Raw genomic sequence first — 144,179 nt, 5'->3', positions numbered from 1 at the left:
CCACACACGGAGATAATACAAGAGAGATATAAATGTAGCGACAACTATTTATCAAAACCAATCGTACATCAAACGATTTAAGCATTAGTTTACACTTAGAAGAAAGCGGGTTAACTAGCGATAAAAAAATCTTTCTGCATAAGAAAATGCATGTATCAAGTCAGGAATATGACGGTTGTTGTCCCTTCGTTTGATGTGGTTGAGCTCTTGATTTTGTCATTTGATTTCGGACTTTCCGTTTTGAGTTTTCCTCAGAGTTCAGTATTTTTGTGATTTTACTTCTTAAAAGCACGCGACTTTTCCCGCGGTGTACATACTTTTTGATGCATAACCTAATTATAATAGGAAACAGTCTTAAGTTCTATCAATATTGAAAAAAAACCTATGTTTTCTATTTCAAATGTCAATTTAACCACATATATCTCGAAACAAAAGATAGTAATTGCTGTTTCACATATTCCGAGGGAGAACATAGTATTTAATAACAAACATTTACCAAAATCAATTGTATCTCAAACATTTCACCATAATGTTACATGTAAGAGCGCGAAACCGTTAAACGCAGATAATATAACTGTTTTTAATAACTTTTAGGAATTTTGGTTCTCAATGCTTTTCAACTTCTTACTTTATTTGACCTATTTAAAAAAAAATTATTCGAGCGACACTGATAAGTCTTTTGTAGACAAAATGCGCATATGGCGTATATACAATTTAGTCCTTGTATCTATGATGAGTTTATTATGCTTCTTTATTGAAAATCCAATTCATGTAGAAACTACTAATATAATACCAATATGGAATAATTCTTTTTATACCAAACATGATTATTATGAACACTTCTCAATTAAATATATATATATCTTTTAATCAAAGAATCGTTCATCCTGTCTGCATGCATATAGACGGACTAGCACCATGTTTGCATCGAATAGAAAGAAGATAAGGAACATGATTATATCTATAAATTTAAAATGAAGATTTAGTTTTAAAATATCTAACGTTTAACAATTTCTCATTTCCAATCATGACATATTTATAATCAATGGAAGATGATAATCTTGAATTAGTTGATTAGTTGAGGACGACTGAATTTTACTTTCAATGACCTCTTTACACCGTGAATAAACTCATCAGATACCAGGCATTTGTTGTCTTTCGTTTCTCATTTCCGATTATAACTTTTCGTACTTTGGTATAAATGTCACACTCAGAAGTGTGTCCATCCACTCAAACGTATTCGATCCCCCAACACATGTTGATATGACGTCACTGAACTACCAAACATAGATTGATAAAAGAAGCTAAACGTGTTCTTTAAATAATCGTACAACCATGTTTATTCTTTTACTTTAATTGAAATTAAATTCATAAGAGATAATTAGAGGAACCTTCTACTCTATCTGCACTTATTATCAATTAGATTATTGAATGTTATTTGGTAGTAATTTTTTAAAGGATGCTGTTTTGTTATTGTAAAAAGGCAGCTTATGACAATGTCATTTGTAATACAATTAACGGTACCAATTTTCTTGCACCAGATGCGCATTTCGACAATACATGTCTCTTCAGTGATGTTCGTGGCCAAAAGATTTGTAATCCAAAGCTTATATAAAAGATGAAGAGCGATAATAAAAAAAATCCAAAAAGTATAGCCAAATCCGTGAAAGGAATCAGAGCTTTGTATGAGGGAGATACATTCCTTAATTTATAATAATACAGGGTTCAACGATTTGGAAAAAAAAGTACATAGATTTCAAATAGAGCGCTGTCAGATTTGAGAATTGCAAAGTTGGAACACTGTATAGGATAGTTTTCGTCTATTCTAAAAACAAAATTTATCTCAAGTATTCTTCATTTTGCACAAAAATATATTGTGCTATTTTGTTATTTTATTGAATTAGAATAGCTTCAACTTATTTTTTTTTTCTGTAACCATCTTGTTTATTTTACGAATTTGGGTTTTAATTATTTTATCTAAATATCTTCTTTTTTTCGGAAGCTGTGCAAAAAAAGCATATGAATTGATAACATGGATAGCGTTTTGTAATATTTTATTTGGAATCAAGCAGAAGAAACCCCACACACTCAATCGTGTTCGTTGATTCAGTTTGTTATATACGATAATGACGTTTAGAATTAATTATTTTTAGATATTCTGGCGTCACATAATGTACATGTTTTGTTAAAAGTAATTGGATATGTAAAAGCAAGATACGAAGTTTATAGACACGTTTGGGTAAATTGAAGACGTCTGGTGAATCGGGGACGGACACGTTTGATAGTATTACATAAATCGTTAAGAATATAAGTTATTCCCTTTTCACAAACGTGACCTACCAAATTAGGCTTCTTACCTTTAATTGAGACATTTTTACCTATTGTGTCTGTTTGTTTTATTCACGCATCATTATCAATATTATTAAATTTAATGCGACTGTCGTACAAGTAAGAGGTTTAGCGCTATAAAACCAGGTTCAATCCACCATTTTTACATTTGAAAATGCCTGTACCAAGTCAGGAATATGACAGTTGTTGTCCATTTGTTTGATGTTTTTTGTCATTTGATTTTGCTATGAGATTAGGGATTTTCCGATTGAATTTTCCACGATGTTCAGTATGTGTGTGATTTTGCTTTTAACGTACTAAGTTTGACAAAGACTTCATAAATATTATTAGGTTCTGAAGGTCGTCTTTTGATGTGAAACCCTTTTCTAGATTGAGAATATTGAATATTTTGCACTGAATGCCGTTCATTTTGTAAAAGATAAATCCTTGCATTATCATGCGTACTTTTATTTAACATGTGATCTTATTGTTGTGCTAACCAACCATTTAGGTTGACTCGAATTTGGGTTACAAACATGGAGCTGGTAAACATCGGCTAATTTAAGCGAGTAGTTTTGTCTCATGTATAAAATTTCACTGTTCTGCACTCCCGATGATCAGATCTTAATTTCCATAAAACATGAATGTATGAATTTAAATCTGATTTCCATTGTCATAAATAATTCCCTTTGGTTTAAATACATTCAGATACGAAGAAAACTTGAATACTGTCCATTTGTGTTCAAATAAGCGTTTTATTAGAATTTCAGTATGGCAAAGTTGACAAAGTTCAGGGTCATTTTGGCTATTCAGTTCAAACAATAGAACATTGTTTAACTTTCCTAAACTTAGGAATATTATGTAACTTTAAATGTTTCAAAATTGACGTTAGCTATGTAATGTCTGTGTTCAAAGGATTTAAAATCCACAATGAGTACCTGAGTTTTGATGATTTTTATCAAATATCGACAAAATAATGCTTTTAAAAAAAATCTTTCATTATTTAGTGAAAACCTTCAAATACAACTTTGTTGGTGAAATGTTCATACAGCTTGCATAAATCAGTGTGTCTCAGGTAGGAAAGTACCAATAAAGTTATTTTTTTATGATTTTTTTTTAATCTATTCATTCAATTTTATTTATTTATTTATTTATCTTCGTCCCCTCCATTGATAAGTATTGTATGTACAATCTACTTAAATCGGTTTTTAGCAATAGGCAAACGACATATTGTTTTTAATTATATTTCAGTTTCAATCTCCTATGTTGAGTTTAACCCCATAATAGGAAGTCATATTTGTGAGAGTGATCAGATATTTCAATTAATTGATAAAATCTGTAATGATGAATTGATAGAAATTGTTTCCGAAGTTTTCATGACACAGCTTGTTAGCTGTCCAACAACCATGACGTCATGCAGGGAAATGAATTGTTTTGTTTTGAATTGAATGACTGATCGATATAGAATATTTACTTTTCAAATCATTATGAAAATATTCTTGGTAAAATATTGTAGGTAAAATAAAGTTTTCATAATTGTACGAAGCGAGACTTATTCAAGGTTAGCACATAACTTCTTACCATAATAAATACTTTTAACAAAATTTAATTTACACAGAACTCTTTTTTTCGACTTTAAAATGAAAAAAGTAGCTACCAGAAGAAATCAAAAGATACAAAAAGTCAAATAAAAATCCCAAGTAAAAAAAAAGGATAACAATAGCATAGATTTTAGACAAAAACATATTGAAGTTGATTTAACTTTACACCAAAAAAACTGATTTGAGCAAAACGGACCTAGAAGGACAATTTTATTACTGTCCCATTTATAACACCCGGAATGACGACCAAATCAAGGAGAAGTTGCAGTCAGCAATGTAATAACCGAGTGGCCAATTAAAGAACTACAGCCACGATAAATTCCGCAAAGTGATACTTTGAATGATTTTATGAATACAGTTATATACTCTATACGTTATTTTACTGATCAATATCAACATTTACACCTATTGATCTCATATGCATGAGGTGAATATATCAACGTTTTGTTTCATTATCGTATTTTGAAATAAAAACACTCTCTTTTCATTATTTTTAATGCAATGAAAGAAAGAAAATGTAAAACAAGGTCATATAAGCTTTATTGTATCTAAATCAAATGTTAATCAAAAACCTTGAGGATATAGAAAGTAGTTTGCAATACTTTTTATTCAATTTTCTAGATATCCTGAGTTTTTATCTCTGTGCATTAAATCTATGTATGGTTGCTTCCTGCAAAACAAAACCAATAACTTCCTGCACTTAATGTTTTTTTATCTAATTTTGAAGAACATTGAAAGTTTTAGTATATACAAGATTTTGCGGTTTTTTTCAAATTGACAAGGCAAATAGATATATGAATTAAAATCTCAACAACAGAAATTTAAAAACAATAAATATATAGTAAAATGTTGTTTTGTTTTTGTTTGTCTTTCTGTATTCATTCAGTTGAATTATAGAATGTCAAATTTCATATTATTATTAAATAATGAAATAGTTTTCAAATTTGCTTTTTTTATGAAAACTTTCGAAAGGGTCTCATTTTAGATCTTTTAAAGATTTAATAAGATTAAATATTCGAATTAAAAGAATTACAGGTGAATTACTCGTCTAAAAAGTCAATCACTTTACTATAATTATTTAAACAACAAACAACTTATGTTTTTTAAACTTCCAATTAAAAGTTAAAAAAAAAAGCAATGCACCAGTAGTACTGATAGGGAAAACGGTATTAATACATTTTCTCAGCATTAGTTTGGCCATTTGTGTACCCAAGGCAGGTGAAGGAAGTCAAATTAGTAGAGCTGTGATTGAATGTAAGGGTACACTATTTTTTTTATGTATCTATGAATAACTGCAGTGTGTATATTTACAATATAAATTTTGAAACCTATTGAAATAAATATTTTCTAGAGATATATTCGAAAAGACTTCCAAAATTTGATTCATTTGGTGCAAAATGACGGTGGGCATGAATAACATAAACAAGCGCCATTGGAAGTTGGTCATGATACTATTTGGCGTTAATTTTTTAAAACAGATTAATAAAGTACTAACACCACATATAACTGTTTTATCCAGGTTTTTATCATAAAAAGTGGTAAATTCAGAAAATGATAATATTGTCGCCTATGGCAGAATAAATAGTACCGTTTTCCCTATAGAGAAGAGAGAATTTTAAATAAGTTTACGTTTTATCTGCATTTTTTAAACTTTCTTTTATGGTTACGAAACTATGAAAAAAAATCCAATAAAAATCCAATGAACAAAAATATATAAATATATTTCCTTTCAGACAAATCAATGAAATTAAGCTAGATACAAATACAAATTTGTTTCTATTTCAAGAAAAAATTGAATACAATAGTATATTGAACTTGTTACAGTAGTATCTGACATGATAATTTAAATTAATCTAGAAAGCCGTTCGCACGCTTTAACCTGGTTATGTATGTATACAGTTTTGTATTTCAATAATCTTAGAAAAAAGTGTTGTCGGGTTAAGTTGGTGTCATAGAGTCGGCAATAACTGCACATTTGTCTTCTTTTGGGTAGAATCAAAATGCGATGGTTTTGTTTTGATTAGTATTTTTTTCCCCTTGTTTCATGATGAATATCATTATTATAATGACGAGAAAAACATTGAGGTTTATTAAATATACTGTTTTAACGAGGGTTTTATTCATTAATTTTCGTTGTAGAACATCAATAGAAAAAAGTCAATATATCAAGTTGAAATAAAAATATAAATCTTTCAAAGAACTGAAATCCTTTTTACAGCTATCACTGGACATGCATATTTTGTATCGTAACATTCAAATTTTCATTTTGAATATAAGGCAATTTTTCACAGTAAACACCGTTATTATGCATAACATTACATGGGCATTTGGGGATTTAAAAAAAAATAAGTCATGACTGATTCAGTTTCATAAATTCAACTAAATACAAATGTGTCGAAATTTTTGTTCGTGCACTCTCTGTTATTTTTACGGAATAGAGAATCATGTTCTATTTTGATTCATCTTTATTTATGTGGATGTTTAACCATGGAGATATGTACATGGCGCCCTTCTTTGAAAGTGTTCACTCATGGAAATGTTTAAAGGATGAAACGTTAAAACGAATAAAGATAAAAAGTATTCTAAATAAAAGCAATAGAAGTATACTGCTGTTCAATAGTCATAAATCAATTTAACTGAATGAAATTTAGGTCACAAACTCTAATAAGATTAATGTTAGATTAATTTGAAAATGTGGATTTTCAGTCATTTGTGATTCCTCTGAGATGTATGTTACTGTATCAGACATGTGTAAATAAAGGCAACAAACCGCCTTGAACCGCTGATCAAAAGTCATTAATCGATTGAGAGAAAATAAGTCCAGTTTAAAAACTACAAATATGGGTAACACATGAATTATAAAAAGAAAACAACGAAACAAGAGAATACTGAAGTGGAACAAAAGCCACACGACAATGCAAGATACATAGAAACATACTATTAGATAACAACTGCCATATTCCTGACTTGGTACAGAACATTTCAAGAATAAAGGGTGGGTTGAACCTGGTTTAATGGATAGCCAATTCTCCGCGCTTTACGGCAATGTTAAAAATACCGCTAAAATGACAACAATACAAGACGGAAATATAGTACAAATAAATGCAGACACATAAAACAGATGAATACATTATAAGTTATCTACGTTCATATCCGTAGATATGGATATTTTAAAACCCTGAAGTATCCCAGTACACCATGGGGCGTAGCCGAAGGGTGTACAGGATACTAAAGGGTGTTAAAATATCCATATCTACGGATATAAACGTAAATAACGAATTTATCCCCGGTCTTAGTCCGAATCGGGCGAGTTTTATTGAAATTCGGGTACAAAGTATAACGTGAAAACAACGTTTTTTTCATTATCTAAAATAGTTTTATTGAAATATGAAAATTTTACATATTTTTTACGGTGTGTAGGGTACTACCTGTGGTAGAACCCTACAGATAGTCAAATATAAGACGTTTGTAATACGGAGACAGAGAAACTGGATTGAATCAAATTTGGCGCTCAATGTTGTGAGAGTTACATCATAGATGGCGTGACGTCAACGTGGGTCATTTGCATAGCTAGGACAGTAGTCCCATTCACTGAAAATGTGGCAGTCAGTGATGCATTTATAATGAAATGAGTTTAAATAATCGGCATGATAGGACAAAATCGTTAGTGAATAAAATATTTCATTGAAACATCATGGATAATCTACAGAATTCAATATTTCACAAGGAGCAATCATGGAACTAAGGAAAACTTGCGTGAAGATCCCCGGGATAATGGTTAGCAACGTCCGGGGATATGGGTTAGCAACACCCAGGGGCTATGGGTTTTGTAACGACGTGCGTTAACCAATCAAAATCCTAGATAATTTTATATACTAAGCCGGGGATAAAAATGAATAACATAGGAGTACATTTCACAAGGAAGCTATTAAACCAAGAGTTCCAAATTGTGAAGTTGAAATCATCCCTTCGTTTTTTCGGCATCACGAGTTGGTTGACCGTTATGGAATAACCGTTTCAAAAATGATATCGGATATGTTCCTTACGTCGTAACTAAAATCCCTTTCCCTTTCATGAATTTGATCTACCGATTTAGACTATTTACCGGATTTGTAATCACATAAGCAACACGACGGGTGCCGCATGTGGAGCAGGATCTGCTTACCCTTCCGGAGCTTCTGAGATCACCCCTAGTTTTTGGTGGGGTTCGTGTTGTTTATTCTTTAGTTTTCTATGTTGTGTCATGTGTACTATTGTGTTTCTGTTTGTCTTTTTCATTTTTAACCATGGCGTTGTCAGTTTGTTTTAGATTTATGAGTTTGACTGTCCCTTTGGTATCATTCGTCCCTCTTTTCGACATGTTTACCACAGAATAACGACAAATAACTCAAATTAATATAACAGTATTCAAAAACACACTTAATCGTATAACGAATTGTGCTTCTGTCACACAAATGCATTACCGTGACAAAAAAATCATGTAGGTTTTTAAAAACTTGATACAAATCAAGATTAGGTTTCTAATTATGTTTAGTTAGTGGAAATATTTTCAAGCAATTAGAAGAATATTAATAAAGAATTGTGATAGTAATACAAAATGTACAAAACAAACAGACATAACAGGTAAAAATGACAAATATCGGGATATGGTAGTCTAAACTAAAACTAAAACCAAGGTAAAGACATCAATTATAAAAGGAAAACAACGAAAAAACAAAAAACTGAAGTGCAGCAAAAAACAAACGACAATGCAACATACATAGAAACGAACTTTTAGATAACAACTGCCATACTTCCATATTCCTCACTTTTTACAGAATATTTTAAGAATAAAGGGTGGGTTGAACCTGGTTTTATGTATAGTCAAACCTACGCGCTTTATTGCAAAGGTAAACATTTAAACAGTGTATTTTTAATCTATGAGTTTGACTGTCCCTCTGGTATATGTCGTTCCTTTTTCATATCAAAATGCAGGTTTTGAAAATTAATGAATACGAACAGAAAAAAAGACTGATATGCATTTTTAACTTTTGCATGATCACATACAAATAAAAAGACAATAAAAAGCGTTTGCTTTTGATCATACTACTTACAAAAATGCTCCAAATTTTTGAAATTCTAATTAGTAAATTCTATATATTAAATCTAAAAACTAAAGTTTCTTGGTCAAAATAAAAGGCAAATATCAGTATAAATGTTTGTTACAAGGCATACAATTTGATATAACAGACGCTTGTTTTCGTCTACATTAAGTCGTCAGTTGCGCTCGAAACCATTTAATATTAAAGTACACACTCAAAGTGAAGCCGAAGACCATGTAGGATTATAGAAATAGATCTTAGGAATTGAATCAAAGCTGAAAATCAACAAGGATTTATATTTTTCCCTAATTTGGTGTTACTCCTTTCCTGTTAGATGATTGAAAGTATACTTTATTCATCATTGTTTGATGTACATTATATATTTGAAAAAAAATCCTTAAATTAGTTTTTGAAACGGTTAGCTTTTGAAAACAGTATGGCAAAAAATATACATTATAAGATAAAAGAAAATCGAGGATTAAACCTTTTTTTTTGTACTAATAAAGTCATTATTGACAGTGTTTATGTTTAACTCATAATCAGTATTGACGATGAAGATCAAAAGCTTATATGGTTTATCTCTAACGTTTCACTGTTTAAATCTAATGTAATGTTATGCACGAGAGCATTTTGGATACAGAAGATTGGTTTTCTAATTTTAAAATTTATGGAAAACAATTGCATGTGTTTACATTCTGTACTAATGATAACAAGGGCACAGGCACGCCTCTTCAGATTTAAACTTGTTGTTCAGTAACCAAGCATTTATGATCTAGTTTTCCGTTTGCATGATACAAGTTCTAGAATGGTGTCATCATATATAATTGACAACATATGATTGGAAAATCGAAAGTTAATAATAAATTTTATAACCAAAATTTACCAAGTTTAAAAAGTATAACAAAAAACTAAACTCCGAAGCCAAATCAATAAAAGGAAAGTCCATCAAAACTGATTAAAGCAAACGCAAAGTCAAACACGTGACAAATCACTGCATTTTACTGTTTGTTACAGGCATCTTTTCAATGAAAATTGTGGGTAAAACCTGGCCTTGAAGGCCTAAAACTTTGCTCAGTGCTCGAAGCACAAAATTCATGCTCAAAACATGAAATCCAGTAATTTGATTGGTTGATTTGCGAGTCTGTGTACAAAAACTATGCTCGAAAGCTTTATGACCGTGAGGCCTGGCTAGCAAAACTTCTCACTTGTATGACTGTTGATACTAATTTAGTGAAAATTTCAAGTTCATTAAAAAACAGTTTGAATAATTTATTTGAAATTATGTGAACATTACCATTGCAATTTACAATATTTTTAAATAGCATTTAAAAAGAACAGTATCAACTCATTTAGAAATCAACACAGAAGCTAAACATATAAGAATAGAAGCATTAAAAGTTCTAAAAATGAAAACAAATATATTCGTAGACAAATAGATCAAAATTTGCGATGTGGGAAGAATACAGGACATGCATATATATGATACACTCTTACTTGATAAAGCATATGAGTTAATTTTAAAGTAAAATTTAATGAATTACGGCATGCATTAATATCAAAAATAGTTCATACTATTTTTTGGTTACTTTTGAAACAAACACTGACAAAATTACATGATTTCCAAAAGATGCGAAATCGGGCCAAAGAAAAATGTTTTTAGGTTACAACTATCAAAAGCTTTTTAGGGTAGCATTTTTTGGTCCAAATAATCAAAAATCTCTAGAGAGCAGTTATGTGGACTGGTCTTAAACCATCGCCTAATAAGAGTTCCGGGTACATGAAAAGAGATGTAAAATCTGACCTCAAATGTGCTATGTAGTTCTGGCGCTTCTGGACTGCGGAGGAGGCGGTTTATAGATAGGAGTGTGTTCAAACATTTTGGTAACAGTGATCTTTAAATATCAAAGTAATTGAGCTATGCAACTTATTTTAGGTTACTATGGAACTAGTATAGTCTTTATAATTGGTTTATGTATGTATCAATATTGTTTTGCATATGTTTGATGAACTAATTTCTGTTTTGACAGTATTTTTATATCCGTATCGGAAAAAGAACATGATTTATCAAATGATAACACACTTTTTGCACTTCCTTGCCGTTGCAATTTTACGGGGTAAAAAAGGTTAACAACATATAGGTTTAATGTGATTTCTTGATAAAAAACAATTGTCAATGTTTTCAAAACTCTCATCACTGAAGAGATTAAGATGTTTTTTTCTGTCCCGTCATACCCCTTTTACAACATTTTATATAAAAAAAAATACAGATGGTTTTTATTGCTACAAATACATAATCATTTATTCACTGTTAACCTTCAGAAATCAAATATGTAGAAAATCCAGCCAACATAAATATGATAGATATAAGATTTAGTGGTATGAGTGCCAATGAGACAACTCTTCATCCAAGTCATAATTTTATAAAAGTAAACCATATGTATGTATGTATATTATGACACAAAAAAAACCTAATTTGTAAGAAAGCAAGTGACAGATGTTGGTTAATAATTGTGAGGGTCAATCCCCTCCACTGATATTCTTGAGTACAAAATGATAAAAACAAATGAATTAACATATGATTTATATTCACGGTACCAATCGTATTACAAAAGATGAGTGTTTCGACTCCTTGTTGAAGGCCGAACTTTAACCTATAATGGTTTACTTTTTAAATTGCTATTTGGATGGAGAGTTGTCTCATTGGCACTCACATCACATCTACCTATATCAATTCAGGTATGTTGGAAGCCAAAATATCTGAGACCATGTGAACATGAACATATATATATGATTTCCGAACGAATATTTATGTACAAAATCAATTACAATCCTACTATTTGTGTTTAAATTGTATTTTATTTATCATTTTAGTAGTAAATTTCTAGTACATAAATTCAAAAATCACAATTCGACAGACAAAATCTAGAAAGGCACATGCTGTGAGGTTGATACGCATTAATGATCTCTTAATCTTTTCAAATATGGATTTCAGAGCTTGTGCAAGAAGTTCAATTCTGTTTGCAATAATTGGATAATGTTTTTGTTTTATCAGTCAATTCATAGTTAATCTAGAAAAATAAATGTAAAGTCACCCAGTTGTTTTAGTAATTAGAATTTAATTGAAAATTAAAACACCTTCTATTGAACCAGCATACATTAAACAACTTTTGTGTTGAGGATTAGGTATAATAAGTTTGAAATCGAACCTAGATTAGATTTTTCATTTAAAAAAGGAAAATGAGGAAAATATCTTTTGTATTTTACCCAGTAGTATCTGAACTATGAATTGTAGTCTTAAGAGAAAGACCCTATATAAAACTTACAGTAAAATAACATCTTTTTTATATCAATTATTGTACACACCCGCATACACATTTTAATTAAAAAAAATCTCGTGAAATACAAAAAGGAAATAAAAAAAATACTGACCTCCGAGGAAGTTCAAAACGGAAAGGTTTATCAGATGTCCAAATGACAAGCTCATACATATTACACGAATGAATAAAAACAACCGTATTCCTGACTTGGGACAAGCATTTTGTTATAAAGAAAACAGTTGATTAAACATGGGTTTTAAGCTAACTTCACCTCTCATTTATATGGCAGTCACATAAAATTCCTTTATGTTGACAACGATGTTTGAACAAATCAAAAAGACGTAAAAGGTAAAAATGTCAAAATAGGGGTTCAACAGTCAACCGTGTGTTATAATCTTAATCGCTATAAAAAAAAATTAATGTAACACAGTAACACAAAAGAGCTTATAGTAAAAACAAATAAGCAAACATGAAAAACAAAAATACTAACATCTAACAAACCACAATAGCACAAATACCGAACCACGTCAAATGGATATCACAAAAAAAAGTATTATAAACAAAAAACATAACAAAGTACGATAAGAAGTTTTTAAGATGATAATAAATGTTAACAACCAAGAAACTACACTTCAAGACCCTCGAATACTATCTTTAAGTCGATAAGAAGAAGATGCACACATACGAAAGCTTTGTTATTGTGAAGCCAAGATAGTCGCGTTGTCTAGTGCGTCGGATACAGTGCAAGCGATTTGATGTCACGATATTTCAGTAGCATGAGTTCGAATCCAAGCAACGGAAGAACAAAAAAATTGAGAAAGCAAATTTACAGTTCTAACGTAGTATATATCGGATCACCAGCAGTGATGGTGATACAAGGCTGTGTATATACTGCTGGTGATTTGATGGGGAAATATGTTGTAGAGTTGAGACGTACGTATTAATATAATTATTACTATGACTGTATCTTGCAATAATTTGTAGGATCCTTTACAATAGATATTTCAGCTGATCTGTTACAATTCTATATTATATAGCATGTACTGTATTACGTCGGTAGATTAAGACTGACAAGGAAAAGTAACAGCCGGCCACCGAAAGCTGCATTTGTTGTGAAGCCTAGGTAGTCGATTGTCTAGCGTGTCGAATATAGTGCACGGAGATTTGGTGTCACGACATCTCAGTAGTATGAGTTTGAATCATGACAAGGGAAGAACAAAATATTTGCGAAAACAAATTTACAGATCTAACATTGTGGGCTGATGTTTAGACGAATTATATATAATAGCTGAATAATAGTCAACGATAATTCTTACGGGCGATGGATCATACAATTATGATACAGTACACTACAAAATATAATATATAACATCACCAAAAATAACAATAAAACGAGCAATATGTTAAATATTTCGGATACCATATATCCGTCATCATTATGATATGGATTTAAAATGAATAAATGTCAATCTATTCTGATTATACTATTACAATCTTGACATTCATACAATAAAACAGTCAAAGCGAACATCAGAGACGCTGGTACAATTTCGAAATTTCCAAACACAACGCAAAGACCGCAAAGATAAGCTTAAATAAAAATAGTTATTTGCGATATGAACTGACACAACTCTACAATTGCAAAGGTGACGTAAGTTAAGATGTTACAACAACTGCATGGAGGAAATACAGTCTCAATAAACAGCCCTGACCGATCGAAGCTGGTATAATATTTTAAAATATGACAACGATAAAGCAATTACAACAGAAACTGTGTATTTAAACATCCCAAATACTGTGGATTCATTATTATTCGTTGGATACCAATTTTCGTGGCTTTCGTGGGTACAGATGAACAACGAATTCAAATGTTCAACGAATTACAAACTTTCTATACGCTTTGTACACAGAAATCGGCAAACCACGAATTCAAATATCCACGAAAATGTTAGTTTTTCTCAATCCACGAAAATTGATACCCACGAAAATAAATGAATCCACAGTATATAGTAATTTGATGATTAGAAAAATGAGTTTTTTTAATTTTTACTAAGGTTAAATAATTGAACGTTGCTGCGTATTTATACATCCCTGTCAACCCTGTAAATTATACTAGTATAACGGAAGCCGGAGTTACAGGACACAAGTAAATGTGTGACACCAGCTTAAAAGATAAGCACTTTCTTTAATCTTTTATCATAATCTGAAATAATTGTTTCTTTAATATAAAATCAAATAATACAACAACATAAAAAGTATTTTTCTGTCATATAGTTGAGATTTAACTTTGATTTTTTTTACAGATTAAAAATCCTCTTAGTCTTATACTGATTAAAAAACCTCTATTCAATGATTCTAGTGATCGGCTTAATTTCTGTTGTATGAGCATATATTTTAATACATTATCCTATCGGACATTGAACGATTATTCCATAACCAATGTAAAAAAAGAATTGATATCGACTAATTGGAAAGAAATATCATACAATCAGTGTTCGTGGTCGCAAACTTTGAAGTTTGATTTCTGTAGTTGGAATTTAGCAACTTCTATCTTAAATTGCCATATACAACTCCTAGTATATTATTTTCCAAGATAGAATGCTGATTACTCTTATTATTGGTGGTTCATTGTGTTATAGTGATTTAAGTTAATCTTATGCATTATATATCTTTTTCTTTTTGTTCTGCGCGACAGAACTCATAGAACTATATAAACTGATCAAAGTGCAAGCAGTGGTATGCTGCAATAAGGTATTGAAGTCATAAAACTTTCGAGTCAGTTTTTTGTACTCAAACTCCAAAATCAACCAATCAAAATGTCGGATTTCATGTTTCAAACATGATTTTTGTGCTCCAACTTTGAATTATTTGGATCACAAGGCGCGCATTTCGTCTACCTGAGACTCAATAGTGACTCTTAACTCATCTGTTAAAAAAACTTATTCAAAACTAAATTGAAGATCATTCAAAATCACATTACTCGCGTCTGCAAAAGCCGCTCGAAAAATAAAGCACAAAGTTGAAGAGCATTCAGGACAAAAAAAAATGTCCTAAATGTTTTTTTGCCAAATACAGCTAAGGCATCTATTCCTGAGGTAATGATAAGTTATGCCAACACAGATGTGCTGACTACTTGGCTGATGATACCATCGGGGGGGGGGGGTCCACCGGCAGTGGCATGGAAATAGTGGTTGTAAATAAACTCATCATAGATACCAGGACTGAAGGTTTGTATTTCCGCCAGACACGCGTTTCGTCTACAACAGACTCAGCAGTGACGCTCGAATACAAAAATGGTAAAAGGCCAAATAATGTATGAAGTTAAAGAGCATTTAGGAACACCAATTCCTAAAAATTTAGCCAAATACAGCTAAGGTAATCTATCCCTGAGGTAAAAGACTAAGTATATCAAAAATGCAAGTTTATAATTTATAATTATGACCATATCAATGATTATTGGAACTTGCTTTGCGTTTATTTAAAGTAGTTGTATGAGTTTATCTAAATGAAATGATTTCTAAAGGAGTAGGTCCAGTATGACCCCTTTTTGGCCCCAAAATATAGCAGTTTTACAAAATTGTTAAAATGTAAACTTTAAGTTATTTATTGGATAGTAGAATGGTTCTGCTACATAAATATTGGCTGTTTTTGACAACACAATGCACATATATTGGGTACTAGCACCATTACGTCATGCTAAACTACTGAAATCTTAACAATTCCAGCATTTTACTACAATTTTAGCCGGTTTCTGTGTAAAACGAAAGTGGCCGCATTCGTGTTCATCCAAAATATTGAAATGGAAGTTGTATTTGATGATAATACATAACATATATAAAGATTGAGGATGAACACGGATGCGGCCACTTTCGTTTTTGACAAAAACCATCTGAAAAGTGACATTTTTTCGCATATTTGGTAAATTTTTCATATTTGAGCTTGAATCGGATCGTTTTTAATGATTAAATAAGTTAAAATCTTTTACAGAAACTAATTGAATCATATGAAATAGACACTTAAGTGTTTAAAAAGTGGTCAAAATCTTTCGTCAGATGAAACTGAAATTTGAGGCCAAAATCGGTCCTTACCGGACCTACTCCTTTATGAAATGTCTGTTATAAATCTTAATTTTACCTGGAAAACTAATAGTTTACCAGCTGCGGTATCTACAAAGGGATTTTTACAATATTTTTGGTCAAAATACAGAAAACCAAAACTCGATTGCCTGTTTTGTTCGGCAAAATTACCCGTTTGTGATGGATATGACCCTAACGGTATAATTTTGTAAATGTTCGGGCATCATACTCAGAGACCAATATGAACAACATAAATGCTTATTCCAATGCCTATTCCAATGCCTATGCAAAACTTGTTACATGTTAGTGTTGTGTTTCTGTTGTGTTTCTGTTGTGTCGTACTTCTCTTATATTTGATGTGTTTCCCTCAGTTTTAGTTTGTAACCCGGATTTTTTTCTCAATCGATTTATGAATTTCGAACAGCGGTATACTGCTGTTGCCTTCATATGTCTACAATATAATGACAAGTAAAGACTGTCACATTCAATATTGATAAAATACTGGTTATGAGTGATCGGGTTATTCACACACATTTGGTGGATGTTTTTTTTCATTTTTGGGGGGGGTTCTATAAGTGTGTTATCAGATGATTCAAAAGATTGATCCTATTCTGTTGTTCACTTTGCACTCAGTGATTGTTTCAATACGTTATTTGAACACGTCATTTCTGACCTATCAGATTAAATACGTTTTAAGCACTAACAAGAAAATTTGCAGCAGGTTTTTGTAAAATAATCTACAAACATTATAAACTAACAATTTGATGTAAATCATTTTCAAAAACTAACATATATTCTGGTGTTTCTGTTATAAGTAAAATCACAAAAATACTCCAAGAAAAACTCAAAACGGAAAGTCCCTAATCAAATGGTAAAACCAAATGATAAAACATATCAAACAAATGAACAGAATTTGATCAATATTGGATGTGATAGTTTTTACATTAGGGATATCAGGGTATTGGAGACAATTCTTACATAGGTATTTGAATACTTAAGTATTTATGTTGTTCATATTTGTCTATGAGTAAGATGTGTGCTAACGACCAAAACCTTCGTCCGTGTTTATTTTAACCCTTTGTGTGTAAATCTCCATTAATCAAACCAAATGGGCTTTCAATTCCATGCGAAAAATTAGCCAAAGGGGCATATAAAACTCAATTTAATTGTATAATTACAAATATACTTTAAAATAAAAAAATCCTCATACAATTTTCCTAGAAAAGGGGAAAGAGAATATATTCTGTCAAAATTCAACTGTATAATGGCAAATGTATAAAAAGTGCAAACTTGTTAACCAATTTTCCCAGAAAAGAGGGAATAGTATATATACTGTCAAACGAAAAAAAGAAAAAAACTTGTTTTTCAAAATAAATATATGCCGTCAAATAAAAAGTAAAATGAGTTGATAATTTAGCTATGACTTCAAATCGAGCAAAAGGACGATATGATTAAACTTCCTACATAGTAATTAAAATGTAGACAATTAATCAATCATACTAATAAAGAGTCTTAAACAGGTAGAGTGTATTGGTACTATCTTGATTGCAAAGTGAGTGTTATTTATACAAATGTTTGTCAGCCTTGGCAATGTATTACTTTTTAAATACTGACAAAGAATTTACTGTTTTATATGACCACATTAAACGAAGTTGAATAGTGACTTTCTTATTCTAGAATGCAGGTTCAGATTAAATAAAATAGAACATATTGGTTGAATAATAAATTAACTTGTATTTTTTTTTTTAATTAAAAAAAAAAGCGTATCAAATGGAATCTTGTTCCATTAAAATATTTACGTTAAAACCTCTGCTGGATGTTTTCATTACATAGTTTGTTAGGTGTTCAATAACCGTAGCTTCATGTTGTGAAATGAAATGTTTTGTTTCAGCTGATGGGGTTTATCGATAATATATATCATCCTCCGGTGTTAAATGATGAAACTGAATTCAGTAGTTTTTTTTTAATCTGGTTAAAGCGTGTTTTACATATATTATCATTGTGGTACATTCATTACAACAGAAAAATAGTTGACACTGAAGGATTATATATTACAAATGGTATGGACTCTTGAACAGTGTTATACTATTGTTGCATTTATGTCATATCACTGGTTTATAGCATATCAATAATGTTAACGAAGTGCTCAATTCTCTATGGTTTAGGTAAGTTGTGCTCTATGTGTTGTCTGTGCTTTTTTTTGCATTTATTATTATTTGTAAGCTTGTCGTGTCCGAGGAACATTATTCCCGAAGATATAATAGTTTCAATTCTGAATTACATACGAGATAAAATGAATATTTTATCTTTTCTCCTGGTTTTTAAAAAGAAAGACGTTTTTATAAAACAGGAAAAGTGTCATCGTCATATCACTTTTAAAACACGATTTGTTGTAATAAAACTAAAATAACATCATATTTGTGTCTATTTATTCCGTCAAAAAATCTATACCTTATTACTGCTTTTGTATGGCAATATGAAAGGCTATACTGTCTTACCTTTTTATGGTTTTATATTGCCAAAACATGATTTTTTTATTCAAAATTTGATGATAAATAATAACAATAAGCTATACCTAATTCATTACAAACATGGCTATGTTCAACTTTGTAGGATAAGTAATAAATAGTAATGTTTATAAGAATAAAAAAAAATACGGCAAAAATTAAAAAAGACAATACTTTATTTACAGAAAACCTTTGAACAGTTGAACGTTACTTGACACTTTTGTATGATTAATGAATTATTAGTTTTATAAACAAGTATGTAAAAGAGGGACAAAAGATACCAGAGGAACAGTCAAACTCATAAGTCGAAAATAAACTGACAACCGTCATTGCTGAAAATGAAACACACAAACAGACAAACAATAGTACACATGACACAACTCCACCAAAAACTAGGGGTTAACTCAGGTACACCTTGTCTGATGCTTGGTCCGTTTCTGTGTGTGTTACATTTCAGTGTTGTGTCGTTGTTTTCCTCTTATATTTAATGCGTTTTCCTCGGTTTTATTTTGTTATCCCGATTTTGTTTTTTGTCCATGGATTTATGAGTTTTAAACAGCGGTATACTACCGTTGCCTTTATTTAACTAAACCTGGACAAAACAAATATAACATAAGGGAGACATGTTACTTACTCTGAAATTATTTTAAAATATTATAACTCTATATTAAATTTAAAAAAATAGATATCGATGTTTTATGGCAGTTCCTACGTACCGACTTTTTGGCACCCAATACCTTGAGGACAAACAGAGGTATCTATCATATCTAATATTTTTATTCAAGCATATGCAATATACAAAATAAATATGCATAAGTAAAAATTACATGTAAACTTCTGATGAAATTGATATTACATACTATTTTTACGGTTCATAAAGCACGGTACATTAGATACGATTCATGTACACTCATGTACCTTTGACTAAACTTTATTTTTTATTAATAGTTTAATTTTATTCAGTAATTATATTTTAAATATTGTGTTTTAGCTATTTTCATATTTCTTTTTGTTTATAAAAAAATTAAAAAAAGTTATATTGTTTTATATGTATAGTTATAAATACTCATGAGCCTACATCCTGTCAACATTGTTACTAAATATTTGGTATTGCGCAATGTCAAGTGTTTCTCATACTATTTAGGAATATTTACGAAGGATGTGTACTGATTGGTACTTAATAGTTATTAAAGGTACCAGGATTATAATTTAGTACGCCAGACGCGCGTGTCATCTACATAAGACTCATCAGTGACGTTCACATCAAAATATTTATATAGCCAAACAAGTACAAAGTTGAAGAGCATTGCGGATCCAAAATTCCAAAAAGTGGTGCCAGATACGGCTTAGGTAATCTATGCCTGGGATAAGAAAATCCTTAGTTTTTTTCGAAAAAATCAAAGTTTTGTACTTAAGTCTGGGAGATCAAGTTGTAAATGACTTTGATGTAGCTTTCGGTTACTTATATCGGGGCTTAGTGTCTAACTTTTTTTCATGTCAGTTGTTGAGTTAAGTCATTTGTATCTGTTTGTTATAATACTGTGTTAGTTCAACACTTTCCTGATTCGGGGAGGATTGAGAGCTCACAAACTATTTGGGGTCCTCAAGAGCATTAAGGACTTCAAATTCCAAAAAACAAATGTACCAAATACGACTGAGGTATCTATTCCTGAGACGATAAAATTTTAAAAAATCAAAGTTTTGTAACAAGAAATTTCGTAATGCCGATTACAACTTTCGAAATGTCGATTACAACTTTCGAAATGTCGATTACAACTTTCGTAATGTCGATAACAACTTTCGTAACGTTGATTAAAATTTTCTTAATGTCGCTTTCAGTAGATCTTCCACATAACTCGATTTGAAAAGTGTTTTATTTTGTCAGGAGCTGACACTCTGTTTATTACGTCTGTGCTGTATGAACATACACGCTTTTAAAGTATCAAAATGTAATTGCCATAAGATAGATCAGATATCATGTTACAGTTGAGAAGTGGAAAGTTCACAAATATAGATAGCTGAAATAATAACGTTTGACATGTATTCAATTTTGAAATCGTTATATATGTGTAGGACTCCGAACCGCGACGGTATGTACTCCGAAATGATGGTCCCGCCATTGTTACATTGTGACGTTATTTTGTAGCTTCTCCAAAATGCGTTGGTGATGACACTGAAGTGCGATTGCTTGTATAAACTATATTTTCATTGTTTATCAAGTTTTTTGTCTATTGGACGGTCATTTTGTGTGAAAAAGCAGCTTTCAAGAATTAAATAAATCATCTCGAGAGTACGCAGAAAATTCAATATGAATATAACTCATTTAGCTTGAAACTGTAAACATACGGACACGCATATATGTGTTATATTTTCAATAGAGTATTTCAAATATCCTAAAAACTGTTTAAATGAATGAAATACACTCATACAACATCTTCCTATATATAGTCAAAGATATAGATTAAATTAAAATATTAACATTAATGTTTTATGTAAAACAAGAAATTGAAATGAATATAGTAACTAAAAAAATATTTCTAAATAATCTGTAGATATTGATTATCATACATCGGTGCTGACCATCGCACTTTAGATCACATCTCTGAGTCCTACATATAGATATAGGGGGAGGGTTGAGATCTTACAAACATATTTATCCCCGCCGCATTTTTGCGCCTGTCCCAAGTCAAGAGCCTCTGGACTTTGTTAGTCTTGTAATATTATAACTTTTAGTTTCTTGTGTACAATTTTAAGTTTAGTATGGCGTTCATTATCACTGAACTAGTATATCTATTTCTTTAGGGGCCAACTGAAAAATGCCTCCGGGTGCGGGAATTTCTCGCTGCATTAAAGACCTGTTGGTGACCTTCTGTTGTTGTCTGCTCTATGGTCTGGTTGTTGTCTCTTTGACACATTTCCATTCTCAATGTTTATGTGTACAAACCAACAAAGGTAAATCGGTCCCCTTGTATGGCTAAGTAAAATGAATACATCAAGAGTAACCTATTCTATCTTGTAAATCAACTGTATTATTGAGACGAATTACATAATTTCTTGATTATATGAATAATATATAAAAATAAGGTTCCATTTCTTCCTCAAAAGTTGCATATTTTAAAGTGATCAAGACTGCCGATTGGTTTCTTCTGCATTACGTAAATGTCAGAATGAGGAAGACTTACGATATACCGTATGAAATCAGTGTTATCATAAATTTTGATTTCCTGTGATTTATTTTCAAATCTATTTAAAGCTACGCGTGAAATTTATAACGAGTTGTTGTTATTTATCATCATCATGCATGCGGATAACATATTCAAATTGTGTTGGAAAGAATCTTAATTTAAAAGATGGATTTGCATTTGAAAAGGCAATACTTCTTTAATTTCATGCAAAACTTTCTTCAACAGAAAACATCTCGTCAGTTTCTTATTTTTGTGTTCAGAGGTATTGCTAGTCTTTCACTTAATAATGCTTGATTCATCGGATACTAGTAAATAAAAACAAATGAAAATGACATTAAGAATACTTCTGTTGTGTTCATGGATGTTCCAATTATACGTTCTACATTTGCAGTTATTGTCCTCCGGATCATTAACTTTAAACTGAAAATCGGTAAGCTACCTTTTCATTTAGATTTAGTTTAAATGCCACCATGAAATTCATTGTTGTTAATTTTTGTATCATTTGGTCTCTTGTAGAGAGTTGTCTCATTGGCAATCATACCACATCTTCTTTTTTATAAGAACTAAATATCGGTATAATTACAAGGTTCACATTAATCTGGCAGTGGCCTCTGCGGCCGTATTTGACATAATTTATTGGAATTTTGAATCCTCAATGCTCTTCAACTTTGAACTTGTTGGCTTAATCAATATTTTGATATCAGTGTCACTGATGCATCTTAAGTAGCCGAAACGCGCGTCTGACGTACTAAATTATAATCCTGGTACCTTTGATAACTATTTACACCACTGGATCGATGCCACTCCTGGTGGATGTTTCGTCTCCGAGGGTATCACCAGCCTAGTAGTCAACACTTCGGTGTTTACATGAATATCAATAATGTGGTAATGTTTATAAATTTCCTATGAATTTTTCGAAAAACTAAGGATTTTCTTGTCCCAGGCATAGATAACCTTAGCCGTATTTGGCACATTTTTTTGTAATTTTGGATCCTCAATGCTCTTCAACTTTGTATCGATTGGCTATATGAATATATTTAATATGTGTGTCACTGATGAGTCTTAAGCAGGCGAAACGCGCTTCTGGCGTACTAAATTATAATCCTGGTACCTTTAATAACTATTCTTGCATCTTGATTAACTTAGTATATACCATTTTAATATTTTCGGCTTTGAAGGTTCCTGATGAAGTGAAATCAAGAAAATCAGCGATTTTTTATATTTTTTACATAAAGTGTGTACTTAATATTATTGACCCACCTCACAATTATCTTATGCTGAACACTAGTATTCTACTTTTACATGTACTTTTACCCAAACATCTGCCAGTACATATACTAGTACTACTATCCGTATTATGCCTTTACTTTAACTGTGTACTACTATCGGTATTCTATCAGTGCATTTTTGAAAAAGATTGTAGTTATAAATTCCAGATTCTCAAATGAATTATCATCAAAAAGTGTTGAAAAAACATCAACATTCAAAAGTCGCGTATACAGCATTTCATGTGTGAAATCAATGAATGACAGTTAACTTAATTAACTATATCTGATAGCTTTGAGAGTTAATTGCGCACACACAGCTACAAAAGTGGTAATGATATATTGATGACCTATTGTGTTGAATTTGTATATCACGTAACTTGAATTCGTCAACGAGTGCTCATGGTACTCCAGACTTTTAAACCGAATGTTTGTGTGAAAAGTTATCTAGAAGTAAAGTTAATTACGTTATTTCAGATCGTCTAATTGTAAAATAAATGGAGTAACACTTTGAGTAATAAGGTAATTATTTATTATATACTACACAAATATACAAATGTGATGTGATGATGCATCATTTCATTCTGTATTAGGTAATGTCGGATATTTTGGATCATTACTTTTACATTTGAATGCAATTAACTTTTTTTCAAATTAAACAAAAAACTAGAAATTTGAGGCTTCTACAATCGCCATGACATTTTATTTGCCTTCATACAATTTCATTTTGAAAACATATTTCATTCTTAGAAATTTTAGTTTGTAACCCGAATTTGTTTTATCTCAATTGATTTATGAATTTTGAACACAGGTTTACTACTGGTTCCTTTATTAAAGGTGCCGATTTGATTGAGTTTGGAAATATACATATTGTAAGACTGGACCATTCCGGTCAGAGAACGAACATGATAGCTCAGGTCTCCAATAAAGATTTAAGTCTAAGATTTAAAATTATTTTCAAATTCATGTTTTATTGAAGACCTGTTGGTGACCTTCTGCTGTTGTGTTTTTTTATTTTGGTCGGGTTGTTGTCTCTTTGACACATTCCCCATTTCCATTCTCAATTTTATTTTGCTTAACTATAGTGAAAAATAAGTATCAGACCACGTCCACTTGTATTTTAGTCCATCTGATGAGTTAAACCTTTTTCAACTAATTTGTATAGTTCGTTATAAAGTTGTACTTTTATACCACTGTCCCAGGTTAGGGAAGGTGGGATCCCGCTAATATGCTTAACCCCTCCACGTTATGTATGTATGTGCCTGTCCCAAGTTAGGAGCCTGTAATTCAGTGGTTGTCGTTGATAATGTGTTGCATGTTTCGTTCATTTTGTACATAAATCAGGAAGTTAGTTTCCTCGTTTGAATTGTTTTACATTGTCATTTCGGGGCCCTTTATTGATGACTATGCAGTATGGGCTCATTGTTGAAGGACGTATGGTGACCTATAGTTGTTAATTTCTGTGTCATTTTGGTCTCCTGTGAAGAGTTGTCTCATTAGCAATCATACCACATCTGCGAGAGAAAGGTGTTTTCGTTCGAGCTTTTCCCTTTTTTGAAGCGAGTATTAACACATGTGTTTTACTACAATGTACACACTGATATTTTAATGGACAATTTATGATTTACGCTAGAAAACGTGAACCTTAATTTTTCCGACGTTTATACTCTTCAATAAAATCGACAATATTTTAACGTAAACTTAATTTAACATTAAAATGCATCTTTTCGCTTCTATTCTTTTTATTTCATTTTCCAGCATGCTCATGCTTGGTTTGTATACACAACTGTTAACGTCATAATACCACTACGTTAGGTACGTTTTTACTTTTGCGGACCATCGCACTTTAGCAGGCATCGGACCTCAGCGTAGACTATCTCACTTTAGCGTGACCATCGTACTTAAGCGTTCCCATGACACTTTAGAGTCCTACATATATAAAACAACTCTATGTTTCATCTATTCAATTAACATTTGTTAGCTGACATCCAAATTATAATTAGAGATTTGAATTAAGGAAATAACTATTCGCCAGAAACCAAAGGACGACGAATGCAAAAACTATCGGTCACTCTACAGCTTTCAAAAATGTGCAAAACTAATGTCGTAATTTAAGCTATGATAATGAGCTACGATAGGCATGATAAAATTTGACACCTTTTAAAATAAATGTCTTGATTATTCGAAACAAAACATATTACCTGTTAGATGTTGGTGTGATTAACTTTTTCCAAAGACAACATTCTAGATTATAGTTATCAATTTAGACCGCAAACTGTTATTTATTTAAATTAATTTAAGAATTGATCAATTATATTGATGAGCTCAGTTGAAGCCAATCAAATAACCGACACATGGAAGATATGACTCTATTGTTACCACTAATCAAAGATAACAGGCATAAAATGGTATTACATTTTGTGGAATAAGAACTTAAATAATTTAATCATACTTTGATCGATTCATAGTCCTATTGAAATTGTTATTGTTCCTTTTCAATCATTCTCTGTTTTTTAACATGTGGATTTTTTTATTAAGGGTTAATATATCATTGTCTTTCTACCTATTGAAGATACTCCCCCAGTTCACAAAACTCCAAATGTGTTTCTTTACCTCCAAACAATGTTCATAATTTTTGGTACTTCAATCATCTTAATATTGATAAAAAAAAACGAACTTAAGAATTTTGTCGGAAACTGTAAACCAACTTATATGAGTTTGACTGTTCCTCTGGTATCTGTCGCCCCTATTTTATTCTTGCGTTCGAGTTTGTTTTTTTGCAATTATTAATCGTTACGAACATGTGAAACATTGATTTTTCCTTTAATTAAATATATATCAAGACAGTGAAAACATCGCAACATATCTCGCCATGAAGTTGACCTGAAAGAAATGAACACAGAATAAAGTATTCAAGAAAATAAGTTGGTTTCTGACGTCAGACACCCAAATCAATCAATGTGCTCGTAGATAGTAGATGTTTTTGTGTTCTGTTAAATTGTTCATTTTAAAATTGTTATACGATGATGACTGATGTATCCATATTTTGACTATTTTAATTATTGTGTCTGTTTAGTTAACGCATCACTGTAAATATAACGGAATTTAATGAGACTGTCATTAAAATGAGAGGTTTAGCGCTATAGAACCAGGTTTAATCCACCATTTTCTACATTAGAAAATGCCTGTACCAAGTCAGGAATATGACAGTTCTTGTCCATTCGTTTTTGATGCGTTTTGTTATTTGATTTTGCCATGTGATTATTGACTTTCCGAATTGATTTTCCTCGAAGTCCGTTTTTTTTTTATTTTACTTTTTACAGTATCGTAGAACTGTTGTTTTTTTTTTTACTTTAAGTTTTGATTGCATAATTGTCAATTTATGTTTCTGTACAATTCATTATCAAAGGTTTTTTTTATAATTAAAAACAATATTAAAGCAAATGGCATTGGTATAATTGCTTAAGAATATATAACTTTGTAGACCTATTATTAGAAAATTCATAAAGATTTTTTGCATAGCTTTTCATGCTTTCCAATTAGACATAATAACGCCCGTAATTTTGAACATAGATATCAGTTTGCAGTTCGTCAATAAGAAAATAATCATTTGTTCATTTGTTAAGACAAGGCGCGGCTTAAAACAGAATATAACAATAACAATTCTTAAAGATCATTATATTTTTCTATATTTTTTTTATAAATCCGATGCTGTTATTTTATTTACTTATGTAATGTTTATTGGTCGTTAAGGTTACAGTCAAGTAGAATCTTAGTGTAACAATGTATGGTTTACGCTCGAGAAAGAGTTACACTGAATTAGACGTTTCGCGGGAAAATTAGTGGCCGGGTCGAAAGTTATAGGGGTAATCGTAAGGGACTCTCTATGCTCCGTAAGGGTAACATTTAGAGAACACCCTTATCAAGTAAATAGTATAGTCGCCGTGGGGTATATAAGAGAGTGAGAAATGGCACTCGAGGCTGTCGGTTGGCTGTCAATGAGGCGTCACCAGTCAACAGAGCGTACGTTAGTAATATTAAGACGCTAGGATAGCTTTAATATTCAGGAGACACTTTGTACTGGGTACAAGTAAACGTACAGGTTGATAGGATTGACAAGGCAGACTGTCCCACTCGGAGGACAGGCTGTACCAGCCCGCACTGTCTGGTAGTGACAGGTTGTCCCACTCGGAGGACGAGTTGTTCCAGCTGGCACTGTCTGGTAGTGACAAGTTGTCGCACTCGGAGGACAAGTTGTACCAGACCGCTGTGTCTTGCATTGACAGACTGTCCCATTCGGAGGACAAGCTGAACAGAACCAGCTATACTGTCTCTAAGTGACACATCGTCCCACCTTGAGGACAGGCTGGTTTATTGTATTATATTTGTATATATATAATTGTCCGTTGTTACTTTATATCGACAACGAGTCAGTGTGTCTATTTTAGTTCATTGTGCATAATTTAGATAGTTGCAGTTTTTAGCATTACCGTATTGTTTGTGGACAACTTGGATCCAAGTATTTACTGGAACGGGTGTTTGAGATATAAACGCCTGGTTACACGTTACACTATTATTGATAATAGAACCAAACAGAATTATTAAATTCTTATTTGAAAATAAACTTTGCATTTACAAAAAAAAACATGAATTCGCAAAAAGCAGGAAGTCATTAGGAAAATCAAAATTGCCCTAACAAAGAACTAGAAAAAAAATTACATGAAATGTTATTGCATGCATAGAATATACTGTTTTGTTCTAATGTATAACATATGGGGTTTTGCTACAATTACATGCTTTATTATAACTTACATTAACCTTTGTATTTCTATAGCTGTTCTATCTGTACTATTACAGAACATGAACAGCAGGTAAATGTCAATCGTACTGAAACTTAGTGTAAACAATATTTTATTCAGAAACACATAAATAGATAAGTCGTACAAAAATACAATACAATGGATTGGAAAACAAGTGACTTGTCACTTATACAAATTCCTCTCCTTTTAAAAAGCAAAATCAATTACATATACATCATATAATATAATAATCATAGAAAAAGAAATCAAATGTAGTGGATATAAACATATAACGCAAATAGTTTGGGTTTTTTTTTAAATTGGGTGACATGTTGTTGAGCCAACAAGAATTATTATGTGAATCTCTTAGTTTTTAATATATAGTCTTTTTGTTTTTATTGTCTATATCTGTAATGTTCGGATCACTATAAAGTAACATATCTATATTAAGTGTACCAACTAGGTTAGCAAAAAGGGGCTTCACGAGTTCGATGATAATTGGAACAGTTTAGAAGAAAGTGTAATGAAACTTGAATGCTTTAACATTTAGTGATGTGTCATCATCATTGTTCCATTACTCAAGATCATTGTTTTTAAAAAAAAAACGCGCCTGACTAGCTTCATTGATATTTTAAAATCTCAAAGTGAAAACTTATAAGTAAGTACCACGAATAAGTCTAAACGTTTCATTCGTTCTGTCATAAGAATAAGTCGTATGCAATACACAACGTTCGAGTTCGATGCATTTCCGTCCAAAACTCTGGTTTTAGTGAACATCATTCGTGCGTTTAGGGGCATCGTCAATTCCGCTCCAATGTTGAGCTACTGGTTGAAAAACTATAATTCTATATTGCAAGAATTTTTCGGCAAATTAAATTATCATATTTGACAATCAGTACTGCTGTCATAAGGGAATGGTGATTAGAGTAGGTACTTACAAAACAAATTGTATTTAAGTTCATTCTGCACAATGACGATCAATTAGACGCATGATAAACGTTTTAGGTGCAGGGATACAGGCGATCCCCTCTATCTGGTGAATGACATCATAAAGGCGCGTCTAATTGACGACTTTTCCCGGTGACGGATGAACTCGAAAGTGGTCTATTGCATTTTATTCCGAAAAAAACTGTATTATTTCGTAAAATAACATTCAATAATTTAGAATAAACTTCGAATTTAGAATAAAATGTTGATAAACTATGATAACTAATAAGAACAACATTATTTTATCTCAACGACATTGAGTTAGTGTTTTACCAAATGCGTTTGAAAATAATTATATTAAAGATATCAAAGATATTTAATGAAATAATTTACAATTCCTGTTAAATAATTATTAATTTGAAGGTCTTTTAAAAGTCAACACATGTGTTTGGAAATTAAAGATATGTGTATAACTTTAAAGTGAAAACAACATAGCAATACTGCAAAATAAAATAGAGTTTCAAAAATGTATTTACTAGTTAGACAATGCATTTTTCTTTGTAAAAATTGAATGAGGATCTAGAAATCTCTTTTTCTGATGTGTTTTTACTAACGGTTTAGATATCCATTTACCTTTTTAATCTCTTTTTAATTCTCAATAATATACAAGATTACAAAAAATCCATATGCTTACTTTTACATACTAAGTGCTAATGGAGAAAAAAAAGATTAAATTCTTCAAATGTAAAATGATAAAGAACTAAGAAATAATTCATAAAATTATAAAATTCAAATTATACTTTTGATGAGCAGAAAAGGGGATTGAGCACTAAGAAAACTAATTCAACTTCTGAAGATTTAAGCATTAAGTACCTAGTCCGTATTAGGGTTTGTAGAAATCATTTGTATGGTTTTTTTTCTTTTCCTTTCAGTAGTGTTGTACTGATATCACATTATCAATAATTCTATACGCAAATTAACTGGCATTATATATAAAATATTTTTTAAAGCTAAACAATCTTAAGATGTTCAACAATAGACAAATAGACGTTTGATTAGCTTTAAAAAAAAGCGCTTTTCTGGATTTACCTTCATCAGGAACGCTCAAAGCCAAACATTTGAAATCCGAAGATGTATAAGTACCGAAAGCCTTGAAGAGCTGTATGTCAAAAAATACCTAAAATAAATAGCCAAATTCTTCAAAGCCAACTTTGCCTGAGGGAGTTGAAACCTTAGTTTCTTAATAATTTATAAATTTATAAACGGACAATTTTAGTAAAGTTTGTTAAATCATGTCAGTACCGAAATACTGACTACCGAGCTGATGATACCCTCGGGGACTGATAGTCCACCAGCAGAGGTATCGACCCAGTGATGTAAAATATTGAAAACAACACGTTTTTAATTTCTTGCGTCCGAAGCGCTTTTCTGGATTTACCTTCATCAGGAACGCTCAAAGCCAAACATTTGAAATCCGAAGATGTATAAGTACCGAAACCCTTGAAGAGCTGTATGTCAAAAAATACCTAAAATAAAAAGCCAAATTCATCTAAAGCCAACTTTGCCTGAGGGAGTTGAAACCTACATCAAACGGTATATTCGAAGATAAATTGTCAACATAGAAAAAGTTCATGAGAAAAGCAAACATCCTAAACAGAAAATCATCAACTGTATCGTGATTCCATGTTTAGGTAAGCTGCATTAAAATAAAAACTCACCTTAGATACCAGGATAAACATTCCGTATTTTCGCCAGACGTAAAGAACGAAGTTTAAGAGCATTGAGGACTAAACATTTTTTTTTTAATTTTGCCAAATACAGCTCATTAATCTATTCCTGAAATAGAAAAACCTTAATATTTCAAATGACTCTATGCAATAATATTAGTCTTAAATTCCATTTCAGGTCAGATGACATCTTCAAAGTTTGTTCCGATAGTATCATGGCTATTTTGGTTCATTTATCAAGGTATTTCAATATTTTTTCTCCATCATTTTTTTCAAATTGTTTACTAATTATTCATTACGTATTGCAGTCTAATATTCTCATATGTTGACTTATTCTCTTTCACAGTGAATTTAAACGCTACATTCAAAAGATTAAAATTACTAATACTTTGCCCATGTTTTGATGTTTTGTACATTTTTCATTTTGTTTTAATAGCTATCAAAGGTGCCAGGGTTATAGTTTAGTACGCAAGACGCGCGTTTCGTCTACATAAGACTCATCAGTGACGCTCATATCAAAATATTTATAAAGCCAAACAAGTACAAAATTGAAGAGCATTGAGGATCCAAAATTCCAAAAAGTTGTGCCAAATACGGCTAAGGTTATCTATGCAAAAGTGCAATGAGAATACCATATTATCCTTATCTTACCTAGAATGAAATAGTTTAAGTTTACATGGAAGTTAAAGTATACTCTGTTAAGTAATATATTGATCTGAAGTATATATGCATTACCTGTGATTCTTAATTTCTCGTTCCATATTAGCCTTTTTCTAAATCGAAAATAAACTGACAACTCCATGGCTAAAAATGAAAAAGACAAACAGACAAATAATAGTACACATAAACAACATGGAAAACTAAATACTGAGTAACACAAACCCCACCAAAAACTTGGGGTGATCTCATTTGCTACGAATGGGTAAGCAGATCCTGCATCATATGTGGCACCCGTCGTGTTGCTCGTGTTATTACAATCCCGGTAAAAAATCTAATTCGGTAGGTCAGATTCATGAAAAGTGAAGGACATTATAGTTAAGACGTACGAAACAAAACATATGTCTTCTAGGTTTTAAAATGTTTGCTTCTGCCAAGTTTTATAATGATTATGTATTTCGAACATCAAACCAGACTAAAGCAATAATACAATAAAACTGTTGAAAAGACAACAGTCTATTTTTCCGAATTGGCTCCTGCAAAGTTTTGTAATGATTTTTATTTAGAACAACAAATCATGCTATAAAACTATAGCACAGTAAAACAGTTGAAAAAAACAACAATCTATTTTTCAGATTTGGCCTCTCTCAAGTTTTTGTAATGTTGCTTTATGTAGAACAACAAACCAGACTAAAACCATATTACAGTAAAACAATTGAAAAGACAAAATTTGCGTTCACTTTTCGACATATCTAAGTGCTATGAAAATCACTGAAACAAGTCTACCACATTCCTCTTTATAATTTTACAGATGTGGTTTCTGCTAAGTTATGTAATGTTGCATTATGTAGACCAACAAACCAAACTTCATTGCATCCAAACTACAACCATACGTTGGCTTCATCGTGCAATGCTGTGGATGGCATATATGATTCTAATATAGATCAGCAATCGTGTATATATACACACTGGGATCCAATGCTGAACTTCTTCCCTTCCTGGCAGATCGACTTGGGCGACATCTACAATATAGCATATATTAGTATCACCTTGAGACAAGACGGATATGAACCAAGTAATTAATATAGATAAAAGAAGATATGGTGTTATTGCAAATAAGACAACTTTCAATTCTAGTCACAAACATGACAATTTGTATCAGTAAAAAGTAAATAATTCCAGATCAAAGTACGGTCTTCAGCACGGAGTATTGGCTCACACTTAACAGCAACTATAAGGAGCCCCAAAAGTTACTAGTGTAAAACCATTCAAACGGGCAAACCAATCTATATACAAAACGAGAAACGAGAAAGACTTATGAACCACATCAACAAACGATAACTACTTAACAACAGGTCATCGCAATTCTGTGCTTCCTACTTTTAGAAGTGCTATAGAATATCAGTTATTTTTTAAACAAGAGGCTTTTTCTCTGCTACATAATTATCGAAGTGCATCATTTCACAACTAACAGATATCGTACGATAACATTAGATCGTACGTCGGTCGTAGAGGTTTAACCTGTTGATAGGTTGTTTAAATCAACACCATTACGTTGTCTTACAGAAACATAAAATTACACGGGAGGAAAAGAAGACATACACATGTTATTGTGTGTGTCACAATTATAAATGAGAAAACTGCATATTTACCTTGCCAGAAACATATTGTATTAAATTTATCAGCCCTTGCTAACAAAATCAGACATTTCAGTTTATTTCAATTGAACTAAAACCAGTGAGCTTGCTTCTAAAAGTCATATAATCTTTGACCATAAAATCTTAGAAATGCTTGAGATGGCACAAGAATTGAGACATCTGGGTTTTTTTTAAAGGGAGATGTTAACTATGTCAAAAGACCAAAATGACACAGACATTAACTAGTTCTTCACTCGAATGTCATACGTACCTCATACACCAAATGTTGTGGCGTTCTACACGGTGATTATGAAAGAATATTAACTAAATCGTTCTACAGCGTAACGTATTACTCGTTACTTGTGTTTGCAACTTAGTAAATATTTTTTTCAATCCTGGTATCTATGATGATATCAAAAGAAGATGTGGTATGATTGCCAATGAGACAACTATCCACAAAAGACCAAAATGGCACAAACATTAACAATTATAGGTCACCGTACGGCCTTCAACAATGAGCAAAGCCCATACCGCATATAGTCAGGTTTATTTTGAGTTTATTTCCAGTTGAGATAAGCAATCTTTGGAAGCTCTAACTTCGAGTAACTGATCGTTGTTTGATCAATGTTCAAGTGACACATATTCGTGCATATTAAGACGAGAATAATGTAATATATAAACATATATATATAAAAAGAAGATGTGATATGATTGCCAATGAGACAACTCTCCACAAGAGACTTAAATGACAAATACATTAACAACTATAGGTAATCGTACGGTCTTCAACAATGAGCAAAGCCCATACCGCATAGTCAGCTATAAAAGGCCCCGATATGACAATGCAAAACAATTCAAAGGAGAACAGGCCTTATTTATATAAAAAAAATAATGAAAAACAAATATGTAACACATAAACAAACGACAACCACTGAATTACAGGCTCCTGACTTGGGACAGGCCCATACATAAATAATGTGGCGGGTTAAACATGTTAGCGGGATCCCAACCCTCCCCCTAACCTGGGACAGTGGTATAACAGTACAACATAAGAACGAAGTATAAAATGTTGGTTTTGCATGGTGAATAGTATAGCACAGTCCAATGAACGCCTTATTTTGGGAAACCAAAATTAATTTTGTAAAGTTTCTTCTGCAACAATATCCAAGAGAAAGGTGCCAGATCTTCTGCTGTCTTTTTAAATACCTGTGTCAGCGTACACAAAATCCATTATGGATAGAGGAGTGATATACTGACTGACACCAGATTGCCTGTATTTCTAAGTCGAAGTTAATTGCCCGTCATTTCACTGTTTTAAAACATTGTACCTGATAATGATTCATGTCATCGTTTATTACTATTATCGAGACTCATCGACCAGTACTCCATCATAGTGGTGAGCGGTTTTCACATCTGGCCAACCATGTTCCGAAACAGCCGTTGTGAAGGCAGTAAACAGCATCAGAATATACAACAAACCAAAAGATCTGACTTAAAACAAAATGACGGCCGTCCTTTTCAATTTTTCATCTGAAACAAAATATTTAATCGCTCACCAAACCCCTTCTGGTACCGATCCAACGGTGCGTTACCAATCGGCAATCCTCGGGTGACTCCGCCACTCTCGAGGTACGGAATCGACCGAGTTGTGACGAATGGGTGCGTTACCAGTCATTCATTGTCGTTAATAACCACCAGCTAGTAACAGAATCTGTATCTTTTCAGAATATGTTAAAAATATACTTATCAAGGTTGGGAACAGTTTGACAAGTGCCGGGGAATTAATTAATCCATTACAATGTGTCGATGTTTATAATCCTCCAACCAACTTAGGAACACCGTTAAAGTTGTTCTGCAACACACAACGATCAGCTAGATACTTAAGAATAGAAAAAGAAGACCTTTACTTCAGTTGGCTCAGCTTTTGTGAACTGGAAGTTTTCTGTGAGTATATAACGTATTATAAAAAGGACACGAAAACCCCAATATTGAAAGAAAAATGCCACAAGCAAAAAGTCTACACATAATAAACAAGTTTGAAAACAAAATTTAACAATTTATAAAAGAGGAACGAAAGCTACCAAAGAGACAGTCAAACTCATAAATCGAAAATAAATTGACAACGCCTGGCTTAAAATGAAAAAGGACAAACAAACACTAGAACACATGAAAAAACATAGAAAACTAAAAAAATAAGCAACACAAACCCCACTAAAAGCTAGGGTTGTGCTCAGGAAGGGTAAGCAGATCCTGCTCCACATGTGGCACCCGTCGTGTAGCTTATGTTATGACAAATCCGGTAAATAGTCTAATTCGGTAGGTGACATTCATGAAGGGAGTGGGATTGTAGTAACGACGTAAGGAACATATCTGATATCATTTGTGAAACGGTTATTCCATAACGGTCATCCAACAAGCGATAAGGAATGTTTGTTTGTACTTGATGATGTATACGTATGCATCATGTTAATGGATCGGTTAAACACCAAAAACGAATATTACATAATGGAAATCTAGGCGATAGCAATACACCAAAATGTCCCCATGGTCATTTGCTGTAAAAAGGGCAATTCTGAATGGATAATAGGTAAAAATGTATATTTTCCCCTGGGAACAAAAAACAAAAGCATTCCCTTTTTTAGTACACAATACATATTAGAATATCAACCCGGACTACTTTCCTCAAGATACACACCATTAAACAAAAAGTTTCCTGGATACATTATATGATTACTATTACCTCACCTAGTTTCCCAGGGAACTATCAACACAAAAAACATTTCCATGTGAATCTATACATTTTAAAATTTCATCAATGAATAAATTCCATATAAAATTGAAAAAAAAAGATTTTTCAGTGAGTGATGAAACATCTTCAACTGTTATCCTTTTTTAATTTAACTTGTAACGATAAATATTTAGCTGGCCTTGAATAGTTTCTAAGGAAATAATTTAACCATCAAAAACATTTTTCTAGAAATTTCATCACAGAAAAGTTTCTCTTGAAACTCACACTTAAAAACATATTTCCCCGGGAGACATGGTTTGATATGAAATACGGAGATGCGATGTGATTGCAATATAAGACAACTGTCAATCAAAGTTCAAATGACTGTATGTGAATCGTATGGTCTTCAACAATGATAAAAGCCCATTGCGTACAGTATGTTGTCAGTTTGTTTTAGATTTATGTGTTTGACTGTCCCTTTGGTATCTTTCGTCCCTCTTCTATGGTAGGCCCCGAAATAAAAAATATGTAACAATAGTTACACCCCAATCAATAACAAAACAGTTCACGAAAAGAATATGAAAGACATGAACAAACAACAACATCTAATGAACTACAGGCTCCTGAATTAGGATAATATATATTTTTATTTTTACTGAGGAAAGCTTCTTCTGCAGGCAGGCAGCTTTGTGTTTGTTTAAGACATTAGCTCAATATGTCAGATCCATTAGTGCTGAAAATTCAATGTTGGAAACTATTAGATTAACCGTTTTGAAGTCTGGGGATTTTGCCTGTTCCCCTTATTGGTCGGTAGTTTCTTTAAATTTCGGGGAGCTTTGTAGTATTGTTTTAGGCTTTTCTCTGTCATGAATACTGCTGGGCAATTAAACCATTATTAGTACTATGGCATTTATGTGGTTTCCTGTTAACAATGTCCTACATTTTGTTTATTTCTTGCATTATAAAAAACTACTGTGATATTCTTCGAAGTTCCATCAAACCCTAGATTATAATCCTGGTACCTTTGATAACTATTGATATAGATTTGCCCTTAGTGCATGAAATCTGTTTATACATCATTTTATCAACATTATTTGTATAATTAATAATTCATTTACATTACTTTCACAGCGGACATAACAGATACTTATTGTCCAGATCCCCCCAAAGACTGGACATGCCGTGATTTGACTCATACATCAACTACTCCCAGGTCACAATGTGTTGAAACAAAGCCTACCACACAATCTTCAAAAACAACAATGGAAGTTGTCACAACCACGGAAACCGTGACTACAACTGCACAAATCACAACAACGGAGGATGTCACAACAACGGAAACCGTGACTACTAAAGCTCCAATTGCAACAACGGAGGATGTCTCAACCACGGAAACAATTACAACAGCTGTTCCAACGACCCCCGCGAAGGAAGTCTCAACAACTGAAACAATTACATCAGCTGTTCCGACAACTGTAAACAGTGTTACAACCACAAAATTAGAGGCTACACCAATAAACTCTATTTCAGAGCCTGATAATATGTGTTATTGTCCGTGTAACAGTGGGGGATATCTTGTTCTGACAGATGCAGAACTCCAAGAAAAAATAGAAAAAATAATTTCAGAAATAAAAGTAGATCCAAAAGGAACGTCGTTGGCAAAACGAAAATTGATAAGTGCTGATGATAGCAGACCGTCGGCTAAAGCAGTAGGGTCTTTAGGTATTGTTATTTTAGTTGTAATTGCTGGTTTTATAGTTATCATGGATTCAGACGTAATTTACAGAAGTATAGAACAATTTATTGCAAGGAGGAAGAAGAATAAAAGTATTGAAGAAAATTAATTAATACGGTTATAACATGTGTATACACACATATGTATGTATAATTAAAAAGTCAGATCATTTTGTTACACCTGATGATCCGTTTATTTGGCATTTAGCAGGGTTTACAGGGTTTAAGAACATCCATTTTTCGACATGCTAGTCAAATATATAGATACGGAAAGAATTTCTATTGTAAATATATATAGAATGTTAGTTTATATACAGGTTTGTCTATATTAAGACATATAATCAGACATAACATGATCAGGTTCTGTAGAGGCCCAAACGCTGTCCTAAACAAGGAAATTCGTATTATTAAGTTAAAAATTTTGGCAATATGCAAATGTATTTCTCATTTGTTTTATTCTTAAAGTTAGATTCACTGAATATACTGATATTTTGGGTTGTATGATAGCAAGACACAATCGGTCTTGTTTTTGCTAAAACCTGCAATTTAGAGACAGATTTCGGCCATCTACGTTTAAAACTGTCATTTGTATAAAGAGAAATAAGTATTTTTTTCATGATAAAAAATTTAGTACTTCAGGCAAACATTTGTGGTTTTTTTTGGGAATCTATTATCTGAGGCAAAATATAATGATGTTTCACCTTAAACCTGGAATGACTGTCAATATATATATATACCTGCTTAAACCTAAAAAATATGAGAATGGTATGGTTATCATAAAAACCATCGATATATTATATTATAAGTATCTAAAAAATGCCTTGTTAAAACTATTATTTTGTATTTTTTTATAATTTTAAAATGTATTTAAAGATTGATTGTAATTTGTTTCGGTCTATAGTATGTCTATGATAAAATAACATAAAGAAAATATGTTGCACTCTCAATGAATAACCAGCGTAGCAATTATATTAGTTTAAAAGTGAGCATCACATTATTGTGGTTATTTCAACAACACAGAACAGTATTACAGTCTTTCTTATAATTTAATTCTGAATTCCAGTTTCACAGGGTAAATCATTAAAAAAAAGTTGATGACGACACAACCACAGGACAAATTTATGTCTTAGAGCTGATAGACAAAAAGTTTAAGCGGACTTTCCTTTTTAGCTCACCTGGCCCCCAATTATGCTTTGCTGTATAGTTAAAGTGATATTGCTTGGATTTTGGCAAATAGTCCTACTCTGGACAATATTTACCATACAATTATATTATATTATTATAATGTGTTTTATCTGTTAGTATTACTATTATGGTTATTAAACATGTTTTGTGGATAAATAGCATATTTTTTTTATCAGATTGTGAACCTTTCCGGGTTAAAGGCACATACAATAAGACGATTCCGTTTGTTTTATGTGGCTATGTGTAAGATCAATGTGATAGTTAATAAAATTAAAACTAGTTTTTGTATTATTTCAAGGCTAGAATTTGACATGGTATTGGAACCAACCCTGAAATTGGTGAGCCCTTTTGTTGTTTCAAAGCTAAAGATATGAATATTTTGTATCTAAAAAACAATCCACAGCCTTTTCCCTTGACAATTATGTACTTTATAGACATTAGTATATTACTGCATGTAGTGCTAGAAAGTACACATATGGATTTTAACACTATTGCTATACTTTTTTTTTATTAGTACCTGTACTATATATGTTATATAGGGACCTACATTTTAATATTGTATTTGTATATAGTCATGGATTTAACTTATTCGTCAGTTAAGTGAATGATTACTTGTTTGAGTTAAAATGTCTCTAAATTGATTTTTTAGTTGTAATGTTGTACTACTGTTTGCATGTTGGGATGAAAGTTTGCGCATGTGACATCGTAAACAAAATACCTCTGCATTTGTATGCACCTGTCCTAACTCATACAAGAGCCTATTGTTTGTTGGTGTGGTTCATGTGTGTTTCTTTTCTCTCTTTTTTTATATAGATAAGACCGTTGGTTTCCCTGCTGGAATTGTTTTACATTTTTCATTTTTGAAGCCAATGCTCCGTGTTTAAGGTTGTACGTTAACTGGTAACTTTTTATACATTGTGACTTGGATTGAGATATACATTGCGATCTGGATTGAGAGTTGTCTCATTGTCACTCTTACCACATCGTATTATTTGTATATTCAAGTACACCATCTATACCTAGTTTAGGGTTGGGGTTCGTGTTGCTTATTCTTTAGTTTTCTATGTTGTGTCATGTGTGCTATTGTTTGTCTGTTCGTTTTTTTCGTTTTTAGCCATGGTTGTCAGTTTATTTTCGATTTATGAATTGACTGTCCCTCTGGTATCTTTTGTCCCTCTTCTATTAGCACGACGTTTATGATTCCGCACTAGTTTTGTATTGTCAAAGTATGTTTAAGTCTTTTGTACACAGTAAAGACTAGCACAAAATGAACAAGCAAATGGGGAGTAACGTATGTTTCAAATGTTATTACAAATACAGGTTTAAAATCTTTGCATTTTCTATGCAAATCGTTGTTTGAGGAGCCACAAAATCAATATTCTACATTAAAGGCAATGAAACAATGTAATTGCTGTGAACCAAGTCTTCCTATGGTATATGACCAAAATGGTATGTCTCTTTTATTTCTCGTTACAAAACATTGAGTTTTTCGAAAAACTAAGGATTTTCGTATCTAAGGAATAGACTACCTAGCACGTATTTCGCACAACTTTTCGGAATCTTAGGTCATCAGTGCTCAGTACACTTTGTACTTGTTTGGCTTCAAAACTATTTTCATCTGAGAGTCCGAAATTAGTCTTATACCGGCGTCACACATCAGCGTATAGCTCCGACGTACGCCGGGCGTGGTAAAAAATCATGTTCGCTACAAATACGCTGGTGATTTTGGATGTATTCAACTTGTCAATCATATCTGTATCGTGTGAACAGCGAGCTTTAAGTGAGTATTTATCGGGCATTCAATTAACGTATATTGTCGTATGTCTGGCCAAGGATTTGTATAGTTAGTCTAGCGTTTCTCTGGCGTACAACTAACGTATATGGATTTTGTCCATTTTCTCTGTAAGTCTTGTGCAGGCCAGTCTATACACCAATGTGTGACGCAGGCATGATGTTGATGACACGCGCGCCTGGCGTATTAAATTATAATCCTGGTATCTTTGATAACTATTTAAACCACTGGGTCGATGCCCCTGTTGGTAGACGTTTCGTCCCCGAAAGTATCACCAGCCCAGTAGTCAACACTTCGGTGTTGACATGAATATCAATTATATGGTCATTTTTATAAATTTCCCGTTACAAAACATTGAATTTTTCCAAAAACAAAGGATTTTTTTATCCCAGGAATAAATTACCTTAGACGTGTTTGGCACAACTTTTTGTAATTTTGGGTCCTCAATGCTCTTCAACTTTGTACTTGTTTTTGGCTTTAAAACTATTTTGATCTGAGCGTCACTGATGATTCTAATGTAGACGAAACGCGTGTCTGGCGTATTTAATTGTAATCCTGGTACCTTTTATAACTATTATTCAGAACTATTGCTGTTTTGATATTATTTGACTTTGAATATTTCAAAAAACACAGGCCTACAGAAAGGGCCACCAAGCTAAAGGTTCATCTTAGCCTTTTAGCGAATAGTCGTATATTCACTTGAAATTTCACTCGAGTACAGACCATGCTCATGAAAAAAAAAGAAACCAAAATTCTACTTTAGAGTACATACAAACTAATGCATCTAGGAAAGTTTTAACGTTGTGTCGTTTGTTTTCTCTCATTTTTGAGTGTGCATTCACATTACTATAAGACGTGTGACGGTACCTAACTATCCCAAATTCATGTATTTGGTTTTAATGTTATATTTGTTATTCTCATAGGATTTTGTCCAATGCTTAGTCTGTTTCTGTGTGTGATACATCTTAATGTTGTGTTGTTGTTCTCCTCTTATATTTAATGTGTTTCCCTCAGTTTCAGTTTGTTACCCCGATTTTATTTTTTGTCCATGGATTTATGAGTTTGAACAGCGGCATAATACTGTTGCCTTTATTTAAGTCATGACCTGTCCTAGACATATGAAAGTTATATAAAGTCTATGTTTTGTCTCATACTTTGTCGACTAAAATTGTATAGATAAATAGCAATAACATTACCCCTAATGTAAAAGGTCACCAAAGAATTTTGAGCACTTACTTTAGGACAACAAATTCAGAAATATGGAAAAGTGCATTAACTAACTGTATAATTTGATTTCATTAAGCCCAATCAAAAAAGTATGTGTGTTTACTGTCACATGCTGAAAAAAAGGGTAGTTAGGTAGAAAATTGGGAGCAGCATTGTGACTGTCACAGTAGTGCCTAATCAAAAAGGGCAAAGAAAAACTTAAGGATAGGGATGGGAAAAAAGGGGTAGATAGGGGTACAGTTAACACACATACTTTTTTTATTTGGCCCAATTGGCTGTTATACCAAGGGGACATTCAAAAATCATGCAAGTAATAAAAAATGACAGCATCATTGCAAAAAAAAAAAGCAAAACTGACAAAAAGACAAACAAATCAACAAAATACTACATACAAACCAATTACTGACATTGTAGAAACTTCTATAACATTGATAGCAAGTCTATCTAATATTGTCTCCATTAACACTTTTGGAACTTACTTTGTCCACATGGGTGCTGTCCCCAATCTGTAGGATTGTTGGTTTTAATTAGTATGTAAAACATGTTGAATGTTTCTGAAAACATTTATAAATTGTTAGTTGAAAAAAATGGCATGATGATGGAAATAAAATGTGTAAGAGTTATTTCTTAATGAAACTGTAATCACCTTTTTATTTGGTTTTTATGTGTACTACTTTGCTTGGTATTATAGTCATTCAAATAATTAATTCATACATTATGGGAGGAAGGAAAACAAATCAAACAAAACAAAGTTATGATAGTTATACAAATGGATATTTTTATTTTACTGGAAGAAATGGGTATGTTTGGGAGAGCTTTTATTTGCCAGAAAATATGTTCTTTGTAAAGTTGAAGCCTCTCAGAGTAGGCTAATGCCGCTACAAGGCAGCACTCGCACCCTCAAAGTGGAAAGGGATTAATATAAGTTGCAAAACTTGTTTTCCAATCCACTATAAATAAATCTGTTTAAATTAGAAAAAAAATTAAGCCTCTCAGATGGACATTTTTAACCATAGGAACCACTGTTATTATATTGTATTTAATATATATAAAAAGAGATATGGGTTGTGTGTCAATGAAAGAACAACTCAATGCTAAATAAAAATCTAAAGATGAACATTTTTTAAAATAGACAGGTGTATATACAGCGTGTCAAGCTTAAAATCTCCAGTTCTAAAAAATCAACTAATGGCTTTATATGATTCCTATAGTTCTACCTTAAACATTATCTATGTAATTAAGAAGCAAATAATAAGACTAAGGTCACCAATAGACACAATATCATTAGGCAACTGTATACAGTATATGGATTATACAGCTTTTCTACCTTCAGACCTTTAAGCCACCACCTGATTAACATTTATATTTTGCTTGCAGAGGCAAGATGATAAAATCTTCACAATCAAATTTTAAATTGATAAACAAGTATTGCCTACTGTCTCCACATTTTATAAGTTGAAATGGCAAAGTCTATATTTTGGTATGGCAGTGACGGATCCAGAGGGAGAGGGGTCCAGGAGATGGAAACCCCAGTTTTTTTTGGGACGATCAATGAATTTACCCCTCGACCCCCTTTATCCTGAGTTGGGAACCCCCTTTGAAAATTGCTGGATCTGGCACTCTTTGGGAAACCACAAAAATCAATCAGATCGAGAGAAAAAAAGGTGGTGTACAATCTTATGAGCTGTAGAATATTCTGTGTAAGTTCTGGTTGAATTTTGTCAAGCTATTTCAAAAAGTTTCAGTTTAAAAAAGTTTGGCAAAGACTCTGAAGGAGACAATGATGATTAGCACTAAAATACAAAGCTGTCAGGTGATCATACGACTCTCATGGCAAAAAGATAGAGGGACCTGACAAGCCAACATTTGAATTGATACTTGTTAAAGTCTATTTATTTATCCTATATAAGTTTCCATAAGGGGGCAAGACCCCCCTCCCCAACAAATTCGCCTCTGAAAATGGAATCCTTTAATGCCACAACCCCCTCCCCTGAATCAGCCTCTGATATAAATTAAGCAAGAAGAGCAATCTCATCTCTATTGAAATACTGCGTAAAAAAAGGGAAAAACATCAAATAAAACAAGTCAGAACTCTTTCATGAATATATTTCATTAACATAAAATTGGTTCATATTTTTATACAAATCACTTCTATGAACAAATAATAGTCAATTATTCATTACAAGTACTGTTATTCATATGAATGTTTTCAGTACTGGATCCTGCATTTCAATAAAGTATTATAATACAGAATTGTAATATCAAATCTGACCATATTTACACTAGATACTGTTCCATAGTTGCGCTGTCACAGATTTTCAAAAGTGAAAAACATCTCCATTTTAGTCACATTTTTTTTCTAATCTGAGGAGCAGAGAGACGATGGTATATACTCCTTCAAAATATCCCTACAGACTAGTTAGTTTGCCTGTCAATCAGTGCTTGTCGTTGGGTCCTCCACCATCTATACCCCGACTCAGATTCCAAACTTGCCACGTCTTGGTGTAGGTGTTCCTGGTTCATTCCTGCCTGGTGTGGCAATGGTAGTTCTTTAAAGGAGAAAAAAAATATAAATGTTATTTGGTATACCTCTCAAAATTAATCCATATATAAACTCAAATTATATATTTGTCACACTAAAGCTTAATCATCTCAAATAAACACGTCTGCTATGAAAATATTTTTTTTTAATTTTAAAATTATTTTCTAATTGTGACAAATGAATATCTTCAATATTCATATATTCATCGATATTAAGAATCAAGAGATTTTCTAACTGATTTCTTCTGATTACACTATTTTACATGGAGTCACTCTTTCCAATTCCTTTTTTGTTTGCTGAATGACTTTATAAAAATATTTGTTCAGATGTGTTCTGTAGATTGAAATAAGTAAATAAACAAAGACAATGATAGATGATAATTGCTAAAGCTATTTTTTTTGCACACTGAGGAGTTGAAAAAGGTTTACATACTAAATAACTGTTTATTACTGGTTTAAATATCACAGTATAAACATTTACTAAAACATGAATTGGAAAAAGTAATGACCATGACTGAAATGCACTATCCTTACATTCAAATCATGTTATGAAGGTGTTTATTTTGTTATTGATCACATGATATGACATGAAATGTAAATAACTGATCACGGTAGGTCATTAACAATCGTAAAGTCAACTGATTCTGTAGCCTGATAAACCTAATATATCCAGGATGTTTAGTCATATTGTTTTTAAGCTGTACTTTAAACAATTTTGAAAACGACATACAAGTTTTTTTTCTACAAACAAATAGTTCTTAATTCTAATCTATATCTATCTACTTAGTAAAAGCAGCAAGACATAACAGAAGAAAAATTGTACTGTAAACTAAGAAATTATTGCATGCTTTTATTATTGCATACTTTTATTATTGCAGTTTTGTCACATTAGACTAGAATGCAATTTTAAATTTTGCGATATTTAGAAAATCCTGTTAAATCCATATACAAAATTTTAAAATGCGATGTCAAATTATTGTGATTATAACCCTGTTGCATTTTTCGCAATAATAAAAACATCGCAATAGTTTCTGAATTTACAGTAATTTGATCTTTACTGGTCTTACAAATCTATCACAGTTTTAATTGTCAGCATGTAAAGGTGAACTTCACAGAACAGACAGATCCAGAAACCAATATTTTAAACTTACTTTCTAACTGAAGCTGTGGCCTGTTGTTCTTGATGTTCTTTCCTGACTTTGATCAAGTCTTCTGCTCGTCTCATCTCATCCTCCATAGCACTCATTTCATCTATAGCATGTTTCTTTCTTTCCTAAAAACCACAGATATCAGTGTAAAATGTACCAGCTCTCACAATGAATATAGAACACACTTAAGTAAATAAGGGTGCTGCTCTTACATTAATATTTTTAAATGTTGATTCATATTTTTCTTGGTACCAATTTTAATGAATTAAAAAAAGGATTTTTTCTTGGATATTTCATTTCAAGGTTTTGTCAAAGATTCCCAAAAATCCTGTACGAAATCTATACCAAGGGTCTTGGTTGTCGTGTGGTCTTGGTGAATTGTATCAATAGCCTGTCAACACTGAGGTTATGAGTAAGAACCTCACACAAGACAGGTGTGCTTGATTTCAATCTTAATTGACCAGTGTTGTCAGTTTACCTGCCTAAGATTGAGGTTCTTCAATACAAGTGAGAGGTTTAGGTAGCTATAAAACCAGGTTTTTACATAAAAAGATGCCTGTACCAGTTGAGGAATATGACAGTTGTTTTCCATTTCTTTGATGTGTTTGAGTTTTTTAAATTGCCATTTGATTATGGACTTTTCTTTTATTTTTATTTTCCAAAGAGTTCAGTATTTTTGTGATTTAACTCTTTCTTCAATGGCCACTCTGGAACATTCTAGATTATATTTCTTCTTTTATAAACAGAATTTAATACGAGATGGTCAAGATATCATGACTTTGTACCGGTAGAAAATGTGGGAGGTTAAACTAGTTTTGCATTTCTTAAACATATGTACTGAAACCTAAAACCGACAATAAAAACCCACTAAGTACAGCTACCAGAAGGATAGTATGAGAATGGTCAATTTTTAAGTGATTTTATATGTTGTGGTATATACCTGTCTGGTTTTACTAGAATCTTTAATACTGTAAAACATGGGACCTAACTCTGCCAACCAATGACCATCCACGGCTGTTACACACTGCATATACTCCTATAAATAGAATGTAAAATTTGTAAAAGCTCTACCAACCAATGACCATCCACGGCTGTTACACACTGCATATACTCCTATAAATAGAATATAAAATTTGTAAAAGCTCTACCAACCAATGACCATCCACGGCTGTTACACACTGCATATACTCCTATAAATAGAATATAAAATTTGTAAAAGCTCTACCAACCAATGACCATCCACGGCTGTTACACACTGCATATACTCCTATAAATAGAATATAAAATTTGTAAAAGCTCTACCAACCAATGACCATCCACGGCTGTTACACACTGCATATACTCCTATAAATAGAATGTAAAATTTGTTAAAGCTCTACCAACCAATGACCATCCACGGCTGTTACACACTGCATATACTCCTATAAATAGAATATAAAATTTGTAAAAGCTCTACCAACCAATGACCATCCACGGCTGTTACACACTGCATATACTCCTATAAATAGAATGTAAAATTTGTTAAAGCTCTACCAACCAATGACCATCCACGGCTGTTACACACTGCATATACTCCTATAAATAGAATATAAAATTTGTTAAAGCTCTACCAACCAATGACAAATCAGAGATAGGAGACGAATAGCACTATATATCAAAATGTCCTGCACTGAAATAAAAATAAAGCATTGTGTATGGGTAATATTGTGTTTGACAATGTATACATGATAAACAAGAGTGCCAAAGCGGAAACGTCTTGCCTGCTTTACTTATTATAATTGAACTGAATGTTGAAAGTCTTTAAGATACAAGTTTTTACTACAGGTATGTTATACACTGAATATTATAAATGATCCTTGAAAAATGGGAGCAAGGTGAAGACACTTCAATCATTCCTTTATTTGTGGCATTTTGTTTTGTAAATAAGGTGAGACATATGAGACATATGATATTTTACCACTTTGCTTTTTTAAAACTTAAAAGTCATTGTTTAGAACTGCAACCTCCTGTTAGTTCCATGAAAGGAACATTTTGTAATTAAATTTATCCTTGAATCATTTCCTCTCAAAGTCAAAACTTGGGTTTAAAATAAGTTTGTTTACACATGCATTTCCCTTAAAAATTACAACACTTACAATGTAGACTTTTTACCATTTTTAAAACATTCATAGTCTGTCTTTATTAGTAAAAGATCAAAAGGTTTCCAGTTGCAATTTTCAACATGTTTAAGGGCTCATTTTTTAAAAGATCATTTCCTATATAGTAAATAAATTTGTTATTGCAATGGAATTCAAACCTTGAGGAATCAAACTTTTTTGTTCATCATAAATGGGATCATTCAGAAAATCTAAAACTAGGCATTTTATGTCTTACCTATCAGTGCATTTGCATGATTTTGTGGAATTTGGTTGTAACTGATTAAAACTAAAACATTTTTTAAAAATATTTGTAATGTTGTATGTACTTTTATATAAAATACAGCTCACCTCGTTTAACCAATGATTCATCACCAAACCAAAAAATGTATTACTTCATATTTAAGCCTAATCAAAAATTTCCCTAATTAAAATAAAATAAAAAGAATTTTATATTGGGGATTTAAGCTTGATATCAGACAATAACATATAAGCCTTTTTCTAGAACTTATCTTATGTAATAATATTTTTTATAGCTTTTAAATCCTAGAACTGATTAAATTAACATAAAGAATTCTTCTCAACTCATCAAATAAGTGTAAAATATAATCTAAGATTAAAATGTTTGCAATTTTAATCAAGCAAGTATCATATCCTCTCAGTGTCTGATACAGACTGTCTCTGATGTTTTAATTTATTTTCCACGGAAGTGATATGGTACAGAGTGCATATCTTTCAATCTCAAAACACAAAATGTTGATTTATCTTTTAATGTTGTGCTACAAAGGGGAAATAAAAATTTGAGGAAGAAAAAAAAATAATAGTTGAAAAATTTCCCTTCTCATGTAATATTGATGAGAAATAATTAATATTCCTTCTGGTATACAAACACTTTTTAAACAAAATAAATGTGTTTTCTTCCAATGAAATGATTTCAACATGAAATCACTCTCAATTAATGAAATTTACATAACTTAAAAACAATCGCAGTGTCTACACGAAAGAAGCAATCATAACGAATTTCTTAAAAATCAAACACATTAGATTAATTAATTAAAAAAGAAAATTAATGAATTGATACTATCAAAATATCAAGTGAACATGAAGCTGAAAATAGAAAGACAAAAAAAACAGGTAGTGTAGAAAGTTTCTTAAACAATGGAGAATGGTCTATACTAAAAATTAAGTATAAATATATGGAAATTGAAAATGTAAGAACCAGGGATCAAAGACTCAAATAGCTTGTTTCACAGAATGTTTTTAAAATGATGAAGAATGGTTTATACAAAATATTTAGATATATACCAGACATTAAAAAATTTAAAAGTCCGGGGATAAGAGAAATCATTTATAAAACAAAAATATGTTCATAGTACACAGATACCCAATCATATTCTATGTTCAGTAGAAGTTAGACCATGAAAATGGGGTCAAAAATCTTAGTTGGCATTACAATTAGAAATATCATATCATAGGGAACATGTGTAATAAGTTTAAAGTTAATTGGACTTCCAACTTTATCAAAAACTACCTCGACCAAGAACTTTAACCTGGAGCAGACAGAGAGAAGGATAGACTAACAAAGGGACGAAAGGACAAACGAACAACAGACCAGAAAACACAATGCTCATAAATGGGGCATAAAAATATATATCAAATGATCACAAATTCAAGATATAACCAGATGCTCCGCAGGGCGTAGCTTTATACGACCGCAGAGGTTGAACCCTGAACGGTTGGGGCAAGTATGGACACAACATTCAAGCTGGATTCAGCTCTAAATTTGGATTGTGATTAAATAGTTGACACAGCATAGGTTTCTGACACAGAATGAATGTGTTCTAATGAACTTAAAATTTTTGTTTTCTCTTAGAGCAATTCACTATGCTGTTGAATATTAATCCTCTCAAAAAAAAGTTTGAAGAAATTTTCTTTTTATTTATGAAATTTCAAATGAGAAAAATTGAACCCAATTTTTTTAATCACATCCCCCTTTCCCTTATTCCAAAACAAATCTCAATTAAAATTTCTAATGGAGTTTGCAACAATAACTACTCATTTAAATACATCATAAAATATTAAGATGTAAAAAAACTGCTTGTTATCACTGAATGGTAAAGATTATTTTAATTTATCAGTTGGTAGTAAAAAGTGAATATACATTGTATATTATATATAACAAAGATTTAAGTTGATTCTGGACAAAGAAAGATAACTCCAATTAAAAAAAAATCTTGCTATTTCACAATATTGTGCAATTAGATATTTCTTGCTTACTATGCTGGACAAAGAAAGATAACTCTAATTAAAAGTAAAATATGCGATATTTTACAATATTGTGCAATTAGATATTTCTTCCCATTGCACAATACTGTGCAATTGAAAAGTCTTGCTATTGCACAATACTGTGAAATTGAAGATTTCTTGCTATTGTGCAATAACATACAATGGAAAATGTCTTGCTATTGCACAATACTTAAAATATAATAATTTTAGATCCTGATTTGGACCAACTTGAAAACTGGGCCAATAATCAAAAATCTAAGTACATGTTTGGATTCAGCATATCAAAGAACCCCAAAATTTCAATTTTTGTTAAAATCAAACTAAGTTTAATTTTGGACCCTTTGGACTTTAATGTAGACCAATATGAAAACAGGACCAAAAATGAAGAATCTACATACACAGTTAGATTTGGCATATCAAAGAACCCCATTTATTCATTTTTTGATGAAATCAAACAAAGTTTAATTTTGGACCCCGATTTGGACCAACTTGAAAACTGGGCCAATAATCAAGAATCTAAGTACATTTTTAGATTCAGCATATCAAAGAACCCAACCGATTCATTTATTGTCAAAATCAAACTAAGTTTAATTTTGGACCCTTTGGACCTTAATGTAGACCAATTTGAAATCGGGACCAAAAGTTAAGAATCTACATACACAGTTAGATTCGGCATATCAAAGAACCCAAATTATACAATTTTGATGAAATCAAACAAAGTTTAATATTGGACCCTTTGGGCCCCTTATTCCTAAACTGTTGGGACCAAAACTCCCCAAATCAATACAAACCTTCCTTTTATGGTCATAAACCTTGTGTTTAAATTTCATAGATTTCTTTTTACTAATACCAACGTTATGGTGCAAAAACCAAGAAAAATGCTTATTTGGGTCCCTTTTGGCCCCTAATTCATAAACTGTTGGGACCTTAACTCCCAAAATCAATACCAACCTTCCTTTTGTGGTCATAAACATTGTGTTTAAATTTCATTATTTTCTATTTACTTAAACTAAAGTTATTGTACGAAAACCAAGAATAATGCTTATTTGGGCCCTTTTTGGCCCCTAATTCCTAAAATGTTGGGACCAAAACTCCCAAAATCAATACCAACCTTCCTTTTGTGGTCATAAACCTTGTGTTAAAATTTCATAGATTTCTATTCACTTTTACTAAAGTTAGAGTGCGAAAACTAAAAGTATTCGGACGCCGACGACGCAGACGAAGACGCCAACGTGATAGCAATATACGACGAAAATTTTTCAAATTTTGCGGTCGAATAAAAATAAGACATAGTATGATTGCCAATAAGAAAACTCTCAACTGGAGACCAAATAATGTAGTAGTTAACGTCCGTAATATTTTTGTGAAGTTTCAGTGATCTGGGTTGAGAACTGTTAAAGAGTTGATAGATATAGGAAGATGTGGTGTGAGTGCCAATGAGACAACTCTCCATCCAAATAACAATTTAAAAAAAAGAAAATAATTATAAGTCAATGTACGGCCTTCAACACAAAGCCTTGGCTCACACTGAACAACAAGCTATAAAGGGCCCCAAAATTAGTAGTGTAAAACCATTCAAACAAGAAAACCAACGGTCTAATCTATATAAAAATATAAAAATACTGGTAAAAAATGTTAATCCATGTTCTGTAAATTTTGCTGAAAAATGAATAAGTTTTCCATGTTCAGAAAATTTCTTTTTTTTTTCTTTTTTCTAGGATTTCATATAAGCAGTTGCACAACTTCAACACATAAGCAATCTTTGCGTGAAGTTTAACAGATCTTGGTAGAATGGTGTAATGGAAGTACTGCACAAACCTGTTTGTAAATTTTACTGTAAAAAAACTAAGTTCCCAATTCTGGAAAATTCCTCATACAATTCCTCCGTAGCAGATACACAATTTTAAAAGTAATATGATGATGACCTGTTTACAACTGTATCAGAATGGAGGCAATTATATTTTATCTACAGCTTTGTTGGTAAGGTTATATGTGTGCTTGTCTGTCGATACCTGTATCTTGGCATTGCACATGGTCATGTTTTTCTCTGACTGTTTATGACGTCTTTACACTCAATCCATTGGATGTTGGATGTGTAGTCTAAGTCCTAGATGCATAATTTTTTGTTACTGATATTGAACCAGCTGTCAGTAACTGTAGTACTCTGTACTTAGTGACTTTTTGTTGTTGGGATATACAAGTACTCTGCCACGTCCACTCTGCGTTTTTGTGATATGTATTTCTACTTGTATCCATCTGATGAGTTAAGCCTTTATCAACTGATTTGTTTTTGTGTTGTACTGTTACACCACTGTCCCATGTTAGGGGAGGGTTGGGATCCTGCTCACATGTTTGACCCCTCCTACATTCTTGTATGTGCCTGTCCCAAGTCAGGAGCCTGTAATTCAGTGGTTGTCGTTTGTTGATGTGTAACATACCGGCATTTGGTTTTTCTTTGTTTTTTTGGTACATAAATTAGGCCTAAAATTTCTGTGCCATTTGGTCTCTTGTGGAGAGTTGTCTCATTGGTAATCATTTGGCAAGATGAACTTGACCTTGAATAACTCAAAATTTGTTTTTTTAACTGCTTCAGGGGTAACCTATATCAAGAGGTCATACTACACCGTAAATATGTTGAAATTGACATGGTTTTTAGACACACAAAACTGAGCCAAGGTTTAACCATAAAAACATATAGCATACATTAACTTCTTTACACATTACCTTTTCAACCTCTTCTAAATTATTCATGATGTCAATCTTTAACCTAAGTGCATTAAACTTTAAAATGAAATATGTACCGTAGGTGTGGTATTGCTTACAATATTGATTTCCCATATGGTTAGGTTAATTCGAGAGTGCATATCTTCCAAAAAACAAAAGATCAACACAGATATAGAGCTAGTTCTTGAACTCAAACTTTTTACAACTAATGTAAACCTTTAACTCAAATTTCATAAAAACTCACAAAAGAACAGAACATTTACATTGTTGATTTTTCATATAATTATCTTCCCTTAATTATAATGGAATTTTTTTTCTGAAATTATACACTTAACAACATTTGATAGTTTAATGTGTAAATTTTAAGTATTAGATAAATTTGTAGAAAATTAAATGATAATTGTACTTGGTAAAATATTTCTAAACCAAAAAAGTATTTTGCAACACACCTGGAAAGGTTGCTCAGAAAAAAAATACCCATCTATGTTTAAAAGCAGGCTAGAGTGAAAAGGGACTGTATTTACATACCTTGACAGTCATAACTAATTCATGGTAGACTATATAATCTGGGTTAAATCCCATACCAAACAAGGCACTAGTTGGATGAAGATGACAGGGCATGCCTGTTCTTACATGGACATATTCTCCAATACCCTGTAATGAAAATGGTAAACTTTTTAAATAAATGTGTAAATCGCCATTTGTCTTACACCAAACAGACCCTGTGAGGGCTGTATAGCCAGTCAAGGTCATTTAAAACTTCCATCAATGATCATGTTTGTTTTTCTTGAAACCACCAGTTTAAAATTATAAAATTCTAAAACTACTGAAATAATGTTCATGCTCCAAAGCAGCAGGTAACAAATGATAAATACCAGCCCTAACATTTTATGAGATATTATTTTACTTATTTTCATTCACATTTGATAATAAAATTGGTCTTATAATCATACTGATTCAAATTCAACAATCTCAACTGCATTAAACTTGTAATGATGTCATAATTGTGCACTGTGGTCATTGAAACCCTGATTTTGACAAATTTTTGGCCGTATCTTAATAGTTTTACTTCAGACAAAATAGCCCACATAAATGGACCATTATATTCGTGATTAGACTTTGTATTCCACCTATTTATAACAGGGCCTCTGTGGTCCAGTGGTCTAAGTAGTTATACTACAGTATTCACTAGCCTGTCAACACTGAGGTGGTCAGTTCGAACCCCACTCGTGTAGTTGCACTCAACTCCAATCTTAATTGACTAGGATTGTCAGTTTTCCTATTGAAGATCAGTGGTTTTCTTCTGGCACTCCAGCTTCCTCCGCCAATAAAAAATACATACTTTTCTAAACTGCTAAATTTGAAGTTAACAGAACCATGAAATATCTCAGAGATATAAAAAAAAACTTTCTGAAAATTATCTGAAAAGTTTTATACAATAGTAATACCTTTTTTTGATAGGATATGAAATGTTTTAGATACAATTATAACAAATGCACTTTCAATATATATCAATTTTAAAAAAACAAACAATGTTTTGATTCAAAAATCATATTTATTTTCTCGTGGAAAATATATATCCTTTCTAATAGTGAAAAGCTACTTACAACATTTAAACATCACATTTTTATATTTTTCAACATCCATTTTTGCTCAATTATATCAAAGGGTAAATTTTAAAATTGTGACTTACCTCCCATTTCCCATTAATAAAGTAATAAATCTAAATCACAACTCGCACAAGGTCAAAAATAAAATCAATATTTTTTTTAATGACATAAATGGTTTGATTCCCAAGCCGTACGAACATAAAATTTATTTCTGTCTCTTGAAATTTTAACATTACATTACTTCTAAAGTCCCTATATTAATGCTTATATATAAATTCACGACTTGTTGTACATACACTGGTTATTAAGGTGGAGGATACTGTTCATTCAAATTTTACAGAGGATTTATTGTGTTTTTATGTACAGATACTGTAATAATTTATAGGTCTCAACCTAGTGCTCCTAAACAGGAGGGAATTACGAAAGAAGCGGAAGAATGGTTCACAAGGTGTATAACTCTTTTCTAAACAAAAATATGCTATAATGATATAATACTGACCTTCAGACGAGCTGCTTGATGGAAGTAAGCAGAACAAATAGTTTTTCTGACCACGTCCCATTCATTACCACATGATATAAGAGGCATTTTTTGTGCATCCATTATTTCTTTTAATTGTTGTCTCACCTCTCTAACCTACATAAAACAATATACAAATGTATATATATGACACTTTGCATATTTGAATTCATATTTGCAATGTTGACGTTTGTATCTATATTTCATTTTTTCAGGTTTTGTGGAGGAAAGTGTATAAATACAAAGCTAGATACTCCTAGGAGCCTGAATCATGCTTCTGGCAAATAGAGCAGAGAAGACAATATCTGATATACTTACTCAGGAGCCTGTAATTCAGTGGTTGTCGTTTGTTTATGTGTTACATATTTGTTTTTCGTTCATTTTTTTACATAAATAAGGCCGATAGTTTTCTCGTTTGAATTGTTTTACATTGTCTTATAGGGGCCTTTTATAGCTGACAATGCGGTATGGGCTTTGCTCATTGTTGAAGGCCGTACGGTGACCCATAGTCGTTCATGTTTGTGTCATTTTGGTCTTTTGTGGATAGTTGTCTCATTGGCAATCATACCACATCTTCTTTTTTATATTAGCTTTAGAAGGCTTTTTGTTCATTAATCCTGTAAACATTCAACATCTCTCTATGCACTTTGAGAAGAAGACATTTCAGATATTTTCAGAAAAAAGACAAATTAAATTTCAATAGAATTTAAATGGAAAGTATAACGCCAACCTTAGTATATAGATCCCCTCTCTTTCTCCAAAAGTTTCATGTTTTACCATGTGGCTTTAAAATGGATGATTGTTTAACATTAATATATAATGAATGATTACAAAAGATCTTGATATATACAATGTCTAAGTATTCAACACATCTCATTACAATGGTACACCAGTAACTCGTATGAGCTACCCATATTTAATTCACTGGATATGTTCCACTTACAAAAGATTTAAAAGAATTTTAAAATCACCATTCATCGAAAGTTTCAAAATAATAGTCTATTAGCCAATTACTTAATTGATTGGATATAACAGACTGTAAACAAGTTACTTCCCCTTGAAAATTGAAAGCTGGTTCTAAACTGGACAAAATTGACTGGTCCCTATTCAAGGCATAATAAATTGAAAATGACATAAAAACATTTTAGAACTAATTTCATAAGGCATGCAGAGCAGGGCTTTGGTTCAAGCTGTTTGCTTTGTTAGTATATTGTACAAATGTATTTGGGATGACGACAAATTTAAATATAATATATACAGGTTTAACTATGCCTATCTATATTGTGTACAGATGTAAATTTTAATTATAATGCCAGCCAAAGTTTTACTCTCCAACCATTACGAAATTAGCTGTAACCATTGATTTTTACAAAGTACATCCTTCAACATGGAGCTTTGACTCACACTGAATGTTCATAAACATAGTTCACATTGTACAAGTTGACATTTTGCCTTGGCTGTCACATTTTGAACCTAAAATACTCAGAACCTGGACTGTCTTATACATTGATGGTATCATGTATATTTCATTGTTGGAATAGAAGATTTTTTATGTTTTATGACATACCTTCCTCATAGCTTTGATATGTATAAAATGTTCATTACTCCAAGTGGCTGAGTATCTATAAATGGAAAAATAAAAACAGGATTAAAAGGATATAAATATTACCAACATCTGTAAGCCAAGAAAACATTCACAAACAAGATGCTCTGCAGGGCACATCTTTATATGATTGCAGAGTTCGAACCCTGAACAGTTGGGGAAAGTATGGACACAACACTCAAGCTTGATACAGTTCTGAATTTGGATTGTGTGATTAAATAGTTGACACAACATAGGTTTCTGACACAGAATGAATGTGGTAAGAACTTATACTTGAAAACTTAAAATTTTAAATTGGACATTTACCTATTATGGTCCAATATCCAAAATCTAAATACATGGTTAGATTCAGCATATGAGAGAACCCCAAGAATTCAATGTTTGATGAAATCAAATAAAGTTCAATTTTTGGAACCTTCAGAACTCAATGTGGACCAATTTGATAACTGGGCCCAAATATCAAAAATCTAAATACATGATTAGATTCAGCATATATCAAAGAACCCCATATATTCAATTATTGTTGAATTCAAACAAAGTTTAATTTTTAACCTCGATTTGGACCAACTTGAAACCTGGGCCTATATTCAAAAATCTAAATACATGTTAAGATTCAGCATATCAAAGAAACCCATATATTCAATTATTGTTGAATTCAAACAAAGTTTAATTTTTGACCTCGATTTGGACCAACTTGAAAAGTGGGCCTATAATCAAAAGTTTAGATTCATGTTCAGATTCAGCATATCAAAGAACCCCAAGAACTCAATTTTTGTTAAAGTTTCATTTTGGACCCTTTGGACCTTAATGTAGACCAATTTGAAAACAGAACCAAAAATTAAGAATCTACATACACAGTTAGATTTGGCATATCAAAGAACCCCAATTATTCGATTTTTGATGAAATCACACAAAGTTTAATTTTGGACCCTTTCGGCCCCTAATTCCTACCAAAACTCCCAAAATCAAACCCAAACTTCCTTTATGTGGTCATAAACCTTGTGTTTAAATTTCAGAGATTTCTATTTACTTCTACTAAAGTTATGGTGTGAAAACCAAGAAAAATGCTTATTTGGGCCCCTTTTTGGCCACTAATTCCTAAACTTTTGGGACCAAAACTCCCAAAAACAATCCCAACCTTCCATAGATTTCTATTTACTTAAACTAAAGTTATAGTGTGAAAACCAATGTGTCTTCTGACGCCGAAGCTGATGCAAATGACGCCAATGTCATACCAATATACAAGTTCTTTTTGTATCTTGCTTGTGCCATGAACATTAGTTCTCTGATAAACATTACTATGTATATATTAACATATATTACTATGTATATCAATTTAACCTCTTGACTGATTTAACCCTCTTATGTATCTACCTTAACATGGGTAGTTATAAATAGTCCCAAGTAATGATAAGATATGTAACAGCATATAATATGCTATCTTAAGACCTGACCCTATATCTTGTTTTTGTTTTGATAGAGATGATAAACATTTTCTATAAACATTCCTCATTATATACTATCAAGGTAGATATATAATATCTTGGAAGAGTTCAAGAATTTAGGTAATACCAAATTTAGAAAAGCACAACATATAACATTTTTGAAAAAAAAAGTTGAAATTCATGAACTTAAGTGATCTTTAAAATTCTAAGGTAAGAAAGTATTAATTTGTACTTCAGTAATTTGAAGTTAAAAGGCTGTTAATTTCTATTTCTGGATCTTAACAGTTATTTATCAAAGTATGCTACACGTCACTCAAATGAACTACCTAACAACAACAGCAATTGACTGTCCAGCATTATTAACCCTTTAAAAAACATTATTTATTATTTTAATGGTATTAAAAGCAAGGGGTCAAGGCAGCACTTGCACCCGCAAAGTGGAAAGGGATTAATATAAGTTTCAAAACTTGTTTCCCAATCCACTATAAATAAATATGTATATAAACTAAGGGGTTCATAGGCTGAGGTAGCTTGTCAATTGAGGCAAACTTAAGAGGTGTCGAGCTGAAAATCTAAAACTTAATCTAAAGTCAATGTGACATGTCATCTACTGATAAAAAAATGAAAAGGTTGTGACTTTTATCTGATTACATCAAGGTCAACAATTTGAACTTAATTCATTTTATATTATAAAATTTCTTATTATGTTATTTTGTTAAGGAAAAAGTCAATGAATTCATCCAAATGTTAAAACCAAAATAAGTAGAAACATATAAAAAAAATACTTTTCATCAAGTTTATTGCTCACATAAAAAATGCTAATCATCTGATATGGGTCTTAAAAAAAGGTCAACAAACTTTATCAAAATAAAATATTTTTTCTCAATACATTTAATTTGTAGAGTGGGGTGCTCATTTTCGTCACATCTTTTCATGTTTTCTACAGTTTATGTTCAGGTCTAAATGTTTTTGAAGTATACTGATATTTCTAAATGAAGATAACTTCAAACGCAAAATATTCTTATGCTTGAAAACGTGTTTGTTTCAATATAATCATCTGAAAAGTCAGATTAAAGGGTGTATGAAATTTCCTGATTTTTTGTCAATGGGGGACACATATTCGCCGTTTTTACACATCTATTTAAAACCAAAAAACCGCAGCTTTAAACAACATTGATCAAATCAATTTCATTATAGATGAATAGCTGACATTTCAAAGGTGTTAAAAGAACTGAAATTTAGGGCATTCAGACAAAGAATTACTAAGAAATACTTCTTTGAATTCGTGTATTTTCTTCATGAAATTGACCGAAAATCGTTGTCCATTTTTCCGTCCTTTTCAGTAGGTGCCGCAATTTTGTCTCAGTTTTAAAAAATAATCATATTTGTTATATAATATCATTTACTGGTATATGTCTTTCATTTCAGCCATCCCTTGAAGTTTTTACACCTCAAAATCATAAAACGGTGAAATTGTGTCCCCGGCGAAAATGGGCACCCCACTCTTGTCATATTTAAGAGTGACTGTTTTTTGCAAAATTTTATAAAGGGACAATTTTAGTTAATGTATCACTGCATAACTTGTACAATTTGGTCTTCACCTAATTAGGGTTGGTTGTAATATTTACAAAAAGGCAAATAATAAAACACTAATATTTGCTCAGACAGCTTCTATAATTTTATAGAAGATCTATATCTGTAGTCTATGGAAGTAATTATATCAACAGAGATTGCAACCCATTCAGTTTCTAAGCAGGGATTGTTTTCAAGATACTGTAAATTCAGAAATTATTGAGAGCATTTATTATTGGGATTTTGTCATTTTAGACAAAAATGTGATTTTAATTATTACAATATTGAGAAAAATCCTGTTTAATTATATAAAAAATTTAAAATGTGAGTGTAAATTATTGCGATTATTACCCTGTCACATTTTTGAAATAATGAAAACATTGCAATAATTTCTGAATTTACAGAATTATAACAATAGATTGTAGGTCAGGTGAAACTAACTCCAATTGACTAGGATTGTCAGTTTTCCTGTCAAAGGTTGTGGTTCTCTGCAGACACTCTGTCTTCCTCTACTAATAAAAATTGACTGCCACAAAACAGTCAATAGTACTAAAAGTGGCATTAAACAACAATTAATCAATCACAGAAAGTCATATGAATTTCTTTTTGATATAATACCAACCCATTCTTTTTCCACTGGTGATAAACATTTAGTAGAGTAAGATGATCACTTTCAGGGACCTGGAACTTCTCCCTGGCATTATCTGAATCTTCTTCTCTCCCCTTAGGTCTGTAGAATATAGCAGGCACCGATAACATAGATACTATTATCTAAAAATAGAAACCAAAATTGCTGTCATCAATTAAGTCGTGGTGGTAACTAAGATAAACTGAAAACTTGTCTTTAAACTTGTACACTTAAAGAGGAAGGTATTGAGTCTTTGGATCTATAACCTATAAAGACTAAATATATCTGAAATTTTATCCTTTTTTCTCCTTTTTTTTTTTTTTTTTTTTTTTTTTTAAATATGATGTTAAAATATGATAATCAAGTTAAAGTTTCTATTGTTTCCATGGGTACAAAGATCATAGTCAACAATATTTCACAAGTAACAAGATCATTTCAATGCATTGTGAGGATTTCTGTTTTTCTTGTGCTATAAATATTAACTTTTAACCATATACTGTAAATATATCAGGTCATCTTATTTCAATTCTTAATGTCAAAAGATTTATTTGAATAAATGGAGAATGTGTCCCAAGACACAGATAATGCCTCCGCTTGCATATAACTTGAACAAGAAACTTACTGGAGAACTGTAAAATGATGCCACCCAAATTCAAACTTGATCTGTGTTTATGATTACATAAGCGTTGTGTATAAGTTTCATACCATTAGGTTGAGGTAAACTCAAGTTAAAGAACAGAAACTAATTTTTGGACATACATACAGAGGTATGAATGGACAATTGTACATATTTGTACCACTTAATGCCTCTCTGCTGCGGTAAGGACATAAAAAGTTCAGCACTCAATCAAAAGCTGAAAGACTTCAGTCATTCTGCAACATTTTTAAGCAAGCCAGACAAAAACAAATTAAATATCAAATAATTATCAGTATATAAGTTTGCATTGTCATCTTACATAATACCTAACACCATTCCTTATTGAAATCACTTCATTTTGACTTGATTATACAAATCATACAAGTACATTGGTTGTATAATAAAAAAGAAGGTCTGCAATCATGATACAGAGTCACGTCATCATAATATTTTAAATAGACTGTAAAAACATTCAAAGGTCCTTCAATTTTATTTTGAAAATAGTGTTGCAATAAAAAAACTCATTAAAATAGATTTATACATTTATTATCAAATATCTATAGTTTTGTAAGAGTTACTTTAATAGTGAGCAACCAAGCAAACAACAGGTGCGGAGATATTAATTTTTTTTAAATTAAAATTCAGTGGTCATTGAGAATTTATTTTGGTCAACGATCATTGAAGGTTACTTCACGTTCACATCTTCCTTTATTTCTATACATAAATATAAAGGGAGTTTCTTTTAAAAATAGATAACAATGGTAGACTTAATCTTACTTGTATTACAATTTTAATATGTAAAATGAGATGGGTGATTGAGACTGAATTATAATAAACAGATATAAAGGCAGTGTATCTTCTAATAATAAACTTAATATCAATATTTAATCACTTCATGAGTGTCAAAAATGTCCCCATTCGAACTCATGTCATTCTTCAACATAACATTATAATTCATGTATGCAAAATAAAAGTGTAGACTGAAAAGTGTGTGGGGTAAAGGGCTTTAGAAAGTGATATGCTCCACTCATCCTTTTTCGACTCAAAAATCAAAAGTGTACCCTAAATTGATTTAAATTATATGGCCTTCCAAATACCGTATAAATTACTTACATCACCGAAGAGAAATTAATTGACGAAAATCTGGATATGGTGTACTAATGTTTGCACCTTTTGTTTGCGGTATACCATCATTTCTGCAAGTTTATTGTTTTCTGTTTGATATTAAATTAATAATTTAGATCCATTTTGTTACTTCTGGTGATCCATTTATTTATTTGGCAATTGCCAATGGCAGTTACATTTGTAGGTTTTACTTGCTAGTCAATGTGCTTTTTACAATTAGAGTTTTTCACTTTTTAAAAAAGAAAAACCCCAAAAACATCTTAAGTGTCTAATAGTTAGATGATAGTTGGTGTCCTCTTTCATGTTCATTTTATAATTTTCACAAGTTTCTTTTCTGTCTATAATTTTCACAAGTTTCTTTTCTGTCAAAAAGTTGTGCTTCTACACCTCTGCATTCTATTCAGTTTTATAATTTATAAAGGGCCAACAGAAAAATATAAAACACTTAATTCTAATGTGCATGCTTTGCAAATACAGATTGAAAACCTCTTAATGTATGAGGTATTATGGCATAAGCTTATATATTAGGGCCTTTCCTTCTGCAACTGTACAAGTACCTAAATATGATCAAAATGTAAAAGATGGTCACTTAATATGTTAATCAATTAATTAAGGAACAAATGAGAGGACAGAATTCTAAAAACCCATTTATAACTCCAAACACAATAGTTATCAGACAAATGAACGACAATAAAACCATTATGATTTCAAAATATTGATATAAACTTTCATTTATTGTCATGGCTTCTGAACAGGGTGTTTAAATCCTATACTTTTAATAAGCTTGATCTTACACTATTAGATATCTTATATCATAATGTAGTATTATGTTTTTATCTTTCTTTGTAAATCCTCGGCTAGAGGTAAACATACTTCCCATTTCAATTCTCAATTTTATTATTCATTCAAAAAAGGTAAAGTTTAAATATCTTTGTGCACACATCCCCCTTTACCGGAAATTTCTAAACCACCCTAATATGCACACCTCCCTTTTTTTGAAAATTAGGTGCTGTCAGAATTTTGCACTAACCTTGAAGAGGTTAGAAACAGGGAAACTAGAATTTTATAAAATAAAACATAAATCACAAGTTTAAATAATCATAAAATCATAACTTAGTATGTTTTTAAAAAAAAGGCTTATTTATTTTTTAACTGTAATATATTTTTTTAGAATATTTTATTTTGATCATTTTATTCTGTTTCAACAGAACCTAAGGAGCCTCAATTTGAAATACCCTGTATAAATTTTTCCAGTATTGTGAGAGTGTAAAGATTGACAATTGTCCAGAAGCCATATCTAACATCTGATACAGATTCAATCTATACTCAATCTTAACAAGGATTCACACAAATAAGGTACAGTTACTTTCAATTATTAGAAAAATCATAAATTAATTTGGACGGGAAAAGTTTGAAATTTCAAAAAGTCTTTCTAACTTGATATATGATAACACATCATTTTTACTTGAAAAGTTTACAAAAAAAATGTATTCTATAAAAAAAAAAAATCATTTGTAGGTTTCAGGTTTACTCTTTTTTTTTTTAATAGTCTGCTTCCTGAAATATTTTTGAAAACTTGAGAAAAAAAATCAGACAAAAAACAAATAAATTAATTAATTTTCATTTCAATTATCATATTTAGTTTTTTTCATAATCAGCATGCAGTACACTAGGGTTAATTCAAAAATTCATGTGAAAAAAAACACTCTTTTCATGCAATGTTTACTGTCTTTGGTTACTGACAGATATTCGTACATAGAACAATAGTAATAAACAGTAGAAGACAACAAAAATTAAGATGACAATACCAGGTTTTCAGGTTAATCTTGGAAAAGTAATGAATAATTTGCACATTAGAAAACCCTACAGTGTAACAGGGAGGCCATTTGTTTGCCATTTGCATTATGAAAGATTAAAACCATTATTTTATATACAAATAATAATTCTATGTCATGAAAACTAGAAAGGCTGCAAAAATTCTTTAAATAAGATTCAAGTGAAAGGAATAGAGAAATTCTAAAGAGGACAGAGAATACACAAATGTGTACAGAGGATTTTAAAGTAACTATTGATTGTTATATATAAAACAAAATGATGTAATGTAGCTTGCTACTTCACATAGTTACGTAGTTATCATAATAATAATAAGCATTTATGGAATATCAAATGTTTATCTCAATACCTGTTGAGCTTATCTTATATCTTTCAATTTTATCGAGTCACATCTTATAGTTAAAGGAATTTCTAACTTCCCACAAGTTAATTCACAAATTTGATATAACTATATTAATTGAAAAGTTTGCATTTATTTTGTTTGAGTGTGGGTGTTTTTCTTGGTTGATTAATAGAATATACAGTATGAAAATAAGGCGGCATAAAATGATTGCCAATGAGACGTCAAACCCCAAAGTCCAAATGATGATGGTGTAAGTTCACCCTGGGGCCTTCAACAATGAGCATTACCCACACACTAGATTAAGCAGGTTAACTTACAAAAGAAATAAATACTACAGTAATTTTGTAATATTTTAAAAATCTCAAAAAAATTACTAAGGAAGTCAACTTCAGAACAAAATATTTTGACTATCACAAAAGTTTATTTCACACTTTTCTAATATAATATTACTTGATATTTTATACAGTTGGACAGTTGTTCAGAGTTTTGTTAATCACTTTGCATATTTCCTTTGTCTTAAAATAATCTTATTTAGAATTTGGTGCATTTTTTGTATGTGTAACAGTACATAGGAGTTTGAAGAACTAGAAAATTAATTTTCTGTGGATTCAAAGATACAAAGCCTGTTCAGATCAATAAAAACTTCATTTTAGAATACTGTGGATTCATTATTATTTGTTGGATACCAATATTCGTGGGTTTTGTGGGTACAGGAGAATAACTATTTCAAATGTTTAAAGAATAACATTTTTTTCAATATGCTTAGTTTATATAGAGAAATTGTCAAAACCATGACATTAAATATCCATAAAAAAATCAAGTTTTCAGCAAAGTGGATTATTTTCATATTTAATTGCCATGAATACATGCATCTATTGCTTTCAAAGCATTGGTTGTGAACATTTAAAAATAAAGTTACAAAACATTTGTCGTGGACATAAATGTAAAGAAGTTTAAAGATAAACTCATATTTTAAATGCTGTGCAAACAGAGCAGTTAACTTGTAAACGAAAAATCGTCATCTTTATCCTCAAATAAACTTTATCATTAAATTTTCTGTCAATCTAGATATTAGGTATGATAATTCATCAAATTAACATATATTTAACACCTACAACTATGTACTGGATTTAACTAGCCAGTAGGTGTTATTATCTCACTTATCATCTGACTGTTGACGATATTCAAATGAATAGATATCAAATGTACTAATCTGCTAGTATGTCTACCCATAAATTGAGAAAAAAAAACAAAAAAGGAAGTTCATTATTATATCCATCCTTGGTTCAGGTTCTTTCAAGAAAAAATGGTGGGTAAAAAAACCTTTAAATCTGGCCTTATCTCAAATATCAAATTTTCGTTTCCACATGTCTCAAAATTACCATGATAGCATAAATTCCATTTATTGTTTGAGACAACTCTCTCATCCAAGTCAGAATTTGTAAAAGTAAATCATTATAGGTCAAAGAACAAGAACAGTCTTCAACATGGAGCCTTAGCTCACACTGAACAGCAAGCTATAAAGGGTCCTTAAAATGACCTGTGGAATTCCCCTTTCAGGTAGAGCTTTTAAGTGATGTTTCACATTGAAATTTAATGATAATATCATTTAAAAAGCTAGCAAGTTTAGAAATTGTCCTTCAAATCTTTCTATTTTACTTTATAAAGATATTGATAAAGATTATGATACTGTTTATGTTCAATAGACATAGGAAGATGTGATGTCTATTTCTGTTACTGTTTTGGATAAATATCATTTTAATAATTGATATAAAATGTTTCTTTTTATGGTTTGCATTGAAAATCTACAAAGTTTGTTCGTGTCATTGCACAAGGTTCTATCTTCTTCTGCTGTTTATAACATTGCTGTGTGAAATTTTCTATGAAATAAAGTCATAGATATCAGAAGTACTTTGACCTAGCATTAGATATTTATTCTAAAAATAAGGAGATGTGGTATGATTGCTAATGAGACAACTAATGTATTCACAAAACTTTCAATAAAGTTGATGTAAGCTATTAATAGGCAGATGTTATTGTATGCCTTTTATGCACCTTTAGTTAGCTGACTGAATACTATTTTAAAGGGTTGAGATGGGATAAAACTAGTTTAAACCCAACCACTTATCATTCATTTGATTATTCAAGTTTAAAAATTCACACAGGTACCAGTATTTTACAATAAATTAACCTTGAAATAAGAATGAAATTGCAATGAAAAAACAAAATTTTTCATTCAGATTTTTACATAAACAAGGACAGAATTAAAGGTTGTCATTAGGTTGCAAGAATTAAACTCGCATACTAGCATAACAATGATGCCAACAGATAAATGAAAGTCAAAAGTTTGATTGAAATTTGATGGGCTTTATTTAAGGTGGTACCCAACACCTTCACTAAAATTAATTTTGCTCGTTTAATTTTCATAAAATTTTGACAAAGTATTTACTTTGACCCTTTGACAAAAATGTAAAAATGTAAAAATTTCAAAAAATTTGAACCACCCGTTTTATCAGAAAAATTACATTGGTTATATAGCAGTTTGAAAAACACTTATTTTGATCATTGAGAAGCTTAATATTCCCTCAAAACACAACATAATTAAAAGTAAAACATTAAGCTGATTTTACAGAGTTATCTCCCTGTAGTGTTAGGTACCACCTTAAGGAATGACTGTAATATTTTTTCCGTCTATGTAAAAAATTACATAAAAAATTTGGTGTACACTGAATAACGCGCGTAGCGGCTTATTTAACAGTATGCACCACATTTTTTATGTTATTTTGAATAGACAGAAAAAATATTACAGTCATTTCTTATAATTTAATTCTAAATTCCATTATTTTTAAACCGTTGAAAACCATGAAAAAACATTGATGACGTCACGGTCACATGACTCAATTATGTCTATAGGCTCATCAGAAGATGCGTTACATCCAAAATTAAATTATTTACAAATAAATAAATTTGGTGTATTCACTGTCTTCTGATTGGTTAAAAGTATTATTTTTATATTCAATGTTTTTAATTTTCATGACAACACCCCCTCTCTGAGGTTGTGTATTCATACAGCAACATGAGTGTTCCTTGTTATTATTAATATAAATAATATAAAATGTTCTTTGAGCCTTATTTTTGATAGAAATTTATTAATAATGTTTTACATAATCCGCTTTGCAGATTATTCAATGTGAAGAGTCAAAAATTAATTTTATGGTTCAATTAATTCAAAATAAATAATAGCCATTCATTAAAAAACTTTTTTAATAAACCAAGTATTGGCCAGGAACCTAGGCTTCACCAAGAATATAGTGAATAATGAGCTCAAAATAGCAGACACATGATGGCAATAAGGACGCTGTCTTTTGAAATACAACCTAGGCTATAGATCCCCATGTATTACACACCTTTGGTTTTCAAAATTTGTGGCTCTGAGAGCTCATAAAGAACAGCAATCCAGAACAATATTTCAAACTTATGGGTTGAGCTCATTGTTGATGGCAGTACCTGACCTATGGTTGCTACATTATTTGGTCTATGGTGGTGAGATGTCTCATACGCAATTATAACACTTTTTCTTTTACATTTTTTTACATCAACATATTTGACAGTAAGATTTTGATTTTAAGGAAGCTGGCTCGTCATGTTTTAGGCTTTTGTCAGATTTTCGGAATCCTCTGGTTTTATCCATTTGAATGCCTTGAAAAAATTTGCCCGGTGACCCTCATTTTTCATTTTATAAATCTTTTACATATATAATGATAACCCATCTTGAAGAGTCTTATGAAATTTTAATTACTTTTTAAAAGTTTTTGAGAACTTCAACTTGTCAATGATAAACCTATGAAAAGTCAAGAGAGAATATTTTCCTGCTAACATTTCAATGGCTAATATCTCGGAAAAAAAGCACGGTGACCTATATATATTTTTTGCTCTTTGGATTCCTTTATTAATCCCCTTTCTATATAAACTAGTGTTTGGAAAAGTTAATTACTTTGAAGATGAAGAGCGAGCTCCCTTAATTTTTGAAATTAAAAAATAAATCAAAAATGTCAAAACCACAATGTACCAATTTCTAATGTCTCTGCTTTATTCTTTCAGATAATGTATGTACAGTGTCTACTGTTGCTATGTGTTGTGTCCTGCATAGCAACAACCAATCAAATGTGTTCTGAATATCTATCCAGCAGCTGCTTTTGTGTAAATGACAATGCTGAAAACATTCGTTGCATCTTTAACACAACTGATGCATTAGAAATCCTGAACAATTCTATGATGATAGAAACAGTGATGAATTTGACAAAATTAGATATCTCAGGAAACAATCTGAGTGCTCTGCCATCTTCTTTCTTTAATGGAATTTATACTATCCGTGAACTTGATCTCAGTGAAAACAACTTTAATAAGTTACCCACATTCCTTCCTCTAGAAATTGCTACGAACATTAAGAAATTGAAAGTATCATCTAATCACCTTACAGATATAGATGATTTTACTTTCTCTACATTGCATCTTCTAGAAATGCTTGACATTTCTTACAACCAGCTAACCGAGGTTAAAGACAATACATTTGTAAATAACAGGTACCTATGGTGTTTAAATCTGTCAAATAACAAACTGCAATCACTCTCAGCAACAACATTCAATGGACTGGAAAATTCTGTCCGAGACTTGGACGTTAGTGAAAACAACCTATCCATCCTTCATTCAGAAACCTTCATGAACTTGCATGATCTGAAATCATTGAAGCTTGCATACAATCAGTACACCGAACAAATCTCAAATCTGCTCATTCCGCATCATGTTGTTCTACTGGATCTGAGTAATTCTGGAATACAGCAAATAAATGACTGCCAGCTTGAAGGACTTATTGACCTTGAATATATAAATCTCCATGGTAACCCCTTAACCTGTTCTTGTCACTTGAGCTGGCTCCACCAACGTTTACTCCACAACCAGGAAATGGACAGTATCCATACAATTCATTCACATGAGATCAATGATTGGACGTGTAAAACACCAGAGGGAGCTACAATCAATGTGACCGATCTTAAAGTTCAATGCTCAGGTCACTACTTTCTTAATCCACCAGAACATTGCAAGAAATCAAAGGATCCAGACACTGAAACTGGGGAAGAGATAATAATAGATAAGCTGAAATTAAAGACAGAAAAGGAAGATGATGGAGTTTCTGTCACATGGAGAAGTTACAACAATTCAAACTTTTACGGCTACGACATCACAATATTCAACGACGATGGAAACAAAATTTACCATTCTCCAACTCTCCATCAATCTGCAACAAAGTATTCAGCACAATCTTCTGAACTCAGAAATGGAAAATATCAAGTATGCCTTAACGTACTTCAAAATGAAACACATAGCGCTGGTCGTGTTTGTAATGAAATTTCTTATTTAGACTTACAAATTATAGTAGGTATCTTAGCAGGTGTTATATTTTTAATTCCATGCATAGTTGCACTCGTATACATTATATGTTTAGATAAAAAAAGATTTCTTTTGTATGATGACTACAATGAATTGTCTGTGCCAACAGAAGAAAAGGACAAAGACAAAAAGACAGCAGAAAAAACGGAAAAGAATAAGTCAAAACAAAATACTGCAAAATGGAGCAAAAACCAAAAAGATTCACTTAAAGTACCCACAATAAAAGTATTTGACTACACAAAAAGTGATGACCATTCTCTTCCTGCAGTGCGAAGTACTGATCGAATTTTACCTGACGATGATGTCAGTATTGAACCTGATGGTGACTCAGGAAGTAGCGCTGGAATTCGTATTGATATTCCTAGTGATAACGAAGAACCTGGGGTCGCAAACGAAGGTTATACAGAAGACGCTGCTGCAGGATATGACATTAAACTCTAGACAATATAACCCCATATCTTATCATGCTTCATTTAGAACAAGCAGACGTTAAAAATCATAAATATTCATCATTGTTGCTTCAAGCAGATGTCAGATATCATGAATATTCATCATTGTTGCTTCAACATGACAATTCATACATGTAATGTAAATATTCATTTGGTATAAAATATTATATAAGAAAGATATCATGTGTAGACAATGAATCAACCAAACCTTGACAATCTGCCTGAAAACCACAATTAAAACTCTTTCATGTGCCATTTTTTTAATTTTTTTTTAGAGATATTTAAACTTTTAAACATAAATTCTTGACATTTTTAACATAAATTTATGATCTCAGTTGAAATATTGCATATTAAACTACTGATGGGTCATTTTATTTTTAAATCAATTTTAAAATGGATAAGTTTGATTATTGCTATTTTGTGCAATTTTCCTTTGATATTTTTTGTGATAATTTTTCATATGCTACTAGTTTGAGATGTAACATGATCGCTAGAAACTAAGGAGGCATGCGGCGTTGCTAATGAAATTGACAACGTCATCATAGATAAAGTAGCGATAAACAGATTATCATTGGTCATCTCAACTCGATTGCTTTTCTCGCTTTCGCCATTTCAGTTCAAGCGAGAAAATTAATCTTGTTGAGTTGATCAACAATAATCTATAAATATTAGTGGCTTTAATAATGATATATAGATTATAGATAATAGTGATAAGATTTATACTGAATTTCTTAAAACAGTGAAAAAATTAAAGTAAATGGAAATGATGCCTTTTTATTATATATTTTTCTTACAAAATACATCCAAAATAAAAAATCAAAGCCTTAACTATCATTTTTATCATATGTATCATTGATATTTCCTAATATAAAAAATACAATAAATTCTTATAAATGTACCAGCTTTATATGTGATGTATATGACCAGTTATCATTTCCTTATGCTGTTTTCATCCTGTTCTCAATTTCAGCAAGAATATGGCTTAAAATTACAAATTTACAAATATTTAGAGAAACTTAGACCCAAAACAATAGTTGTCATATACATCACCTGTAAAAATGGTGCACAACATTACTGTTTTTGTCCCAATAAAATATAATTTTGGCCACAAAAATGCTATTATTCAAAGCCATCATATTGTTAATATATATATGTGTTATTTTTCAATGTATAGTTATTGCATCATTTGAATGTACAAAATATAATGACCAGTTATAATAAATACTTAGTAACTATACCACCAATGCATTACCTGATGGAAGAATTGGTTATGAATGATATCTTTATTTAATGTAACTAGTCACTACATTTCATTTGTATTAATGACTGTCAGTGGCGGAGCCAGAGGGAGGATTCTAGAGGGTTCCCCCCCTTGTTTTTTAAAGATCAATCCATTTGAATGGGGACAAATGTTTGGAACATTCTCCCCTTTTCATCTTAGGTTGGGAACCCCCCTTTTGAAAATAGCTGTATCCGCCATAGACTTCCATTACTTTGCTACTATTTCAAGCTATAAATATTTGTACAATACAATCTAGTATAAAGAAAAGTTATTTTTGAAGTAATACTACTTTTCTGTGTGTAACGATAATAATTAATCAAATTCTATAATTTAAGCCACAGCATTTCAGATATTACAAATTTGACATTTAATTGGAAATTTACAACACCAAGTCAAAGTTTCTACGTGCACTTCATCTCAGCTATTCTTTGCAATCTCAACATTGCACTAGTTTACATAGTTAAGTACACAAGGTGACTCATTATTCAAATTTTTACTATAAAGTCTAAATATTTTATCATTACTCAACATATTAAATCTTTAAAGATTCTGTCAAGAGGCAATTCAAAATTGAAATACATCTTTAATCAAGTATTGTTGGAAGCTGTTTCTAGTACAATGTTTCTATATTCATATACACAAGTTGATATATTTTTGAGTCATTTTTTGTTCTTTTTTACCTTCAGGGGTGATTAAAAACTTAGATCATGATCAATTATTGAAATTTTAATTATTTTCATATGTATTAACACATTGCAGTAACACTAATATGTAATGATATATTGTGATTTTGTTAAACATGACCTGGATTCTTCAAAAAAGAGTTTTACTGTGTGTATTGCTGGTCATTTTTTGTGTCTATTCAAGTCAGTAACTTCTTGCAAAAGTTGTTAATCTTGTATAAAATTGAGAATGGAAATGGGGAATGTGTCAAAGAGACAACAACCCGACCAAAATAAAAAAAAACACAACAGCAGAAGGTCACCAACAGGTCTTCAATGTAGCGAGAAATTCCCGCACCCGGAGGCGTCCTTCAGCTGGCCCCTAAACAAATATATACTAGTTCAGTGATAATGAACGCCATACTAATTTCCAAATTGTACACAAGAAACTAAAATTTAAATAATACAAGACTAACAAAGGCCAGAGGCTCATGACTTGGGACAGGCGCAAAAATGCGGCGGGGTTAAACATGTTTGTGAGATCTCAACCCTCCCCCTATACCTCTAACCAGTGTAGAAAAGTAAAAGCATAACAATATGCACATTAAAATTCAGTTCAAGAGAAGTCCGAGTCTGATGTCAGAAGATGTAACCAAAGAAAATAAACAAAATGAAAATAATACATAAATAACAACAGACTACTAGCAGTTAACTGACATGCCAGCTCCAGACTTCAATTAAACTGACTGAAAGATTATGATTTCATCATATGAACATCAGGCACAATCCTTCCCGTAAGGGGTTTAGTATCATACCATCATAACATATATGAGAAGAACATAACCCGTGTCATGCCAACAACTGTTTTTAGAATAAATGTGTTTAGTTCCGACGCAAAGACCTTATCAGTGACTCAATATTAACGCCAAAATATGCAATCTTTAATGACTTGACAACAGTATCGTAATTATATCCCTTCTTAATAAGTCTATTCAAAGGTTTTGTAAGTTTATGAGGTGAATACTGACACCTTTGTGCTTTATAAAGAATATTTCCATAAAAAATTGGATGTGAAATACCTGAACTTATAAAAAGTCTGCATGTTGAGCCATATTTACGAATGATGTCTTTATACCGATGATAAAATTTAGTAAATGTTTTGACTAGTTTGTGATATCGAAAACCCTGGTGTAATAATTTTTCAGTAATACATAAATTTCTCTCGTTAAAATCTAAAACATTGTTACATACACGAGCGAATCGTACAAGTTGAGATATATAAACACCGTAAGATGGTGACAATGGAACGTCACCATCTAAAAACGGATAATTAACGATAGGAAATGAAAAATCATCCCTTTTATCATAAATTTTAGTATTCAGCTTTCCGTTAGTGATATAGATATCAAGATCGAGGAAAGGGCAGTGGTCATTGTTAGTATTAGCTTTATTTAAAGTAAGTTCACCTGGATAAATCTCATTAATATACATACTGAAGTCGTCATTATTGATAGCCAAAATATCATCCAAATATCTAAAAGTATTATTAAATTTGTTTATCAGATGTTGTTTTGATGGGTCTTTGCTTATTTTTGTCATAAATTGTAACTCGTAACAATACAAAAAGAGGTCCGCAATAAGTGGTGCACAGTTAGTCCCCATTGGAATTCCGATAATCTGACGATATACGGAATCCCCAAAGCGAACAAAAATGTTATCTAGTAAAAATTCCAGGGCATATATAGTATCAAAGCATGTCCAATTAACATAGTTTTTTTGTTTATTGCTACTAAAAAATGACCTAAAAGAGTTTGAACATATATATTCACATTCTGATTTTTTTAATGCCCATTTAATTAGGTGTGTGAATATTTTCTTAATGAGAATGTGAGGCAATGTGGTATACAGGGTAGAAAAATCAAAACTTTGAACAGATTCAAAATCACCAATATAAGCATGCAATTTATCAAGTACTTCCAACGAGTTCTTGACACTCCAAAAGTAATTTATTCCACTATTTGCAAAGGCCTTATTTGAACAATTTATTATAAGGTTTTTAATTGTACCAAGTGTGCTGGTAAGAATAATAGACAATTTAGTAGTTGAACAATGGCTTGAAGACGAAATAAATCTATATTTGTAAGGGGTTTTGTGTAGCTTCGGAAGCCAATACATAGTTGGGACTTTCATTGTATTTGGCTCTGCTTGTAAAGCGGTGGCTAAAAGTTTATGTTTGTTACAGATTTCGTTTTCTGAAAATGGAGTCAGTTGGAATGTTGGTGAATTGGTGATTTCCTTTTTCAGAACCTCAATGTAAAATTTACGTCAAACAATAATAATATTATTAGCAGCTTTATCGGCCGGGACAAAAACAAATTCCTTGGCTAGTTCTTTTAGTTTATGTTTGATACGAGAAATAGGTTTATTGTGGTTATTGTTAATAGTAAAATGTTCTTTAAAATGTTGAATACGTATATCAACTATCTTCATTACTGAATTAAAAAAAGAGTCCAAAGATTTTTTGTCAGCTTTTTCCCGTTTTATCCATTTCATACAGTAAGTATGGAGTGAGTCGTGGATGATATTACGACAATTAATAATTGACGGGGGACGATATTTAGGTCCTTTACTGAGAAATGATTTTAACTCTCGGTCTTGAACGATGTTAAGATCTCCTGTTATAACATGGGAAATGGGTCCATAAATATATTAGGAATTACTGCAATTACTGCAATTACATGAAGTAGGTGTATTTTCACTGATATTAACATCTTTACACAATTGACTATAATTAAACACAAATTTCCGGGTAGATTTCTTGTAAATATAACAAATAAGAGAAAGTTCAGTATTGTCAAAATATCCAGGAATTTGTTCTTTAACAGAATGGTCGTTAAATATACCGGCAATATTTACAAAATCAAAGCCTTTATTGACATACTTAATTTTGATAAAATGTTTTTTATGATCTTCAGGGCGATCAATTTTGGGAAATAATTTAGAATAACAATATGCCATAATAATTTGAACAATTTCATACTTAGGACTGCTATATGAAATTGTGTTGCAATCCTCCAAAATTTTATTTAACTTATTAACCGGTAACGAACAGAGTTTTGTTAACAGATAATGTCTGCCGTTGTTTTTAGAAATCGAAATTAGGTCCGAAATATTGGTATGATTGGCCCGAAATTTTCTTTGATTGCGATTTGTTCTACAACCGTGAGAACGGTTTTTACGAACAGTTTTAGAAACAATATCCAAAATGTTAACGGAATTGGTTCTAGATATATTACCAATTCCCATGATATTATCATTTAGACCAAGAGGGTAAACTGTCTGTAATTTTTTAATCCAATTTAATTCAATTATTTTCCGTGATCGTACAAACTTTGAATGCGATTCACCAGGCTGCTTATTTACTACTTCTAAAGGTTGAACTGCTAAATATTTAAAAGGATGGTTGAGCTTCTTAAGGTGTTGGTAAATGATACTTTTGAATTTATTAGGTCTTTTAAAACGATACAGATGTTCTTGAGTGCGTTTTGATAAATATCTTCCAGTTTCTCCTACGTACTGAATACCACATCCCGGTTTGTTTCATGTGAGTAAATAAATAATACTGTTTGTTTTTCAAGTAATATCAGTTTCAAAATTTAAAGAAAATGTGCGACCATTAAACGTGGACCTTACCGTATTGTTGGTGGAAAGACGGGGACATGTAAGTCATTTTTTGGCATGACACTTATCGATAGAAGGGTAACCACGATTTTTATTGTTAAAAATGTTAGCGATGGTAGTATTTTTAGATAACCGATTTTGAAGATTGAGACGTGTAGATACCCTTTGAACAAGTTTAGTATTTAGTATTTTTCCGTTTCTTAGCTTCATAATTGTTTTGTTAGTGAATTACATAATAAAGGAACAAAGATTGGCGTCCAGAATATGAACCAGCATACAATAATTAAGTTAAGTAAAAGTGATAAATTTGTTAGCTGAAAATGTCAAACGCTATCAGTATTAATTACCCGAAAAAGATAGTGTATATCAGGGTAGGACTGATGGCTGACCAATTAGTAGAATGGGGCTGAATATTGAAATACTACTTTTTGATAAACATTCCTAAAGTAATGAACTAGAGCAGTTCTCGCTCGGACACACACTCCATAATCTAGTATATTATAAGAGCATAAACCTGAAATGTATGTATGTTTTTTTTTTTTTTTTATTTTGGTTCATTTATATGTTTCTGAGTACTACAATTTTTTGTTAAGGGGTAAGCAGAAGCCCTCCTCCAGGTGTGGGATATTCTGGCTGTTTTAAAGACGCATTGGTGGCCTTGCAGACTGTTTTCTGCTCTTTCGTCTGGTTGTTGTCTCTTTGAGAAATTCCCTGTTTTAATGAGTTAAATGGTATAATTGAATTTTGACAAATTCATCTTTTAAATGATAACTGTTTTTATCATGGCTCTTTTAACAATGAGCAAACACTTTCAACTTGAAAGGATATTCTACATAAATTGGGCATAAAATTCTTCCTGCTTTAGAAAATATAAACTACCAATTCATTCTAGGGTTCTTTTGGCCCCATGAAAATCATATCTTGGCTTTTGTTAAAATCTTTTACTCACAAAAACTAACTAAAATTCAAATATTACTAATGGCCTATTAAAACAACCTCATGATTCTTTGTATGTTGTCATGGCAGACCGTGCAAGGGCTGGATAGCTAGTCAAGGTGGTTTAAATCTACCATCGCCATTGCTGTCATATTTGTAGTTTTATAGTCTCTAAAACATTTTGGGAGACTTCAAAAATATCTATTAACAAATTGCTTTAAGGTATTTTATGTCTCCGTTTTTTGGCAAAAGTGGGGGAAAAGGAAACATTTATTTTTATCATTTTCAAATGAATATTTTTATGTGCACGTGACATTTGGCACAGGCACTGTTTATTTATGTTTATTTATGTTTTTAAAGTTATGTGACCTAAAAATTAAATTCCTATTTTTGCCTCAAGAGGAGTTTATCAAAGAGATTCACAACAATAATGACTAATAAGATAGATAAACTGTTACTATACCTTATAGCTACTATTTATTACACAGACATCATTAAAGGTCATTATAGTAGGTATATACTTATACTTTTTATATAAATAAAAAGAGGTTAACCACAAGTAACAGTGCGGTGAACTTATCATCTATGCTGATAACAGACTTAATGTCTACACATTAAGCAAGGAGGGCACAGTTTAACAATGTGCTTACCAGTGCCTTAGCCTTACCATCTACACATTTAGCAAAGAGGGCACAGTTTAACAATGTGCTTACCAGTGCCTTAGCCTTACCGTCTACACATCTAGCAAAGAGGGCACAGTTTAACAATGTGCTTACCAGTGCCTTAGCCTTACCGTCTACACATCTAGCAAAGAGGGCACAGTTTAACAATGTGCTTACCAGTGCCTTAGCCTTACCGTCTACACATTTAGCAAAGAGGGCACAGTTTAACAATGTGCTTACCAGTGCCTTAGCCTTACTGTCTACACATTTAGCAAAGAGGGCACAGTTTAACAATGTGCTTACCAGTGCCTTAGTCTTATCCTGTTGGTTATAGTCTACACATTTAGCAAAGAGGGCACAGTTTAACAATGTGCTTACCAGTGCCTTAGCCTTAGTTAGATTCTGATCAGTATATTCTTCCTATTATTTAAATATTACATCACTTTCTTAATATAAAAAAGTTCAGGATCATGGCAAGCTTACATATACTTCTTACCCATCACCCCCTAAACAAGTAAATGACCTTAACCCAATTTTCAAAAAATCTGGACGAAGCTTTTGTCCTCTTAAGATTGACATTTTGGTCCCAAGGATATACCCTTGTCTGACTTAAAATGAGCTTCATCATTTGTTCATGTTATTTACATTTTGGACACATGACTTTTGGGAACTCTAAATGAAATTTTCATTTTCAAGGTCAAACAATTCTTATTCATAATGCCCAAATACTTTTCCTCTAGTACACTGAATGTTATGTCTATCTGATAGAAATTGAGAGATAGACTAAAATTTAACCATGGTGTTGTAAATATGCTACATGTATGCATCATCATAATATTGTTGGTAACTCTAAATAAAACTTTAATTTTCAAGGTCAGACAATTCTGACTCACAAAGCCCTAAGACTGTTTCTGTACACTGAAGTTTATGTCTATCAGATAAAATCAGGAAATAGAATAAATGTCAAATATATTGTGTTGTGAATGTGAGATGCTACATGTATGCATTATTATAATATTGTTGGTAACTCTTAATAAAACTTCTTTCCAAGGTCAGACAATTCTGAATCACAAAGCCTTGATAATATTTTTCCAGTACACAGAATGTTCTGTCTATTAGATAGGCATCAATAAACAGAATAAATGTCAATACATTTTTTTGTGTTTGTAATAGGCTACTTGTGAGTATTGTAATTATATTATTATTTTTTATTTAATAACCAATATAAAAAAAATATGCAATAAATTTGTACTAGTTTACAAAATCATGGGGTTTCACTGTACTTGTTTACAAAATCATGGGGTTTCACTGTACTTGTTAACAAAATCATGGGTTTCACTGTACTTGTTTACAATTTTTCAAGAAATCGTTTAAAATTTAGATTTAATCCAAGCCAATAGTACACTCTTCTTACCTGACCATGTTACAATCATTCCTTGCACCAAGTATAGTTGACCAATTGCTTACAGTATATAAGAAACAGTAATTACCAAGCTTTTTCAAACAGTTTATGCCACTGCCATCCCTATGTCTCATATTCTAGGCAGGCAAAATAATGGACATAAGACAAACAGAAACTTCTTAAAATAAAGTATCTGAATACAAGGTATGAAGCCTTCAACTCATTTACACTCTGAATAACATGACTGGATCTACTTACCAATATTTCAGCACTACATTGCATTTCAAGGGAGACAATCAACATTGTAGACATGGCTGCAGCTACTTACCAAAATTTCAGCACTACACTGCATTTCAAGGGAGACAATCAACATTTTAGACACGGCTGGAACTACTTACCAATAATTCAGCACTGCACTGCATTTCAAGGGAGACAATCAAAATTTTAGACATGGCTGGATCTACTTACCAATATTTCAGCACTACACTGCATTTCAAGAGAGACAATCAACATTTTAGACATGGCTGGATCTACTTACCAATATTTCAGCACTACACTGCATTTCAAGTGAGACAATCAACATTTTAGACATGGCTGGATCTAATGGAAATTCTACCATTTGTCGACCCATTGGTGTCAGACATCCTGTGTTATCTATAGCTCCTAATATCCATAACTGATACATGGAATTAAGTATGTTGTCCTATAATATAAATCTGACAGAATTAATTACAATCTTTCAATTTTTATCTAATCATTTCTTATATATTTTGTTTTATTTAAGACAATGCTTATAGATCCCAGTAATTTTTTACAGATATACAGGAACACATTTTTGCAACATTCAAACACTAAATGATATACATACATTCTAATGACACAGTTACATTGTCCTTAATTTTCTTTAAGACTGAATAAAAACAGAAAGGATTGCAGTGATTACACATCAGTAATTCATAAATATTAATGTATGCAAAGTATTTTATGTTCCTCAATGCTCTTTAATTTCATACTTTGTTTGGCTTTGCAAACCTTTTTGGATTTGAGCATCACTGATGAGTCTTTTGTAGACGAAACCTGCATCTGGCCTAAATACAAAATTTAATCCTGGTATATATGATGAGTTTATTTACCTTATCCAGAGCTTTACATTTCCTAATACACCATTAACCAAGTTTTTACCTGTGGAGGTGGGTCCATGAAATGGAATTTTAACAGATCTTGTACCCCTAGTGACTTCAGTAATAATACAACATTAGCTAAGTTGGTCCTCTGCATCTCTGGTATGGTTGTTATTAACATTTCATCTTTATATTGTCTCTGTGTATATAGTCTGTAACAGTGACTGAAAGTAAGAAAAAGATTTAATTTGTTTTTGACTTGTATTTAAAAAATTCATGCTCATAAAAAGCAATGCTGTTTTATGTTTTAATATTTTTGTTGTATAGATACAGTATTTAGAGCTATTTTGTTCAACATTGAAATATACAGAACAACAATGACAGCGTAGCAGAGACAGATGCCTGAATAGTCCGTTTGCCATTACCGATTTGATTCTGTTGTTACACTTTTTAAACAAATTACTTCCCTTTAATGATCAAAGACTGGTTCTATATTGGACAAAATTGACTGAAAAATACATATTGGCATTTGTACAAAATTTTAGTATTTTAGTGCAAAATGATTATCTTTATCAGAAGCATTCAGCTTTTAAAACAACAAATTAAGTGAGATTGAAAGATTTGAAACAAGAATGTGTCCTCAGTACACGAATGCCCCACTCGCACTATCATTTTCTATGTTCAGTGGACCGTGAAATTGGGGTAAAATCTCTAATTTGGCATCAAAATTAGAAAGATCATATCATAGGGAACATGTGTACCAAGTTTGAAGTCGATTGGACTTCAACTTCATCAAAAACTACCTTGACCAAAAACTTTAACCTGAAGCGGACAGACGGATGGACGGACGAACGAACGAACGGACACACAGACCAGGAAACATAATGCCCCTCTACTATCATAGGTGGGGACTAAAAATTAAAGGTTAAACACATAACACACAGATGATTTTCTCTTTCCACTAGCTCTCTATAGTCAATAAAAATTGATGTCCCTCCTAAGGGAGACAACTTAAAATGGATCTCTTACTACAGGGTAAATTACAGGAATTGACAATCAGACTTTTCCCACACAGATCAAATTTACAATAAGCATATTTCTTGGATTCACAATATCTGCCTAAAATACATAGATAATAGTTGCACTAGATCTGATCTGGTAACTCCCCTTAGTCTTAAGTTTAGCATTAGCTACTATCTCTTTCCTCCATAATGACGCCTTTTGACGAGACCCCTTAACTCCATTATGACGCCTTTTGACGTCTGTGAAGTGCCTCAGTTGAAACGTCTTACCTATGAAAAAACTTTATCAGACTTTTAAAAAAAATTGTATCTAATACACCTTATTGCTAATCCCAGCTGCTTAAACTTTTGACGCATAGAACAATCATCTTTCCATTGTGGGGTAAAACATTTTGTTTTAAGACGTCAAAATTTTAAGGGAACCTGTGTGATACCCAGTAATGGTGGACAAATAGTGATATTAAGGTGTATATAAAAAGGATATTCATGAGAATATCTGTCTAGATTTTCATTGATAAAATATTTGTTTAAGGTGGTATGGGAGTCTAAAATAAAAATGATAGAATTTGTTCATACTTTGCCAAAATGTAGTATCTATTGATATATGTTGAAAAATATAATGAAAATGATAGGTCACCGTGCATTTTCTCAAGCCACAAGACGTGACAAAATGACACATTTTGTATGGATTATACAGGAAAAAACACTATTTTGTGATTGAAACTAAACAAAATGATAGAATTGTTAAATACTTAGGAAAAATGTAGCTTTCATACAATGCTTTGAGAATATCAAAAGAAAAGATAGGGTCACCATACATTTTTTCCTGCTAAAATACAAAATAGGAAAATTCCATGTAGAATCCTTCAGAAAATGCACTGTTTTAGAGTTACTTCCCCTTAAAATGCCAGTTTAATTTTTTTTTTAAAACACACATAAACCAGATGCTCCGCAGGGCGTAGCTTTATACGACCGCAGAGGTTGAACCCTAAACGGTTGGGGCAAGTATGGACACAACATTCAAGCTGGATTCAGCTCTAAATTTGGATTGTGATTAAATAGTTGACACAGCATAGGTTTCTGACACAGAATGAATGTGTTCTAATGAACTTAAAATTTTTGTTTTCTCTTAGAGCAATTCACTATGCTGTTGAATATTAATCCTCTCAAAAAAATGTTTGAAGAAATTTTCTTTTTATTTATGAAATTTCAAATGAGAAAATTGAACCCAATTTTTTTAATCACATCCCCCTTTCCCTATTCCAAAACTAATCTCAATTAAAATTTCTAATGGAGTTTGCAACAATAACTACTCATTTAAATACATCATAAAATATTAAGATGTAAAAAACTGCTTGTTATCACTGAATGGTAAAGATTATTTTAATTTATCAGTTGGTAGTAAAAAGTGAATATACATTGTATATTGTATATATAACAAAGATTTAAGTTGATTCTGGACAAAGAAAGATAACTCCAAATAAAAAAATTCTTACAATTAGATATTTCTTGCTTACTATTCTGGACAAAGAAAGATAACTCTAATTAAAAATAAAATTGCTATTTCACAATATTTTGCAATAAGATATTTCTTGCCATTGCGCAATACTGTGCAATTGAAAAGACTTGCTATTGCACAAAACTTAATATAATAATTTTAGATCCTGATTTGGACCAACTTGAAAACTGGGCCCATAATCAAAAATCTAAGTAAATGTTTGGATTCAGCATATCAAAGAACCCCAAGATTTCAATTTTTGTCAAAATCAAACTAAGTTTAATTTTTGACCCTTTGGACTTTAATGTAGACCAATTTGAAAACAAGACCAAAAATGAGGAATCTACATACACAGTTAGATTTGGCATATCAAAGAACCCCATTTATTCAATTTTTTATGAAATCAAACAAAGTTTAATTTTGGACCCCGATTTGGACCAACTTGAAAACTGGGCCGATAATCAAGAATCTAAGTACATTTTTAGATTCAGCATATCAAAGAACCCAATCGATTAATTTTTTGTCAAAATCAAACGAAGTTTAATTTTGGACCCTTTGGACCTTAATGTAGACCAATTTGAAAAAGGGACAAAAGTTAAAAATCTACATACACAGTTAGATTCGGCATATCAAAGAACCCCAATTATTCAATTTTGATGAAATCAAACAAAGTTTAATTTTGGACCCTTTGGGCCCCTTATTCCTAAACTGTTGGGACCAAAACTCCCAAAATCATTACCAACCTTCCTTTTATGGTCATAAACCTTGTGTTTAAATTTCATAGATTTCTATTTACTTATACTAAAGTTATGGTGCAAAAACCAAGAAAAATGCTTATTTGGGTCCCTTTTTGGCCCCTAATTCCTAAACTGTTGTGACCTAAACTCCCAAAATCAATACCAACCTTCCTTTTGTGGTCATAAACATTGTGTTTAAATTTCATTATTTTCTATTCACTTAAACTAAAGTTATTGTGCGAAAACCAAGAATAATGCTTATTTGGGCCCTTTTGTGGCCCCTAATTCCTACACTGTTGAAACCAAAACTCCCAAAATCAATCCCAACCTTTCTTTTGTGGTCATAAACCTTGTGTCAAAATTTCATAGATTTCTATTAACTTAAACTAAAGTTATAGTGCGAAAACCAAGAAAATGCTTATTTGGGCCCTTTTTGGCCCCTAATTCCTAAAATGTTGGGACCAAAACTCCCAAAATCAATACCAACCTTCCTTTTGTGGTCATAAACCTTGTGATAAAATTTTATAGATTTATATTCACTTTTACTAAAGTTAGAGTGCGAAAATTAAAAGTATTCGGACGAGGACGAGGACGACGACAACGACGACGCAGACGACGACGCCAACGTGATAGCAATATAAGACGAAATTTTTTTCAAAATTTGCGGTCGTATAAAAATCAACATTTGCAAAAAATTTAATATTTATAAGTTATATTCTTATAAATTGGTTCTTTTAAATGAAAATTATCATTAAATATTTGTATTTCTGCATCAAATTGTGCTAGCTTGATAGAAAATCTGAACCTTTGGTTCTCTGTTTTTTACAATCCAAGATGGAGGAAGACACCCATACTACCTTAAGCAATGCATTTTACTTTAAAACTGATGATTTTTTGTTATTGAAAAAATCCTTGTGATTGTAGAAAAAAAAATTAAACGGAGAAAAGAGACTATGAAGGCAAAAATTTACACTTTTAAAATATATCTGTGGTAAGTTATAGCCAGAACAGAAACATAAAGTTCCTTCAAAGTAATGCTGTTTGGGCTTATTCTGAAAGACCTTTTTGGTCTATGTTTCAAAAAACAACTTGAGTGACATAAATGATGGTCCATGCAACACAGATGATGCCCTCGCTTGCATATCATATAAAGTTATAAAGGGAAATTATGAAGAACAGTAAAAGTGATGCTACCCAAATTTGTACTTAATCTGTGTTTAATGGGAAAAAGTATTGTGCTTAAGTTTCATAACATTTGGTTCAGGCAAACTTAAGATAGAGAATGCACATGAAAAATTTAGCAATTTTCAAATTTGTAACAGCAAAAGTAACGCCAAAAATTTCCACCTTGATCTGTATTTCGTGGTAATGAGTAATGTGTATAAGTTTCATAACCTTTAGTTGAGGCAAGTTGGAGAGCTGAAACTGATTTGTAAAGGGGCATAACTCATTAAAGGTTACAGTGATGCCCCCATAATTCAAACTTGATCTGTATTTTGTGATAATAAGCATTGAGTATGAGATTCATAAAATTTGGTTGAGGCAAACTAAAGTTAGAGAATGGAAACCAACTTTGGAATGTACAGGATGTAGGTATGTACATGGGACAGACAAGGGTAAAACTTAATGCCCCCTCTGCTACAGTGGAAATGTTCTCTTGGCCTTTTTAATCAAAGCGCGAAAGCGCTGTCAAGGCAGTTAATTACAGGTTGTGTGTATTTCTAGTCCAGTTATATCATTATCTTCCATAGAACAGAGGTGGTTTGTAGAATTTAAGATTTAGAGTTCTTTTGTACCTAGTTCACCTATATCTATAGTCTACTGTTTACAGTATATTTTTTGTGCCTCGCCATGAAATGCATTTTTAGCCATGGCCTTGTCAGTTTGCTTTAAATTTATGAGTTTGACTGTCCCTTTGGTGTCTTTCGTCCCTCTTCTTTAGACATAAAAGAACTTTTCCTTTTCAATATAAATAGACTATTTTTAATTATTGATTGTATACACACACATATTCTATGACTCCCATAAAAAATAGTTCACAAAGATTGACTAGTCTCTGTACTGTGTGTATAGCAAGAACATCAAGTAAAATGTAACATAATGGTAAATGTACATAGTAACATGTCAACTTTTTTGATGACCATACCTGCCAACTGTCAGTATTTGCAGAGTATTTCCCCCATCGAGCTCCAGGCTCCCAAATGGAAATTTTGTAAGAGCAATTTTGTCGACTATTTAAAGAAAACAATTAATTCAACAATGGCTATAAGCGTGTTAATGCAAGAAGAAGCCAAAAACCACATTAGAATATATTTGAAGGGAATCCATGACAATCGCCCCATTAGCAAATAGCCCCACTTTTTCACTAACTCGCCCCACTTTAAAAAAAAACTGCCCCAACCTGGATTACCAAATCGCCCCACTTGTGAACTGTGATAAATCCTGTTAATATTACTCCTGCCAACTCGCCCCACCTAATAGAAAACGATAATATCTAGATAAATATATTATTAACCAGGAAGAATTTAGTAATGCCAACTCGCCCCACTTATGTAAAAAGATGTTATACCGTTGTATATACGTTAAATTCTGTTAATATTACTCCTGCCAACTGGTCCCACCTAATGGAAATCGGTGAAATCTAGATAAATATATTATTAACCAGGATGAATTTAGTAATGCCAACTCGCCCCACGTATGGAAAAAGATGTTATCCCATTGAATATAAGTTTAATTCCTTATGTTGCCTTATGATACAATTAACAGGTTTCTTTTCAATTGTTATGCAAATAACTAAGCTTCAAAACTTACATTTATTCTTCAACAATCAGTTTTTTTTTAGAATTATAATTTCAGTATATATCAATAATAGTAATTAAATTAATTTTCGGTTTGTTTGTATTCTGTGTAGATTAGTTTTCATTAAAGTGGTGCGAGTTTTTATTTTTAATTATTTATATATATATTAATCAAAAAATTACCGTTTTTTTATAAGTAGGGCGAGTTGGCAGGAGTAATATTAAACAGGGTTCTCGCTAAGGCAAGTCCATGAGTCCTGGACTCATCAAAATCTGTCTGGACTCACCATTGTCAAAACTGGTGAGTCCACAAATACATCAATATTGAAATATTTTGTATAAACTGAACACAGTTACCATGACTCACCGTGGCCAAAAATGACGAGTCCCTGGACTCGCCTTCAAAAATCCTTAGCGAGAATCCTGATTTAACATGATTTAACCAATTTCACATGTGGGGCGAGTTGGCAGGAGTAATATTTAACATGATTTAACCAATTTCACATGTGGGGCGATTTGATAAATCAGTTTGTGGTGTTTTTTTAAAAAGTGGGGCGATTAGCCAGTGGGGCGACTAGTCCTGCTTCCATTTAAAGGCCCCCTTGAAGGTTTTGTATGACTATATGAACCATTTTTCACGTAAAACCCCCATGTGCATTTTGAAAAGTTGGCAGATATGTTTCTAATTCCAGGCAAAATCTACCGGTATGAATGAAAAAGAAGTTTTCAATTAAGGCTCTGTGGCCATAACAGCTGTCTCATTAGCATTTCAACCACTTCCCATATTTGCAATTAAAACAACAGAAGAAAATTATTCAACGCAAAAACAAAACTTACTTGTAAATATGAAATTCTCTTAACGGTATTAGTTTTTCTCATTGTTTGAGATTGTACAGTAGTATATGCATTCCAATAACATGAACAATTGTAATTCAATTCTATATACCAAAGCAAAATGAACTGCACCACTTTCATTCACTAGTATGCATCTTTTGGCAAAATACAAGTTCTTAGATGACACAATTAATATAATATATATTTATTGATAAAAAAATAAAATTTAGTATACAACTCTTTAACAGGTATAAAAAAAAGCACAGCTGTGTCATAAATTGTGAAATCTGTGCTGAAAACATAGACATTGATGGTATTTGAGTAATTCCATATGTGAAGCTCAACATTAGCTCGTCAGTTGGTGGTGGACAGTTATAGTTCCTTTCTGCAGGCTAGGATGAATGACTTTTCAGGAAAACCAATTTCACAAATCAAAACTTTCCTCTAGATTTCTCCTACAATAATCATCCAGTTTAGTTCTTTTGTTTTAATTGGACACCATCCTGATTTTTAATTTTGCAAACCATTCAGTCTCTTGTTTGCAAATGGTGCATGAAAATAGGATGGGTATGGCAGTAGACAAGTCTCTTTAAAGTGGGTTTGTGCCCTGAAAAAAAGTTTAATTACTTAAGTTTAATTGAAACTTGTGCAACACATATACCTAAATAACTATATAACATAGAAGAGAGCATCATTCGTGTCAATGTTTTGTTCCTGTTTACATTGTCATTGATATTTTTTCAGAAAGCCTGAGGCATAGCTCATGAATTCCTGTCATTAGACATTACATCCTAAATTAACATAATTACTGCTAGAATAATTATCTGTATGATATACGTACACTATCATTGTACAGCCCAAGTCTTCAGTATATATAATTGTTGCATTCATTCACTCCTGTGTTCAGTCGTTCAAAAATATTTAAACATCAACAAATGAACTTTAATAAGGACAAGAAAACACTAGAAAAGATACCTACGCAGCAGTTAGTAATCATCAAAAATCTGATGGATAACTGGATACCATATAAGAAGAAGTACATACAACCCGTTTAAGTGTATTTGAAAGAGAAATAAATCTGGTTAAACGATGTAAAAAGGAGAAATATATCTGGTTATACGATGTATAAAGGAGGAAAAAATTGTAGATATTGCATGACAATGCGTTCTACATAATAGCACGTGGATATGTTTACATATTTAGACTTGACCCAGTATGACCCGTACCTTGTAGGTCACCGCCGTCGTTTAACTGTTTAAACACTTGACTACAGTCGTGTATAAGCTAGACAATAAAAAGCTTAAGCCTGTACTATTTGTGTGAAGTAAATGTGTTTGTTCTGTACATTTAAATTGTTTTACCTGATAACAAGGACGTATATCTATCCGTTTCCTTCTCAATTCACTTTGTCAAATTCTTCAAGCTTCTTCAAAACATACGTATTACTGCGCCCGGAAGTGAAAAAAAATATGAGAAATCCTCGTAAAATAATGCTATTTTCAATTTTGTTGAATCCATTTTGTTATATTATTATACAAAGATAAAAAAAAAGTTACAATTAATTATGAATTTGCATATCATTATACGGGACGTTTATGGACTATTTTTTAAGTCGGTCATTTTGGCAGGAAATCATGTACACATACACACGTAGATTGGCTGGTACCCGATTGTAATGTTACACATCAAATATATCAAATAGCTAATACCCGGAACGTAGTACAGGGAACCAGGATAATAAGTAGACAACATACATAACTAATACCGAAATTGAAAACGCTTTACGGTTTCTCGTTCATAAACCGAATTCCGCTTTGAATTATAGAAGATGCAATATTAATCATGTTCAGTCGACTTTTCATTGTTATATCAACGTCTGAACTAAATAAAGAATCTTTATATGTCAGATAACACTTGAAATTGACCCGACCTCTTTCCTCACGGAATATACAAATAATGATAGTTTGTAGTCAGGTTGACTGCTTATAATGCAAAATACACACTAATAGCAAGTTCTACAAAACGAACAATACACACTGATCGTTTCTTTAGTCCCCAATGTAAATGAAAGAAACAAAAACCATACCATACCATAAAAAGAAGAGGAGAAATTCGAACATTTCCGGATCTATTTCTGGCCAAGAGACCCCCAGCAAAGATTGAGTATGAAAAGATGCCTTTAAAAATGACAATTAATGAAAAATCTAATACTTTAATCATGAAAGGCCATTTTTCTCAATATCTTTTGATAACTTGTTACTTGGTCTGTTATTAAACTAACTTACCCTGGACCTGTTCTCCCAGCCCTTCCAGATCTCTGGTTAGCATTTGCCTGTAAAAGAAACCAAAATTCTAAAATACACAGAGCTACTAACATTACATTTTACTATACCATTAGATGAAAGGTGGTAATGGAAAGAGGAGAGTTTAATACTTGTATAGCTTAACTTTACTGAAAATCAAAAAATATGTGTGACATATGTTCATTCATAATAGTACTAAATCACCAGACTGACTCTATTAATCCATTGGTCCATTCATCTTTCAAGTTTTATCTAAAGAGATAGTTTTCTGTTCAATTTATGCAAATTGAAATATATATATATATAAAAGAAGATGTGGTATGATTGCCAATGAGACAACTATCAACAAAAGACCAAAATGACACAAACATTAACAACTACAGGTCACTGTACGGCCTTCAACAATGAGCAAAGCCCATACCGCATAGTCAGCTATAAAAGGCCTGGATAAGACAATATAAATCATTTAAAACGAGAAGATTAACGGCCTTAATTATGTAAAAAAATGAACGAAAAACAAATATGTAACACATAAACAAACGACAACCACTGAATTACAGGCTCCTGACTTGGGACATGCACATACATAAATAATGTGGCGGGGTTAAACATGTTAGCGGGATCCCAACCCTCCCCCTAACCTGGGACAGTGGTATTACAGTACAACATAAGAACGAACTATAAAAATCAGTTAAAAAGGGCTTAACTCATCAGATAGACAAAAAATATGTGCCTTTCAATGAACTTGTGAGGAAGACAGAAGAAAATTTTGGAAATTATATAAACATAGGTTAAAAATAGGTTAAAAAATGTGTTTCAATAATTAAAAAAAAGGTTGATAACTGTTGTTAGATTTCAGAGGACTAAAAACCCAGTTCTGGCACAAATGTTGTAAATCTATCTTGCTCTAAGATTCTTTTCAGGTATGATATTATCTTCAGTTTAACCTATAGATTTTATATCTTTTTTTCCTGCATTTGTAGCACAGATGAACGTATGAAGAAATATCAACAAAACCTAATGGTTTAAAAGTGAAATTGTCTCCCTTGCAGAATTGCCATAATATAAAATATAAATTCGAGAAGACATCTATTTGAGTAGTTTTGCCTTGGAACCAAATGCTATACAGATATAGTTCCTATGAGACAATAGTATCACAAATGTTGTTGATTTATCATGTTGTGTACCTATATTTCTTTAATTAGTAACTTTTTTTGGACAACTTTAATTGAAAGATAATAAATTTATTCATTTCAGATCTATGTTTTTAAGGTAAACTACCTACCTGACTAATTGGGAAAACTTGTAGAGAATCCATACCAATCTTTGGATTGAACACCTTCAGTTTACAGTATCCAGCATCAACAACAAAAAATATACCATCCACTGTAAAATAATATCAATGTTAACATCCAGCAGCATCAACAAAAATATACCATCCCAGTCAGGATTCTACTTCGTCAAAATTATCTCCCCATTACACCAGTTCATTTTCACAATCGTAGAAATCGAAGCCGTTGTAGGGATGACGTGCTGCCAATTTTGCTCTTGAAAACCAATAAATTTATCCACATAGCACCATATCAATCCTTATATGTCAGTTGTATTTTAAAAGACAAATGTATCTACTAGCTAATGAGCATCAGTTAATGATCTTGTCGGCATTGATTCAACTTAAAATTATTGTCTGATCTGTTGTCAGGTGGAATTTTTGAAAATTCTTAATCATTTAAAAAAAAGTCTAATTAAATATTTCGTGGAAGGACAGACTAAAAACTTTTCTACATCCAACATGATAAATACCCATGTTGTTGACTTGATATCTAATTGTTCTGCATTACAATATAATAGATAAATTGAAAACTTATGCAAATGGTATTTTTAAAATAAAACTTTTCTTAATCGCATATTGCCCAAACTGCAGGTCTTCAACAAAAACAATGTTACTATAAAATATAAGATAATCATCAAAAAGTACTGTGGATTCCTATATTTTCATGTGTATCAATTTAAGTGGATTGAAGGAAAATTTTATTTTTGTAGATATCTTATTTTGTGGTTTTGCCAAAGTCAGCAAAGTCTACATATAAGCCTATAGAAAATTTGTCCTTTGATGAACATCTTAATTTTAGGTTCATCTTTACCCACAAAAGTTGGGCCATTGTTTTTCAAACTTTTTAATGATTTGCTAATTATTGTTGATAGCCAAACAGTGACCAACAGTTGCTAACATTCATATAAATTTTCTGGGCAGAAAACTGCCTCATCTTCAATCATACCATTTCTCCTTATTTTTATAAAGATAGCAGTATACGAGGGTTGTCCGTAAAGTTTGAGGACAATCTCAATAAAAAAATAATTACCCGTCGGAAATAAAAAAAACATGTAACAATTTTCATGATTTACTGATTAAGTGTATAAAAAAAAATTTCAGTACCTGCTAGAATAATCATATTTTCACCAATTTAAAAATTATAAGCAACTCTCACCCGGACCACCAAAACAAATATTTCCGACGTTCTGACGTTCAACGACAACAACATTTTAACTTTTTTAACGAAGTCTCCTTTTTTTCAAATCTTTTTACCCAGTCATCAAATATTTTCTCAAACTGTTTTGTTTTCATTTTTTAGATTATGTTTATAACTTCATGTCTTAGTTCAGATAGATTGTCAAACCTTTGTCCACGGAGAAAAGATTTGATATGCGGGAATACAGCAAAATCCATTGGCACTTAGTGAGGGCTATAAAGAGGATGTTTTAGACATTTGAATCCAAGTAAATCAATTTCTAGACTAGTTTTTAAAGAAGTGTGGGCCGGTGCATTGTCTTGCTATGTTACTCAGACTATTTTGAGAACTTGTGTGTTTCTGTTGGCGTTTTTCCAATATCTACACAAAACTTGATAACTGCCCACTGCTCCACCTTTTCCGTAAACGTCAGTTTTTTCAGTGATACCTATCAGGATTCAATGCTTCAAATCGACATTTGGCTGCAATTTCGAAATTTTGACCATTCAAATTTATCAGGTGTAACGTCAAGACTATTGCTGACGTCACAATGCAAGTATCATGTATTTTTGGCTGATTTTGAAACTAAAAATAACAAAAATATGAAAACACCAGCCTGCATGTCATGTGATATTTTCGCCGTGCTCTGGATCCCTATTGCTAATATTTATATGAAGTAAGTGTTATTATTTCGCATTTAAAATTGGACAAATATTGATATAATTGAACAAGGATATAGTACAGGATTACAAATATATGCAAAAGGAATTCCCCTGAAATGCTATTTTTAAGCAGACTGTAGCTTATCCACAAACTTTACGGACTTCCCTTGTATATTTAATAGATGTTTTCAAAGGCATAAAATCATTTATTAATATGACAAAGTTTAATACCTGTTAATGATGTTTCTGCTATATTAGTAGCTACTATACACTTCCTCATACCACACTCTGACAAAGTTACCTGTTAATGATGTTTCTGCTATATTAGTAGCTACTATACACTTCCTCATACACACTCTGACAAATTACCTGTTAATGATGTTTCTGCTATATTAGTAGCTACTATACACTTCCTCATACCACACTCTGACAAAGTTACCTGTTAATGATGTCTCTGCTATATTAGTAGCTACTATACACTTCCTCATACCACCCTCTGACAAATTACCTGTTAAAGATGTTTCTGCTATATTAGTAGCTACTATACACTTCCTCATACCACACTCTGACAAATTACCTGTTAAAGATGTTTCTGCTATATTAGTAGCTACTATACACTTCCTCATACCACACTCTGACAAATTTACCTGTTAATGATGTTTCTGCTATATTAGTAGCTACTATACACTTCCTCATACACACTCTGACAAATTACCTGTTAATGATGTTTCTGCTATATTAGTAGCTACTATACACTTCCTCATACCACACTCTGACAAAGTTACCTGTTAATGATGTCTCTGCTATATTAGTAGCTACTATACACTTCCTCATACCACCCTCTGACAAAGTTACCTGTTAATGATGTCTCTGCTATATTAGTAGCTACTATACACTTCCTCATACCACCCTCTGACAAATTACCTGTTAATGATGTCTCTGCTATATTAGTAGCTACTATACACTTCCTCATACCACCCTCTGACAAATTACCTGTTAAAGATGTTTCTGCTATATTAGTAGCTACTATACACTTCCTCATACCACCCTCTGACAAATTACCTGTTAATGATGTCTCTGCTATATTAGTAGCTACTATACACTTCCTCATACCAACCTCTGACAAATAACCTGTTAAAGATGTTTCTGCTATATTAGTAGCTACTATACACTTCCTCATACCACCCTCTGACAAATTACCTGTTAAAGATGTTTCTGCTATATTAGTAGCTACTATACACTTCCTCATACCACCCTCTGACAAATTACCTGTTAAAGATGTTTCTGCTATATTAGTAGCTACTATACACTTCCTCATACCACCCTCTGACAAATTACCTGTTAAAGATGTTTCTGCTATATTAGTAGCTACTATACACTTCCTCATACCACCCTCTGACAAATTACCTGTTAAAGATGTTTCTGCTATATTAGTAGCTACTATACACTTCCTCATACCACACTCTGACAAATTTACCTGTTAATGATGTTTCTGCTATATTAGTAGCTACTATACACTTCCTCATACACACTCTGACAAATTACCTGTTAATGATGTTTCTGCTATATTAGTAGCTACTATACACTTCCTCATACCACACTCTGACAAAGTTACCTGTTAATGATGTCTCTGCTATATTAGTAGCTACTATACACTTCCTCATACCACCCTCTGACAAAGTTACCTGTTAATGATGTCTCTGCTATATTAGTAGCTACTATACACTTCCTCATACCACCCTCTGACAAATTACCTGTTAATGATGTCTCTGCTATATTAGTAGCTACTATACACTTCCTCATACCACCCTCTGACAAATTACCTGTTAAAGATGTTTCTGCTATATTAGTAGCTACTATACACTTCCTCATACCACCCTCTGACAAATTACCTGTTAATGATGTCTCTGCTATATTAGTAGCTACTATACACTTCCTCATACCAACCTCTGACAAATAACCTGTTAAAGATGTTTCTGCTATATTAGTAGCTACTATACACTTCCTCATACCACCCTCTGACAAATTACCTGTTAAAGATGTTTCTGCTATATTAGTAGCTACTATACACTTCCTCATACCACCCTCTGACAAATTACCTGTTAAAGATGTTTCTGCTATATTAGTAGCTACTATACACTTCCTCATACCACCCTCTGACAAATTACCTGTTAAAGATGTTTCTGCTATATTAGTAGCTACTATACACTTCCTCATACCACCCTCTGACAAATTACCTGTTAAAGATGTTTCTGCTATATTAGTAGCTACTATACACTTCCTCATACCACCCTCTGACAAATTACCTGTTAATGATGTTTCTGCTATATTAGTAGCTACTATACACTTCCTCATACCACCCTCTGACAAATTACCTGTTAATGATGTCTCTGCTATATTAGTAGCTACTATACACTTCCTCATACCACACTCTGACAAATTACCTGTTAATGATGTCTCTGCTATATTAGTAGCTACTATACACTTCCTCATACCAACCTCTGACAAATTACCTGTTAATGATGTCTCTGCTATATTAGTAGCTACTATACACTTCCTCATACCACCCTCTGACAAATTACCTGTTAATGATGTCTCTGCTATATTAGTAGCTACTATACACTTCCTCATACCAACCTCTGACAAATTACCTGTTAATGATGTCTCTGCTATATTAGTAGCTACTATACACTTCCTCATACCACCCTCTGACAAATTACCTGTTAAAGATGTTTCTGCTATATTAGTAGCTACTATACACTTCCTCATACCACCCTCTGACAAATTACCTGTTAATGATGTCTCTGCTATATTAGTAGCTACTATACACTTCCTCATACCACCCTCTGACAAATAACCTGTTAAAGATGTTTCTGCTATATTAGTAGCTACTATACACTTCCTCATACCACACTCTGACAAAGTTACCTGTTAAAGATGTTTCTGCTATATTAGTAGCTACTATACACTTCCTCATACCACACTCTGACAAAGTTACCTGTTAATGATGTCTCTGCTATATTAGTAGCTACTATACACTTCCTCATACCACACTCTGACAAAGTTACCTGTTAAAGATGTTTCTGCTATATTAGTAGCTACTATACACTTCCTCATACCAACCTCTGACAAATTACCTGTTAAAGATGTTTCTGCTATATTAGTAGCTACTATACACTTCCTCATACCACCCTCTGACAAATTACCTGTTAAAGATGTTTCTGCTATATTAGTAGCTACTATACACTTCCTCATACCACCCTCTGACAAATTACCTGTTAAAGATGTTTCTGCTATATTAGTAGCTACTATACACTTCCTCATACCAACCTCTGACAAATTACCTGTTAAAGATGTTTCTGCTATATTAGTAGCTACTATACACTTCCTCATACCACCCTCTGACAAATTACCTGTTAAAGATGTTTCTGCTATATTAGTAGCTACTATACACTTCCTCATACCAACCTCTGACAAATTACCTGTTAAAGATGTTTCTGCTATATTAGTAGCTACTATACACTTCCTCATACCACCCTCTGACAAATTACCTGTTAATGATGTTTCTGCTATATTAGTAGCTACTATACACTTCCTCATACCAACCTCTGACAAATTACCTGTTAAAGATGTTTCTGCTATATTAGTAGCTACTATACACTTCCTCATACCACCCTCTGACAAATTACCTGTTAAAGATGTTTCTGCTATATTAGTAGCTACTATACACTTCCTCATACCACCCTCTGACAAATTACCTGTTAAAGATGTTTCTGCTATATTAGTAGCTACTATACACTTCCTCATACCACCCTCTGACAAATTACCTGTTAATGATGTTTCTGCTATATTAGTAGCTACTATACACTTCCTCATACCACCCTCTGACAAATTACCTGTTAAAGATGTTTCTGCTATATTAGTAGCTACTATACACTTCCTCATACCACCCTCTGACAAATTACCTGTTAAAGATGTTTCTGCTATATTAGTAGCTACTATACACTTCCTCATACCACCCTCTGACAAATTACCTGTTAATGATGTTTCTGCTATATTAGTAGCTACTATACACTTCCTCATACCACCCTCTGACAAATTACCTGTTAATGATGTCTCTGCTATATTAGTAGCTACTATACACTTCCTCATACCACCCTCTGACAAATTACCTGTTAATGATGTTTCTGCTATATTAGTAGCTACTATACACTTCCTCATACCACCCTCTGACAAATTACCTGTTAAAGATGTTTCTGCTATATTAGTAGCTACTATACACTTCCTCATACCACCCTCTGACAAATTACCTGTTAAAGATGTTTCTGCTATATTAGTAGCTACTATACACTTCCTCATACCACCCTCTGACAAATTACCTGTTAATGATGTTTCTGCTATATTAGTAGCTACTATACACTTCCTCATACCACCCTCTGACAAATTACCTGTTAAAGATGTTTCTGCTATATTAGTAGCTACTATACACTTCCTCATACCAACCTCTGACAAATTACCTGTTAAAGATGTTTCTGCTATATTAGTAGCTACTATACACTTCCTCATACCACCCTCTGACAAATTACCTGTTAATGATGTCTCTGCTATATTAGTAGCTACTATACACTTCCTCATACCACCCTCTGACAAATAACCTGTTAAAGATGTTTCTGCTATATTAGTAGCTACTATACACTTCCTCATACCACACTCTGACAAATTACCTGTTAAAGATGTTTCTGCTATATTAGTAGCTACTATACACTTCCTCATACCAACCTCTGACAAATTACCTGTTAAAGATGTTTCTGCTATATTAGTAGCTACTATACACTTCCTCATACCACCCGGAGCTTTCTCAAATATCTTAGCTTGTAAGTCACTAGGTAACTGGGAATAAATAGGCAGGATTGCTAATGGTGGGGCATCATCTAGTTCTTCTAGTCTTTCTGTAAAATATAACAGATTATGTAAATTAAACATGCTGGAGGGCTATTGGTGTTCATATTTATTCTGCAGGTTAACCATGAAAATTAAGGTCTCCTTAGGACGACAGAAAACTGACCATATAAGAGATGTGACCTTTAAATTCAGGTTGAAACTGCATAGGTTTAACAGTAGGACAAGAAGAGAGTAATCGGCTGATAAAAAAGGTTTTCATTTAACACAGGTGACCTTTATAGCAGATTTGACTGTATTTAGATACGAATCACTTCTGGATATTTTTGTTTTGGTGTATTCTATTCTGTATACAACTTGATAAAATAAGAACATGATTGTATAAATGAATTCCAAAAACATAGAAAACTAATTTTTTGAGGAAGGGAAAATCATGATTGAGCAATATCTTACTTTTTATCTTATTTGAAAAAAAAATAAATAAAATGATAAATAATACATAGGTCCATTTTTTCCTTGCACAATCCCCCTTTTTTTTTCAATTATAAACTTATAGTGTTCCAGGGGTTGGAGTGGTGGAACCCTTTTTCAAATTTGTTGGATCTGCACCTGTTTATGTGAATTTATTTACAATCTACTTTAATAAGGGAAAACAATTGACAAAGGAACGAATTATGCAAAAACTTGAACAAAAGGTGATGTTGTGTAAATGATGAGTAGACCATAGCAGTACAGTTATTACTTACCTGCCAATATTTCACATGTGACTTCAATATCTTCCTGTCCTGGCATGAAAACCAATATATCACCTTTAACAGAAAGAATAGTCAATAAAATATGGAAACTGAACTTTTATCTTATTATTTCATTCTAATAATCTATCAAACCCAAAAGTTTGTTGTCTTCCTGATAGGGCTTTGAATTCATAAATCACTTCTATACTTGATTCTTAATTTGTAGCAAACGTATTTAGCAGAGATGGGTCCGATTACTTTCAATGTAATTGATTAAATTACAATTAGTTTGTCATGTGTACGATTAAATTACATTAATGATTACATCCATGCGGCTCTTGGGCTGATATTGAACCTAGGGCTGATAATACATGGGATATGAAAAATGCCATGTAATAATCTGATAATATCTTTTCACAAATATCAATGTGTTTGATAGGTTTGCTACTTACCATCTAGACCCATTAAATGTATCTGTAATGACTGTTTGACAGCAGCATCAACATAGTCCTCAACTGTGTTTCTACTGAAGAATATCTCTACTGGGAATGTCCGTCCTGGGATGATAAATTCTGGAACATTACCAAAGAATTTAGCAAACTTTGTGGAATCCATTGTGGCTGAAGTGACAATCAGTTTTAGATCAGTTCTCCGCGCAACCACCTGAAATGAAAAAAAAAATATTATGGTATAGTGAAAGTTACATAAAGAGTAGCAACATTAACCTACCGATTACATAATTCCAACAAAGTGGACAACATAAAAATTTATACATAAAGTCTGAAGACAAAGCTTTGCTATAACTCACCATTTAAACCAAAACCATACATACCGTAACCAATTTTATGGAAACATGTCTATTTAATTTGGAATAGAAGCCTCATTGGCAGATTAGTTCATTTAGAGAAATTACTTGCTGGTCAACACTGAGGTTGTGAGTCCCAACCCTGCTCTTGGCAAGTTTCCCTTGTTTCTAATATTAAATAAATAATATTGCTTGTTTTTCTGACATAGGTCTTGGTTCACTCCAAGTATACCAGCTTCTTCAATCAATAAAAACTTGCAACCATGAACTTGCCAATAATACTGAATGTGGCCTTAAATGCCACTAATCATTTAATCAATTTGAAATGTATTAAACGTCTGGAACTGTAAACAATAAACTCATTACTGTATTGTAAGGTGTAACAGCTGGATAAAGGATCTGCATACATTTGATAATGAGAATTATTTTTTGTGAATGCCAATTTATATAGGAAAAGATTCTTGTATTACTTGACCTAAAACTTTTCATACATATTTCATATGATGAATAAAGTGTATAACATGCACTTCCTTGGTTGTAACACAAAATATATGCAAAAGAATATAGCTTTCTGAATAGGGGTACCAGACAGGATTGTTTACCATGGATACAGTTAAGGGTGAACAGTAATTCATGTTATTATACCTTACATATATATTCTTAATAATTCTATTGGGTGAAACGTTATCACCTGACATGGAATAATTCACTTGTTTTTCATTCAATTGCAAGCAAGGACAAATAACCTTAAAAATTTATTATTCACTGGCGAATAACCTTTTAAGCTTGTTGATTCTACTTGAGTTATCTTCCATGAAATTGACGTCACAAACGTAAATAAACAAAATGGCAGCTTTGAAGTTACACTGGAAGCCCATTGAGAGATGAGAAAATAATGCTCTTGGCATGCAGAGAGTACCAGCATCTGAGGATATATCTTATATAAACAGTCCTTTTCAGAGCTATCAATATTTTACAAAAAGATTCTACCATTGTTGTACTTTCAAAAAATTCGTGAAAATAAAAGTATCCCAAATTTCTGAAAACGTCAGCTTGTGAAGTTGTGTTTCACTGTTTATTATGTAAAGAATGTAGTAGGTGTTCAAAAGGCCCTTCCACTGTTATTTCCGTATAATAAAACAATTGTGGCCCCTTAGAATCAATGAATATCCAAAATTGTCAACCCTTAAAAGTTGTTTCGCTTCGGATTGCGCCCTCATTGAAAAAACCCTCCTGTGTTGACAATTTTGGATTTTTACCTTTTCAACGGGCCATAATTGTATATTGTACACAAAACCAGCTGTTCTTTTATTTTGTTTTGGGGTTGTTTTATATCATTGACATAAACCCAAAATCTTCTTATATTTAAGTGCCAGTCTTTGTAAAATTCAGGCAATTTAGGTAAAAATCAAAATATAAATAAGGCAGTTAGTTTTCTCGCTTGAATTGTTTTACATTGTCTTATCGGGGCCTTTTGTAGCTGACTATATGCGGTTTGGGCTTTGCTTATTGTTGAAGGCCGTACGGTGACTAATAATTGTTAATGTTTGTGTAATTTTGGTCTTTTGTGGATAGTTGTCTCATTGGCAATCATACCACATCTTCTTTTTTATATGATCAGAAAAACCCACAGAGTTAATCATGTTATTTAACACTAACCATCATCCTGAGTTAAAAGTTATTAGTCTTTTGTCTGTGTGTTTCTGGTAATATCAAATAACTGGGTTAGAAAATTGGTTAGAATGATAGCAAATTACAGAGTTATCTCCCTTTATTCGTTAATTTCTAGTGCATTTCAACCAAATTGTATCTTCTATTACCAGAACAGAAATCGGAAATGAATGTTATTTGTGTGCATAACTACATATTTAGAACTAAAGTCAAATTGGGTGGGTTTTTTTGGTCATGTTTTCACTACTGCCTGATTCTTAGGCAGACTGGCACTTAAACCGTTTCAATATATCGTTCGTCTGCAAAAAAAATATTTTCATTTTCAGATTACCCTTCATCAAATTTTGTGACGATGATGAACCCACCTCTCGTAATAAACCAAATAATACATCTGTATTTAAAGATCTTTCGTGAGCTTCGTCCATGATGATTGCACTGTAGTTGTCCAGATCTTGCTCTCGTAACGATTCTCTCAGTAATATACCATCTGTCATATATTTTATCACTGTATTCTGAAGAAGACATACTTAATCATTGTATTACAATATGAAAATGATGCAAATTTTAAAATCACACTGCAGTTTCTCTGACATTTAAACTAGCAAAGTTTACTAAACAGCTTTTTAACTGTACCTAACATTCATAAAACATTATATGCCAAAAACAATGCTGGGTGTGAATAAATTACTACTCACTAATTGCAACATTTCTAAAATGCAAGCTATGTCACTAAAAAATATATTTAAACAATCTACTCAATGACATTCATATTTGCCGTAATACTAATTAAAAGCCTTCAATTCTCATGAAGACTGACTCAATTTTTACCTCTGAAGTGCAGTCCTCAAATCTGATGGCATAACCAACATCATCTCCAAGTTTGACTTGCATTTCTTCTGATACTCTCTTAGCTACAGACATGGCTGCCACTCTCCTGGGCTGGGTACATCCCACCATACCACATTTGGTATAACCATCTTCATGTAGGTACTGCCATATAAAGTAAACAATTAAAGATGAAGGAAAACATATGCACATTCTTCTTAATTTTCACAATGAGTTGATATACAATCAGAATTCTTTCCAGCTCAATATTATTTAATTTTTTGGAGTTTTACATGTTCTTATATCTATGATAATTGTGAAAAAAATTGAATTTTAAGTTCACATTTAATTAACTCGACAAAGAATAATAGCAGCTATTTATACAATGGAACAGTTGACCTTATATACCTTGACAAACAGGAAATTATTCTGTGGAAAGCTTTTATTTGTTTTGAAATAAAACATTATTTCAAAATTTATTCAGCATTATCAGGTATAGAACAAATACTACCCTTTGATTCCATCTGTTGGTACACTCAAGTTTTACATAATTGTGACTTTTGATGTGACTTCTTCAGTGTTTTTGTAACTTGTTTCCTGTGATTAGTATCGATCTGACAAGTCAAGCCTATTTCAACTGATTTCCATAGTTTGTTCTTATGTTGTGCTTTTATGCAACTGTCCCAGTTCACGAGAGGTTTAGGGCCAACAAACATGGTCAACCTCTCCACATTCTGTAGTTTCCTGTCCCAAGTCAGTGGTTGTCCTTTGTTGTGGCAAATTATATTTGATTTTCTTTAATAGTTAAATCAACCATTAGTTTTCTTGGTGGAATTAATTTACATTTTTTATGTTTGAGCTATTTATAGCTTGCAATGCGATATGTGTTTTACTTTTTGAAAAAGGCAGAACAGTGATGCGTAGTTATGATGACTTCTATGCCATTGAGTTTCTGGTGGATTTCTATCTCATTGGCAATCCTACCTCAAATTCTTAGTTTTATGTTTTAGGGTTTGAGTACATTTTTTATTTCCTGCAAAGTGTTTTTTCTTTGTTTCAGAAGACATTTTAGGAAAAAAAATCCTGATTTATGACTGTTTGTATGCAGTTATAAGATTTAAGAATGCATTTTCCGAGAAACATATATTTTCTGATTTATCACTGTTTGTATATAGATGTATGATGTGGCAATATTTCACCATGATCAGCTGATGGTAATAATAGTCTAGTATTAACTAAGGTAATATTTGACCATGATCAGCTGATGGTAATGATTGTCTAGTATTAACTAAGGTAATATTTGACCATGATCAGCTGATGGTAATGATAGTCTAGTATTAACTAAGGTAATATTTCACCATGATCAGCTGATGGTAATAATAGTCTAGTATTAACTAAGGTAATATTTCACCATGATCAGCTGATGGTAATAATAGTCTAGTATTAACTAAGGTAATATTTCACCATGATCAGCTGATGGTTATGATAGTCTAGTATTAACTAAGGTAATATTTGACCATGACCAGCTGATGGTTATGATAGTCTGGTATTAACTAAGGTAATATTTCACCATGATCAGCTGATGGTAATGATTGTCTAGTATTAACTAAGGTAATATTTGACCATGATCAGCTGATGGTAATGATAGTCTAGTATTAACTAAGGTAATATTTGACCATGATCAGCTGATGGTTATGATAGTCTAGTATTAACTAAGGTAATATTTGACCATGACCAGCTGATGGTTATGATAGTCTGGTATTAACTAAGGTAATATTTCACCATGATCAGCTGATGGTAATGATTGTCTAGTATTAACTAAGGTAATATTTGACCATGATCAGCTGATGGTAATGATAGTCTAGTATTAACTAAGGTAATATTTGACCATGATCAGCTGATGGTAATGATTGTCTAGTATTAACTAAGGCAATATTTCACCATGATCAGCTGATGGTAATGATAGTCTAGTATTAACTAAGGTAATATTTCACCATGATCAGCTGATGGTAATGATAGTCTAGTATTAACTAAGGTAATAGTTGACCATGATCAGCTGATGGTAATGATTGTCTAGTATTAACTAAGGTAATATTTCACCATGATCAGCTGATGGTAATGATAGTCTAGTATTAACTAAGGTAATATTTCACCATGATCAGCTGATTGTAATGATAGTCTAGTATTAACTAAGGTAATATTTCACCATGATCAGCTGATGGTAATGATAGTCTAGTATTAACTAAGGTAATATTTCACCATGATCAGCTGATGGTAATAATAGTCTAGTATTAACTAAGGTAATATTTCACCATGATCAGCTGATGGTAATGATAGTCTAGTATTAACTAAGGTAATATTTCACCATGATCAGCTGATTGTAATGATAGTCTAGTATTAACTAAGGTAATATTTCACCATGATCAGCTGATGGTAATGATAGTCTAGTATTAACTAAGGTAATATTTCACCATGATCAGCTGATGGTAATGATAGTCTAGTATTAACTAAGGTAATATTTCACCATGATCAGCTGATGGTAATGATAGTCTAGTATTAACTAAGGTAATAGTTCACCATGATCAGCTGATGGTAATGATAGTCTAGTATTAACTAAGGTAATATTTGACCATGATCAGCTGATGGTAATAATAGTCTAGTATTAACTAAGGTAATATTTGACCATGATCAGCTGATGGTAATGATAGTCTAGTATTAACTAAGGTAATATTTGACCATGATCAGCTGATGGTAATGATTGTCTAGTATTAACTAAGGTAATATTTCACCATGATCAGCTGATGGTAATGATAGTCTAGTATTAACTAAGGTAATAGTTCACCATGATCAGCTGATGGTAATGATAGTCTAGTATTAACTAAGGTAATATTTGACCATGATCAGCTGATGGTAATAATAGTCTAGTATTAACTAAGGTAATATTTGACCATGATCAGCTGATGGTAATGATAGTCTAGTATTAACTAAGGTAATATTTCACCATGACCAGCTGATGGTAATGATAGTCTAGTATTAACTAAGGTAATATTTGACCATGATCAGCTGATGGTAATAATAGTCTAGTATTAACTAAGGTAATATTTGACCATGATCAGCTGATGGTAATGATAGTCTAGTATTAACTAAGGTAATATTTGACCATGATCAGCTGATGGTAATGATAGTCTAGTATTAACTAAGGTAATATTTGACCATGATCAGCTGATGGTAATGATTGTCTAGTATTAACTAAGGTAATATTTGACCATGATCAGCTGATGGTAAAGATAGTCTAGTATTAACTAAGGTAATATTTCACCATGATCAGCTGATGATAATGATTGTCTAGTATTAACTAAGGTAATAGTTGACCATGATCAGCTGATGGTAATGATTGTCTAGTATTAACTAAGGTAATATTTCACCATGATCAGCTGATGGTAATGATTGTCTAGTATTAACTAAGGTAATATTTGACCATGATCAGCTGATGGTAATGATAGTCTAGTATTAACTAAGGTAATATTTGACCATGATCAGCTGATGGTAATGATAGTCTAGTATTAACTAAGGTAATATTTGACCATGATCAGCTGATGGTAATGATAGTCTAGTATTAACTAAGGTAATATTTGACCATGATCAGCTGATGGTAATGATAGTCTAGTATAAAGCTTTAGATACCTGTGTGAGCTGTGTGGTCTTTCCAGAACCAGTTTCTCCAACTATGATCACAATACTGTTGTCTCTAATCACATTAAGTAACTGAAAATTAATAAAAAAGCATTTAAAAATATGAAAACTTGTTATGGAAGAAAGTATCTATTACAAGAAAACTTAGGTATCATGCTCAGCTAATGGAAGACATTATTTTACTAAAGAAGTGATCTTTACTTTCCTTATTCTTTTTATTAACTAGAAATTTTCTTGTGTTTTAAATTTAAATCCAATATCAAAGGTAGGAATACTCATAGCTACTTATAGATTAATTCTGATTATATAAATACATTGTACAATGATCAATGTTTATAAGAAAGTACAGAGTCGAGTTTTAAGTCATATTTATGTTAAAAATTAAAATATATTCCAATGTGGAGAATAAGGATAATTAAACAAGATATATTTTTTGCATTTTTGTTTAAATTTCTATCAACTACAAGAATGTTTTTGTTGACATCTTCGTTAGATTAGGCACATTGGCAATCATTCCACATCTCCTTAGGTTTATATATACCGGTAGTCTCATCGTATACCGGTAGTCATTTTGTAAAATGCCTGAAATTTTTAATGAAAATTTTACAAATTGCCTGGTCTATTTCAGGCAAATTATGTAAATATTAAATACATGAAAGAGATGATAAAAACTATATTGTCAAGCTACAAAAAGGGTTAAGTAAAATAAATTTAAGATTATTCTTTAAAAATGTAACAAGTGTTAATAAGAAAATCTGTAGGCTTCTAGGAGCCTGAATTGCGCATCTTACAAAATATTGAAAATAAAAGTATGATACACTCAAAGAATATTTTAACAATTGGTCAAGTTAAAAAAAAGACATAATGACATATGAAGATTGAGTTAACGACTTCTGTTACCATTAAGTTGCCTCATAGGCCTATTGAATATGCATGAAATATTTGCCACTTGAAAAGCATGCACCATTCAATGTCTGATACTATTACTTGTCATCTGTGTTCAGATAAAGAGGTTATCAAAAATGATGAAAGAAGGCATGCATCAGACTCAATGACAAAACAAGCTGTCAGGTTAGAAATCTATCGGAAAGAGTTTTGACAGAGGTAGACATTAGAGTGAATGTATAAGTAACAATTCCCCATGTGGATGGAGGGAAAGGAGACCTGTGTAACCTTATGGATGTTGTTACCGGAAAGGAAGAGCATGGTTATCATGCAACTGGGCATGAAAGATGGAATACTATGTGGACTTTACATCAGGAATCAGTTTGAATGGTCTGACAGTAACTTTATTGCTATTCAATCCGTAAATTATGATAATGAAATATCCTTCAGTAAAGCTGTCAGCAAAGTTTCTTTGTGGGAAGGTCAGGGTTACACAAAATGTGGCTGTAGTGCTAGTGGTAAAACTAGATGTAACAATAAACGTTGTCTTTGCAAAAAGTCAGAAAAGATGTGTAACAGTTGCTGTCATCTATCATTACATGTAGCAAAAATAATTGTCATATTCAGTGTTAATGTAAATGATTTAATTACAATTATAAAACTGTAACTGTTTAAATTGCACGCTATATTTAATGATAGAATAAAATCATCTCCTTGATATTTCCAGTCGTTAAATTTTGAGTAAATTCCATTCAGTTTTAGTCTTTTAGTCATTTTGTAAAATGCCTTACGATTTTTTCAGGCATTTTACAAAATGCCTGAAAAAATTAGTCAATTTGTAAATGCCTAAATCATGCAGGCATTTTAGAAAATGCCTAAATTTAGAAATTGCCTGTAACATATACACCTTATCTCTATTTGTCCGCCATTGCTGGATATCACACAGGTTCCCGTAAAATTTTGATGTCATAAAACAAGAAATCTGACGCCACAATGGAAAACTAATTGTTGTTGACATCAAAAGTTCAAGTGGACGGGTCAGCCGGGATTAGGGATAAGGTGTATTATAAACTACTATGAAGAATTAAAGGGGGATTGTTGGCCAGCTATATTTGATTAAAAGAAATGAATTGATGTACAGGACAAAATCATAATCTCAGCCATATGGTCAAATAATAGTCCCATTTTAAGTTTGACCTTGCCCTTGTCTACCACATAGTATTACTGTAATATTAGTAAGTTGTAATTCAATTAACATAATGTGTGAAGAAGCATTTTACTTTTAAACAAATACCAATATGTTCAATTTCCTTGAGATTATTAAGAACTGCAAACAGATGGTATTAATTATTTCCTCTTGAAAGTAAAAAAACAACAACAATTAAAACCTCAGAACCATTAATAATTTTCTTGAAAAAAGTTGTAAAAAAGAAATGTGTTGAAAATTAATCAAAATTTTGTGATATTTTTGTTGTAAATTAGCACATCTGTTCTCTTTCAAATTAAGATGCAAATTATGTTAAATATTTTAGCATTGACATGAACACTACAGCTGACAATAACCTATTCCAAAACATAAACTGAAAGGTAGATGATAAAGATATACATTTATGAGATAACACTCTTATCTTCCTTAATTATAATGTTACTTGTGTATATTAACAAAAGAAAACAGCAATGTTTGAAAATTCAATAACGGCCTAAGGCCAGCTGAAGGATGCATCCGGGTGCCGGAGTTTCTCGCTTCATTGAAGTCCCTTTGGTGGCCTTCGGCTGTTGTCTACTCTATAGTCGGGTTGTTGTCACTTTGACACATTTCCCATTTCCTTTCTCAATTTTATTTGTACGTATGAAACGTCCAACTATCCTCAGTTCTCAGTTACAGAGAGCAGAAACTCTAACAAAAAGTATCTGATCTGTAAAATACACCACTGTCCCAAGTAAGTGGAGGATTAGATACCCCTTACATGCTTATCATTCTGTATGTGCCTGTCCCAAGTAAGAACCTGTAATTCAGTGGCTGTGGTTTGTTGCTGTATATCATTTTTTTTTAAATATCAGGTCACTAGATTTCTTGCTTGAATTGTTTTACATTTGACATTTCAGGGCCTTTTATAGCTTACTTTGCGAAATGGGCATGTCAGGAGCCTGTAATTCAGTGGTTGTCGTTTGTTTATGGTTACACATTTTTTTTAAATAAAAAAGGCCCTTAGTTTTCTCATTTGAATTGTTTTACATTGTCTTATTGGGGCCTTTTATAGCTGACTATATGCGGTATAGGCTTTGCTCATTGTTGAAGGCCGTACGGTGACCTATAATTGTTTATGTTTGTGTCATTTTGGTCTTTAGTGGATAGTTGTCTCATTGGCAATCATACCACATCTTCTTTTTTATATTTGTACATTGTTGATGGAGGTATGGTGACCTATAGTTTTTAACTTTTATGTCATTTGGTCTCTGGTGGAGTTGTCTCATTGACAATTATACCACATCTTCTTATTTTTATAAAACATCAACCCATATTATGTAGAAATAATAATATTTGATGTAAAATATTGACTAACTTATATATATTAAGAAATTGTTTTAAGTGGTTAAATCTATTCAGTTGTGCCAATTGTTTTTTTAAAAGATAATGTTAAAATAATTCGGCTAGAAGAAGGGTAAACTTGAGATGAAAAATGTAACAATCTAAATAGAATTGCTCATTTAGGTTGACATATGAATGGTTCTTTGTATATGTTATTTTTAGGAATACCATTATACTTATTCTTTTTTTTTCTTTTTCTTGGTGTTTTTTTTAGCACATGTATTCAAATGAGGAAAAAGTTAGACCTCTTCATATTTCAATTTCTAAATTAACCTTAGACGAATTTGGCTATTCTTTTTTAGGTATCTTTTTGACATTTTGCTCTCAACATTTTAATGTTTTTATACATCCCTGTTTTTTTTCATATTTGGAGCAGACATATTTTTATTCTATAAGTATACTGTCATTGGTTTCAAACATTGTTTAATGTGGGTATTTTTCTGATTTTACAGCATAAAATTGTTTGAAATTTCACATGTTTATTTTGTTTGTTTTTAAGTATCTTTTTTGTTGTTCTGTTCTAGTTGCGTTTTTTTGTTTGTTTTATTTCTTGGCAATTTCTACATCTATAAATATTTACTCTTATTTCTATCGTTCTAAATGTCATTCTTACTTCAAAGTTGTTGCTTATTGACAATTTTGCCAATGCTTTTCAAATTTAAGGATTTAACCTTTCAACCACAACAGAACAGTCAAAACATAAATTTGATTAAAAAACTTTAATTATATTAATAACATAGTATCTACATTTGAAAACAAGTTATACAATGTGCATGTTAAATAAACAAAACAAAAACTCATGATTCACATGAACGAAAAAGTCAAACCTTTTGCAATGTCATTAAACATAAAACAAAATATCATAAGTTCATAATATCAAATACACAACAAAGTATTTAGTGAAAATTTTAACTTATCTGAGTTCTGTTATAAATTTCAGCACCAACTAAGCCACTTAAAATCCTCAATCATAAAATAAATCCTAAAAATCACAATGATGAATTTTAACACAGTCCTATGGATTTCTCAACTATGCTCATAAAAACCAGAGCACTTACACAATATACAAGCACTTAAACAAAACAATGTTATTATATTTCACACAATGTTCTTTATTTCTTGTCGTTGTCACCACTCTGTGATAATCCTTTATCCATCATCTTTAACATCTCATTCAGGTAACTGTTGACTGCTGTCAGGGATGCTACTATAGCAGGTGATCCAAAGCCATGTGTTATCAAACTGAAGTGGGTTAAATGTTTCTGTATTCCAGGCTCCAGAATAGGTTGAGGTCTTGTGTTACCTAATGGTGAACGATCTTGGTTAAGTAAATCCATAAACTCCTTCAGAATTTGTTTAGTAGCTAGTACCATGTTTTTCCTTGCAATGATCTCCTGAGGGTCGTTTCGATTATATTGACGAACATTGTACTCCGCAACTTGATGAGAAGGAAATTCTGTCTCACATAAGAATCCATAATCACGAGCTAACCGTACTGCTTCACCTTCCACAAGAGATGTCATGAGTGTAACATTAGCTGCCTTCCTTCTACCAGCTTGTAAAGATAGTCCTATTTGGTCGAGTTTGCATCTGAGGGTACGTCCTCCATCCTTTGACTTAGCTCTACGTAGAACACCACCTAGTAATGAAGCATTCAAACATTCAGGGGGAGACAATCTTCTCTGAATTTCAGCCACAGTAACTTTGTATTTTGATGTAGAACTGAGAAGTGATAAACGTCCTGGTACAGCACAGAACACATCAGCTGGTGAAGCAATTCCAGCCACTAGAACATCTCTTCTATTGTCAACTGGACGAATTGATTTATGCAAGATACCTATATTAACATCATCACTACATCCATCGTCACTTCCATCTTGGCAAACATCAATAGGCATGTTGACTTCTTGGTTATGTTGGTGCTGTATAAACTGAGTGGTTTGGTCAGGGTATCCCTGGTAGACAGGCATTATAGCAGCAGGTCTGTGTATCTCACCATGTTCCATCCTAGGAGCTTCTGCTGGTACGGCCAGTCCCTGCATGTGATGATGAAGTGGTTCTTCTTTGTATCGAAGGCCATTGTGTACTGGTGGAAACCCAGGATGGAAGCCACCGATTGGAGGATACACATCAGGATTGAAGCTTGGATGGAATTCTAGTCCAGGTTGATGTAAGTTGCTGGGTGGTGGAAAGTAAGGCAGAGAGAATTCTGATGCTCCAGCATGAAGATATCTGGGTGGTGGTATACCATTAGCTGCTATTGAGGTAACAAGCTGTTCTAATCCCTCATCAGAACGGTTCTGATTCTGACTCTGGTAGTCACCACCATTGTACATGTTTCCTTGCTCAGTATTCATCTTACAAACTGATTAAGGTGTTTTTTTTCAAAATCTCCAAATTTCACAATATTTCAAACAGAACAGTAAAAGTATATATCAATGTCAAAGTTCAACTTCCAAATGAATGCCAACAATATATGTTATTACTGTATATGTGATCACTGTAGTTGTAGACTTAATTGGTATGAAAACAAGATATGATCTGGTATGGGTCTAATGGGTGACTATATACTATGTCTGGGAGAGGATTTCTCACCTCTGTGTAAACAGAGGAAATCTCAATATCAAGTTTGAGGAATACTACAACTTTCTCATTGTGTGTCTGATAATTAGATTATTTAATTGTTGTACAATTACAGGTTTGTAATTAACTAATTACACCTGTACTCAGGTAAACAGCAATGTGACAGGTAGGAAAGGATTATTACATTGTCAACATAATAAGATTGGATAATTGGATTGTATAAGGTGATAAAATGTTTTGAGACAAGAAAATATTAACTCAATTAAATGAAGAAAGAGTTTCTTTAACTAGAATATTAATTTATTAGGATGTATTAGTTTGGAGTAAAAAGTAAGTTATTTCTGATAATCTTGTAAGAATTTTAAAATCTGAATTTACTTTTAATAAGTTTATCTTATTTTTTCAATAAATTTTATATTTTCTTTACATAATAATATTTTATTTATCTAATACATAATAATATTTTATTTATCTTATACATAATAATATCTATTTAATTAATTTATATTATATTCTATCCTTTTTTTTCAGATATTTTATATTAAAAAAATGTCAATATACAATATACACTGAATTTGTATGATTTGTTTTAACTGGCTTATGTTATATATTTATCTAAAAATCCATTTTACATTACATTTCTTAAAAATTATCAATAAAAAAATGTAAAATTAAAGATAATAAATAAAATGTAATTAATAATACATGAAAGGAACAGTGATTTCTTTCAAAAATAGGTTTTAGGAAAGAGAGCTTATTCATTTTTTCATTTTTAATAGAAGATTTAAAATTAATGTTAACAAAGAGAAAATAAAATATGCCAGCTAGACAACCCATCAATACAAATGGGTTTATACTTAATACTATCTTCTAAATCTTTTTGGAATAAATATAATTCTAAAATAAAACTTTATGAGAAGTGAGAAATTGTTAATTTCCATATAGACAGATATATTTATTAATTTGATGAGAAATGAAAAACTGAAGTTTTTGTGACATTCTAATTTAACTCATGTGACCTTAAATCCTATTAATAACACTTTGCTAAATAAAGAGTTTTACAATGATAATCAAATTATTATTTACCCACATACATTGTACCTAACTATGAACTGCATCTGACTAATAAGAAATGAAAAGATGTCTACAATAGCCTGATCTAATAATTTTATGAATTTCATACTCTGCGTTATACTTGAATGTATAAGAGTGATTTAATGTATTTGAATGAAGTTAACATTTTATTCTTATATGTCTGTTTATGTATTATAGTGGGGCATGTATAATTAATTTGTCAAAAATTGAATGTATATCCTATAAGCTGTACATGCTTTTGGAATAAAGTATTATTATCAACTGATGTTAGAAAATACAATAAACATATGGCACTCCAGTCTTGAGGTATGTCTACCTCTTGAGGCTTTTAGAGAACTTTTCAGTTAAATAAACATATGAAGTTCCAGTCTTGAGGTATGTCTACCTCTTGAGGCTTTTAGAGAAATTAACATATGTAGTTCCAGTCTTGAGGTATGTCTACCTCTTGAGGCTTTTAGAGAACTTAACATATGAAGTTCCAGTCTTGAGGTATGTCTACCTCTTGAGATTTTTAGAGAACTTAACATATGAAGTTCCAGTCTTGAGGTATATCTTCCTCTTGAGGCTTTTAGAGAAATTAACATATGAAGTTCCAGTCTTGAGGTATGTCTACCTCTTGAGATTTTTAGAGAACTTTTCAGTTAAACATTAAAATAATCAAACTAAATAATTGGAGAAATTTTAAAATATTTACATAGAAGATGTATTATCAAATAAGGAAAATATTCATTAAATTTAAGGTTAAAAACAATTATGTCAGGAAGGTAAACAAATAAATAATAGCCATAAATAATTGATACTGGTAAAAGCAAAGCATAACATTTCATTGGGTATCAATTTTTGAAAATTTTGACAGCAGGAAATTATTCAGCATACGTTTTGAAGTAATTGATAAAGTTTCGTTAAAATCCTAATTATCTATAAATGTTTCATATATTTTGACAGCCATTCAAAATTGGTGGCCAACAGATAATATTTGACCAAAAAAATCTGGAATAGCATATTTTACCTTCATAAACATTTTCATTCAAATCCTCGCACAACAAAGATGTTGCTCAAAATATGAGATAAACAAAAACTACAATAAAAATTGATTTTGTCTCAGGGAATTTAATAGGCGTACGTATCAGACTTATATTCAAACTTTTGAAAAATGAAAATGAAAAATATGTCTGACATACCTCATTTCTTACAGCAAATATTGGAAGATACTGTCGTTGTTCCATTAACGATTTCTTCTTTGAGAAGTCACTGACAGCTTCACTATCTTTCATGATATCAGCAAACTTCTGATCTTTTTTATAATCATAATCACCAGATTCAGTAACTTCCTCCTATTGATAAAATCAAAATAAAACAGTTTTCAATTACAACATGATTGGGAAACTAGATAAAATATCCTTTGATACTATCTGCAAGATTTTAAACATAATGTGGATAAATCGGTGAAATACAATGTGGATAAATTGGGTGGAATACAATGAAATATTTCATTTCATTTCTTTATTCTTATTTATATAAGTATTTCACTTGTTTGTTCTTTTAACAGCAACATGCTTTTTCAAATTAATGTCACATAATAATTATAAGTTATTGTTGTCCGATTACAAATTGATTTTTTTCCTCATTATCAGTTATTTAAACATACTCTGTGTTAAAATTTAAAAAAAAAGTTGACCTAACAATATAACGAATGTTTCCATAGTACATGTACCAGATTACCCACTTGCATTTTCATTTTCTATGTCCGGTGAACCGTAAAATCAGAGTCAAAACTCTAATTTGGCAGTAAAATCTGAAAGATCATATCATAGGACACATGGGTACTAAGTTTCAAGGTTATTGACTTCAACTTTATCAAAAACAATCTTGACCAAACACTTTAACTTGAAGCAGGACAGACGAACAAATAGACGCACAGACCAGAGAATATAAAGCCCATAAATGGGGCATAATAAAAACAATTTCATTATTCCTACTTACTTTATTGTCCTCCTATTTTACCCCCATTATCTCCCCTTATTTCCACTTACCTTATCATCCTCTTTTTTGACCCCCATTATCTCCCCTATTTTGGTACCAGCTAACTCCCAATGTTTCTGTTGAGCTTTCTTCCTTTCTTTTTGTTCTCTGTGATTTCTGACTACAGCACAGCCTTTCTTTGAGACAATGGCCATATCTGATGTAGGGTCCTACAAAAGGATATCTTTATTGTATCTTCAAACATGGATCTATTAATTCACAAACGTATAAGGTCAGAAATGTTATACATGATTCAGGTCTATGTACCAGTGAGTGGACATAACAATAAAAACAATTTTCTTATTTCACTTACCTTATCGTCATCTTTTTTTACCCCCATTATCATAAAATATCTTACACTAAAAATTACTTGAACATTACTGATATAAATCATTCATTAAACTTTATCAACAATTGTAAAAGTAAATATTTTTGGGCATAAAGCAGCAGTTCCTTTTGATTCTTAGTCTGACAAATGATTAAATAGGTCATAAGATAGGGTCTAGATTAACTTAAATTTTAATATGAAGTGCTTCTTTCACTTTGTGAATAAACCCATGCTCTGAATCCAAGAAAAATATGTTTGTTTGCACATGCGTATATATTGACTACTGCAGAATATTGAGTATTATTGCATAGCAATATAATATTTCCCACAGAAAGTAACCAAAAGTTAGCATGCAATAATTTCATATATTGCACTAGTGCAATAAATCTCCCAAATTCATTATCGCTCAGGCAAAAATAATCACGAATATAATCATGATAATGCCTACCCATGTTTAAACTACAATAAAGTATAGCTTGCATCAATTACTTCTTAAATTACAGTTTTTATGGGACTATTATATTTACTAAAATCTTAAAGCTCATATGATTCAGTGAACAGTCACTAATCATGAAGCAAGCAATGTTTCCCTCTGGCTTTCAACATTGCCTGACAGATCTTCACCACTAATACTTTAAATCAGTGTGGTTTTTTCCCTTTAAATTGTCTTTTTTAACAATTTTGGATAAATTTATAGAAATAGGTTTAAACATCAACCAAAGTAACAAACAAACACTGTTGAAGGTCCTTATGAATATGAATTATTTTTTGTTGTTTGCGTAACTTCAAAGGGAAATATTTAAAGCATGTTACAGATACTTGGTATCTTGATACATGTAGTGGTATAAAGCTAACTTTTTCACTTAGTCTGTAACTATTTACTATAATTTCTAACCTTGACAGGAACAACAGGTTCTGGTTGCTTTGTAAACACAATTCTTCCATCCAGAAATGGTGGAACTAAATTGTGTACAAGTAGATGAACCCTGGCTTCATTTTCTTCTTCAAAGTCCTCATCATAATCTGTTTTAGTAACTACACCTGACCGCAACATCCTGTTAGTCTCCCACATTTCATTATCCTAAAAGTATAGATCTGTTGTATGTACACTGTCTACAATAAAATTACATAGATAAGTGTAGGCTGAGTTTCTGATGTGGCCTACAAATATTCAAAAGTTCAAATAATGTTATACATAAAAATAAATGAGCAAGGTTTACATCACAAGTTCTTATATATACTCTATACCAAGAGACTTACGATCAAATGATTGCATTCATTTGATTTTATAACAAAGATTGACAAAAATGCATAATTTTGACACATATTTTGTGAATTGGAAATACCAGGATACAAGCAAGAATTTATTTCAAATTTCCATGAGATGTGATGTTCATACCGACAAATAACCTGGCAAATCATTTAATCGTTATATTTTGTTGCATAAGTTCTATATTGTAGGGTCAACATTCTTATCTAATTTTTACCATAATGCTGAAGTAGTTTTTAATGATGATTCAACTGCATTAATTTTTTGTGTCATCAAGGGTTCTAAGGGCTGTTCAAGATTTAAACACATAGGAAGATGACAACACATAACATAAAACTTTCATTTTACCAGTTCTTATCATACATACAAAATTCTAACGAAAAATGCAGTGGCACCCTAATATGCTTTAGAGCTGGAAGAGCCATAAAACTGTTTGTTTTAAGCTATGCTTTAACTCAAATTCAAACAAAATTTACTTTGTGTATCTGCCTTTGCTTTGCTGACATTCTGTTCTTCTTCTTTTTCTTCATTTCCTCTTCTTTCCTCTTTGTATATTCATCTGAAGTTCCAGAGAATGGATTGTGTTCATCATCATATCCCTCGTCCAGACCGTACCACTCACGATCCAAACGTTTCTGTTCGTCTTCCCATTCAAGACGATCCTCCTCAGATTTAAATGGCTCATGTTTTCCTATAATATTTATATATAACAATAGACAGAATACATAATATAAAGTATCCTACTTTTTTAAAATACTAAAAATACACAACTTAAGAATTTTAGTGTTAGAAAATGCTAAACCATAGACTTTTTTTTAAAATCTAAATAGAAAACAGAAATAAGGGTCTCCTCCTTTATTAACAAGAAAATAATGAAATAGATAGCAATAACCATTCATTGGTAATTTTATCTGCAGAGAATATTTTCTACAATGTATTTAAAATCGCATATTCTGAATATCTGAATGATTAAGAAAACTTGATAAATTATCAAGTTAGATTAAAGTTTATTAATATTTGACAATGAGCAGCAACAGTGGTGTTGATGTTGGAAGTTCTTCAAAAGAATTTTTCAATTTTGTATCCCAGTAAAAAAAATGAGTAAAGAAAAACTTCATAAGAAATAAATTTGCTACCTTGGCGTTTTCACTGGTGAAAAAATCTGTACACCCCTGATTACACTAAGATAACTAAAAGTATATGTGAGGAAGAACAATGTTTATGAGGTTTAGTTATATATGTACCATTTTCATCTGTATCCCTTGGAGTATATTGTATCTTCTTTTTATCACTTGCCCATGTGTTATATTTATAGGTAGGTGTTGGCAAGGGCGTCTCATCGGATCTTTTCTTGTCTCTCCTGAAACTTAAAATCAAGTAACTGTTGTAGGTTTTGATAGAAGTGTGGTATACATTATTGAACAGAAAAGACATTCTTAGTACTGAGGATACATCTGCAGGTACTGAACTTAAGACTTTGTAGCCCACAGCTTAAATTTTGCAGCCCACATATATAGTCCTAAACAAGAAAAGCAGAAATTTAGTTAGCCCGCACCAAATTTTAAGGGCAATTGGCGAGTTGGTCCCTGCTTATTTCAAACCCTGCGATTTACCGTTGCGATTTTGAGAGAACTGTCCGTCATATAAATATTGAGGAAAAGCGATCAATATTTTTGCTTCATTAAGACAGATAGTCATGTATGTTATAAATATATTATCAAAAATTTTGAATTCCTGCACTTTCCAGTAAAGGAGTAGGTCCAGTAAGACCTCTTTTTGGCCCCAAAATATAGCAGTTTTACAAAATTGTTAAAATATAAACTTTTTCTTAGTTATTGGATAGTAGAATGGTTCTGCTACACAAATATGGGCTGTTTTTGACAATACAATGCACATATAGTAGGAACTAGCACCATGAAGTCGTGCTAAATTAGTGAAATCTTCACAATTCCAGCATTTCAGTTAAATTTAGACGGTTTCCGGGTAAAACGAAAGTGGCCGCATTCGTGTTCATCAAAACTATTGAAATGGAAGTTGTATTTGATGATAATACATAACATATATATATATTGAGGATGAACACGGATGCGGCCACTTTTGTTTTCGACAAAAACCATCATAAAAGTGACATTTTTTCGCATATTTGGTAGATTGTTCATATTTGAGCTAGAATCGGATCGTTTTTAATGACTAATTAAGTTAAAATCTTGCACATAAATTAATTTAATCATATGAAATAGACACTTAAGTGTTTAAGGTGGTATGGTCCGAGACCACAATTGTCGTCCCTTGATTTTCGTTGTTCACGAATATAGTCCCTAGTGTAAACAGTGGGTTACTTGCCATTACTTTTTATACCCCTTCCAAATTTATTTCTCCATGTTTAATGCCTCAAATTGTAAGTAGGGGGGTGAAATTACACTGTAAAAAAAATTGGGTCCAGAATTTTAAAGGAAAGTAGTGATTTGGTCCAGGTGAAAAAGGTTGAAAAATGGCACTTCGGAAGCTGTCAAAAGATTTCAAGACGCTCTAAAGATATAATTGTCCATATTTTGAGTTAGAGACGATGAAGTTTTCTATAATTTTGATATAATTTGTCCCAAAAGTAGTACAACACACTGTAAAAGTTTCATTGAGAAAGCGCAGGTGGGATTTTTTTAATTTTCATTTATATTCTAAAAGAAATGCACTACGAATTAATTGTGTTCTCGGACCTAAGAGGTGAAGTCTGTAAATATAGAATCTGTACTTTGGTAACTTCCCTAAATGATTTGGTGGTGTCAATTTGTCAAATAGCATAAAACCAAAGGATTTAAACTTTTATTCTATAGAATTTCTGCAAAAATGACCAATTTTGGCATTTTATGATCAAAATAGGCATTTTAAGGCTTTTTCAATATTGATGCATACACGGCATCCTGACTTTCTATCTGACAGGTTTTCATGTGTCAATACTTGTGTTTCTATGCCTTTATCTAGTTCTTTTACTTGTTTATGAACTCAGAATCTACAGAAAAGAAGATTATTTCAGACAATATGTGCAAAATGTGTTGTATAAATGACCCTTGTCTAAGGCCCTGTTTGGATGAAGTCAAAAGTGGGGTTCTTGGTACATAAAATTTGAAGTCCACAATTAAGACCTCACTAAATTAGTACCAAAAGCACTTTACAATGTCTATTGTACCTGTTCCATTTCACATAATATCTTTCTTTTCTTCTGTAGGATAGCAAGTGGTTTAAATATAAGCCTGTTGATACTAAAATTGCATTCAAGTTTTTCACTAAAAAAACAAAAATCTTTGTATCAGACCATACTGTCTGCAAGAAAAGTTAATTGCAAGAGCCTTTTTGTGCTCAGATTTATTGTGTCATGTCACATGAGTATAGAAATGATAAAAAAGACACAATTTTTTATTTCTTATAGCCTCAATATGCATTTTTTAATGTAAATATGTGGCACGGCCTAAATTGACCTTTATTTTTTTTCCAGTCTTACTTGGCTTAAGACCCTTTTAAACTAATATGATATGTTATTTGTAACTTTTCTTTCCATTTAAAGTACATTCAATACATATGTAAGGATTATTTATAACCAAAAAGCTTCACAAATTTAAAATTGCTGGAAAATATTACATCTTCATGTAAGGCCCTCTTTCATTGAAAAACCTCAATTTTTAGGCCCAGGCTGATATAAATTTGACTTTGGAATAATTATGCTAAGTCTGATAAATCAAATGAGTACTCTATTGCTTTTAGTACATAATAAATGATATATAAAGGCATTTAAAAGGAAGTTTTTTGCAATATTTTAATTTTTAAAGCCCAACATGTTGATAGTTGAAATTTTTCAATTTTAACGTCAAAATTTAACACGCAAAGATGAGTATAGAATTGAACATATTGTCTATAATATATATCCTATTGTTATGAAACTTTGCAAGCAGTGTTATAATTTATTAGGCTTTGGTCATACCAAGTTTTTTTAAGATTTGTCAACTCTTTCTATCCTATTAGGTCCGAGACCACAATTGTCGTCCCTTGATTTTCGTTGTTCACGAATATAGTCCCTAGTGTAAACAGTGGGTTACTTGCCATTACTTTTTATACCCCTTCCAAATTTATTTCTCCATGTTTAATGCCTCAAATTGTAAGTAGGGGGGTGAAATTACACTGTAAAAAAAATTGGGTCCAGAATTTTAAAGGAAAGTAGTGATTTGGTCCAGGTGAAAAAGGTTGAAAAATGGCACTTCGGAAGCTGTCAAAAGATTTCAAGACGCTCTAAAGATATAATTGTCCATATTTTGAGTTAGAGACGATGAAGTTTTCTATAATTTTGATATAATTTGTCCCAAAAGTAGTACAACACACTGTAAAAGTTTCATTGAGAAAGCGCAGGTGGGATTTTTTTAATTTTCATTTATATTCTAAAAGAAATGCACTACGAATTAATTGTGTTCTCGGACCGTATGGGTGTCTTTCGCCATCTTGGATTGTAAAACACAGAGAATCTAAGGTCCATATTTTCTATCAAATTAGCAAAATTTGATGCAAGAATGCAGATATTTCATGTGTTTTTACATTTAAAAGGTCCAATTTATAAGAATACAACTTATAAATATAAATATATGTACAAGTGTAGATCATTTTTGGTTGTTTTTAAATATTTTGAAATTGTCATTTTAAGGGGAGGTAACTCTAAAGCAGTGCATTTTCTGTTGGATTGTTCATGGAATTTTCCTACTTTGTATTTTAGCAGGAAAAAACGCAAGGTAACCCTATCTTTTCTTTTGATATTATCAAAGCATTGTTTGAAAGCTATATTTTCCTAATTTATTTTACAATTCTATCATTTTGTTTAGTTTCTATTCACAAAATGGTGTTTTTTCCTGTATAATCCATACAAAATGTGTCATTTTGTCACGACCCGTAGCTTGAAAAAATGCACGGTGACCTATCATTTTTATAAAAAAAAATTACATGTATCAATAGATACTACATTTTGGCAAAGTATGAACAAATTCTATCATTTTTATTTTAGACTCCCATACCACCATGACCACCTTAAAAAGTGGTCAAATTCTTTCTTCAGATGAAACTTAAATTTGAGGCCAAAATCGGTCCTTACCGGACCTACTCCTTTCTTTTGTCACAATGCTCATGTTATTGTATCATAGTAAGAATTGATTGTTAGATAACATCAATTTTGACAATTGACCTCTTTTCATCCTGTATATTTATTCATTTAAAACTGCTAGAGATTGATGTATTAATCTAACCTTCTATCTGATTTCCAATCCCTGGATGATCTGTAACTCCTCTCACTGTCATCATCACGTCTGGACGGTGATGGAGTGGGAACATCCCAGGTAGATCTCTTTAGGGGCGTAATATCTTCATCATCTTCCCAATTAGATCTGGATGGGGTGTCTTCAAAATGAAAATGAATTGTTAAGATATAAAATATATTTCACAAATTACTTAAAAAATATAATATTAAAAGAGTAGATTTTTTATACAATGCAGGGTTCTCCTACAAATGTCATTAAACATCCTGGTAGACAGACCCTTTAAAATTGAATATTGTTTTATTTCACATAGCATCACACTTAAGAATTATAGAATCACATTATCATGGTGCTAAAAGAACCTTCACAGAATGCTGCAATATAAATGCGACATTTTTCTCCTTGCTGACAGCCTAAAAGTAATTTAAGATGAAAAAAAAAAATCTATTTTCATATTTCCTTTAAATAGTGATTTTTTATCTATATTTTGATTTTAACTCCAAATCTTATTTAATATGCTGTTCTTGTTTTCCTATAATCAAGTATTTTGGATTGTCAGCTGTTAGTAATTTTGATGTAAATCAATTTTCATCTTATTTCGAAGAAACTTAAAATAATTATTTTCATGAAGAAATAAAGCAGAATTATCAATGTGCTATTTTTAATTAATTAAAAATATATAATTGGCGACTGGAGATAAAAGAAATAGACTTTATACTATTCGAATTATTTCGGTTCTTTACATACAGCTAATGCTACAACTTGTTATCATCGGAATGTTATAACATAACAATGCATTTTGATTGGTTCTTTTATATACTTGTGATTTATAGAATTTTAAGTTTTTCATTCTGCCGTCGATAGCCAAAAACTAAGTTCTTTTCCTGTTGTTAGGATTACATGTGGATGTATTTTCGTCTTACGAATTGAAGTTGACAATGAAAGGATTAGACAGGGGAAAAAAATGTAGCATGAATGAATCAATTTTTAATGAAATAAAGGATGATATAAATGAGCATGTGGACACTTTACTCTAAAGCCTAAAATATCTTGTTGTCAAGATTCAATCAGATAATGTATTTCTCCCAATGTAGTGTTAGCTTGTAAATATATATATAAGTAATCATAAAGACGCCCCATTACTTAGACCTACTGATCATAGATGTTTTTATTATAAAGCCTATTGACAATACCTTTGACATGAATATTAGGTGTAGCTGGGCTGTCTTTAAATCTGGGTGATTCTGACCATTCCCTGGGACTACTCCCTCTACGACTACTCCTTTCAGAACTATGTCTTCTTTCTGAATCTCTCCGATCTCTTTTGTCATAATCTCTATCCCTTCTGTCTAAAATATTCAATTTTCTAAATTTTGAAATGCTGAGTTAATTCTCTTGTGATAACCTTTATAATTTATTATTTTTGTTTAGTCTTCTATGCATGTCCTGGGTCTTGAAGGCAGACAATAGTTTACAGTCAGAGCTCAGACATAAATAAGTCTGAATCTGCTTTTGACTCATACAGGTCTAAATTTGTAAGTTTTCGGATTTGTCTCCCTTTATTGTAAGACAAAATACGACTTGAATAAGTCCAATATTGTTTAACAAGAAATAATTGACCAGAATCTAAAAGTTGCAAATATCGACTTCTACAAGTCGATAAGTTATCAAAATTGGTTAACTTCAAGACCCACGCATATTTATAAGGAGGTCATGCATCTAAATCAAATAATGACAACATTGAAAGCCAATGCTTTGTCTTCTAAAGAAAAATATGAATGAGAGTCTAAAAAATCGGAGATAATGTTAATTAACCTTACAATGCAACCACCTGGAATCACACTTAATGAGGTTAAACATCTGTGTTTAGTAAGGATGTTCAATAAGATAATTAAATATAGATAGCTCAAGTCCTTGTGAACTCTCATACAGGTTTGTGCTGTCATAGGTGGTGTAGTTTGGCCACAAAGTAACATTAAGTTTTTTCACCAACGTAAATAGACCTAAACAAGTCTGTCATTTTCTGACTTAGATAAGTCTAAAATTGAAACTACATTTTTATAATAAATACAAGTTTCGACTTATTTAAGTCAAAAACAAAAATAGACTTGTTTATGTCTGAGCTCTGACGAAATATTATGCTTCTTGATGATCAAAATAAGTGTCTGTCAAACTGCTATAATGAAATTTTTCTGATAAGTGGTTGGTTCAAATTTTTTGAAATTTTTATATTTTTGTAAAAGTGAACATTTTGTCAAAATTTTATTTAAATTAACTGAGCCAAATTAAAATTAGACAAGGTGTTGGGTACTACCTTAATCATTAATGAAGAGTTTCTATAATCAGTTTAAATAGAGGATTTTTAAAGTTTACTTCAGATGATGAGAGGCACCAAATGATGACAATAGCTCACATGGCCTATCTTTACAATCATAAATATCATGATAATACAAACATCTATTTTCATCTCTGTCTCTGTTTTTTCTTCTATCTTTGTCTTTTCTATTTTTCTCCTTTTTCTCTCTTTCTTTAGAGGACATGTAAACTCCTCTCTCTTTTTCTTTGTGTCTTTTATGCTGTCTTTCTTTAGCTTCTTTGCTAACACCTCCAGGATGCGAAGGTGTTTCTACTCTTGGTGGTCTATAATTTCTATAAAAATCATTGACAAAAAAAAACAATTACTTTTACAAATTTACTTTCATCATTTCATAACAGCATTTTCAATCCACGGAAATTCAGAAGTAATTACCTGCTGTCATTGTTACGATTTTTGAAGAATGTGAAGGAAGGAATTAGTCATGTGTAAACATGATAAACAATGATATAGTAAGTTTTTAATTAATTCATAACTATAAATAACAATTTATATTTCAAATATGTGTGTACAGATAATTTTCTTCCTTCAACGTAAAAATTCTTCAGACTTTATTTCATGTCTTGGTTTTCAATATTTGGCAAAGGATTACTGATTGAGAAATTGGAAAACTATCTGAAATGTGTGCATTTCCCTGCTTTTATAAAATACAATTACAAACAATCATAATTATAAAGAACTAATAACTTCATTGAACTTGTTTTAGGCATAAATTTAGTATGTTTTGTTTACATTGAAAATGACATCATACATATGAAATTCCTTAGAATGGGACCAACATCAAATACATTCCAGTATAATCACTTTATCACCCAAAGTTATGCTGGTTTATTTTTTTTAGAATGTTTATATATGTACAGTCATGTACGGTAATTCTGCCCATCACATAACTCCCCCGTCTGATAACTCTACCCTTTACTTCCAATTTTTTTTTCGTCTGCTATATTTTTTTACACTTTGTAGAAAACCGTTTGCTTAAGTCATGCCAAAATCAATGGGAGATATATATCAATTTCAAAACTATGGACATGATGGAAAGCCAAAATAACAAAATAGAAAAAAATCTTAAAAATCCTGTATCTTCATGATCTTAATGAAATATGTATGTGAAAGTTTGACACAAGCTTTCTGTTTTTTTCTGTGATCTTTTTTTTTCCAATTCTAAAGAATAAAAATAAAATATATTGACTCTGAAATAATATTTTGGGTCATATATCTTTGTGGAATTAAGATAATATACGTACCACATGTACCATTGAGTTTTCAGTGAAAAGATTTTAATAAATTTTGATGCAATATTTATTTGATAAAGAATGAATACAAGATTAAAGCTTTAGGTGGGCGGAGTTACCAGACTGCATCGTATGTATAAATATGATGTTAACAGATTCGTAAACAATTCTAAAGGGTTTGCTGACTGTAAGTGACAGAGGCGGATTTGGAGCGTGCCAGGGGCCCCGGGCCCCTCTTTTTGGGAAAAAATTTGGTTGCTTATATAGGGAATCACTGAAGCGTGACTGAAGCGGGCCTCCTCTTAGGTCAGTGAGAATGGTGAGTGACCCTTTAATTTCTCCTTAATAAGATTAGCCTGACTCATACTATCATCATCTATTGTCTTATAAGTCTTTAATGTATGTTGTTAACACACCTTTCTTTGCGACTTTTATGCTTTGAAGATTTATTATCTTCTTCGTCACTACTTGATTCACTACTATCACTTTCATCTTTACTGTCTGTATATGATGTAACCTTTGATCTTTTTGTTGTATTTTCACTTTTGATATCTAATTTTCTTTTTTCTGCTGCCAATTTATCAAGTCCCAAAAGCGATAATTTTGGAAGCGATGGTTTCTTGAATTGAAAGTCTCCTTGTTCTGATTTCTTTTTCATTATAACAAGTCCACCCTTTTCTTTGCCTGATGAACCCTCCAATCTGTGTAATTCAGGATCGTCATCTGGATCTACGAAACTTGTCATTTTGAATTATTTTTTACAACTGCACTGTAGAATTAAGGGGCATGATCATGATGATTTAAAATTACTTTAGTTTTACAAATAATTTCAAACAGCATGTGATTTTTTGCTTGATATTTTAGATGTTTTATGACTTGACACGTGTCTATCCTAATTCCACTGGGACAGTATTAATTGGAAATATATCCAATACGCATATTTAACAGGTTTTTATCTAAACAAACCTAACTTTCAAACATAAAAAGTAATTCATTCAAAATACGTTTTGAAACTTTTACCGGAAGCACTCTCTAATAAGAAACTACAAAAACAAACAGGTGCGTTCTAAAAAAATGTCTGTAAATAATATAAATATTTAATGTTTTGAATTCATTTTTACCTTTATCGTAAGAAAAATGATTAAATTTATTTTAGATCATTTAAAGCAGAGCCTAGTGATATCGTAAAAATGAATAAAAGAAACATTTCTTTTATATTTACAAATAAGATATTTTTTCGAACACACCTTAAAAGTTAGCAACAGGAAAGCGTCAACATGGCGGACACCTTGCTAGTCCGTGCATTAAAAGGGAAACCAAAAACGTTGAATTTGTGTAATAAGAAACTTGACAAGGTTCCAAGGGCCATTGGGAAATTAGACTGTGTTGTACACTTGCAGTTGAGAGGGAATAAATTGAAGGATTTACCTATAGAACTTAGTCATTTATTTCAGGTTAATATCGAATTTTTATAGACAGTTCGGCACCCAGACAAATCGGTACCCGGACAAATCGGCACCCGTGAAAGACAAATCGGCACCTAACATAGACAAATCGGTATATTTTATATTCAAATTATAATAATGCAACAATTCTTTAAGTTTTGACAAGGACTTATATTAGAAGGATTCGAATCTCATAATTTTTGGAAAATATGTAGAGAATCGTTGGATTTGAACATATTTTCTATACATTTTTAAATTGCTTATATTAAATCTTATACCTTATTGATAACCATGAAAATTCTTCTTTACATGTAAAAAACATTAAGACTTCAGACAAAATAAATTTCATCAAAATCAATCAAGAACTTTTTAAGTTTTTAGCTGTCAGAACAGTTGAACTACGTTTTATTGTGTTTTTCACCCAAAATGTAGAATAATGCCCCAAAAATAATTACCCTCCTTTCTTAAATAATTCAAATTACATGAAGGACATGAACATTATTAACCATATTAACTCTATCAATGTAGGAATCATTTAAGTTTAAGAAAATCTTTATTTCATTAAAATCCATCAACAACTTTTAAAGTTTTAAGGTGTACAGTGTGGTTTCTCCAATGATTCTCTACATGTTTTTTATCGGGACAAGGATTGTAAAGAAGTTACTATCCCTCTATATACGTCCCTGGTTTTTATAATAAATTTATTTTTAAAAACGAGGTGCCGGATTGTGTTGGTGCAGATTTGTGGGGATACCGAAATGTCCAAAATGAGTGTCGAAATGTCTTCGGACTTGGGTGCTGATATGTCTTCGGAACTTGGGTGCCGATATGTCTTGTTACCGTTAATATCCCCCAAAAATAATTAAAATTTGTGTACACAAACATTTCAATCACAGTTAATGAATCTTGAACTATAGTTACACCTTTCCAAATCCCGGCTGACCAAGCCGCTTTAACTTTTGATGCATACAACAATCACTTTTCCTTTGTCAGATATTTTGTAATGTGACATCAAAGTTTTACAGGAACCTGTGAGACATCCAGTAATGACTGACAAATAAAGATAAGGTGTATTAGTATAAGTACCACGTAAGCAAGTATCCTACCATAGTCTACATGTACATGTATAATTGGTCATCTTGTTGGTTCGTTCTGACTTTGTTCTTGTATTTAATCATACAGGAAAACTCTGCATTGATGTCACAACACTAATAACAGTGTCCAAAATAAGTAGGTATAACGATTCAATGCTTCACATAGTTTTGACGCCATTGGAATTTGAATGTAAACAAACATGGTCAGCGGCTTTAGTATGGAACAACAACTAACATTCATTGACTGAGAAACAACCATTGGCTTGACAATGCACAGCAAAAGATTAAAAGCTAAGTCTAAAGAAAAAAATGTCCTTAGGTGAAAACCCATAGCGAAAATACATTTTATTTAGAGTCAGCATATTATCTGGATATATGTTACAGTGAATTTGTATAATCAGTGATTATGTAGAATACCTGAAAAGTATGTACAATCACTTCAGGGATTATACATAATAACTGAAATGAAGAAATAGTTTTATTTACATGTATAAAGAAATTGAAAAAAAAGTCAAATAATTTAGGCTATACGATCATATTTAAACAGCATTACATATTATAAACATAAATTGTATTTAAAAATGTTAAGCACATAATATCATGAATCAACATGATAATCCTTTTTTTTTTTTAAATGTTAGGCGCAATATATTAAAATGTTAAACACAATATATTAAATTAATATGCTTCACATCTACACTTTAGAAAACATTTTCCTTCACATATCGAATCAGATTTTATGACCCGCCTAGGAGAAATTAAGTGTACAGGAAAAACATCTGTAGGTATCCCTGAGAAAAGGGAATTAGCAATTTCAAACTGGTTTGAGTAAGATACCATGTTTTTTGGCCAGGCGATATCCCTTTTCAGACTTTTGGTGAACAATTACCATTATGTTTTTTTGGATTACCTCTCCTTTTTTACCCTGTGGATTTCTATGAGAATATTGCACCAAATGCCACTTTTGTCTAGAATTTTGTTCTTATTGTTAATCCTTAGTTTTTCTATACATAGGTTCTCTCTGTTTGAATTTCTTGTTTGAACAAGAACAAAAAATGGTCCATAATCTTCTTCACCATTTGTTTCACATGTACCACAAATAACATGCTCTGTGGAATTAGAAATAAAACATGAATATCCATTTGACGCTGTCTTTTAATAAACAAACAATACATGTAAAGTTATCTCTATAATGGGAATTTTAAAGTCTTCAACTTTATTTACTCAAACCCTGTGTTGGTTATATCTTCAATATCATCCTCTGTGTTTAAAAGCAAAATTATTTGGTCATTTTCAGGGATTTTATATATAATTACTAATGATTTTAGTGATTCTACATTCCCTGAAAAATCAGGGATTCTACATAATCCCTGATTATACAAATTCACTGTAACATATACATGTATATAAAAAAAAAATGTAAAACATTTGTACCAGTACTATTAAGTATATAATATTAATACACCTTCGTTAACATGCTTAAGTAGACATTGATCAATCTATAACATCATAACATATATATGTATTGTGACAATTCCTGTACTTTCTTATTTTAATAAGGCCACATGTAATAACAACTATCTTTGTTTATAGTTACAGATATTGAACTGTGGAAACAATGAACTTGAAGACTTACCAGAAGTTTTGGAGTATCTCACTATGTTGGAGAAATTACATCTGTTTAACAATAACCTAAAGAATCTTAACCCAAAAGTCCTAAGTATGTATCTTTTTAAAATGTTATTTACTGATTATCAGTTCATATGATATTATTGATATTTAATGTTAAGTATTAGCGATATCATACTGTTGTTGAAGAGTGCCACTGTACATGTTTTGTAAATAAAGGATATGCAAATGCAGGTTTACAGAATATTACAACAAAAGAGTTAATTTTAGTGTCTACATGATTGTTTAACTTATTATATTATTGTAATATTTATATGCCCTATTTATGGGCATTATGTTTTCTGGTCTGTTCATACGTTTTTCTGTTCGTCTGTCTGTCCCGCTTCAGGTTAAAGTTTTTTGTCGAGGCAGTTTTTGATGAAGTTGAAGTCCAATCAACTTAAAACTTAGTACACAAGCTCCTTATAATATGGTCTTTATAATTTTAATACCAAATTAGAGATTTTCCCCCATTTTCACAGTCCATTGAACATAGAAAATGATAGGCAGATGGGGCATTCATGAACTAGGGACACCTTCTTTTTTTTTTAATGCGTTCTATTAACATAATAATTTGTGACTCATGTTAGCATTTTTACATAAGTGTAAAAGCAGAAATGTTCGTGGAGGATTTAATTTCATTTATTTCGTGGAAAGAATATATACAATTAAAACCCCAATGAAAATTTAACCTCCATATAAAACCACTTACAGTTTAAGGAAACCACGAAATTAAATCCCCATGAAATCTTACAGAGAGACAAAATCATGAAATTTTAACCCCACGAAAATTAATGTTTCTACAGTATATATCATCTGTGTATATTATGTGAAGAAGCTTATGGTACCCGTGTATAATTTATTCAGTTAATGTATTTTCTTGAAATTGATTGTATGTTTACTTTCAGCACATCTGAGAAACTTGACATTCTTGAATATAAATAATAACCAACTCAAGACTTTTCCACCAGAAATATGCAGGTAGGTAAAAAGGTTTTATCTGTAAGTGTTATTTATTTTAAAAAAGTACAATTTATACACTCACATTCCATTTAAAAATTAGAATTCAGTTGTATTGGGAAATCAATTGTTTATGAAAACATTCACTTCTTGTACTTTAAAGGTTTAAAACATAATTGTGGTCTTTGAAATACTGTGAATATTCACAGAGGATTTAATGGACCATGCTGATTTATTTGTTGATGAAGATCTTGTCTTGAAACTACATTGTACCAGTAAATTTATTGGGATGTCATTAATCCAAATTTCCATTGTGTTAAACTTCATACAAAAGAAAAGAAAAAAAAGTTATAAGACTGTACTAGGGGCTTACATGTTAATGCAGTTGAGTTAAACATGTGAATTTTAATACAAAAATATGCCATTCATGGTTCCCTTACAATTAAATTGTTTTGGTTTTATATTGGACTCTTTTGATGAATGTTTTCATAGTCATTATCAAAAATCTAAAATGCACCTGACCAAATCACACTTGTTAAAAGCTGAGAAGTTTTGCATTACCTCCCCTTATTTAAATGCAAAATTAACAATAAAGCTCTTATTTCCCCTTGTACTTCGAAATTTTATACATTTAGCTCTGAAGAAATCAGTCATGTAAGTTAAACCACATGTACTAGTCCATTTGAAAAGATATGAATTGAGTTTTTCCTAAATAGTAAGACAAAATTGAATTGTCAAATCAAAAAGAAATTTTAAGGTAAGAAAATGTTAAAGGTGACAATTTTTTATGACAGAAGAATCAGCTTCGTTTTCGAGACATCTTGTCTTCTCTATATTATATATTTATCAACTCTTGCTTTAATTATTATACCCCTCTTTAAAAAAAGTTGGGGTATACTGTTTTACCTCTGTCTGTCCATCCGTCCCATGAATATTTTTCGTATTATCTTTCTCAGGAACTACAATACCATGGTTTCTGAAATTTGGTTTAAATATAATAGCCAAGTCGAAAATTTTTGTCACTTTTTTTTCAATAATTACACTTTAGATTGTCCAGTTTACAGCATTTAAGTTGTACTAACAACCAATTGACAGAGTTACCAGTTGAAATGTGTGCTTTGATAAGACTTGAAGAATTCCATGTAGCTGGGAACCAGTTAACAAGCCTTCCATTAGAGTTTGGATTTCTGGTTAATTTAGAAAAATTATATCTACAAAAGAACAAAATAAGAGAATTACCAGAGGTATTGGTTTTTTAGACTATCAAAAGCTATTAGTTTAAACTTTAATTTGTAAAGATATGCAATTTTTATTTTATTTTTTCACAAAATTTAAGTACAGCTTTCAAGAAGTAAATATAGTGTGATGGGAACTCTTGTTTTTTTGAATGTGGAAAAAGTATAATTGCAAAGAAATTCTTTTGTTGGAAGATACTTTAAAATCAGCTTTTACATTAGAATTTGACTTATTTGATTTATTAACAATACAGCATAATAAAAGATGTAATATGTATTTATGTATTTGTAGAGTTTGGGGAAATGCTATAAGTTAAGAACATTAGACATTGCAGCAAATGAATTGAGAATATTTCCTACAGAGGTAACCATTTAACATGTCTTATGTTAATATGTTGTTTCACATATGAATGTGATGGAGTGTTTTTAAATGAAGCATATATATTGTATTGTCAGTGGCGGATCCAGAAATTTTCATTAGTGGGGGTCTATTGGCTGCCTAAGAGGGGGCCCGATCTAATCAAGCTTCAGTAATTCCCTGTTTTAGCAACCAAATTTTTTTCTCAAAAGGCCCCCCCCTAAATCCGCCTCTGATTGTACTGTAAAGTGAACAGTTCGAGAATATACATACTTAAAACTAGTTATGTGGGAACAAAGTACAGAAACTGAATATCAACACTTGATAAAGCAGTGCTTTTTTAAATTGATTTAATAGTTGATTGTCTAGTGACCTTTTTTTATTCACTGATCAAACATAAAGGGGGGAGTTACCCATCTGAATTAATGAAACTGGTGTGGTTGTGTTGTTCAGTTGCTGTCTCATTGAATATATCACCAACTTATTTTATAAATGGTTGATATATGTCCAATCTTTAAAAAATTGAATACATTTTATATTCGTGTATATTTTACATTGTTTAATTTTTATCTATATAGCGCCTGTTATATATAATAGTTAAAAGAAACTTGCCAAAATATGCTATGCATACAAAATAATTCAGTTTAGAAACAGTATTGATAAAAGTCATAAAATGCAAAACCTCTCGTCTGTAAAATAAAAATTTCAAAATGTTCTAATTTATATAACATAGTAGAATATACTGTTAAGTATTACTAAAAGATAATCATGTCTCTAGATTTGAATTACATAATGGTAGGAAAGCCCTTAAATACCATTAGGCGTCAAACTGTCATTTTTCAACTACTGTTTCAAACTTTGCATCAAATTAGTTTTAATTTTACTGTGATTAGTTCAAATATCTTATCGTTATATCAGAGGTCTCAAATAGTTTTCCTCACCTTTATTTTTGGAAAAAATTACGTGATGCGTCAAAATCAGTTGAAGTTTTATTGTGTGAATGAAAGTTTACAATTTATAGTTTGGCAAGTATTTTTAAGGTCATTCTTCATGAAGCTACCCCCATTACAACCCTCATATATATTGTCTATTCTGTGTTTAAGTTAAGATGATATATATTTACAGTTAGCATCGTTACCTCTAAAAGAATTATTTTGTGAAGCCAACCCATTATTACAGCATATTCCAGTTCACTCGGTACAGGAAGAAGAAGTTCTGTCATTAAAGGTAGGTAATCTCCTCATTTAAGGTGGTAAATAACACTACAGGGAGATAACTCTGTAAAATCAGCTGAATGCTTTAATCACGTTCTATTTTTTTTTAAATATGAAGCTTCTCAATGATTAAAAGTAGTGTTTGTCAAACTGTTATGTATCCAACCATTTTTTTCCATAATGTAAAATTGAGAATGGAAATGGGGAATGTGTCAAAGAGACAACAACCCAACCATATAAAAAACAACAGCAGAAGGTCACCAACAGGTCTTCAATGTAGCGAGAAACTCCCGCACCGGGAGGCGTCCTTCAGCTGGCCCCTTAAAAAATACATACTAGTTTAGTGATAATGAACGCCATACTAATTTCCAAATTGTACACAATTGTTCAAGTTTTTTGAAATTTTGATATTTTTGTCAAAGGGTCAAAGTAGAAATTTTGTACCGCCTTAAATACATTAGTTTCATAGGTTATATATGAAAGTAATTAAGGTTTTAACATCATAGATATAGGAAGATGTGGTGTGAGTGCCAATGAGACAACTCTCCATCCAAATAACAATTTAAAAATTAAACCATTATAGGTTAAAGTACGGCCTGTTTTGAAAATAGAAATTTAGATTTAATAAGATTCATTACTCATATAATCAACTTTGAGTCAATATGCACCTTATCAAATATTTACTGTACTTTCAGGAAATGACAGCCAGATATGTGATGAGAGAACTCAAAGACAGGTAATAGGACAGACCAGTAACAATTATCATATAGTAACTCATTTGATCTAAGACATCTTTATACTGTGACCAATTTTGGTTTGTCTCTACAATTATTAAACCCCTATACGTTTGAGTTTTAGTTGATAACTGTCACTTGAACAAACAAAGTCAATGTACATTTATATATATGTCAGTTGTTCAGTTTCATTTAGAAATGTCCAGTTAGACAAAAAACTAGAATGAGCAAAAAAAATACTGATAAAAAATATTATTTGCAGAAAAAACACTAGTACTGTTCGGTTGAACAAATGCAGATTTAGTTAAAACAAACAAAATGGGATTTTCAAATGTTGAATTTAAAAATAAATAGCTTTTAATGCACATCACTTAAATTAAGAATTCATATATAAAAGTTTTATATACATGTATATAGAGAGAGATTGACTTGGAGAATAATTCACCACAAAGAACCAAAAGAAATACTGTAAATTCATTGATATTCATTGGATACAAATGTTTGTAGACTTTATGATTATAAGTCAACAGTCAATTGAAGTGTTCAACTGTGTGAACATTTTCTATAGCCTTGTTTGTAGATATTGGCTATACCACAAATTCAAGCATTTTCTAATTTACAATTTTACAAAAATTGGTACCCTTGAAAAAAAAAATTGAATCCACAGTATAGATATAATTTTTTTATATCTGCATATACTTCTTGTTTAAGAACCAGTAGTTATACTAAAGATCTTATCTATAATGACAATCAGTTAGGATTGGTTTAATGAAGATATAAAATATAAAATTATATATACATTAAGGTTTTTTTTGGTATAACTATTTATCATGTTCATTAAAAGCTTATAATTTTATTTTTTTTAAGAACTAACACGATATCCAGGTAACTTTTCGAGAAGAAAATAAAGCAATGTAGATGTTGTATGATATTTTTCCTAACTATTGAAAAAACTTATGTTATATTTATGTCGTCACTATTTTTATAGGAGTTATCTTTAGTAGATGTTGTAACCTTATCTTTTCTTTTTTAAGATAATTTTATTTATATTTGAGAGAGAACTAAAAATATTGACAATTTATCTTATCATACTTTCATCAAGGAAGTTTTTCTGTCATGAAAATTGTGACATAAAGTTTTGCTTCAGCAGAGACCTAATTCTCAGAAGCCATACAATAGTTAAATATTTACTGTGTCCATTAAGCTTCCGTTTTCATTATGTTGTTTTAGAGCCAAGTACATAAATACTTTTGTAAAGAACGTTGATCCCGATTTTTCTTTTTTAATCTTAATTAGATAGCAACAAATTGTTGTTTATGGTAAGTATCTTTTTTCCTTGTTTTAAACTGTATTAAAAGTAAAAACAATAATAGCTTAAACTATATCTTTTAGCTTTTATAAATGTTGAAAACATTTAATATATACAATTTGTGCATACTTCAAGACACTGGTATTAATTCACATGTTTATTAACTTAGTTCTGTTTGTTATCAAATGACTTCTGTTTTATTTCATAAAAAGTATTTCATATTTTTTTGTTATTATTTTTCAGATGGTCCTATTTACGGAAAGCCATTCGACATTACCCCCAAATAAAAGACATGTTGGCCCAGGCCAGTAAATGTTCTGTGTGTGGAGAATCATTCCTCAATACTTGGTTAGAATGTGTCAGATTTGTCGATGCTCAAGGGGTAAGATTTGACTTGGTTAGAATGTGTCAGATTTGTCGATGCTCAAGGGGTAAGATTTGGTTGTCCAATCAAAAGCCTGCATTTTGTAAAGAGAAATATGTTTATATCTTGCTAGTATTTATCTAAATGTATATTATAAATACAACCTAGTTCTGGTAAAAACAACGTTATTTCTTATAATTTTAGATATGTCTAAATTCTTTTCTCAAAACTTGCATGCACTTATTCCATTGCAAAGGGAATATTTGTCAGAAGTTATTTCTGAGTTTGCTACAATTATAGCTTCAAAAATAGAAATACCTATTTAACTGTTGATAGAGAAATATTTTAAGCTGTGAAGGAAAATTTTATCACTAGTAGTATATGTTTATTACTGTATTTCTTTTTCCTTGAAAGTTGGAAAAAATTATCATAAATACAATGTTTCTTGATACCAGGTGGATTCATTGATTTTTAGTGTGAACATATTTCAGTGAATAGACTACTTTGACATTACCAACTTTTGACTCTGGATTATATAATTAAACTAATCTGTCTTTAGACATCCCAGTAATCTGACAAGAAAGATAAACCAAAGTCTCTCTTAATTGACTGAGTACAAGGATATCCTACCAAAAAAAGGTAACATGTTGAAAAAATATAAATTTCAGAGTCAAAAGTCGGTAATATAAAAATAGTCTATTATAGACAAATTGTAATTTACTGGTCATTTGATTTGCGTATTTTTCAAAAACTGCATATAAATCTAAACAAAATATATACAATCTTGAATATTTAGATTTGTTAATCACTTAAAACCATAAAATGTGTGCAAATTGGTACCCAAGGATTAATAATGAATCAGTAGAACATGTAAGTAACAATTCTTTGGGAATACCATTGCTTTACATGACAATTGCTGTATTTTTTGTTGCTTTAGATATAGATATTCTTAACAATATAATGAAACAGAACATTTTTAATTTCAGGACCTTAAGCTGAACAACTTAAATGGACTAGTGCCTGTTCGAGCTCTTCTGTGTTCATACAAATGTTTTAATTCAGCTGGACATGACTATTATGGTGTAGCATTTCCATAATCCTGATGACACGTTTTGTTATGTTTCTTTTATACTGAAATGCCTGTATTTATTAAGCAGAACTGTGATATTTCATTATGCCATTATTTTGCACTGCTGACAATTTTTTTATTAACATTTTCCTGAGTTTAATTTATGTGTATGATCCACTGTTGTCCTCAGAAATTGCAAGATATTAGAGGCTATCTGCTTTTGGTCATTACAGATTTTGACTGAAATGTTATATATTCCTTTAGGAGGTAATTTAAAAAAAACATAGAGGTACCGGTGAATCTGTTACCTTGTAGTAATATTGCTTAGGAAGATAAAAAAAAATGTTCCAAATAAGAATTTGATTTATACTGTAGATTCATAAATTTTTGTAGGATACATGCAAATTTTTCGTGGATTTCTCGAGTTACCATAAATTTAAATGTTCAATGAATTACACTCTTTTATGGCGTGAACGCAGACTTTGCCAAGACCACGAAAATAGATATCAACAAACCTGCAAGTTTCCTCAATCCACAAAAATTGATACCCACAAAAATAAAAGAATCCACAGTAGTAGGGCAGATAACTCAATTTCTTTAATTTAATAGGTGACTGAACTTGAACAAAAATATTTTTCAGTTTTAGAAAGAAAATATTGATATTTGTTCTTAAACTATTCAATGAAACCTGTCTCCTCTTATAACATGTATTATATTTGAATCATCAATAGATATAGGAAGATGTGGTGTGAGTGCCAAGTTTATTAAAGTTTACAAAATTAGGATTCAGATAACCTTCAAAGCAAGGGATTTGTTTTCCATTTAGCTTTATAACTTCATCTAAAGTTATCATAGATATGAATAAATCAAGTTTATACTTTTGAACTGAACATCATATTTTAAATGTATTTAGTGTTCATTTATGCCAACATTCTCATCATATCTTTACTATTACTTTATTGTTCAGCAATTATTCAAACTATCTAATTTTTTAAAGCACGTTAGATCTATCACCAGCAATCTATTCTAAAATTAATAGAATTTTGATATTTATTTCTGTTCTATGAAATGCAAAATAAAGGTTAGAATTGAGAATTAGCATATATATTTTTTTTAATTTACATGTGTATTAACTTATAAGTTTGATGTGACCACAACTTCATAGTAGTTATTTTGACCAAAAACTTTGAACTGATACTGGAAAAAAACCCACATATTTGAAAACATAATGACCATCTACTATTGTGCTCTTTTTTTTTAAATGTCCAAATTTACAGGTATAGATAAACTTGTCAACTGCCACTATTTGTGGGGGATTTTTCCCCATGGAGGCTCCAAATTGGAAATTTTGAAACAGCAATTTTGTCCACAATTTAAAATAAAACTAGTACTTAACCGTGGCTCTAGGATAGTAAAAGTATGAAGATGCCAAAAAACAACATTAAAAGACATTTGAAAGCCCCTTTAAAGGTTTTGTAGGACAATGAGAGCCATCTTGCACATAAAACCCCCATTGGCATTTTGAAAAGTTGGCAGGTATGCATTAGGGAGCAACAGAATGCTGAATGTCTATCTTATGGAGTTTTGAAGATGATTTGAGGGTACCCTGTGAATCAAATATTCAAAAAAACTGTATATGGAGCATTTTATTGTTTATATAACATTGCAATAATTCAAAACTTGCATTTTCTTGTTTTTCTCATAGAAATATTTTACTATAATAGCACATAAATGAATCTTGCATTGTCGTTGAAAATATTACCATTCATTAGTCTTTTTACACATATATATTGAGATTTATTTGTATGAAATGTTTTCTTTTTTATGTTGAATTGTTGTACATGTATTACAAAGATATATGAACTGTTAATAAAAGTGATATATTTCTTTTGCATTATAAATATTTATTAAAATTCCAGTAAACACATTCCATTCCGTGGTGTAATGAGGATTCTGGCTTCTTTTGGCAAATTCTATGTCTTCGTACTTGGATGTATATGAAATAAAATTTAGAATGGAAATGGGGAATGTGCCAAAGAAAAAACAACCCAACCAACGAGCAGAAAACAGCCAAAGGTCGCCAATACTGGTCCTCAACATATTGAGAAAATCCCCCACTAGGAGGGGATGTACTTGTTCAGTGAAAATGGACTTTATACTATATATAAATGAACTAAAATTTAAAATTGTATAAGACTACCAAAGGCCAGAGGATCCTGACTCAAGACAGGTGCAAATAGGTGGCAGGGTTAAACATGTTAAGGAGGCTAGCGGGTATAAAATTTTCAGAAAAAAATCAAACATTTATTTTTCATTACAAATGTTATTCATTACCTCAAGTAGTTGTTACTTTATCATATGGTACAAAAATCATTTAAAAAAACCAATACGTGTTGACCCCAGGTGACTTTAAAAATGTAGATATCATTGAAAAAGCTCCAAATTATCTCCCTTTGCTGCAAAAATGCAATTTTTTGGCATTAAAATTGAAATATCTTTTTTAACTCATCGGTGACCTATATTTTTTATTGTTGTTTTCTTATAAGCTGTATATAAACTAAATAATTGTAAAATTTAAGCGAATTCTGTAATTTAGATTTTTTTTTATTTCGATATTACCGCTTTTTCTCCTATTCGTTCAACAGAAAAAAAGGACATTAACAAAAATGTATGCTTCTTTCGCAGGCATATTGTGAGCGTAAATGAACGGTGACCCCATTTTTTTATTTCATTTTTCTATTAGGTATAAGATAAAGTTCATTTAGAGACAAATATAGCGAAATCCTATATTAAATAAAAAATTTGATTTAGACCCGCGAGCCCCCTTAAGTGAGATCTCAACCCTCCCCCTATACCTCAAGCCAATGTAGATTAAACAAAAAAAAGAACAATATGCACAGTAAAACCCAGTTTAAAAGAAGCTCTAGTCTAATGTCGGAATAGGTTAAAAAGAAACTAACCAAAATGACAATGATAGTTATGATACATAAATTAACAAGGGACTAATAGCAGTTACTGACATGCCAGTGTCCAGACCTCAATGAAATTGATTAAAAGATTTATTTGTCTTCATATGAAAACCGAGCACAATTCCTTCTGTCAGGGGTTTAGTATCATACCATCATAAACATAACCTATGCATGCCACTAACAGGTTTTAGAAGGAAGGATTTAATCCCACTTAAAAATTATTTTGTATCAAATAAATTAAGAAATTTCACATGCAATGATTCAAACAGACTTCAAACACTGCCAATAGTACTCCAAAACGAAAAATTTCCAGGGATCAGATGAAGTGTATAAATTATCAATTTACTTATTGATCTGAATTGTAACAATGAAGAACTGAAATTGAAAAAAAAACTAAATAGTTGATCTATGTGTTTTGAACATCGATATACTACTGTTGCCAATTAATTGAACAGTAAAAGTGACGCCGTCAAAATTCAGACTTGATCTGTGTTTTGTAGTAATAAGCATTGTGCACAAGATTCAAAACATTTTGTTGAGGCAAACTAAAGTTAGAGAATGGAAATCAATTTTGAAGATATACATACGTACATGCGGATGGACATATTTATGGACAAGGGTCAAACTTAATGCCCCACTGCTATGACAAGGGCATAAAAAGACTGTCCATTAAGTGTGTACAGAACACCAATTTGATGCAAAATACGTCTTTTTTTAAATACATTGAGTTATTATAGGCAAGTGAGTAGAAATGATAAACTCAAAAAGCTGCATACTGTGTACTGCGCCCGCCTTATACTAGTATTTCAAAATTACATTAGAACATTTAAATAAGGTTTTTAAATAACCAAAAAAATCATATCATTTTTCTTCGTTTTTAAAAGTAACTTAGTGATTTGATTAACAGTAGATAAAATAACTGTTGATGTTCCAAAGGCTGAAAATAGTTTTTGTACACATCAAAGCAGATGATATACACTCAGTAAAGATATATAAATGTTGTCAACAAATCTGGTGTGTTCATTAATGAAATGCACCTATTTAGTGTCATTTGATATATAGAAGACGAAACTTTCTATGCTAAGAGCTAACATAAGTCTGAGACAAATTGAGGTTGGAGATATTTTGGGCTATGCAATCCAAAACATTTGAACAAGCAATCTATAGCCAATGTATTATATACTTAAAAAGGTTCTACATTTTACATTTAATTTTTTGAAGTACACTGTAGAAGTAAATAAACCATCAAATAATAAAACAAAATCAACAAATAAATCATAATAAAACATGTTTGGCAAAAAAACCCTACTAACTCGACTACCAAAATATTAATAAACTGATGTAAATTGTTATCAAAGGTACCAGACTTATAATTTAGTACGACAAACGCGCGTTTCGTCTACATAAAACTCATCAGTGACGCTCATATCAAAATATTGATATAGCCAAACTAGTAAAAAGTTGAAGAGCATTGAGGATCAAAATTCCAAAAAGTTCAGTGTACCAAATACGGCTAAGGTAATTTATGCCTGGGATAAGAAAATCCTTAGTTTTTCGAAAAATTCAAAGTTTTGTAAACAGAGGAACTTCTGATTTCAGGCTATATAAAAGTAATTTTTACAGTCATTTTCTTCATAAAGTTCTTATGTCTATGTATAAGGTTTATGAAATAAAGAATACTATATGATTGCATTGTTATTTAATGTGCCTCAGTTTCCCTTCGTCAGAAGGTATAATGAGACAACATTAATGAACTCCAGAATGTAAGTTCAAATACTATGTATTCTGATTGTATTAAACGTAAACAATTCAAAATATCGCTTTTTTTTCAGGGGTAAGCATAAAAAATGTGTAGTAACTGCTATCAATTGTTTCCCTTCAATCAAAGTCATATAAGATTCCTTTTTTTTCATGTACATCTATGCTTTGATAATCTCGGGCATATCATTGACGTCATGCGTCTGTCTTTTCCATTCAGTTGTTTGAACACAGAAAACTTAAGTTAACATATTTTGGTAGATAAACTCATATAAAATCATAGATACCGGGATTAAATTTTGTGTTTACGCTAGACGCGAGTTTCGTCTACAAAAGACTAATCAGTGATGCTCGAATCCAAAAAGTTTTAAAGACCATATAAAGTACGAAGTTGAGGAGCATTGGTGCCCAAAATTCCTAAAAGTTTTGCCAAATGCCAGCCCTTTTCACAAAAAATCTTACGTGTAAAATTTATCGTAGGTCTACAATATTCCTTTTGATTCAAGACGGACAATGAACATGACCAATTTGTGATTTAATGTCACTTTCAAGTATTAAACAAAAGTTTTGCGTTAATGTCTCGACTAATTTACATGACAAAATGAAAACGGAATAAATTCAAGAATTCGTTCTTTTATTTTCGTTTCACTTGTATTGTTTGGGCATAATACAGAAAACTATACAAGCAAAATAGATATAAAGAAAATACAGTTTGCATTGTTCAGTAAAATTAGAAATGGTAAACAATCACAGTTTTACCAAAAAGAAAACAAATCAGGTAAAGTATTTGAACTTGTTCCAATATCTTTTATGTTTTCTCGCGACAGACTACTGTCATATTGGATTGTTCTGTTATTCCACCCAATGAACTGTACAAAAAAAAACGAGCTCAACATGTAATCCACTGTTCAATAACACTCTATACATACAATTTTAGCTAGATCTACAAACCTATAATAGAAATACAAATAGTTATCAAAGGAACCAGGATTATAATTTAGTACGCAAGACGCGCGTTTCGTCTACATAAGACTCATTAGTGACGCTCATATCAAAATATTGTTAAAGCCAAACAAACACAAAGTTGAAGAGCAATGAGGATAAAAAAATCCAAAAAGTTGTGCCAAGGTAATCTATGCCTGGGATAAGAAAATTCTTAGATTTTTTTGAAAATTTATGTTTTGTAAACAGGAAATTAAAAAAAATAACACCGAAGTGTTGACTATTGGGCTGGTGATACCCCCGGGGACGAAAAAGTAATGAAGTACAACAAAGCAACAGACAAAAGGAAAAAACAGAGCCGGCTCAGTTATATTTAATGCGTTTCCCTCGGTTTTAGTTTGTTACCCCGATTTTGTTTTTTGTCCAGGGATTGATGAGTTTTGAACAGCGGTATACTACTGTTGCCTTTATTTATCAGTATCAGAAATAATCACGAGGGATAGGATACCTTATTTTCATTTTACACTGGAATTTTCCAACGTTAGTGAATCATTATATTCCTTTTAGCTTTTGCCACGGTCAGTCATAGAACTTCAAACTATCAGGATGTTTTTCCCAGTCTAAAAATGGTATGAAAATAAGTGGTGAAACCCGATTGATATGAACGTGCAGCCTATATCAAACCAATCCTCATTATGTAAATTAGGAGTAAGTGCTCATAACCTTCCAATTAAAGGAATGTATTTAAAAGTGCCCAGAAATATTTGAAAAAGTGGGAAAATTGTCAGTGAACAACACCCGTTACTATAGTGTGGAGGATATTCCAATATCAGAGAGACTTTTGTATTCAAAACTTACTAAAACAAATATACATGCTTTGTGCGATACACATAAAATTAATCTTATACTTAACAATTATATTACACGACACTGAAACTATCTTCCTCTTTCGAAACAATTTATTTCAAATTTGAGAAGGAAACTATTATTGCAATTCCAAAAGATTTTCTTTTACTTTAACTTAATATTCACATACTATTTTGCATTCTACTACCAATTTTACTCATTTAGTCATTACCATTTATTGGAAATACGCTTGTGCCAATAAAATATTGTCCATTGGCTATTGTCTATGATGTCTATTGTCTATGATGTCTATTGTCTATGTTGTCTATTGTCTATGATGTATATTGTCTATAATGTCTATTGATTATTGTCTATTGATTATTGTCTATTGTCTTTTGACTATTGAATGATGTGCTGTTCAAATATGCACGTTTATCCCGAAAGCAAAAAACAGCTCGATGAGAACAGTAAAGAAACATTCTTGAATACAAACAACATATTTCTGAAGATTAACTAGATATCAAGCTTAGTACCATTAAAGCGTAAATATTGACCGGGTCGTGTACACCATGTCACATTTGTTGTGGAGTATTACAGATAAAACAACCAGGATTCGAAGAAACACAAAATAAATTACGATAAAAAGACACAAAAGAAAACATACTAGGCGACAAACACTGAACTCTATGAACTTCATTTGCACTCAAAATACAGGAGACCTCAGGGGTGGTTAGCACATAATGAAGGTCAATCGTAGAGGTGATGTCATGAACTTTTTATTCATGTTGTACAATGTTGAATTAGAAGATATAGAGATGTTTGCTTGATACGTAATAAATATTTTCCAATTTCATTTGAATTGATTCAAAATGTACTCATATTGCATCAGCTATGTATCTGAAAATTTATTTTCGTGTTGAATGTTGTCGCTGTTTAAATGCACTGTCAGACATAAAGCCACGGATATTCTTTTATGTCTTAAAATGTTTACCAAAATTAAAAAACTGCGAAACAAATTCAAAAAGGGAAAGTACATAAAAAGGACAAAATCATACGATATCAATCAAAAAGTAATATCACAAAAATACTGAACTCCGAGGAAAATTCAAAACGGAAAGTAGCTAATCGAATGGCAAAATCAAAAGCTCAAGCACATTAAACGAACGGATAACTGTCACATTGCTGAAATGGTACAGACTTTTTCTTATGTAGACAATGAGATAACTTTTCAAGTAAAATTAAGTTTTAGTTGAAAGCTCCTGCTTAGATATTACATTCGACTTCCTCCTTCAGACAAGCATAAAAAACCTTTATCAACAGGATAGAGATACTTGTACATCCCATTTTAGGCTATTGTGTCCAAACGGAACCTCACCGCTTTATTTCTCTAAATAGCAGACGCTGTATTAGATAAGAACTTCAACATTGATAATTTCAAAGAGGTTTTGCAAAAAATGTGATAAAATTTTAAATATTTTGTTATGGACCTCTACGATTGATCTGTATAATGTGCTAACCGCCCTTGAGGTCCCGTGGGCTTTCAGTGCAAATATAGTTTTAAGAGTTCGATTGTCCTATATTAATTGCATTTTATATTGCACTTCTTCTACTGTGAATTTAATTTTCATCTTTCTATTACTTAAGATAGATCATAAGTATATATTATTTTAGACAGAATTTTCTTATTATTTGCCAAAATGAAGATTTTACTATGCTTTTTTCAAAACTATAAATAAACGTATGGGTCACCGTGCTATTTTTTTAAACTATGAGTCGTTGAAAATTGCCTAAATTTGGTTAGTTTGTACATGATAAAACACATTAGTGTGCACATAAAAAATCTGTAATACAGAATTTTGAAATAAATTGTGAGACGATAGGTTTTATAATATGCTTAAAGAAAATAAAAAGAAAACATAGTGTCACCATTTTGTTTTCTAGCTACAAGTAAAAATAAAAAAAATCCTTATTAGCACAGTATAAATTTCATACTAAA

The 144,179-nt window shown here is 31.5% G+C and overlaps 5 protein-coding genes across 7 annotated transcripts; 3 read left to right on the top strand and 2 right to left on the bottom strand.

Moving 5' to 3' along the window:
- Positions 1-23,783: 23,783 nt before the first annotated feature.
- LOC134722305 (uncharacterized) lies at positions 23,784-37,679 on the top strand. The gene is made up of 5 exons (XM_063585913.1): positions 23,784-23,882; positions 30,992-31,054; positions 32,282-32,545; positions 34,833-35,051; positions 36,967-37,679. The coding sequence occupies exons 2-5, from the start codon at positions 30,997-30,999 to the stop codon at positions 37,677-37,679; spliced, it is 1,254 nt and encodes a 417-aa protein (XP_063441983.1). The 5' UTR covers positions 23,784-23,882; positions 30,992-30,996.
- A 6,195-nt stretch (positions 37,680-43,874) lies between these two features.
- LOC134720706 (pre-mRNA-splicing factor ATP-dependent RNA helicase PRP16-like) lies at positions 43,875-125,249 on the bottom strand. The gene is made up of 26 exons (XM_063583156.1): positions 124,635-125,249; positions 123,068-123,261; positions 121,806-121,961; positions 120,604-120,754; positions 116,572-116,693; positions 115,804-116,018; positions 114,953-115,138; positions 113,741-113,899; positions 112,889-113,041; positions 104,546-104,626; positions 100,865-101,026; positions 100,402-100,548; positions 98,013-98,223; positions 97,573-97,635; positions 96,721-96,876; positions 90,041-90,141; positions 88,738-88,784; positions 79,625-79,787; positions 78,981-79,145; positions 59,977-60,125; positions 56,302-56,356; positions 54,717-54,851; positions 53,136-53,261; positions 46,403-46,498; positions 45,466-45,587; positions 43,875-44,322 (listed from the first exon to the last, which is right to left on the bottom strand). Exons 1-26 carry the CDS (start codon positions 124,961-124,963, stop codon positions 44,250-44,252), a joined length of 3,717 nt encoding a protein of 1,238 aa, XP_063439226.1. The 5' UTR covers positions 124,964-125,249; the 3' UTR covers positions 43,875-44,249.
- Positions 57,898-71,995, top strand: LOC134720703 (leucine-rich repeats and immunoglobulin-like domains protein 2). Of its 2 annotated transcripts, XM_063583150.1 has the most exons (3): positions 57,929-57,992; positions 62,953-63,100; positions 68,022-71,995. In XM_063583150.1, the coding sequence occupies exon 3, from the start codon at positions 68,025-68,027 to the stop codon at positions 69,807-69,809; it is 1,785 nt and encodes a 594-aa protein (XP_063439220.1). In that variant the 5' UTR covers positions 57,929-57,992; positions 62,953-63,100; positions 68,022-68,024; the 3' UTR covers positions 69,810-71,995. The 2 variants fall into 2 exon arrangements, with proteins under 2 accessions (XP_063439221.1, XP_063439220.1); XM_063583151.1 differs by lacking the exon at positions 62,953-63,100 and having other exon boundaries at positions 57,898-57,992.
- Positions 108,734-110,765, bottom strand: LOC134720704 (transcription factor AP-2-alpha-like). The gene has a single exon (XM_063583153.1). It carries the CDS (start codon positions 110,384-110,386, stop codon positions 109,142-109,144), a length of 1,245 nt encoding a protein of 414 aa, XP_063439223.1. The 5' UTR covers positions 110,387-110,765; the 3' UTR covers positions 108,734-109,141.
- A 222-nt stretch (positions 125,250-125,471) lies between the features above and the next one.
- On the top strand, positions 125,472-136,355 carry LOC134720705 (leucine-rich repeat-containing protein 69-like). Of its 2 annotated transcripts, none has more exons than XM_063583155.1 (9): positions 125,472-125,672; positions 128,351-128,477; positions 129,334-129,406; positions 130,434-130,629; positions 130,913-130,984; positions 132,104-132,205; positions 132,888-132,928; positions 134,479-134,666; positions 135,586-136,355. In XM_063583155.1, the coding sequence occupies exons 1-9, from the start codon at positions 125,496-125,498 to the stop codon at positions 135,591-135,593; spliced, it is 984 nt and encodes a 327-aa protein (XP_063439225.1). In that variant the 5' UTR covers positions 125,472-125,495; the 3' UTR covers positions 135,594-136,355. The 2 variants fall into 2 exon arrangements, with proteins under 2 accessions (XP_063439225.1, XP_063439224.1); XM_063583154.1 differs by having other exon boundaries at positions 134,479-134,617; positions 135,586-136,354.
- The last annotated feature ends 7,824 nt before the right edge of the window (positions 136,356-144,179 follow it).

Source organism: Mytilus trossulus, chromosome 6 (genome assembly GCF_036588685.1).
Source record: "Mytilus trossulus isolate FHL-02 chromosome 6, PNRI_Mtr1.1.1.hap1, whole genome shotgun sequence".
NCBI classification, from domain to species: domain Eukaryota; kingdom Metazoa; phylum Mollusca; class Bivalvia; order Mytilida; family Mytilidae; genus Mytilus; species Mytilus trossulus.
The sequence above is the reverse complement of the archived record's forward strand: the minus strand, read 5'-3'. Positions and strand labels throughout refer to the sequence as shown.

Bases quoted from the DNA above. Each gene is read 5' to 3' on its own strand.
- LOC134722305 (XM_063585913.1), top strand. From the start codon at position 30,997: ATGACATCTTCAAAGTTTGTTCCGATAGTATCATGGCTATTTTGGTTC. The intron at 32,546-34,832 runs GTAATTAATATA...GTATCTTTTCAG, and splicing joins ACAAGACGGATATGAACCAA to AATATGTTAAAAATATACTT. The intron at 35,052-36,966 runs GTGAGTATATAA...TTACTTTCACAG, and splicing joins TTGTGAACTGGAAGTTTTCT to CGGACATAACAGATACTTAT.
- LOC134720703 (XM_063583151.1), top strand. From the start codon at position 68,025: ATGTATGTACAGTGTCTACTGTTGCTATGTGTTGTGTCCTGCATAGCA.
- LOC134720704 (XM_063583153.1), bottom strand. From the start codon at position 110,386: ATGAATACTGAGCAAGGAAACATGTACAATGGTGGTGACTACCAGAGT.
- LOC134720706 (XM_063583156.1), bottom strand. From the start codon at position 124,963: ATGACAAGTTTCGTAGATCCAGATGACGATCCTGAATTACACAGATTG. The intron at 101,027-104,545 runs GTATCTAAAGCT...TTTATATGGCAG, and splicing joins AGACCACACAGCTCACACAG to TACCTACATGAAGATGGTTA. The intron at 60,126-78,980 runs GTAAGTAGATCC...TTCTATTTTTAG, and splicing joins AGTGTAGTGCTGAAATATTG to ATAATAGTATCTATGTTATC.
- LOC134720705 (XM_063583154.1), top strand. From the start codon at position 125,496: ATGGCGGACACCTTGCTAGTCCGTGCATTAAAAGGGAAACCAAAAACG. The intron at 125,673-128,350 runs GTTAATATCGAA...CTTTGTTTATAG, and splicing joins AACTTAGTCATTTATTTCAG to TTACAGATATTGAACTGTGG. The intron at 134,618-135,585 runs GTAAGATTTGAC...TTTTAATTTCAG, and splicing joins GATTTGTCGATGCTCAAGGG to GACCTTAAGCTGAACAACTT.